This window comes from Rhinolophus hipposideros (genome assembly GCF_964194185.1).
Source record: "Rhinolophus hipposideros genome assembly, chromosome: 3".
In the NCBI taxonomy this organism is placed as follows: domain Eukaryota; kingdom Metazoa; phylum Chordata; class Mammalia; order Chiroptera; family Rhinolophidae; genus Rhinolophus; species Rhinolophus hipposideros.
In genome coordinates, this window is record NC_138049.1 from 23,693,497 (window position 1) to 23,815,392 (window position 121,896).

Below are 121,896 nucleotides of genomic sequence, written 5' to 3' on the forward strand. Positions count from 1 at the left end.
TATGCTTAAAGGGGGATTTTTTAAAATGCATATTCCCCAAATTGGAAATTATTGTCTTCATAGTCTACCATAAATCACAGAGAATCTCTGAGGCATGTCTTACTAGAAAACATTCAGACTGCCTTCCAGATCCACCACAGCTCAGCTCACAGACTGGTACAGCGGCTCTAAGCTGTACGAGTATGCCTTCCCCTCCTCCACTCGCATCCATAACTCATTGGACCCGGGGAAGGCAGCTCACCGAAGTCAATCCTTAAGCTGGCCAATGACCCACGGACATTGTCAACTAAGGACAAATTGAGCTGCTCAGACTCTTAATGCATTTTCATTCAGACATACAGCATGGGACAGCTAGCAGCAAGGAGCGACACTAATAAACCAAAGTAATGAGGGAATAAATGAAAACTGAAGTAGAAGCTGTGAATTAGAGAAAAGGTAAAGGATGAGGAAGTTCATCAAAAGCAAGAGAAGCCAATAGAAAGAGCTGGATCCATGAAAATAACTGAGTGGTGTGAACAGGAGACTCTAATGCAGGGAGGAGTGGTTCTTCCCCAAGGCTACCCATCCTAACCAGCCTGGATGCTTCCTCAGGGAAATGCTTGAGCCCCACCTGCATCTACTCAATTAGAAACTCTGCAGCTTTTAGATGTGGAAAAAGTTGCAAAAATTCTGACGCTCTCTGGTTAGGTGGCTCTCATCTCCAAAAGCCCCACTATGGCACATTTCCCATCTCGGATTACAGTGAGTTAGTTATCTTATCTTCCTAATTGCCATGTATACATGATGGCACTTAATTCTGGTTACCTAGCTAAGTGAGTCTCCATTTCTTCTAACCAAAAGTGTGTTCACTAAAAGAAGAACTACAGAAAAAAAATTTTTTAACAGAACTTTTTGTTGAGGCCGCTAGAGATAAATCAAAACTACAACATGGGTTTTCATGTGGAATCGTCTTCTAGGAAAATATGATCATTTCTGATTTCTTGTCAGAAAAACTTCTCAGGAGCAAGTTTTCTTTGAAGAGTTATTTATATCTTTTGTTTAGGAAGAGGAAACACCAAGATTATTTGACCATAAATAACTTAAATGTACATGCCTTTCTCTTGACTTTTTCTAGATATATGAGGCTATAAATTAATGAATCCATAGCACATGTCACTCAGAAAAGCAGGCTTGTTCCTTGGCTAGTACATATGTTTGTATTTTGTCCATCAGTCCACAAGCCTTTTTCTCTTTATTGTCTGGAACCATAGGAAGCATCTTAGACACCAGAAAAGTCTGGGTAAATGTTAGTGTCAATTAAGACAAATTCCTAAAATCAACATTTCCATAACTTACTTTTAAATTGTGCCTCCAGGACACAAAGGAGTGCTTGGATTTCCAATAGTGGAAACTTAACGAAATTTGAATGCCAAACTAGTAATTATAATCAATTCTCCCGTTAACAGTCATTCACTATGGAGATAAGCTATAATTATAGATTGTTTTATATAATTTCAATATACAAAATAGCACTGTTAGGAACTTACAAATTAAAGTTACTTCATATTTAGTGTTACTTATCAAATTATTTCATATAAGTTTTTTTTTTTATAGTTCTTTATAATTCACCATTATTAAGACATACACTTAGAATTGTTTCTTCTGTCTTAAGGGTTCAAAACAATGCTCCAGCCTTCTCTTCCAGCCTCAGCTCTCAACACTCCTTTCTTCCTTTGTTACTTGCCTTTCTCTACCTTTGTAGGCAACAAGGACTTGACCAGTAAAGTCCTTCCCAATCATTCTGCTGCTTGAAGACAAACTTCCCTTCATCCCCGTTCCCCTCGGGAATAATTCACCATTTGTGCACCTACATCATGTACCGAAAGCTGCTTCTTTATATTTCATATATATGGCGTAATTTGTTTTTCTTTGACGACTGGAATCAAACTTTATTTATTCTTGTTTTATACTGCTTTACCACTCCATCATGCCTACCACAGTGACTTACCAAAAGTAGTTGCTGTACATTTTCATTTCATAAAGAAATGCTTATGTACACTGTTCATAATGTTTAACCCCCCCCCACCTGTAGCCAATGGCATTCATTACTGAAATGATTAACTCGGACACAGTTTATGGCCAAAAAAAGATTATTTTCACCGTGACTCTGGCTCAAAAGAAATCAAATTTATAATTTTGAACTTTTAAGACCATGAGCCAAATAAAACTATCCATAGATAAAGTCATTACAAAGGAATCTCAAATCTAAAGGAAAATACATAAAACTGTATCATGGATGTCAGCGGTAGATAGCAGTGCTATTCTGCCTATTTTCTCAAAATAATCATATGGATTTTCATTTTCTGGAAGATATTTACCAAAGTCTAAACCATTATGGTTTGAAACTTTGAAACTTCATTTAATACCTAGACTACACTAAACAATGTGACAAACTGGGTAACTATTTCAACTTACTTCTTTAGATCCTTTAAGGAAGTCTCTGATTACATGAGGTCGGCCTAGTCTCAAAAAAGTTGTCAGACGTGAGTTTCCCAGATTGCTTTCCTCTAAAGGTTGCTTTGATTTCTCAGCCTAGGCTTTATAAAACCTGTAGATTATGTCATTTGTGTTTTCTAAGTGCCTGATCATTAAAATTTCAACTTAATGATAATAACAAAGGCAGATTTATGATTATAAACATCAAAAGTGAGATGAAAATCAATCTTGAATCTTAATTCTCAAGTCTCTGTCTACAATTCTGAACCTTCAGGAGAGTTCCTGAACCAAATCCTCACCTGCTTACTACACATTTTCACTCTAACCACCTCAAATTCACTGTAGCCACATGAAACTCTCCCTAAAACCAGCTCTCCTGCTCCATCCAATTTCCTGGTCTCTTTTAACACATTAGTATCTGTCACTGAGCCTACATAGGGTGGTGGCTTTTGACCATTCCTTCTCATTTATCTTTTGTGTTCTGCCACATGGTTTCATGGATTTGCTTCAAAAGGTCTCTTGTATCTAGAGTGAACTTACATTGTTGCCATATACCCAGCATCCTTTCCTTTGGGGAAACCTCCCCCCCTATTTGAGATGAAGCTGTGAAACATAGTATCCCACTCCATCCTCACTCAGAAACAAGTACATGACCTAGGCCTGTTAATTCACTGTGGCTCATCCCTCTGTTAAATGTCATTGGTCAAAGGGGTAGGTTTATGCAGCAAGTTAGGCCAATCAGAATTACTTGCTTAGAACTCATAATTAGATATGATAAATTATCTTTCCAGTACGGTTACTAATCTAAGAGTATGTGATTTTGCAACTACCAGTAGGCATCTTCCTGGCTATTCGCAGAAAGCCTATTTAGAGTAGAAAATTTTTAATTTTTAAACGAATGAGACAATATGGGAAGGCAAAGAGTTTTCACATCGTTTGGGTCCCTGGAGCCTGCCATGCCTGAAGTCCATCCCACTCTGGATTTGCCAATTAAATGAGTCAAATTTCAAAATCCTGACTCACCCACTTTCTAAGTAGGTGAACTTGGACAGGCTACTTAACTTTTCCATATCTCTTACTCCATCTACAAAATGGGAGATAACATTAATACCTACCTCACAGGGTTATACGAGGATTAGCATAGTAAATGCTCAACAACTGCTGAGGATGACTATGAAGCGCCCATGAATTCTGTTGTTTAATCTAGTTTGAATTGAGGTCCTGTCACAATGGAAAGTGTATGGATGCCAGATTTTCAATTTCCTTCAAAATGTGTTTGAAGCCCACCCTTCCTCTGCCTTTCCATTATCACCATCTCCATGAGATTCTTGGGCAATGTTTTTGCTGGCTTGTCTGACTGCATCTTTACTCTCCACAGTTCACCCTAGTTACCAGTGCCAGAGTGACCTGCACTAAACATACTTTTCATCATGGAATTTACCAGCTCGAATTTCTGTTCAGAGGCTTTTCCCTGGCTTCCCAGGTTCCACCTTAATTATCCAATCTGAATCACCCTAACATTCCGGTCAACCTGACATCCTCCTACCTTTCAAAACATCATGCCTTGGTAATACACATCCCTCTGTCTTACCTTGCTTGAGTCATCACCCTCACCCATCCCATGTTTTCCCTGCAGTTAATCAGCTTCAATCATGCAAATTCTGCCTCTTCTATGATACATTTTTCCAACCGTCATGGTTTTCATTGATTTTAACCCTCCTTGAGATTCTATATCATTTTCAATCCTGTACTACAGGCTGCAACATGCAATTATAAACAATCCTGTATTGTGTCAGGTGGGTATAACTAATTCAATTAGAAAGTGAAGTGTTTAGGTTACTTTTTTGGGCATGTCCCCTACCTCAATGATAAGCACACAATAGGTATCAAAATCAGTGTTTTTTTCAGAGGGCCCAATCATAAGACTAACCATGCCCACTTTTTAATTTTTAAACAATTCTGTAGCTTTAAGAGAATTTTTCTTCAAATTAAGATAACTTTTACTATTCACGTAATCTTGACGCAAAAACTTGATTCTGAGAAGCACATAAATCTTAAATGACAAAATAAGGACATAAGGCAGTTTTAAGATAGTTACATGTTTTTATTACATAAACATTAATCTATTCCTTGTGGGAGCTGGTTTTTCTGTTTGCTTTCTGTTTCACAGCATGTCAAATATCTATAGGAATTGTCTAAGAATGATTTATGAAACATTCTCACATGCCCACCAAAAAAGCCTTGATGCCTATATTTTCCAAACAGATTCCTGAGAAAAATAATAAGTTTTGTGGATTTTACAGCACGATACATAAATTTTCTTTCAAGATATAAAAAAGGAGACTTCTAAAATGAGTCTCCTTTTGCTTACAAAGTTCTATAAAAATACATTAAGTATGCTCATATATTTGTCTTTTTACTTGAAAATATTCCAGTTTACCAGAAACAAAAAATAACAATAAACAATGATACGCAAACCACATTAATCTTGTAGCAATACAATGTCAACATCATCATGAACACCTTGCAAAAGTAGCTCTCCTGGGTATGTAACAATCTTCCTCCGTTTGGCAGCTTTGAGAGTGCCTACCAATGCTTCAAAGAGGTTGGCACATTTGTCATCTCGGAAGAGGACCCCAAATTTCACACTTAACTTCCCATCAGCATCTAATTTGAGAAAATACAATGTTAGCCAATGCAAAGTGTTTCTTGCCCCCATGTATGGAAGCGTTGCATAACATTTCATAAATATTTAACCAAATTTACAATTTGGTTATTTACAAATTTGGTTATTTACAATAACCAAAAGTTTAAATAAACCAAAGTTTAACCAAAATTGCAATTTGACATTTAAACATCATAAATTCAATGTAACCTCTTGTCGGATCTATAAAGTAATGCAAAAAAACAAACTCATGTGTTGTACACCTCCTAGCCTTAGTATCATCTGGACAAAGACTGGAAGAGAACCAAGAAACATTTACAAAAGGTGAATATGTTACAGCATTACTATTGGGGACCAATACCTCTCATTCTCAATGTCCATTTTTTCAATGATCATGTTAGTTGTTGCATCAGGAAAAATAACAAACACAAGAGAAACCTCGGGTCTGGAGCAGTATTTCTCTAAGTGTGTTCTGAAGCACTCAGAACCCCCAGGTCAGTTTCCTCATCTGTAAAATGAGGATCTTCATACTTCCTTCACAGCTGTTGAGTGACAGTTCTGCAGCACACAGCACAATGCCCAGCACAAACTGAGCACTCGCAATAATCACTGGCTCAATCGTGAATGAGAAAAATGAGGGAGTGTGCCAAACCGTAGTCACAGGGAAAGCAAGTAAGCATACAGATAATAGGAACTAGAGAGACTTACCTCAAGTAAACTATTTAAGATGAGAAGAAAACGGAAATAAGTTTGTAAAGGAAAACAGGGAATCTAATCATGTTTGGCCTGGAAAACAAAGATGTACCTCTTTGATCTTTTCAACGTCTAGCATGACCCTCTATGCAACAAGAATCTTTCACTGATTACAGAAATAAATGGAGCTGCTGGGTAACTTTGGGCAGGTCTTTCAAGCTCTCTGGGCTACAGTTACCTCATCCAAAAACTAAGGGTAAAAATAGCCCTCACAGGGTTGTTACAAGGATTAAAGGATAGAATATAGGTAAAACCTTTTAGAGAGTACCTGGCATATGGCAAATTCAGGTTAACTTTTTTAAATGCACCAAAGGCAGAAAGCGGGGTGTAATCTTGGAGTCCTCCCGCCCACTCACGCCTCAACCTCACAAGTGACTCCACTTTCTTTGTATCATCTGTTGCTGTAGCTTCTCCTCTCCTTGGACAATTAATTTCTTGATTCACGCCCAAATTAATCCTCGTGTGGGTAACTGCAAGACTCCTTACCAGCCTGTCTTTCTTCGTCTGTGCCCCCCCACCCAATACATCCTTCATATTGATGAATAAAAAATGTGGAAGAAACGTAAGATGTAAATCTGATTGATAATCTTCTACTTTATTCTTTCATTGGCTCCCTGGCATTAAAGTGAAGTCCATGGCCTCACCATAAGACTCTTTGTCTTCTGGCCCTTGCCCTCATCTCTCACCTGATTTCCTGCTATACTGTCCCATGCACCTTTTGATCCACTTAAAATGAATGACTCGCTGCTACCCAAGAGGACGTGAAAGATCCTGCCTTGGTAATTTTACCCACGTCGAGCCATCTGCCCAGCATCCCAGACCCCTTTCCCTAGCTAAGTTCTTTTTCTTCAAGAAAGGACTAAAATGTCACCTTTTCTGAGAAGTCCTCTGTGATTCCCTCAGTTAATAGCTCGTCTTATAAATTCAAATATATAGTTGTCAAAGTAGGTACTATCAATTATAGTAATAATAATGAACATTTATTTATTTTACAGTCATTAAAATGCAGTTAATCTTCATTTCATCAAAGATAAGATACATTTCATTTCATGAAGAACTATTACTATACGTTCCAATTAAACTGCCAATTTAACTACAACACACCATACATTAGAAGATACAGCCTTAGTTTAGAGATTTCAAAGTGTGGAAAAAAGGATCTTTGAATCATTGAAATAGAGTATTGTTATTATACAAATAAGGAAACCTAGGCACAGAAAAGTTTAGGAATGTACCCAAGGTAACACAGCAAGTATGTAGAGGAGCTCGGATTCATTCTGAGAGTCTGACTCCAGACTTCAGAAAACAAACCTTAAGCTCTTAACCACTTCCCAGTTTGTTTGCCTGTCTCTCTCCCCTACTTAAAGAGACCCACAAGGGCTAAGATAGAATTTTATTTATTTTCATATCTCCAGCACTTAAGCACAAAGGCAGCACTCAAGAAATATTTGTTAAATTGGAATAATTTATATCTTCAAATAATCTTCACCCATTTTTTTCTACTGAATGAAAAATGAGAAAAGGATTTTATTTTAAAAGAAACAGATAAAGCAAAATTCGTCAATTTCCACCTTCAGCTAATATATCATATTTAGATTAGTCTAAATATCATAATTTAGATTCATCAAAATTATTCCAGACACAACTTAAGTAATTAACCATAACATGTCAGTAGACAACATATCTCCACAGATGCTTTCCAACTCATCAGTCATCTATTACCAGGACCAGGTAGGTCAAGGAGGCTACAATATTCAAAATAGTTTTATCCTTAAAGAAATGATAATGACTTTGGTGTCTTCGACCTTGTATCCCCGAAAATAAGACCTAGCCAGACAATCAGCTCTACTGCGTCTTTTGGAGCAAAAATTAATATAAGACCCAGTTTTATATTATATTATATAAGACCAAGTCTTATTGTAACACCTGGTATCGTATCTATCATATCGTATCGTATGGTATTATATTATATTATATTATACCTGGTCTTATATTATAGTAAAATAAGACCGGGTATTATATTAGTCTTTGCTAATCAGCATTAGAGTTGATTGTCTGGCTAAGTCTTATTTCCGGCGAAACACAGTAGTTTGTACAGCTGCTAATTTTGAAGTGCAGATGCAGTTTACCCTAGTAGAACACTAACACTTTTAAATGCAATGAATCCGACCAATAAACAACACTAAGCTGACATGAAGAACATTCTAGGAAAGAAAATAATCCTATAATTCTTTGGAAATACATCTTTAATACCTTTAACAAACCAAACAATAGCACTACCCCCAGGGATAATATGACCTCACAGATCTCAGGAGAAATTGGGAATATAGAAATGAGGACCACAGGTAGGGGCATCACGGTGGGAAAAAGACTTACCCAACTTCCCTCAAGTGGGAGAAAAATTGGGTTAGGAAAGATTGTACATTTGCTTCATTGGGGAACTAAATAAATGACACCCTCCACTATCTCCTCAGTGTTTTCCAGAAACATCCCAAATGCAGCTCAACCATTTCCTCCTAAAGGGACCTGCCCTAGACTTCAAAGTCTTACCCGAGAGTCAAGGCTTCCCTGAGTATCCTAGAGCTTTCAAGAGTCTGATTCTCTGGGACCCTTCTGAAGTGAACGTCAGCACTTCACCAGTTAGCACACCATTGTTTGCTGATAATTGCCTCATGAGTTTTTAATCTATTTTTCTCAAGTAGTGAGATCCTTGAAACACAGGAGCACACTTTATGTCACTTGTACTTACACAGTGCGTGGCATATGAATTCCCAACAAATAGCAACTGACCATATGATGAAACTCAGTTGTTGAGTTTTATATGCCAACTTTTATATGCCTACTTTGTCTTTTCTTGGTATATTTCCGTGATGATGTCTCAGGTTTGATGTAGAAATAAAGTGAATAGAGAAGACCAAAAGGGCAGGCATAGGAAAAATGATGACCCTCCACATATATCCATGCCCTAATCCCCAGAACCATGGATATGTTAGCTTATAGGGCCAAAGAGACTTTGTTGGTGTGGTTAAATTAAGGACCCTGAAACGGGGAGATTATCCTGGACTATCTGGGTGAGCTCTATGTAATCACAAGTCCTTCAAAATGGAAGCAGGAGGCAGAAAACGAGGTCAGTGATACAGTGAGAAGACTCAACCAGCTGTTGTCAGCTTTGATGATGGAGAAAGGGGGCCATGAGCCAAGAATGCATAGAAAAAGACTAGGAAAGGAATGCACCCTGCAAACACCTGGATTTTAGCCCAGGGAGACCCTTATCAGACTCTGCTTTGGTCTGAATGTTTGTGTCCCCCCAAAAACTCATACGTATGTTGAAATCCTAACCGCCAAAGGTATGATATCATCAAGTGAAGCCATTGGGAGGTGCTAAAGTCATTTGGGTATAAGAATGTAAAGTCATGAATCAGGGATAAATGCCTTATAAAAAGAGGGTGCAAAGAGATCTCCAGCCTCTTCCACCATGTGAGGATACAAGAGGAAGTCTGCAATCTGGAAGAGGACTGAACCCTACGATGTTGGCACCCTGATTTCAGACTCCCAGCCTCCAGAACTGTGAGCAATAAACGCCTGCTGTTTAAAAGCCAACCGGTCTGTGGTATGTTATTATAGCAGCCCAAATGAACTAAGACAGACTCCTAACCTACATTATTGTTAACATATTAAATGTGTTGTTTTACATCACTAAGTGTGTGGTAATAGAAAACTAATACTGGGGACATCTGATATTAATGGCTTAATGGGATTTTCAAAGTATGTCTTGTTATTTCAAATGATTTGTGATTTATAAGCAGACAGAGCCATAAGAAGAATCAGCTATATGGTGATCAAAGGAGAACTGACTCTGGGTAGTAAACACACAATGGGATTTATAGATGATGTAATACAGAATTGTATACCTGAAATCTATGTAATTGTACTAACTGTCACCCCAATAAATTTTAAAAAGAAATCAGCTATAATGACAAAACAACTCGAGGTAATTCAAAGCCACTTTGAACTGCATTGATATGATGAAATTTCATAACTTTGAGTTCCATTATCCTAGTTGTTGCTGAATATGTCTGTTGGTCTTACAATTTTCAAAAGGCTCCCCAAATCTTGCATGTCTTATCTGAGATGTACAAATACCCAAAGCTAAAAGCACAATAGTTACTTTCATTACAACTTAGGAAAAGGATACTAGTACTACCAATGTTACATGTCACTAATTTCATGGTAGCTGCTAACATGCTGCTGAAGAAAAAGCTGATTTTAAAAAAAATAAAAAAACCTAAAGGATGGTTTAGTTATAGGTATATCAATAGTTGATTATGTAAAACTCAAGAATTTGGAGAAAGTATAGACAATTGAGTATAATTTCAATCTCAGTCCTTAGTCATTTGGAAGTTTGTTTATAAAAACGCTGGCAAGATAATGCAGAAAAATGAATTTTAATGCAGTGACAAATAAAAATTTGAACACGATTCAATTACCAGATTTCAATGCAACCAGATTCAAAAGGCACAGCGGTTTTCTTTCCATTCAAAGGATCATGAAATAGCTCCACCATTCTTTGCACCAGAACCACAATACTTCAATAGCTTTCTGTCTCCAGGTATCTATCACTGCATGTGGAAGACCCTTGTCACCTGGGATGAGGGTAGAGCTTCCATACCTGTGTTTTCAAGCCCTGGTGAGCCTTTCGCAGGCTTCTACAAAAAAGTTGGTCCCACTTGCTCTGATGTAAACTCAATAGAAATACTGTACCTGTGTTATAATACTTACTTTTGGAACCCAGACGATGAATTTCCTCCACCAGGAGGTTAACTTCATGATCCACATTCATTGCTGCCTGACAGGAAAAAAAATAAGTTTGTTTTATTACCATTTCTACATTCCATTAAGCATATCTTGCCAAATCCAAGGGTCCTTTCTATACTTGTGTAGCAGTTGTCACTATTAACTTACCATGTCTCCCTTCCTAAAAATACTTGTGTGATATACATGGCACTAGAGTCCCTCCATTTTCCCTTCATCTTTATAACTTCCTGTCTGAGCTGACTTCACTTGTATTCTACACAGTCTGTTGGGAAGAATTTAGCCATTTTCCTTGTACCCACTATCAATGTTGAGCCCATCCTCTTCATGGTGCTCTGCTTGCCACCTAAGGGGTACAGGACCTGTCCCCAGGGAACTCACCCTCCAGAAGCAGAGAAAGGCCTGGAATGCATAGCAGTGTGACAGCACTCTGAGTGATGGGTCCAAGGCACAAAGGAGAAAGCTACAGAAGGCTTCGTGGAGGTCACTGGAGAGGAGTAGACCAAGTAGACAGTTGGGAAAGGGTGTTCTAGGCATGGGGAAGGGCATATGCAAAAGCACAGAAGCAAAGGAGAAAAAGTAGGCCCTAAGTTAGGAGCTGGAGGCACCAAGATAAAAAGACACACTCCCTCCCCTCTGGGAGCCTACAGTCTAGTAGAGAAGGCAGATAATACAAGGCAATTTTAGTAACATCAGATCAGTGCAATGATGACTTCTGGGTCACACACAGGGATGACATGTCCTTCCCTGGACAGTGTCCAGTACAACCTGACTGTAATGGAGAGCTTTCGGGGAAGACCATTCATCTTCAGATAAGGAGGAGTCCAGGACTGACAGGAGCTGCGAAACTTACCTTAGGTCACCAGGCCCTCCTTGGCTGGGTACTGTCCACCGTTCCAGCCTCCGCCACTCTACCCACTTGAACTGTAAGCTGCAGCTATGTGGAGCTTCCTTTTATTCCTTAAATGTCCCTCAATCTTGCACCTTTACACATACTACTTCTTCAACCGAGACTATGACTATTCGTCTTTCTTGGGACTAACTCCCACACATCCAATCCCAGCTTCGATATAACTTCTTCCAGAAAGCTTTCCATGAAACCTGGAGTATAAGAGCTCCCCCACTGTGTGTTCCCATGCCATTGTCCATCCGCCCTCTTCATTTCATTTGGTTGGAAGTGACCGGCTTCTCAGGTTTCACCACCGGCTGGTAAGCATCTCGAGGCAGGGATCTGACTATAATGCTCTCTGACGGATCATGTCTGGCACCAAAAGGACAGGTTCAATAAACATTGGTTTCACAGACTGACAGAAGGAGCAAAAGACCCAAAAGGGGATGGAACGTTACCTATGGGAGTTGCTGCCGTAGAGCTGCGGGCTTCCGTGGGGAATAGAGGGGTACTCACAGAGGACGAGGGCTCAAAGACAGAAAAAGGAAGGTAAAGGGTCCGGAAAACACCTACAGAAATGAGAGAAATCTCAGCAAGAAATGGAAAAGAGCAGGTAGAGATGGAGGAGAGAGCCATGACTGAGTTGGGTAGAAGTAAAAGAAGAAGAGTTTCCACAAGAAGGCAGTAATTTACAGAGAAAACGACAACATGAGGGTCAGGAAGTAGGAGCAACTGGGCAGAATACCCATCAACTCAGTCTGTTTTCAAATCCTAAATTCTCAAAATCAAATCAGGGTCTAAAAGAATGGGAACGTCTATGATTTACTTTGGGGTGACAATTTGGAAGAAACAACTTTATCCAGATAGATTAAAACGAATTCCTGCTAGCTTTTAAAAACACAAATGGAATCTATGTTTAAATTATACTGATTGGGACCCCAGATTTTCCATCAGCTCACAATTAAAAGCACCATCTGTCATGTGCTACATTACACGCATATGTGTGATTATAGTTTAAGAAGCTTGTATTGCAATAAAATGCAACATCTTAGGTTCATGCATCTACACAAAACTCTTATCAAAAATTATAGCATCCAAATATTAGGAACTTTGTGTTAGTAAAATGTTATCTATAACATTATATTGAATTCAAGATATAGTTTAAGAGAAATACTCAAAAGCTAAAACAAACCCAGAGGATACAACTGAAAGACATACCATGAAAATAATGGTAGGAAAAAAAACACCTACAAATGTTGGTGTGGTGGACAGCTGTCATTTTTATGTGCCCAGAATCCATTCGCCATCTGGTACCAGCAATCTAATTTTGGTTTGGATTAAGTCTTCCTTCCTTGCTCTAAACCCATGTATCTTGGGTAGTCTCAGCCTAAACTCCAGGAGTGGCTCAGAGCCACAATAATTGATTTTAGGCAAAAGCAGATCCCCTCCTGAACAATGAGGTTCAGCCCAAGGATTTTGCCAGACCTATTAGTAAAATGACACTGTCCTACTGGATTCTAAGATGTTTAAGTTTACAGCCTCTGCTATAATTGGCTACCATGTGGCAAGAACTTGTCAGGAATAAAGGTAGCACAAAGAAAAATCCAACCACATAACAGTGATTGAACCTGTGCATGACCCTGGATTTTTCAGTTACGTGGACCAATCAGTCTTTCCTGGTTTTGCTTGTGCCGTTTTAATGAGTTTCTGTCACTTGCATTCTAAATACTTAACCCAAAAAGCCTAGAGAAGACCTGCCACTATATATATATAAAATATATATTTATATACATATAAATATATATATTTTTTTTTAATTAAAGCTCCTTTTATGTACTTATGTGAATACTCTTGTTTTGTGTTGCTCTACTGGGTAGGAGGATTGATGGAATAGAAAGGCAGATTTGGGAGCCATATAAGAAAAAAAATTCCCAAACAATGAATAAAATCTGCACCCTGTTACTAGAAGCATTAATGCAGAGGTACTATGGACCTATGAGGGTTGATGAGGAAATCAGCCCACAGTGGACTTCTGGAGACTGAAATGTCCAAGTGGATTATGGTCCTCTCTAATTCTCAGATTCTATGATTTCCTTCCAGTCTGAAAATTGCTCTTTAACACCGTTCTCCACTCCTTCCACCCACCACCAGCTGCACACTTCAGACATAGCTCTCCATGAAAAATGAGACTCAAAGAGGAAATCCCACTCTTAAGTATAGTGTGAATACCTACATCCTATTAAACAGATGTATGCTCATCCAATTTTAAGGCAACCAGCATTTCTTTATAATTAATTACACACGAGGCTCCTTATCTATGTTAATTCATGTAATCCTAAGAGCTTTGCAAAGTATTTATTATTTATCCCCATTTTATGAATGATGAAACTGGCTCAGAGGGACTGCCCACAATTAAATGCCATTTCTACCACAGGGTGGTCGTCCTGCACCTCTCCGCCCTCTCCTCTTTTTACTTTTGCCTGGCTGGTTATTATGCAAAGTGCACTGAACAGTGAGTTGTATCTGTGTGAAATATCACATGCTGAGTACTTACTAAGGCAGAACACTTACAGAGCGAGAAAGGCTCTCTGCCCAGACCCCTCCAAACAGGAAAATAACAGGCTTAGGAACTATTGCTAGCATACGTAATTTGACAGGCTTTACTTATTTATTCTATTATTTAGTGGGGGTAAAGGGGAAAAATACTTCAGTTGCGTAATCCTTGGAAGGCCCATGACATTTTATTAGTACACAAGCCTGGGACTGGAGTTAGCAGCAAGATCAGAAATAATGAGGGGCCATAAGCCGGGCAAGTCTAAGTGGAAGAAAGAGCTCATTGGTCAATGGGGGTGGGGGTGGGGGGATCAAGGGAAGGCGGCGATGGCAGATGCTAGGGGAGCCCTCTAATTGTGACAGAATCTAATTAGGCATTGTGCGTGGGAATCACAAAGAAAGCCGAATGTCAGAGGATTGGGCATATGCTGAAATACTCCACCATCAATATACACTTAAGAATCTATTTAAAGACTGTTACAGTTTTTTTTTCCCCCTTCTTTTTTTAAGGTTGGAGACAATACATGGATATTTTCTAATGTTCAAGGAGTAAAGCCTACGGGAGCGGGGGCGTCTGGGAATCAGGAGCCAACTTTACACAGCAGGGCTGGCCACTTTTCCAGCCCACCTAAGCAATCCAAGACTTGCAGCGGGTGCGGGTCAAAGGATGACGGGGTTCCTTCCTGACAGCTTGCAGGCGCGCACACGCTCCATATATGGTCATCCCTGCCCCAAGTTTGGGAGCTGGCCCCTAAGGGGTCCCCAAATCCGGTCCCCTGCAGGCAAGCACTCGATCACCACCAGCACCGGTGCAGAGCTAGGGTGCTCCGGGCTCGGCCGCCGGCCCCGGGGCAGCACGGCGGGCTCCGGAGCAGACCCCTGCGAAGGGCCGCGTCCCGGAAGCCTTTGTCTCCGCAACTCCCGCGCCAGCGCTGCCGGCTCACGCTCCGGGTGCCGGGTGCGCCCCAGCGTGTAGCGAGTGAGCGCCCAAAGAGGGCACGGAAAATGGACCCCGCCCCGGGCTCCACAAGCCCCTAGTGGCTCCTCACCACCCCCTACCCCACACACGACCCGGAAAGCACAGAGCCGCACCCATCACCCGCGCCGCAGAGTCCCCCGCCAGGAGGCACCAAATTCCTCGGGGGACCTTCTCCCCGCACCCCGGCCCTTCCCCGCCCAGCCCTGCACAACTGTCTTCGGACCCCACCAAACGCAAAGCTGCCCCGTGGCACCGCGGTAAAAATCGGTACCCCGCGGCTGAGCGCCCGGTCCGCCCCGGCCCGCAAGGCGTCACGTGAGCAGAGTGCGGAAGTCTGTGCGAGGGGTAGGGGCGTGTGGCGCTCCCACCCGACCCTCCGCACGGTCTCAGCCCAATTCTAGTTGTCACCCCCACACGCCTCAGCCCCCTCTCCCGTCCCGGCTTTCCACCCGCAGTCCACGATTCCCCCTGTTCCTGGCCTCCACCGGAGACACGGGTCCATTCCTTACACCTGGTCACAGCTTCCCAGGGGACTCACTCACCTCTCCGCCTCCTTTTCTTTTCCAATGAAAAACTGGTGCAGCGTCGGCCGGACCTGGTTATCCTCAGCGCACCGGGGAGGAAGAGGCAGAGAAAGGAAGTGACTGAGGCAAAGAGAAAGGCTGGTGTGCAGGAGGAGGAGCGGGGCGGGGTGGGGGTGAGAGTTTAAGCGCTCAGGAAAGGGGCCGCCCACACTCCGGGGACAAGCCTATGAGAAGCAAACTCCAGAGAGGAGACGCTGGAGAACGGGGCAGACTCCAGACAGGTGGCAGGCCGCCTGAGACTTCTAGGAAAATGGACCCACGGCTTTGATTACTGTCTTCTTTCCGCCGTGCTAGTCAGAGCCAGTGGTCCCCAACACCCTGCATCTGATCCTTGACGTGACTTCCTGCCAAGATCGCTCTCTTAACATAAGAAATAAAGCACCCTCAAAGTGCTGAATGTTGAGGTCTCCTTGAAGGAATGTGACATTGGTTCTGTGTGCCTGGAGAGCAGGGGCCTCCAGCAAACTGCATGACAGCAGGATAGTTTGATTTGCAAAACAAAACTCATCTTGAAAACCAATTTTATTTACTGCAAGGAAATTTCACTTAAACAAAGGTGTAAGGGTGAAATTCGGTAAACCAATAGTAACTAGACTTAGCTAGTTTGCAGTTTGACTCACCTCATAGCTCACTATCTAGCCACTTGTTAAATTTAGCTACTTTGCAGTTAGAGCCATCCTGATATTCAGCTGTTTTCTCTGTTTCTCCCCTCGTTGATTAGCTTAAAAACTCTGTTTTGTTCCCTTTCTCAAGGCTCACATACCTCGTTAATCCATATAAGCAGCAGAATCCTACCTAGAAAGAGCAATTTCTTCATTCTCAGGCTACCAGACACCGGAATCCAATTTGCAACTCCCTTGTAGTTTTCACTGGTGACACTAGTGATAAAGCCCGGTGGCCGAGTAGAGAAGGCGTCCAGAGTCTGGAGACAACATTATCTTAAAACAGCCCAGATCTCAGGAAGAGATGTCAGCCCTCTGACAGCCTGACTGATTCTCCCTTTCCTTTGTTCTTCTTCTTGTGTACCTAAAAAACCTTCTGCAGCTTCTAGGAACAGGGATGGCCTTTGGACAGGAGTTGCCATCCTCCCAGAATGCAGGCATTCGGAATAAACCTCCTTTTCTTTCCACCAAGCTTGTCTCTCAATTTTTAACTTTTTCAAGCAGCGAGCACCGAATCTTAGCACGATATCAAAGGTAGTTCTTGATGCTGGGTCACTGTAAGTTTCTTCCCTTCTTTAGTCATTACTTCCTACCTCTGTGTGTGTGTGTGTGTGTGTGTGTGTGTGTGTGTGTGTGTGTGTGTGTGAGAGAGAGAGAGAGAGAGAGAGAGAGAGAGAGAGAGAGAGACAGAGACAGAGACAGAGACAGAGAGACAGAGAGACAGAGAGACAGAGAGAGAGAGAGAGATGCTTTACCTGGAGTCCCTTCAGAAAGGGAAACCAAGGCCCTGCTGAGAAAAGTGACCAAAACTATTCTAGGGCAGAAGTTGCACAAAGAATTACCCAGAAAGTGGCCCCCTCCAAAATCTGATTGGGTTAAGAGTGATCGCGTCACCCCAGAGCACACAGTCCATAAACTGGCCATCCCAGGAGGTGACCTGGAACAAAAAGTTCTCACCAAATAGTGACTCTATTTGGTGGCTAGGTAAGCCAATCAGATTCTCCCTTGGAAATTGAAAGGGGAGAATACAGAGAATGAGACATATGATAGAAAGGCTGAAGCTGAGAGAGGTCTTCAGGCAGGAGTAGTGAAAATGCGCCTCCAGAAAGCAAAACATTTGAGTAAGCAGAAGCTGTGAGGTTGAAGTAGAAGGTGGATCGGGACAGAAGTGGTAGAAGCTGACTGTAAGAGAAGCTGAGACCTAGTGATGGAATTAGAGCAACAAAGACCTGCTCCCCAGGGGGATATAAGTATTCAGGTCCCTAGGGGTGCACTGGATCCATCCACTTCCCAAACTGCCTTCTAGTTACCCTTTCACAGTAAACACCAATCACCCTGGGTGTGATTCTGAATGGACCTCTGTTCTCTACAACCAAAAGATTAGGTAGGTTTCTCATGCTGTGCACATGAAGTTTAAGGTGACGCCAGGATCCTTTGAGGCCTATTTTTTTCTCACTAAAAGAAATCTAAGAAATTATATCTTTCAAAGTCTACATAATGCAAAAATTATAATTCAAGGAAAATATCATATTTGCATTTCTCCAAGCAGGACCTGGCTATTTTGGCCAGTGTCAGCACTCACAATTCTTCAATCAGATAATATCCAATGAAATGAATAACCAATCTGTAGTGTGCCACTTCTGTTAAGACTAAGCAATTAGTGTGTCATAATATTCTGCCAGTGAGCAAAAGAAGAAATATACTACTTAAACAAGTAAAAGTCCCTGTTAGTATAAAAATGGGTTCATTCTTTAAAAATACTTTGTTTATACATATGCTGCACTAAACAAAATATAAACTTCATGTTAATCTATAAGGAATTACAGTTCAGGAAAGTAGTGCTTGATGAGAGAAATATTATAAGTTTTGTCAACTAATGTTTTTCATACCCACTTCCTACTCTTTCAATTTTCATTTAGACTTTTCTTATTCTTTTAAGAATATTATCATCATATAGGCAAATAATGTGGAATTTTAAACTAAAAAGCAAAAAATAGAGTTTACCAAACAGTTAAGAAATACTCATTAATTAACAAGCACATGCCAGCCACAGTGTGCCAGTCCTGGAGAGTACAAAGCAGTCTATAGCATGATCTTTGTCAAAAAGAACTTTCAGTGATGTGCATATAAAGTATTAAGACACTCTTTACTCTTTTATTTAATTGCATAGTATAGGCCAGCACTGTCCAATAGAAATATAATTGTGAGCTACATCTGTAATTTAAAATTTTCTAGTAGCCACATTAAAAAAGAAACATGTGAAATTAACTTTAATAATGTTTATTTAACCCAACATATCCAAAATACTATTATTACAATCTGTAATGGTTATTTTAGAAAGATTACTGAGAAATATATTATTTGTACTAAGTCTTTGAAGTCTATTATGTATTTTACATTTACAGCACATTTCAAGTGCTCGATAGCCATTTATGACTATCAGTCACTATTTTGGTCAGCACAGGTATAGACAATTCCAGAATAAAGCATGACATATATACTAATAATTTTGCTTAAGAAATTACATGTTCCTGGAATGGGAAAAATTATAACATTTTATTTAAAGGTTCATGGAAAACTGAAATATGCATTTAAAACTATATAATTATCATCACTGCAGTGCATAGAAAAAAGTCTCTGTAAAGTGGTATTAGAAGTTAGGATAGTGGTTATCCTTGTTGGATGTTGGGTGATAGCTACTGAGACTGGGCATGAGGGGGCTTATCGGGTGCTGATAATGCTCTGCTTCTTGCTCTGTGTGCTGGTTAAACAGGTATTTTCTTTTGAGAATTCCTTAAGCTGGATGTTTAAGATAAGTATTATTTTTCCTGTGATTATGTTCTTTTTTAATAAACATTTTAAAAAATAAAGAATGGAGGATCTTGACTGAGCAAGGCTTAACCCAGGAATGTAAGGGTTACTCAACAACATTAGGAAATTTAATACCGTGTTTCCCTAAAAATAAGATCTAGCCGGACCATCAGCTCTAATGTGTTTTTTGGAGCAAAAATTATTATAAGACCCTTTTATATTATATTATATTATATTATATTATATTATATTATATTATATTATACTAGGTCTTATATTATATAAGTCCCTGTCTTATATAAGACCGGGTCTTATATTACATTATATAAGACATTATATAATTACATTATATTAGATTACATTATACATTACATATTACATTGTATAAGACCCGGTCTTATATTAAAATAAGACCGGGTCTTATATTAATTTTTGCTCCAAAAGACATATTAGAGCTGATGATCTGGCTAGGTCTTATTTTGGGGAACACAGTAATCCCCTACGGCAAGTAGTCTCTAAATTTTATCTTATTTCTTAAAATGAGATTTCTCATTTGGACCTGTCATTCCAGCACAGACTATCCTCACCATATGCTCATATTAATGTTGACAATGATAGTAATAATAATTATGATTACATGTCTATGGCACTAATTATTGATCCACTTGTAGTACTGTTTGAGTATTTTGGGTGACACAAGAAAATAAAAGTAGGATCTGTGCTCTCAAGAAATAATAGAAAAAAGGTTATATACCATGAGCAAGTGGGATTTATTCCAGGAATGCAAAGTTGGTTCAGCAAATGGAAATTAATCAATATAATACAGTACGTTAATAAAATAAAGGGGAAAATCCACATGATCATCTCAATAGATGCAAAAAAAAAAAAGCATCTGATAAATTGCAATACCCTTTCATGATAAACATACTCAACAAACTAGAAATAAAAGGGAATTTCCTCAATCTAATAAAAGGTAACTCTTAAAAGCTCATAGCTAACATCATGTTTAATGGTGAAAGACTGAAAGCATTTTCCCTAAGGTCAGGAACAAGACATAGATGTCTGCTAAAGAATCGACAAAAAAGCTATTAGAGCCAATAAGCCAGTTCTGCAAGGTTGCAGAATATCATATCAACATATAAAAATCAGTTGTATTTCTATATACTAGCAATGAACAATCTGAAAATGAAATGAAGAAATCAATTCTGTTTACAATAACATCCATATAATAAAATACCTAGGAATAAGTTTAAGTAAAGAAGTGCAAGATGTATACACTGGTACAAAATATTGTTGAAAGAAATTTATTTTTAAAAACCCTAACTGGAAAGACCCTAATTAAAAAACCCTAGTTAAAAAGCCTTAAATGGAAAGACATCCCATGTTCTTAGATTTGAACACTTAATATTATGAAGATGGCAATACTCTCCCAAATGACCTACAGATTTAATACAATCCCTATCAAAATTCTAACTTTTTTTGACAAGCTGATCCTAAAATTCATAAGGAAAGAAAGGAATCCAAAACAGCCAAAACAATCTTGAAAAAGAAGAGCAAAGTTGGAGGACTCACATTCCTTGATTTCACAGTTTACTACAAGTAAGTGGTACTGTCATGAGAATAGATACATAGAAAATGTAATAGGATTGACAGTCTAGTAATAAATCCATTTAACTATGGTCAATTGATTTTTGATAAGGGTGCCAAGACCATTCAGTGGAAAAAGAACAGTATTTTTACTACATGGTACTGGGAATCTGGATATGACATGAAAAATAATTAATTGTATCCCAACTTAAAATGGGTCAAAGACACAGATATAAGAGCAAAAACTTATAAAATTCTTAGAGGAAGAAATAGGTGTAAATTTTCATGACCTTATGTGGCCACACAGCAGCTTACCCATCTGTATCCTCGTACCTGCCCCTTAAGAAAGGAGAGTCTGTGAGAGGGATCCTTTCAGGGACTTTGCTTCACCTTTGTGTTTGCACCTCATGTCTCCCTGTTTGGCCCCCAAAAGATGGCTGGTCAGCCAATGACGAGTAAGATTCCCCATGGTGGGGGAGACAACTCAAGCCAGGCGCAGTCGAGTGGGGACCAACAGGAGAACCCACGGGGTTCATAGAAGTGGGCACAGCCCCCCACCTTCCCCAGGCTAAGGAGAGCCTCTGCCTCTATGACTGTATTCCTTCCCACAACCTGCAGGGGAAGAGACTCAATGATGTGCTCTCCATCTATTCATATGCATAAAGTTTTGTTCCTTGGGGAAGTACATACATCCTGAGACTTACAGTTCTGCTGCCTGCAGGCAAGGGTGATTGGCTTGAATCAGTTTCCTATTATGATGTATAGGTTCACAGATCTTGAGATTGACAAGCTTTATCTCCTTTATTTCCTCATCTAACTAATAAAAGCTAATGCGTTGGCTGTAGCCCGATTAGGTGCGCTCAGTCCTTGAGTGCACATCCTTTGGCCCCACTTAAACTCTATCCATGGCTACTGTCTTTTCTTAACCCCGCACTGCCCTCCTCGCTCCCCACAACCCTCGTCTCTTGGGACGCGACAACCTTGGATTAGGCAACATTGTCTTAGATATGACTCCAAAAGCACAAGCAACCAAAGAAAAAAATAAAGGGATTTCATGAAATTAAAAATGTCTGTGCTTGAGCGGCCAGATGTCTCAGTTGGTCAGAGCGCAAGCTCTTAACAACAAGGTTGCCAGTTCAATTTCACATGGGATGGTGGGCTGTACCCCTGCAACTAAGATTGAAAACGGCCACTGGACTTAGAGATGAGCTGCGCCCTCCACAACCATATTAAAGGACCACAACTTGGAGATGATGGGCCCTGGACAAACGCCCTGTTCCCCAACATTCCTTCCACCCCAATTAATTTTTTTAATGTCTGTGCTTTACAGGACACCATCAAGAATTATTTTGACAACCCATAAAATGGAAGAAAAATTTTGCAAATCATATATCTAATAAAGATCTTATATCCAGAATGTGTAGAAAACTCTTACAACTCAACAATAAAGACAACACAATTTAAAAATGGGCAAAGAATTTGATTAGATATTTCTACAAAGGAGATATACATATAGCCAATAAACACATGAAAAGATGCTCAACATCATTTGATATGAGGGAAACGCAAATCGAAAACACAATAAGATTCCACTTCATACCCTCTAGAATGATTATGATTTTTTTTTAATGGAAATTAACAAGTTTTGGTGAGGATATGGAGAAAGTTAAACCCTCATACATTGCTTGTGGGAATATAAAATGGTGCAGCATCTGTGGAAAACAATTTGACAGTTCTTCAAAATGTCAAACATATATTTTACATTTTTTGGCCCAGCAATTCCAATCCTTACATGTCTAATTCCAATCCTAAGGCATGTAAGTAGGCACTTACATGTCTAGAGTAGGCAAATCCCCAGCAAATGGATTCATGGTTGCTAGAGACTAAGGGGAGGAGGGAATAGAGCTAATGGGCATAGGGTTCCTTTTTTGGTGATGAAAAATATTCTGGAATTAGGTAGTGATGAAGATTGCACAGTACTGTATATACACTAAAAACCACTGAATTATACACTTAAAAAGGTGAGTTTTATGGTGTGTGAATTATATGACAATTTAAAGGTTTTTGAAAAAGAAACAACAGAAAGACAAGACTATTAATAATTGAAAGCTAAACCAGAGAACAAACAAAAATGATTTGACTGAAAAAAAATTATTGAACAAAAGGGTTGATCTGACTGCTCTAAGCAAGAGCTGCATTTCCCCACTGCTGCTTTAGTCATTCATTCATTCAACAAATATTTATTGAAAACCATTAATGCCAAGCTTCATATGTCTCTTTCTTAAACAGAGGTCAAAGAGAACAACCTTCTCATGTGAAAAAAAAACACAAAACATTCTTTGTCAACTGAAGAACAGGGCTCTTCTAAACTGGCTTATTAAATATTATAGTGCCATTATTTCTAAAATTTACATTACAATATTTTCTTATTCTTCTTTTTTCCTTCCTCCATGTATTTATTTTTTGCCTCTTCCCTAACTCCCAAATTGGAAACAAATTCTTTGACAAAGCTCTGGTATTATGTCTGTCACTCAGGAGACAATATGATTCTTCTTTCGTCCCCTTCTCCTCTCCTCTCCGTCCTCACATTCTCCCCTCACCTTTCAGTACATGATTTCTACTTTCTACCCCAATATAACTTCAGATTGCGCATGGCTTTGGCTTTCTATGGCACAATCTTTAGTGCCAAACCTATTTGTTCAGCTCTCCATTACCAAATGGATGCAGTCTTTCAGTATCTCAGTTCCAAAGTCTTAAAAGAGAGAAACTAGTTGACTCAGTTTGGATTGACCTAGTTCAGACTGACCCAGGTAAATCTGCTATGTCCAGGACACAGGGCTGCTCTTTCCAAAAGCTATAAATGAGACAGTTTCTCTAAAACAAGGTATGGGATAGGAGTCACCTCAAAATGTCTACCACAGACAACAGCAACTCTATAGATCTGCCTTGTACACTAAGTAGCTATAGACCCATATGGATATTTTTATTTACATTTAAATTAACTGAAATGAAATAATATAAAAAATTCCGATCCTCAGTCATAGTAACCTCACTTCAGATACTCAGTTGCGACTGTTTTTGATAACACAAAGCATTTCTATTTTCCCAGAAAGTTTTATTGGGCAAAGTTGATATACTAGATGGAAAGAAAAAAAATCAACAAAATCTGGAAAATCGCCAAGAACTTTAATAAGTTGATAAACACTACTTAGTTGTTGCCATTCTTCCCCCATTCCCAACCCACCAAACAAACAAACAAAAAAATTGTATAAATCACCTGTGTTCTAGGATTTTACTTTTCTGACAAGAAATCTGAATTCTTACCCCAAAATGATTCATCAAAAAGGTGAAATCTGGGGCAGTACCAATTTAGGACAACTGGTCATCCAATACGTTCACCCATATTTCACCCTTTTCTTTTATAGATTTGTTTCTTTGGTTTTCAATTCTCCCACTTTCTTTTTCCTGAGTCTTTGTTGTGCTCCAGTAAGGGAGAGAGAGGCTACTTTATCCTTTATTGAGCTTGGGCCAAATGGTCAGTGTTGCCAGCTGAGAGTTAAAATTTCTAGATCATTGAACTCAGTCACGAGGGGTTAAATGCTGTGTGCAAAGAGCAGCCAGACAGGCAACTGTGTGAGCACAGTGGAATCAGGTGTTCAGATGGGCTAAGAAATACAATTTCTAGTCCAAATGTCCAGGGATTACAGAAGGCCTGGAGTGAAAGGCATTAATGCCACAAAGCATGACACTGGTAGTTAATCTGGGTACACATTAGAACCAACTGCCAACTTTTAAGAAGCAGTGCCCAGAACCCTCCAAAACCAATTAAATCATAATCTCTGGGACATCTGTGTTCCTAAATTAAATTAATTCCAAAGTAATTCTAGTGTTCAGCTGAGGTTGAGAACCACTAGTTTAAGCAAGCTTGTGAAGCCAGCATTCAGGAAAAGATTGTGGTAACAGTTTCTCCACGGAATTCCCACAGACTTGCGCAGCTTTGCAGCTACAAGAGTGCATTGATATCTCTTCATTCCTCCCCACAGAATGTAATGGGTCTGTTTTGATGTCTGCCCAGGTTCCTTTACTCGTGGTGTCTCTGAGAAGGACATTTTCCCAGGATGAGCAGATGACAATCTGATACCTAGGCAACATTATCAGATTTGAGGGGTGCTCAGGAAGGTTTCTTTCCCCTCAGATATCTACTCTTCCCCCATAACTTATGCCTAGAATTTCAATTAGTATAGATTGCTGTAAAACAGATGTTGCAAATTCAAATGCCTTTAGGGACAGGCAAACAATGTAAGTGACAGCTGTGGGATTGTGCACCCAACGTAGCTAGCCTAGCTCTTCCCATTTTTCGAGAGATGATACAAATCTGAATCTTTAAAAAATAGAAAGTTCTCATTTTTTAAAAAATGAGGCAGTTTATTGAAGTGCTTTTCAAAGACTGTGCAGGCAAAATGAAACTTGTCTGCATGCTGGAAAAGTCCCTTTCCAAAACGCAAATGTCCTTAGGAGTAAAATCGGAGGGGGTTTCCTTTCTCTCATGTGTACGACAGAGAATTTTTTCTCTCTACATCCTCTAGTTTATTCACAACTCCTTCCCTCAATCCTGCTGCTGGCTTGAGCTTCTGTTTCCTCTTTAACCCCACAAATTTCTTCAAAGAACACTTTAAACTAGTTGCTTCTATTTCTCATCAGCCACCATTTATTGCACTACTTATAATCTAGCTTCTGTCTTCACCTTTTTCCTAAAGCTACCCTCTCTAGTCTCAGGTCACACATGACTCCCAATCGGCAAATGTAACGACCGGTTCCCAGTCCCGACTGTCTTGCAGCTCTCCGTAGCTCTTGGCGCTGTCACCAATCCCCAGGGTTACGACCATTACCCAAAAAGCGTGAGTCGGTGACTCAAGTGCACCACCTGCTAGAAATCTAGGCTGCTGGAGATCAGGAAGAGGCTGAAGGCTCAAAGTCGATTCAAGGCAATAAGTAGGAGGCAGGGGAGTGCAGGAAACAGGGGCCATCACAGTCTTTTGGGAAGGAAGTGCTATTCTAAGGCTGAGTCCAAAACAAGCACAGCTGAAGCCATTCAGAGCTGGAGCTCTGATCCGAAGGTTTCAGGCCTGAGAGAGAAGGTACAAGGCTGTATGCCTAGCACACAGAAAGCACTAAACAAACATTTACAGAACAGAGCTGATCTCCATCGCATCCCCTCACTATACTCTGGACCAGAGGCAGGAACAGAAGATCTTGCCACTGCATCCAGGACTGTCGATGGAGAGGACTAAGAGCAGGAAGCCAGGGCCCAGGCATAGGGAATCATGGGTGAGACCTCAAACCTGTACACCCAAAAGCTCTCAGTGGGACATTGGTGAATACCACCAGGCTGATGGGCAACCTCCCCTTTGGAGTGGACTCTGGGAGAAGCTAGAGTCATACAGACTCAATGTCCTTTCATCAGCTGTGGGAGAGGAGTGGGACAACTGGAAAATGCTTGCTTATACACTAAAAGGTTGGGAAGGAGCAGAACAGTGCATAAGCTCAGTCCCTTTCCTATATCAAAGGATGGACAAAGAACTATCTTGAAGCTTCTCCTATTGCCATTTCTTCCTTCTCTCACTCCTTTTCCTGTCCAGAGGCTCTGAACAAAGAAAGTCCTCTCAGCTCTTAACTTCTCATTTTCCCTCTGGCCTGCCCCTCCAGTTTTTCTCTCTGTGGGATTCTCAGATTCCCAAGCCATCCAGCCTCCCTGGGTCAGTCTCTAAGGCAGAGAGCTTGTTAGAAATGCAGAATCACATACTTACACAGAGTCTGCATTACATTAAGCCTGAGATGCCCTGCTCTGGGCTATTCCTCACCTTCTGCCAGCATAATTCTCTGAAAGCACAGCTTCAATCATGTTACACCCCTGCTCAAAACCTTCAGTGTCTCCTCTACGAGTGTGTATGAAATCAAGTATTATGCACGTTTCACCACGCTATTTTAAACCTTCTACGACTTGGCCTCTACCACCCAAAACCGTCTGTGAAAACCATGAATCAGTCACATTGAACCATATCCTCTTCCTGCATGTGGTCTATAGTGTAGTGTGGGGATGAGGTGGAGATTAGTTTTATTCTGTGAACATTTAACTAACACTTTCTGTGTGCTCGGCATACAACCTGTACCCTCTTCTCTCCCAGGCCAATCTTTCTAACACTCAAATCCTTCAAACATAAAATGGGAATAGTAACACTTTCTTTGTAGAGTAATTGTAAGACTTACCTAGCCCAAAGCAATTATTCAATGAATAGTAATCATTGTTATTATGTACAATGTGATTAAATGATGGACCTTGTTTGTCCAGACTTTGGAGTCATCTTGTCTAGGGTTAGGCCAGGCAGTCTGTTCTGGAATTAGTGGGTAGGATGTGTGCGTTGCAGCCTAGTTTCAAGATAAGAAAGTGGGTGCCATATCCCTTTTGCTAACTTGCATTTTGTAGGGACTCAAGAAGCCGAAGGAAATTGCCATGCTCTGCCAGCAGAACTTCTGATCTTGCACAGATGTCATAACCCAATTATCTATTCAGCTATATAGAAATTAATCTATAATTTAACCTTGTGTGAGTGTGTAGGAACGCTCTGTGTCTCCTTTCTATCAGCTGGATGAGACATTCCAGGACTTGTAAGGATCCCTTGCCAACCATATCAGGTACTCAAGAAGACAAGTAAAGGTGTGTCTGAAATCCACAAGTCTGAGCTCTCATCGTTACCTGGCACATCAGCTGATCCAGGTCTAGTTTTTCATTTTTAGAGCTGAATACGAAAAGTTCTTCCTCTGAAATTGCCATAAAGCTAGTATTGTTCAGGAAACTAATTTGTGTAGTAACTCTAAGGACCTGTTGACAGATCGCCCTCACGGGCAGGTTTAACTAGAGAGGGCAGTGGTAACAATAATCTGAACTTTGTCCTAAGGCTCAGGAATAGGGTGTGAATCTCCCCCTTTTGTCTGGTGAGGGGAAAAGAGAACACTGCCTTATTAGGGCACTGGCAGCCATTGGGCTGGGCTCCACGTAGGTAGGAGACACTGAAGCTGTAAGACCAGGAAAAGTCAAAATCATACAAGATAGTCAAATTCCAAAGAGCCAAAAGTATAAGAACCAAATCTAGGGATCTAGGATCAAGGTCGAGTTCAGAGAAAAGACAGATAACATAAGAAAAGGCAAGATCAAATGTGGTAGAGGGGTGCATAAAGGGAGAGAAAGGAATAGTGTTCGTGAACATTTTTTAGAATATCAAGACATTTACGTATAGTTTTTCTCTAATGGCTTACTATGGGGACTGAAGAAGTATGGGTGGCAAATGGGTGTATGGATGAGCAGAGCTTAAATGGTCTGGGGGAGAGCAAACTAGTAACAGAAAAGTCATTTCAGCACAGGCCGATTTTAAACTTCTTTGGTTCAGCTCTTAATCAAGTGTGGGAGAACTTCCCCTCTGCATCCCAACTAAGAGTAGAGCCCTTGCCCTTTGCTTTTGGATGTATGGAGATTCTAAGTCATTGTGAGATGGAGGAGGGGAGCGGTCCACTTGAGTAATCATCTGGGGACTAAGCCTGGATGGGCTTGGCTGTGCCAGGCAGTATTGAATGAGGGCAGGGAGGTCCCTGTGTCTAGGCAAGGCACTTCTCTGGTGAAATTGGGGGTTCTGAGACTTGTGACTATTGGAACCTCAAACAGTGACCTTCTTGGTTTCCCTTTCTGAGGTCTGTTTACCCTGCTTTTCTGGAGCAGTGGCCCAAAGCCTTCTAGGCTGCTTCTCTAGATCGACTCCCAGCTCCCAAGGCACCCTCTGGTAAGCCCCACTCATTGGAAAACCCCTCCTTCCCTACTTCTCGTCTCTCTCAGAAGCTTTGTCTCCATGTTGCCTTCTTCTCCTGGGGCATTTTCACAATAGACTCTGATCATTTAGAAATTGATTTGTTAATTAGAAACAGAAACTTTAGCTCTCCTTGGGAGAAGGGCGAGCTTAACTCCAAATCCTCCCTGGAAGTGAGGTGAAATGCTTCATTCCATCTTTTTGTACAGACAAGCAGGGGAAGACAAGTCTTGCATAGTAAACAGTCTAAAAGTTCACAAACTACTGCAAAATATTCTCTTAAAAGGAGATCATTAGAGGAGAACCAAACATCCCTAAACCAGGAATAAAGGCAAGATGGAATGCAGAGGTGGAGAGTGAGGGTGGGCAGGTCATAGTTATAAAGTACAACACAGGGGACAGAAAAGAAATAATTAGTGTATATAGTGTATATTTGTCTCCGCCACAAGATTATAAATTCCTTAATGGCAATGATCATGGTATTCAATTTTCTGTTCTCAGCATCTAGTACAGTTATCAACACATAATAGGTGATCAATCAATGCTTGCTTAAAATAAACTTACCAAACAGTTTTCATGACATTGCAAAGCCCCCAGGATGTCTTGAAAGCTCTATGCATCTCAGGTAACTCTTGAACCTTTAGAGAGTTAGAGCTAGATTGAAACATTAAATGGATTCACATCAATGAGTGTCCTAGAAAAATTGAGAGTAAAACAAATATATAGGACATAGGCAGAAAAGTACTTCGGTATACAAAATAAAGTAAGTGGTAATTCCCCTATTCCAAAACTAGTCACATCAAACAATTCCTTTAACTCTGGTTGATCTAATTAGACCAGACTAAGAAACATGGAGTAACACTCTTATTTCCAAAACTTCTTAAAATAATGAAGACCCCTGGGATGGAAATTACAAAGGAGAAAAACATGAAGCAGATTCTGGCTGGCGTGGAGAACCAGGCGTCACGTTCAGTTCAGGCTTAGCGGCCAGCACAAGGATTTATATTGTAGGAATAATGTTGTTGCTGCCGTTGCTTCTAATTATTATGATAAGGACGATTACCATGAGTTCTACCCACATATACTTTTAAGTGTACGATATAGCATAATTGAGTGTGCACACTATGGTGTAGGGCAGGCTACTAGAACTTACTTACCTGGTATAACTCTCTTCCTTTTACCTTTCTCTCCTTTTTCTAACTACCTTTCATTTACCTTTGTCTTCCACATCATTTCTAGTTTCGTCTCCCATTTCCCCATCTCCAGTGACCTAATTTGAAATGTCATCGCTTTCATCTTAACTCTGACAGGTCCTGTTCTACTGCTGAAGTATCGATAATCATTGTACCGTTCCCCCCTGAAGGAGGGGTCAACAGCAAAAGGGTAAATGGACCTTACTTCTCACCACTGTGTGTGCAGGGCAAATTTTCTATATATTCTCGGAGTATTCTGTCGCATCACACTGTATTACAATTACTTGTTTACTCATAGTAAATGCCACCCTCACTAGTTTCTTACCTCTTTAAAGGCAAGAAATGTTTTCTGCAAATCCTCAAACCTAGCATCGTGCCTGACATAGTAAGTATTAAATCACTGATGAATGAATGAAAGGGAGAGACAAAAGGCAGCAAAAGAAAAAAAGGAAACAGTACGAAAGAAGCTAGTTAGTTAGTTGGAAATTCTATTCATAAAAGAGAGGAAATGATGATACTAAATTTGTGGAAACCAATTATTCATAAGCACTCAAAACAAAACCACTGTAACTACTCCTCAGTCAAAAATGACCTGATTAATTAGGGAGCATTTCTTAAGTTAACCTCACACAAGCAAGATATGTTCCAGCCTTCAGAGTAAGGTAGAAAATTAGAGCAACTGTTTGTTTCGTAAGGGTACCAAATTCTACAAATGCAACCATCAACACAAATACTAAGCCAAACTAAACAAACAAACAACAATCTTCATTTTGGTTATCAGGCAATTTCAGGCAAACTTTGGGTTTTGACTCCCTAGCTGTATTTCTCTACTTTTCTTATTTCTCTCTGTACATATACTGATTATTTTAATGACTGCCTTTGTAATAAATAGTCCTTTGAAAGTTATTTTCTGTAAGTGAGTTAACTGGTTTATTGAGTTACTATGGTAAACTAGCTTTCTGTCTCTGAATCAAAATATTGTTCCAGGAAACGTGGTATTGTGAATCCTTGGATCACCGAGACGGAATCTTTTTGGACTGACCTTTATGAGTTCCTTTATTACATGCTGCAGAAAGTAGCACACAGTTAATTTTATAGTTCTTTGCTGAAATAACTTATCTTGGTAAAGCCAGCTTTGCTACTGTCCAAGTAGTACATTTGCACAATGAGAATTTTAAAAAATAATCATTAAAGAGTGTAAATCTATTTTTAAACAATCTAAGAAAGTAGTTAAACTTATTTTCTACCTTGAAAGTTAATTATGGCCTGCCTTTAAAATGGTTACATAAGGCACATTAAAAAAAGATTGATGTCTGCCTGATCACTGCACTGTACACCTGAAGCTGAACAATAATGAATGTCAACTATAATTGTATATATGTAAATATAGTTACAAGAAGCGGAGTACAGTATTAGGAATAGAGACAGTGGAAATGTAATGGCTCTGTGCGATGTCAGAGGGATAGTGGATGGGGGGAGGGGGGTTGTTACTGTGTGAGGGATATAAATGATAAATGTCTAATTATTACATTGTTTTGTGCACCTAAAACTAATTAAAAATGCTGAAAACAAGCAAACAAACAAAAAAATTGATGTCAATTTTAAAATCTCAATGCAATGGATAAATATCTGAGACAAAAATTTATTCAACAAGAAACAGAAACTCTGAATCGGCCAATAATCTAGGAAGAAAATGATAAGGTTGGCAAAGAAACACCACCCCAAAATATCACAAGTTTTATAGACGAATCATTCCCATGGTAAATAGTTAATTTGGAGACATAAATGTAATCTTGATAGGGAAGTGGCACTAGCACAATGCCAACAACAGAAAGATGTGAGATTGATTGATAAAGAGAAACCCAAACTAAAGTAAATCTCCTGGTTAGTTACACTCATTTTTGTCAGTTATAGTATATATGGTTTTAAAAGGCAACTCATTTTACATGGTTTATTCATTGTAATGAAAAGCACTTCTATCAAGAAGTGGGATATAGTCCTCCTCTCATTAAATCTGAACTGGCCTTCATAACTCACCTGTAATCAATAGAATGCATTGAAATGATGCTACATAATTTCTGCCTTGATCTCTTGGAATGCTTGCTTTCCAGATGTTCTCTCTTAAAAGCCAGCCTCCATGCTGTAAAAAACCCAAGCAAATGGAGATGCTTTGAGATACTCTAGAGGATAGCTCAGAGGAGTTCCCAGATGACACCCAGCGTTAGTGGCTCCCATGTGAGTGACTCATCTTGGACATGCAGCCAGGTCGAGCCTTTAGATGACTGCACATATAGGATACCACGAGAGATAACTACCTAGTTAAGCCCTTCCCAAACCCCTGACCTACAAAATCATGTTTTGTGCCACTCAAATTTTGGGAATATGTTATGCAGCAATAGATAACCAAACCACCTGCCTAGACCAAAGTCTCATTTCACCCCCCACCACCCTGCAAATTTCTGTATGGCCCCGCGGAACTAATGAGAGGGTTGGTGAACGACAGAGGCCACTACATGCAGAGACTTAATGATTAGAGGTTAAAGGCTACAAGGAACTTTGTGATGCCAACCCAATGTCCTAAAAGGTCAGACTGGACCAGCTAACTCTGAGGATACTTCACATAGACTTGGAGACCAGGCCACACCGCCCATCTTGCTGTGAAACCAGAGGACAGCACAGGACTCCAGTCTGTAGATTTGAGGCCCCTGCTCTCTCACAGTCAAGAAATCATGTAAGCTATATCCACCCCCCCATAACCCCCCTCCCCCATGACATCTGGAAGAAGATTAGGGTGAAGAGGAAGAAATAGGAAAGGGTGAGCATTTAAGTGAGAGACTGAATTACTTAAATGATTACACACTTTCACAGAAAGATCCTGCGATAACTGAAGAAATTAAGTTCAACCCCATGCAGCAACTGAGGAAGATTGTATTCATTAGAGAAAATTAAAAAGCCACTTACAGTGTTTAAAATGTTTTTGATCCCATTACTTACATACCTGTATAGAAATCATTATATTATAAAAGAAGTAAGTTGATTTTAAGCACCAAATGTACCCAAATCACTAGATACACATCGGGCTTTCTTTGTCTAGAGGGTTTACAGTATAGTAACAAGTTAAAGATGAGGAGGAAATGGATGTGATAACTGCTAATGACATGTTTAAAATAATTATGTATAACTTAAAGGATATCCTCCCTGGTTGTTTGAACTATTTGAATAAAGAGCAAGAACAAATATAAACAATCTAGATTTTAATTGATCGTGTTTGTCATTGATAATAGCTTCTAGTTGTTAAACACCAATTAAATAGCAACCTTTTACATTCATTATTCATTCTCTCTTGTTCTAATACTGGCCAAATAATGCATCCCATTTTACAGAAGAGGGCACAGAAGCTGAGAGGTTAAACTTGCTCTAGATTACCCAGCTAATAATTCCAGCTAATAATTGCCAGAATCAGGCTTTAAACCGAAGTCTATTTGACCTCAAACTAGGACTATTGTGTTTCCATTACAACTTGATACCTTCCTGTTCCTATAGCCATCAGGATCTATATTCATTTTCACCTTTCACATTTTTTAGTTTTTAAGATAACAGAGATAACCTTTAAGCATCCTTGGAAAATGAAACATTGACAACAGCAAAGCATGACATAGGATTACAATGGAAAAATACTTCACAAAGCAGAAAACCTCTAGCTCTTAAGCACCATGAAAGCTTATGGAACCCTGACACTGTAAAATATGTTCATGGCTGGGTGACGGGGAGGTAACAGATACTCGTGGAGGTTGTACACATAGAATAAAGGACAGATCACTTTGTTTTATTTTGGTTAAATTAATAGTTTAAAAAGTTAGTGTTTGGCAATGACCCTACCCAAGTGCAAAGTTTTTGTTTAAAAAAAAAAACTACCAGTGGCAAACAATGTGCATTTTGCATGTGTTTTTTTTTTTTTAAACTATCTCTGCATGCTTCGGTATAGTAAAAAATAAGGAAATCATTTTACTTTTTCCATGTTAAAAATTCAGAATACTGAAAGCACACTAAATTGAGAATGTTTACAAAGGAAATTTAGAGGAAAAACTGCCTTTCATAGTGTAAGTAATGAATATTTGTTGGTTTGATTTTTTTATTTTTTAGAGAATAGTGCTTTTCATTTTGGTTAATTCTCTCCTGAGAATTCTATTTGTATGAAGAGTTGATTTACTTTTGCTGTGCCAACAATTTTGTTTAGATTTCTATGCCTTTGCTCCTGATGAATGTCATGCTATCTCACGAGATCTTAAATTTACTGAGCATTTTCTACCTCATTATTAAACTCCTGATTTACAACTGCAATTTCCACAAAAGAATAATTTTATGATTCTTTCTGAGTTAGGTAATGAAAATAGATCCTATTGGTAATATAGTATAAGATTGCTTCTGGAGGATACATTTTTTTAAAAGTTAATCTGATTATACTATTTATGATGTCTCCAAAAGAGGAAAAGAAATAAGATTCATATTAAGTTGCATACTTGGAAGTTGCTAAGAAAGTAGATTTTAAAAGTTCTCATCACAAGAAAAAAAATTGTAACCATGCATAGTGATAGATGTTAACTAGACTTACTATGGTGATCGTGTTGCAATATATACAAAGGTCAAATTATTATGTTGAATACCTGAAACTAAAATAATGTTATAAGCCAACAAAAAGAGTTTTTAAATTAAAAAAACACAACTCCTTTACAAGTACAATCTGTAGATGAGTGAAAAATACCTGCTACAAACGGTATTACAAAGGAATAGGCATATAATATCAAATAAATGGATGGATTATAGATAGATAGATAGATACATGTCAGTATATGTATATAAGATGTAGTAATGTATAGTAATATATGTAGTACACCCATTTCTTTGATATATTTAATATGATATGTAGTAATTTATATATAACATATAATGTAATATGTGTATATATGTACGTGTGTGTGAGTGTGAGTGTGTATTCCACCTCTTTATTTGATATCATATGCCTATCCTTTGGTGTATTTTAAACAAATGCTGTCAGAAGAATATTCACCTAAATATTAATAGAGGTTGCTATGGGTGGCAGGATTCCAGGTAATTTTAATTTTTTCTTTATTCTTTTCTGAATTACTTTGTGTTTTTACAATGAGTGTATATATTTTTACAAAAATAATAGAGGTCTCTCAAAAATTAAAAGTGAAACAAAACAAATTTTGATCACCGATAATATATTCCATTCCAAACTCTACATCAATCAATCAAGAAGCCCACAGTGAATACACTGTGTGCCCAACACATGGATACCATGTTGCTTTTTCTAACTCTAAGTCTTTCTTCATGAATCCCATAGCTAATTCAACAGCAACCTTTCTAAGCAATTTGCTATTATCATGTCTTCCCAAGGCATCATTGCTGGTTTTCATAAAACAAAAACCCTCTTTCTGTTTTCATAATTAATTTGTTTATGTACTATTTAATCCAATTATAACAATTACAATAATAAGTGCAACAGGTTGGTAAGCACTACCTCAACTTAATAGGAGCAGAAGTGTGTGGGTAGTAGGTTGGGTTCCCCAGGAAACATGCTGAAGTGAAGATTTGGGTACAAGAAGTTCATTGATAACTACTGTCAGAAACAATACCCATAGGGAAGTAAAGAAAGCCCATAATTGGGCAGAAGGAAAATTACAATATGGTAACCAATTTCCAACCAATCCCTGGAAAAGCTCTGGAGGTGAGATGGCTCTTCAAAGTTGTCCCAAAACAGCACAAGGACCTTCAGACTCCTATATTCACTGAATAGTCATTGGATTTAGGCTCTTCCCAGGGCAGGGATGTAATGTAACCTGGGATGAGGTAACTTCCTTCTCCCAAGGGCAATTCCTGTGGAGGGATTCAGCTGTGAGCCCCTGACATTTCAACATTCCTAACAGCAAAAAGAATGGATGCCTCAGTCCTGAGGTTTAGCGGGGAAGGGGCATAATTTGGGTAGCATACCACAGCAAACACCATGTCCATACTCAACCACTCAGATACACTTCCTTCATTTATTTACCCCATATGGGAACAACTTCCTGAGGATTCTGATGGGTCTCATTTTCCAGAAAATTGTACAAGAGGACAGTTAGTGAATGACCTGTTAGTTGTAGCTCATTTCAAGGCATGTCTGATACTCACTGTCTCCTTTCTAGTAGAATGAGAAATAGAGAGGAGTAATGAGAAGTTGAATGTCCACTCACCCCCAGCTAACAGTTCCGCTGCTCCACGTGACTTACCTTGTGAGCAGCACAGACCGTCATCCCTCAGTGCAGAGTCCCTTGTCACCATGCCCTCTCACACTGTGGCAGTTACACTTGTCCATTTACCATCAAAACTGAACAGGGAAGAACCAAGGGACATGGAAAACATTCTTTCCTGCCTCGATTGTGTAAAATTAGTACTATTTCCTCCTGATCAGTGGTTTCAGTTATCCTCTAGTACAAGTATGTGGATTCTTTTGTTTTCTACTAATCCATTGGTAGGAGCCTTGAATGACAGGACAGCATTTGTAGCTTAGTTTAATGGGACCAAGAATAAACATTTTAGTGGACGCACTCCTCTTTGAAAACCAGGACCTCTAGATACTCAAAACTTAGAATTGAGGGTACAGAAAGTACAAATTCCCCAACTGGGTCACTGAGGGCAAAGCCAGTTTTACTTCCTTCCCTTGGTTTCCTGTCCCATATACTCTACTTACTGGGGACACAGTAGTGTATAGGGTAGTTACTTTAGGGTGCGTACTACATCCTGGAATATGGGGCCCCATATTCATAGACTATCATCTCCAAGCTGACACATCAGCTGCACCTTCAAAAGGCCATTCTATACTCTCTGAGGTCAGCAGCTTCTGGATGATGCGATATGTGAGAGGTCCAGTGGATCCCGTGGTCATGTGTCCACTAACGTACTTCTATTGCTGTAAAGTGGGTCTATTGGTCTGAAGTGATATTATGCAGATTCCAGGTTAATGATCAAATTGCTCTTAGACCCTGAGATAGTGGTGTTGGCTGAGGCCTTGTGGAGAGGAAGGCAAACTTATGCCCAGAATATGTTTGTTTCCAGTAAAGATAAATCAACTTACCACGATTGGTCTCCTTGAGGGATGATGCTGCATCAGAATCTCACTTTGGTGTTGAACCAACACCAAGCTGAGCGGAGCTGAACTCACTGGTTGCTGTAAGGTTGGACATTTGGCCTTAGTACATGGAAATTCATAATGTGGGGCACATGCATACCTTCCATTGCTGCCACGATAGCTATTCAATTCCAGAGTCAATGTGCCAACCCTAGGGCGGCTGATCGCAGAGGCTGCCTAGCATCAACCAGCCAGGTCATTTTGTCTACTTGGTTGTCTTGTGTTTCCTCCATAGTGGATGTTTTCTGGTAGATGTGAACACTCAGTGTAAAGATATTCACACTTCATACCTCATCCCATAGGTTCAATCACGTGCTTTCCTCCAGAACTCCTCCTCCTTGATCTACCAAGCTCCCACACTACCAACCCAACCATTTGTCATTCTCCATGGGTTCAATGTCTATTCCTATCTTGGACCATCTCTCTTACAAGTAGTGAATGACCAGGTAATCTAACTGAAGCTCTTTCCAATGGATTTCCTCTCGCAAATGTCTTCTAGGGCCACCTCTGAGTTGGACTTAATCCAAATTTTAACAATTCTGTTCTGCAAAAGACACTGCTAAGTGAATAAAACGGAAAGCCACAGTCTGGGGAAAATACCTGCAAATCATGTTTCTGACAAGGGCTTGTATCACAAAATGCATAAAGAATTTTTGAAACTCAACAGAAAGAAAATAAACAACCCAATAAAAAATGGGAAAAGTTTTGAATAGACAATTCACCAAAGAAGATATTCAGATGGCAAATATGTATGAAAAGATGCTCCCTATCATTTGTCATTGGGGAAATACAAATTAATCACAAGGAGATAACACTACACACCCATGACAATGGCCTCAGAATGGTTTGTGAGGATGTAGAGAAACTAAAATGCTATACATTGCTGGTGGGAACACAAAATGGTACAGCCATTTCACAAAACAGTTTGGCAGTTTCAACATATACCTACCATATGACCCAACAATCTCACTCCTAGATATTTATCCCGCCCCCACACATACCAAATGAAGACTTAAGTTCAAACAAAAACCTGTACATGTGCTTATAGTGTCTTTATTAATAATCATCTCAAATTGGAAACAACCCAAATGTCCTTCAACTAGTGAATGGATGAAAAAACTCTCATCATCCATATACTATTATATTATTTATTGATAAAAAGTGATTCACTGTAAAAGCAAGAACATGCAGGAATCTCAGATGCATTATATATGTGAAAAAAATTCAGATTCTAAAGGCTACATACCACATGATTACATTTACATGACATTCTGGAAAAGGCAAAAGTATAGAAAGAAAACAAATCAAAGGTTGCCAGGGGCTGAGAGTAGAAGGCAGAGTTAGTACAAAGGGGCAGCATGAAGGAATTTGGGGGGTTCACAGAATGGTCCTGCATCTTGATTTTGGTGGTGGTTACGTAACTGTACGCATTTGTCAAAACTCATAGAACTGTATACCAGAAACAATACATGTACGTAATTTATTTTGAAAACTTAGAGATTTCCAATTAAAAAACAGTTGTTATTTGATGGCAGTAACCAACTATTTGATCTTACCTGACAATCAACATCTTTAAATGTGTAGCCATATACTATAGACCATCTGTTCTAAAATAGCTTTTTAAGATGTCACTTTTTAAAATTGATATGTCTAGAAATGTAAAGGAAAGAAAATAGTCTTGACTTCAAAGAGCCCATGTGTTCAATCGTTTCTTTCCCTTCATACCTGGAAATGCAAATTTAAGTGACAGATCCAGAGAAAAATCTCTTTCGTTTGTGAAACTGTCAAACCCTCCAGCACCAAGCCCACCTAGTATCCAGCTGGGGGCCGAGAAGTTCTCCCCTTCATGTAGGCCTCCCTGGTTTTCTGAGCTCCCTCTTCTATGGGACTATGCGTTTGTTTGGGGGGTCTCTCACACAGAGACACTGTGCTCCTCACAAGCACTGCCGTGCAGGACTCCTCCCCAGTTCTGGGGAGTGGGTCTTCCCACTGGCTAGAGGGCAGATATGGTTGCTTCTCAGTAAGCCCTTAGGGGAAGGGGTCTGACTTCATTTTCTTTAGAACTTGTGGCATTTTGAGTTTTTGTTCTCCTCTTGGTCTTGGTCGTCAACAAGAGAACTGCTGCTGCATGTCCTATTCCATTAGGAAAGCCTCACAGAGAAACAGGACCACAGGAACAGTCCCCATCGACATCCTGTCACACTCAGGTTTTGGCCAATACAGTGTTAGCACTGGGCAAAGAGTCGGGGAAGGACAGTGCGTGAGGAAATCCAGGGTGCTGCAGAGCAATTCTTGGCATGGCTGACAATAAGGTCCCTAGAGTGAGTGGGTGATCTCTGAGGAGAAGGTCATACAGTTTGCTTTACGCTGGCACAAGAGACTCAAAGCGTGTTTTCGAATACATGGAATAGGCGTTGAGAGAGGAGAAACTGAAGGTTATAATGAGCAGGCTTATTTGAGGAATGGGAGGCAAGAATAAAAGGATAGCTCATTATGGACTCAGAATCCCAGAACTTGAAAGTGAAGCAATCCTGTAATTATTTTAGGTCACTACAGAGGAGTAGAGCTGGAGGTTGCTTGAATTAAGGGAGCCAAACTAGGAGATTCCGGTATCGACTGGCTCGTCACGTCGTTTGTTCATTTATTCATTCAACAAATAATTCTTGATGAGCAGTGTATGCCCCATACTAGGCCTTGGAGCTATGGCAATGAACACATATTTTCTGGTAAATGCAGGATGTTGGGGGGAGGGACTTAATAAACAAGTAAGAAAGGCACTATAGAATAGCAACTTTGGAGTTGAGACTGGATTTTGAATGGCAGATCCAGACACTTAATAACAATGTGACTGATAAGTTACTTAACCCATTGTGCCTCAGTTTCCTGTCAAATAAAAATACTAATAATGCCTACTGAGTAGGGTCGTTGTAATTAAAGTGGTAATTAGTGTGAAGTTTTAGAATCGTGCCTTAAATACAGCAAGTACCGAATAATTATTAGGTACAAACACAGAGACATATAGTTTACTGTCAGGTAGTAGAGTGTTATAAAGAAAAATAATTCGGAGAAGGGAATCACGCGCGATGATGGGACTATGTTAGATCAGGAGTTGCGGGAAGGTGTCTCTGGGGAGTGATTTATGAACCGGGACCTGAGCGGTGTGAGAGGACAAGCGTAGGAAAGGGGTGGAGAAAACGATGCTGAAGGCAGCTGTGGGCCGATTCCGACCCCCACTGTGTTCCGCCCGTGGACACCATCGGAAGACAGACCGTTGGTGGGGCTCTGATCACAAACCTCAAGCTCCCTGTTAAGGGTATGTGAGGTGTCTTCTGGCAAATTGAACGTTGCAGAGAGAGGGAAATTGGAGCTTAATGGCATGTTGCCTTTGTATCTATATAAAATGCTACTCTTCAAGTTAGAAAATGTTTAGACCTCCACAGTCCCTCATCTTCTTTGAAAAATGGAAAAGCAATCCAATATCTAGAATTGTGCACAATGACTGTGCATATTGTCCATCCTGTCACGGTCTAGAGTAACACGAATACACATCGACACTAAGTGGCCTATGTAAAGACTATAAATCAATAGCCTCAAGTGAGCTAAGGTTTTGCTTCCAAAGGAGAGGCAGGCAGGTCTGGGTTTGCTGCCAAGGTGTTACAAACAAGCTTCGGGTTGTCAGGGTTTTTTGAATTTTGTAATTCCACGTGAAGGCGTTGCGAACCTGTAATAATTTGCTCCCATGGGTCATTTGTAGGATCAGCATTGTGGGGCGCAACCCTTAGAGGACAAAATAAAAACACAACCGAACAGTCTGTAGAATTCTGCCTTCGCTGCTGTTTTTTGAAACACTTCGTATTTGTTTCACAGAAACCCAAGATATTGCACTGGAGCTATTGTTAAGAATACCCTCTCTCCTTAGGACGGTGCAGCGCCAAGAATCAGGCGGCAGGAGCCTGGGGTGGCCGAGGGTCTACACGGGTCTGTGGAGTGCGTGGTACAAACTTATCGCACGAAGTCCCTGGTGACCAGAACGACCTTGTGCAAAGAAGAAAACTTGCCCGTTTTTCCGTCTATTCAGCAAATGTTGTTTCTCCGGTAAACATGGCTCGGAACCAGAGTGGGAGTGCAGTTTCAGTGTTCGTGTCTCTATGCGTTCCCAAAGTGACTGGGTATTCAAAGCCCTTCCGAGCCCATAGAAATACTGACTGTATTCTCAGCAACATCTGACATCAGCGAGGTACGGAGGGATACAATTAATAACCCGCCCAAGGTTCCCTTTCAATCCAGTGTTTATTCAACGCTTCGTGCCAGAAGCTTCGAAAGCATGTGCCCTGCAACCTGTATCCCTAAGTTCTCTGGGTCTGAACGAGCTGTACGCGGTTCGCCCGGGTCCAGGCTTCGGGGGGGTCCCAGGTCTGGCAGCCCCGCGCTGCGGGCCGGTCAGCCAGCCGCGCGGGGCTCCGACCACGAGGGGGCGCTGCGGCCCCCGCTCTCCCGGGAGCGGCCGAGCCAGCCCGGTGGGTGTTTCTCTCTCCCTCTCGCGCTCTCTCCTCCCGGCCTCACATCCGGGTCTGGAGCGCGGCCGCCGCTGTCAGTATTGCTGCGGGAGCGTCGGGGGCCGGGCCGGGGCGCAGTAAATGGCGGCGGAGGGAGGCGGAGCGGCGGCCGCGCTCAGCCCAGAGCCCCCGAAACTTTAGGCTCGAAGCCCCACAACTTTCCGGGAAGTGCTGCCGCTCCGGTGGCGTGAACGGAAGGGGAAGCTGAGGCGGAACGTCCAGGGGGGAAGCGGCGGGGAGCCGGGAAGACTCGAACCCGCGGCGGGGGCGGTGGCCGCGTCCACCCGCGCCTCGCGCCGCCGCGGCCCCCGCCTCCTTCCCCGCGCCCTCCCCGCGGCCGCCGAGCCTGGGACTGCGCGGGGCCTCGCCGGCGGCGGCGCGCCGAGCCCGGCCCGGCCCCCTCCCCGCGACCTCCGGGCCCTGTTGCTCCGAAGCTCCCCGCGCGCGTGAGGCCGGGGCCGGGGCTCGCGGCCGCTCCGGGGGGCGAGAAGAAAGCCGGGCCGCGTGCAGCCCCCGCTGTCCCGTGGGGCCGGGCCGCGGGTGTTGCATGCGGGGCGAGGCGGCCGTGAGCCGGAGGCGAAGATGGAAGGCTTAACGCTGAGCGACGCGGAGCAGAAATACTACTCGGATCTCTTCTCCTACTGCGACATCGAGAGCACCAAGAAGGTGGCGGCCAACGGGCGGGTTCTGGAGCTGTTCCGGGCCGCGCAGCTGCCCCACGACGTGGTCCTGCAGGTAACGCCGCCGCCCCGGCCTCCCGCTGCGTCCGGGGCTCTGCCGCCGCCCGAGGTCTTTTCCCGGTCGCTCGGGCCTCCAGCCGCCCGCCTCCGGCCGGACGGTGGGAGTGGGCGCCGCTCCCCGAAGCGCCGGCGGTGGGCAGGGTTGCCCCGGCGCCACCGCGCGCGGCGGGGCCCGCAGGTGCCCGGGCGGCCGGTGCTGGCGCCGCGGCCGAGGGGGAGGGGGTCGCTCTTCGGGGACAAAAGTCGTGCATCGATACGGTGGGGGCGGAGGTCTGCTGCTTGTCGCTGCAGAGACCGCGTCCTGGGTCTCTCCGCTCCCCCTCGGAATCTGTTTTTCAACAGTGGAAGAGCAACTTCGGAATCTCGGATTGTTAACATGGCTTCGGTCGCTCGTCCTGTTAGATACATAGCGCTTCGGGTCCTGCAGGGTAGTCAAGTTGTCAGTGGAGGCAAAATGTTTTTTTTAATTCTTGAATTAACCCAGAGACGCGATTAATTGGGTTCGGTAGGTTTAGGTGATGAAGACGTAGTTTTTTGTTTTTTTTTTGTAAAGAAGCTACATTCTTAGGGAGATTAAAAAATTTGAACTTCTAGCTAGTAATTCGCAATATCTGAAAAGAACTTGTAATTGACTCTAGAACGTGTGGCCGATGCACACTGTACAGTTTTGATAACATTTAGTGAAACGCGGATGGGAGATAAGTATTGGGCAGCTGGAAATCAGATGTGCACGTTTGCCTCAATCTGTAGCACTAGAGGAGCAAGCTCAGTAAGTTTTAAACTTGATCACATCTGGTTTTAAACTAGAAGGTTTCCTAGAATTTCTTTATCTAACGTTATGTTATGGGCATTAATGTTATTCTGTTTAATGATGCATAGTCTGTCTTAAGTGCGTACCCAAACAGGTTTTAAGCTTTCCTCTTGATGATGATCGAACCTGGTTGTGCAAACCTCCACAACTTAAAGCCAGATGCATGATGATGACGAGCCGGACTGCAGAGAGCACTGCATCAGGAGTTTTGAGGCCCGGGTCTCTGACCCCAGTCTGTGGTTAACTAGCACTGACTTTGGGCCAGCCACTTTCACTCTTCAAGCCTGTGTGCTCTTCTATGGAATGAGAGTCAAGTTCTCTCTAACAAAAAATCTGTGAAGTGTAAAAATGTCCACACAGGCCTCTGTTTTAGAACTTACCTGTGCAGTAACTACGACCAAGTTCAGTGAGTTCCGTCTTTTTGCATAATCTTGTATGTTTTATATTGCGTTTTCACAATCTCGAGCGGGGAGTTGGATGTCTTACATACCTACAACTCGGAGTCTCAAATTCATGCTGCTGAACAGTGATGTTTTTAGTCGTTGCCGTCCACATTCAGTCTTGTTACATATTCTTTGTTTTTACAACCCTTTAAAAATGTAAAAACCATTCTTAGTTCAGGGGCATACAAAACAGGGCCTGTAGTTTTCTGACCCTGCTAAAGAAACGTGGTGGCCCTGTGGGGTACTGTACTCGCCTCACATGACTTTGGTCTGGTCAGAACACGCTCTTTTTATAGAAATAACAAAATACACCTTCAAGTCATTTAGGACATGTTCTATTTTGGTTTATGTCTTTCAGGTGGAGAAAATAAACTGACTTTCATTTTTTAATGATGCACGAAGACTTTAGGACTTTAAATGTATTATTTAGGATGGACAAATTAGCATTAATTAACCTTTTTTTGAAATATGTTTAATCCTTTCCAAGTTATTTTCATGTTTTGCTTACTTTTATTAACATTCAAAAATAAATTTCTATTGCCTTTTTGTATAAAGAGAGAGCTTAAATAACATAAATGTTCAGGATTCAGTTACAAGTTGAAAGCTGTGGGAACTCCCTGAAGCAGAACTCTTACGTAATATATACTAAATAGCATTTTGGGTATCTTGAAGACAGTTTACTTCAAAATTGGCCTATAAAATGTGAGACAGAAGGGGAATGGGGCCTTAATTTGCTTTAAAGGAGTTTGCGATTGTCTGAAAACACAGCCTTCCGATGCTTCGTAAGTGGGAAACATTTAGGGAAACTCACATGTAATGCTGAATTATCTATCTAGCACTGGGCTAAGTATTGCAGGGCATCAGAAGGAGTAAGAGGTTCTCAGGGACCTTGTAAACTACAGGAATACCTGTGTGTGCCAAAGCAGAATGTGAATGCTATAGGAGAACTGCAAAGGCGGAGCATGATCGGAAAAGAATTCTTACCTTAATTCAGATGGTCTTTAACTTAGTGTGGAGGGAGGGCAGTGGGATGACGAGAACTTTCAGGCAGAGAAAAACAAGACCAAAGGTGGAAAGTGTGGGAGCCTTTTCAAGAACTAGCAGATAGTCAAGTTTTGCCGAAGGTCGAGTATGTTTTCGCTATAATAGAACATAGAGTTAGAAAGAGACCATATTAGGGAAGACTCTGAAGAACAGGTGGAAGATTGCATATTTCAGTAGGGAACTGGAGACTCATTGATAGTTTTTGACTTGAAGGAGGAAGAGAGTAGAGGCTGGGGAAGGAGGCTCATGTAATGGTCTGGAATGGGTGCTAGCTAATGGGCATCCAAAACAGGGTGACCGGCAGTAGAATTGAAAAGGAGGGGCTGGATGAACAGGTCTTTGTTATTTGTGGGATAATGTTTAATTGAGGCTAGATTATCAAGGCTGGGTGGAGAGCTCTGAACTAATTGTGAAGGTAACAGAGAGTTGTAGATATGAGAGAAATGACTCATAAAAGCAGTGCTTTAGAAAGCCTTTAGGAGATCAATAGAGCAGGAGTTAAGAGGGAAGAAACGAGACGAATTTGGGGATTCTCTAAGTGCATATATGAAATGGTGAGGAACTGAGCCATGAGTTCAGGGGCGGGGGGGAATGGAGAGGGTGATTATTTTGTCCTCCACAGGGCATTTGGCACTGTCTGAAGACAATTTTGGTTGTCATAACTGGGGAAACGAAGCTGTTCTGGCTCTGGTGGATAAAGGCGAGAGATGCTGTGAAACATCCTGCAACGCACAGGACAACCGCCACAGCAAAGAATTATCTGGCCCAAAATATCAATGGTGCTGAGATTGAGAAATCCTAACCTGGAATCTATGGTGGCAGCGAGACGGAAAATGTGGCAGCACGTGAGAAAATGAGGCTAGAGATAGAGATTATGAAGGTAGACTTGATGGACCTCCGTTACCTGGTGGTATTTAGGTGAGAGAAGAATAGGGCGAGGATCATTCTCTCTGGGACCCCACTTACAATTAGAAAAGGGGCTGGGAAAGGGCCTTGTATTTAAAGAGATAATGATAAGTTTGATTTCAGGCATTTTGGGACAGCAATGCAAATCTCCACGAGATAGTTGGAAACAGATGGAGATTAGTCCACCCTGAGTACTTGTTCTTACAGTGAAGATCAGGTGTTTGGGGTCTCTTCCTCTGCCTTCCTCACCCAAGTGTCTTGGGGGCGGGACTGACAGCTTCTCATATAGTGGGCATGCTTATACACATCGGAGCTTTGATTGATGTGGTAGTACTCAGCATTTGTTAATAAAAGTCGGGAGAAGGCTTAGTCGTCGCAGGGAATGAGTATAGAGAACAAAGGATGCTCAGAACGGAAGGCAGAAGGAATTGGCTGGCATTTATTGAGTGCCTGTTGTGTTCCTTTCACTGGGCAAATCATTTTCATGCAAGAATTTGATACTTGCAACAACTCTGTGAAATGGATATTATTATTATGAACTAGGAAGTTGATAGGCAGAGAAATTAACTTGTTAGTGATGAGTCCCTTACCGTTTTTCCTTGTCACCTCTCTCAGCTCTTTTTTCTTTTTTCTTTTTATTGTTCTTTTGTTTTATTTCTTTTTTTCTTCCTTCTCCGTCAGCTCTTTCTTAGATTCACAGTTCATGTGATTGTTTTGCCTATACTTATGAAGAGTAGATATTTTAAATTACTTGGTTTAGAGTTATATATGAATTTTCTCCCTCACATAGTAAATCGTTTTATGTATGATGATGTCTTGCAACACAGCCACTTAAGAGAAATAGGTAGATTCTTGTAGTTGGTATCATGGGCACATAAACACATAATTTTACGTTACTACAACTGTCAAACATTTTAAGTTATGTTCATTGCATTTGTTTTGGAATAGCATACTAAAACCTGTTTTGAGTTTGAGGGTTTGTTTTTGGAGACAGTATGTCAATAGACAAAGTGAATAGCTAAAGCTTTATAGAATTGTGCTCCACACCAGAAAATAGGAGTAGGGAGAGAAAATTCTGGTTCATAGGATTAAATTGTGAAGAATTTTGCTGTCTGTTGAGTAAGGAAATATTCAGTGGTTTAAAAATAATTTTTTCCAGAAGTAATTTATTTTATTTTTTAAGATTAGGGAACGTATGCTATTTACCACACTAATAAGTATTTTTTCTTAGCTTTTACTTAACACCTCTATTTTGGGAAATGTTTTAAAACTTCATACAGACTTTGAATGCATAATAGCTTGATAAAGGTTCTAGTACTGTTCGTTTATTAAAGATTATAATGAGGCTAGAAAAAATCTTTTAGATTATTTGAGTTGATATTCTGTCTCCTGATATCTTTGAAGAACACATTAATGATGGAGGAGTGACAACAGTGAAATATAAACCATTGTGTCTTTCTCAAAATTTGTTCAATTATAAGAAGTATTCATTAGTAATAGCATTAAAATAGGGAAGCAGAGTCTCATTTATGCATTGAAAGTTAAAACTTAATACAAATAAATGTCAGGTTTGTTATTCTGGAGTGATTTTTTTTCATTTGTATTTTCTGAGTCACTAAAATAATTCTAAGAAACTGAAAGTGCTCTTGCCTTAATTAGACATTTTCCTATACACAGTTGAAAAACATACCGTTTGTGAAAGAAGTCACACTTAATGACTTTCTGTAGTGTCATACCATATTTTCCTGAAAATAAGACCTAGATGGCTAGTCAGCTCTAATACGTCTTTTGGAGCAAAAATTAATGTAAGACCTGGTATTATATTATGTTATATTTATATTATATAAGACCCGGTCTTATATTAATTATAGCTCCAAAAGACACATTAGAGCTGATTGTACGGCTAGGTCTTATTTTTGGTGAAACATGGTAAGAAGTCTGGCTCAGAAATATTTAAGTTCATTCCACATATCACATTTCATTAGGATTTGATGAATTATAGGACTTAGACTTTTTAAAAAAATTCTACATCTCTTCATTTTGTTTCAAGAATTAACTACATGTTGAATTTCAGTCTATCTTGCTAAATGATGAATCCAGAATTTATTAGATTGTGTATCTCCTCCTAACCTCTTGGGTTGTGGATTCCTTTGAGAGTCTGGCAAACATACTGGACATCTGCTTAGAAGACATAGTTACACACAATTTTGTGTATAATTTGAGGTCGCCGGCCTTCCCCCAACCTCATCGAGCTCATCCCACTGACCTCTATGTTAAGAAAGTTTTAAGGAAGAGCAGGAAAACCTGTGAAATGCTGAATAAACATATGTCTATCTTTAAGTAAGTTTTGTATATTTTCAATAAATACTTCTTCATGGTTACTATTTATACTTGGGGTGTGTATGCAGTGGTGAAAAATCAGAAATTTTCCTTGCCTTCCTGGATTATAACTTGTGCTAATGTAAAAAAGGAAAAAAACTGTGTGCAGTTACTAGAGAATCATGGGAGACTTATGGGGGGACCTACTTAGGTGTAAGGGCAGGCCTGTTTGAGGCGACATGGGCAGAGGGTAAGGGAGAGAGAATGAGATGTTTCACAGAGGGAACAGCAGCGAAGGGACTAACGCTGTGAAGAGATTAATGTGTTGGAGAAAATAAAAGGCTGGGGCCTTCTGAGCAACGGGGGAATGACAAGGACCACGCATTGCAGGGCCTTGTACACAATGATAAGGAGTTTGGACTTTAAAGTACTACAAGTTTTTGTTCAGCATCATCTGAATTATATTTTTTAAAGATTGTCTTGCCATATAGAGAAGAGAATACCGGGGCAAGCAGAAACAGATTGGCCGGTGGATATGTAGTAGTTCAGGTAGGAGACAATGGCTTACGTTAGTGAGGTGGCAGTGGTAATGGAAAGCAGTGGACATATTTGAGATATTTTTAGGTGGTAGGAATAGGACATGGTAATGGATTGGATGTGGAACATCACGGAGAGGGAGGAACTCAGGGATGTTGCTGGAAGTTGCCATTATTGGGTGGCTGGGAGAGGAATGGGTTTTTTAAGTTTTTTTGTTTTTGTTTAGGTAGAGGGGAAATGGTGAATTCAGGAATTTCCTTTTGTCAGTCTTACATTCTCAGAAGCCTGTGAGATTGTCAAGTAGACCTCTATCAGAGGATCCATGAGTCTTGAGGAACTCAGAGATATTTGGCTTGGAGATGTCAATTATGAAGATTGTCAGTGTGTTAGTGATATTTCAAGTCATGAAAATAGATAAAATCTCTGAGGTAAAGACTATGGAGAGTAAGGAAGGGTTGGCTAGAAACAGAACCCTGAGGAATGCTGCACATTTCTAAATTGTATAAGTTGGAATACTCTGGGAAGGAGGCTAAGGAAAGACAGCCAGAGTGGTTATAGGGAGATTGGAACGTATATTGGATCATGATACGGATGCTTAGTAATGCAACTATTTCTAGAAAAGGCTAGTTAGCTGTATTGAGTTTGGCTGAGAGGTTGAAAAGATGTGGACAGAAATATGGCCATTGGATTTGGCAACCTAGAGGTCATCAGTAAATTTGATGAGCCAGTTTCATGGACTGGTAAAGATGGAAGCCAGATGTAAGTGACTTGAGGGATACGTGAACTAAAAAGAGGGTATATAGCTGGCTTTTTAAAGAAGTTTGCCTGTGAAAGGAAACAGATATGGGTTAGAAGCTAGAGGTGTACGAGGATATAAAGAAGTCTTTGTTTTTTGAGTATAAGAAATACTGCCGCATGATTTTGGGAAGGATTAAAAAGGGAGGGAAGACAGAAGAGGAGACAAGTCCTCCAGAAAACAAGGTCAGGATCCTCACTGTACAGAGGAGCAATTCATTGATAGAAAATGGGGCCATCCTTAATTTTAAAAGGAGGGAAAAAGGAAGAACATAAATAAAGAGGCAAGTAGGTATTAGATTTGGTGGGGTTGTTCTAGCCTAATGGCTTCTAGTTTTTCTACAAACTGAGGCAAGATTAACAGTTTAGTAGTGAGTAACAATCTGAATATGAAAAAGTAAGAAAAAAAATCTATTCACAGTGGCATCAAAAGGAATAAAGTATTTAGGAACAAATTTAACAAAAGGCGCACCAAAATGTTTATGCTACAAAACATTGCTTAGAGAAATTAAAGATTTAAATAAATGGAGAAGCAGTCTGTTTCAAAGATTGGAAGACTGAATACTCTTAAATGGCAGTTCTCCCCCAATTGATCTATAGATTCAACAAAATCCCTATCAAAATCCCAGTCGACTTTTTTGTAGAGATTGTCAAGCTGATCCTGAAATTTATAAGGAAATGCAAAGGACCTAGAATAGCAAAAAAAAAAAAAAAAAAAAAGGAAAAATAGGAGACTTATCCTACCTAATTTTAAATTTTAACCCATAATCTAATCAGGAACATGTCATTGGCATATGGATAACCATGTAGATCAATGGGATAGAACCGAGAATCCAGAAATGAACTCTTACATTTGTGATCACTTAAGTTTTGAAAAAAGTGCCAAGACAGGTCAGTGGGGAAAGAATAATCTTTTCAACAAAAGGTACTGAGACAATTAGATACCTGAATATTTAAGAAAATGGACTTAGACATACTGTATATATTTCACACCATACATAAAAATTATCTGAAAGTGTATCACAAACTTAATTATCAAATCTAAAACTATAAAAATTTTAGATGATAACATAAGGAAAATCTTTGTGACCAATGTTAGGCAGAATTCTTAGATATAACACCAAAAGCATGAATCATAAGAGAAAAAAACTGATGAATTGGATTCCATTAAAATTTTTAAAAACTTTTACTCTTCAGAAGATACTTAAGAAAGTAAAACGATAAGCCACAGACTAGCAGAAAAAGCTGCACGTTAAAAATGTGGTAAAGGTCTTTAATCTAGACTATCTAAAGAAATCTTGTAACTCAATTATAAAGAAAAAATTTAATTAAAAAATGGGCCAAACACTTTAATAGGTGTTCACCAAAGGAGATAATATGAATGGCCAATAAGCATATGAAAAGATGTTCACCATCATTTGTCATTAAGGAAGAGCAAATCAAACCACAGTGACATGCTGTCATACACTCCCTTGAATGGCTATAATTAAAAAGACTGACAGTGTTGGTTGGTATTGTGGAGAAACCAGAATCCTCACACACTGCCCTTGGAAATGTGAATAGTTTTAAGCCATTTTTGGAAATAGTTTGGCTGTTTCTTAAAAAGTTAACCACATACTTAGCATGTGAACCAGCAATTCCACTCTTAGGAAGCGACCCAACAGAAATGAAAACGTGTACACAAAGCAGTGTAAGTGTCTGTTAGCAGCATTATTCATAGTAGTCAGAAATTAAAAAGCAATCCAAATGTCCATCCAATGGTGAGTGGATAAACCAAATGTGGTATATCCATACAATGGAACACTGTTTTGTAATAAAAAGGAATAATTACTGATAAATGCTATCGGAAAGATGGATGTCACAAACATAAGTGACAGAAGCCAGAAACAAAAGTGTACAGATTGTGTGGTTGCTCTCATGATGAGTTTCTTCTCTGTATTCAGAATTTGCAAACTAACTCATTTTTATAGTCTTTTGTTTTCCTTCATAATTTTTATCCCAGGTATATTTATCTAAATAAATAATCATAAATCATTAAGAACTATATAAGGTTGTACTGTCTTTCATGGAATTAGAAAGGTATTTGAAATAATAATTAAAAAACTATAAAATACCACTCACGTTTGTTTTTGTTTAACATCCTACTTCTTCCTTGAACTTTTCCCTCTTCACCAAATAACCCTCCTGTAATCTTCCCACACTGTTCTATCTGTTTGCACTTGTATACAGCTTATACTTTTAGCCTCCTGTTCATGTGTATACTTTCCTTGATGGCCAGCAACTTGAAGTCAACTGTTCGCTTATCTTTGTTTCCCTCATACCACTCTGTTCATGATTGGCACCTAAAACACTTTAGACTAGTTAATTTGCATTTCCGGGCTTCACTCATTAGTACAGTGATGAATCCTAGCCTAACCTCTTCATTTTATCCTAACCACTTTAAACATTCCAAATGCCAGTGAAGGAGCCTTTTTGAACAATAATGGAACTTCTGAGACCAGATTGTGTATATCTTTCAATTAGACTGTATGTTAGCTAATACTTTTGAAGTTGTGTGGTTAACTGCAGTCAGATATAGCGAGCATGCATATTAGTAACTTTTCTTTAAGGTACTGTGCCTCAAGGCTATTCTCTTAATTTTTTAAAAGATACCATGGTTCGCTTTAGCAGTAAACTCACATGAGTTTCTCTGCCCTTCAGAAGTGTAATTTCTAATTCTTGAACTTGACAATGAATAGTGGTAGACAAGTAATTTAAATAAAGAAACAGGTCAACAGTTAGTCATTTAATTTAGTTGACTCTTTTGGAGGGAAAGCATAGCATTCTCTTAAAATGTGTGACAACAGAGAGAGCATATCAAATCTGAGTAGCGATGCCTACGCAGCCTTAAAAGTTATCTACCCACTCACCCCCACATCTCACAGACCTCTTTTCTGATTATTCTCCTAACATGGACTTGTGTTCCAACCCAGCAAATCTGTTTTCTGTTTCTCAGTTACTTTTCCTCATGTTCCTTTCTTCATTGGCGTTGCCCTCCCACAACTTCCAGGCTTCCACCCTCCCCCATTTTCAAAATGTGACTTAGCTTTTGTAGCCTTTGGGAACCTAACTTGAGCAACCTCCCCTTCACTCTGAGACTTTCATTTGCCATTCATTTTGTATGTGTTTTGCTTTTTGTTCATTTATGTCATTGTTTAACTGCTTTTCCAGTATATTTACATCACAAGAATATTGTAAGCAAACTGAATAAAATTCAGGTTGGTTTTTTTTTTCTTTCATGACCTCATGGTGTCTAGAGCAGCAAAAGCACAGAGTAGATGTTTAGAAAACAGCAAACTTTTACTGACTCTGGGTGGTGAACACACAATGGGATTTATAGATGATGTAATACAGAATTGTACACCTGAAATCTGTGTAATTTCACTAACAATTGTCACCCCAATATAATTAAAAAGAAAAAGAAAACAGCCAACTTTTTAGGGCCCACCACTTGCTCAGCCCTGCTGTTGCTGTGCATTCACAGACGTCATTGGGATCACGAATTCAGACAATGCTGGGCTCCTCACCCAGGGAAGTAAAAGTGAGGGTGGGGGAGCTTGCTGCCTCGGGTGTGCCGCTGCTCACACTGTGGGCGCTCTGTGCCCGCCCCAATCAGCATTCTGGGCATGAGGAGAGGAGGCTGCGAGCACAGGAACAAAGAGTGCAAAATTCTCTGCTTTGCTGACCAGCGTGGTCACTTCCACCTCCTTCTCTTGCAGAACCTTAACCCCCAGTCCTTTTTTTTTTTAATAGAAGAGCGACTGTAAGAAGTTTAAAAAGAAACAAAACTAGGACTTCATGGGCAACTAAAGAAGTAGACTGTTGTAGAATCTGAATATCTTGGCATTATAGCATATACAGTCTTTTATAAAATGTAATAAAGCACAACTGCTGTCAGGTTGCAGTGTACCTGGCAGTCCTTGTGGAAATGAGGGGCACATTCCCATGACATCTGTCACTCAGGGAGGGCACGTTCCCCAGCACAGGCCATTGAGACTTGCTCCACGTCAGAATTACAGCTTATACTGCTTGTCATGGTCCCTATCAATTGCACAGGAATAGAAAGAACTACAGATGTTAAACCTTCGAAATGTAAGCGCCTACTATATTCTGTGCCTGCCTTCAAAAAGGATTTAATAGCCAGAGGAAGGGAGTTTATGGTTAGATTTTCTATCAACTACCCACAGTTTTGAACCCCTAGAAACAGAAATCTTTCTTTTCTGATCACAGTTCTGCCTAAGACTCTATTCTGGAGCGAATCCAAACTTAGTGTTTCTCACTTGCTCCTAAAAAATGGCAAAAAGGGAATTGTCATAATTACTAATTGTATTGTATCCTGGTTATTTTCGCCATAGTGTTCCCTTTTGCTTCCTGTGTTATTCGTTTGACCCTGCACACCCATGTGTTGCCTTCCTATTTTTCTTCTTCCTTTTACTGCCAAATAACAAGACCCAGATTTTTTCTCTGCTGCCTGTCCCCTGCCTCCTCTCCTTAAGCCCTAGTAATCTAATTTTTTATTCCTCCACCTCCACCCTCACCTTTTAAACAAAGATATTGTTCAAGTTCACTTTTATCCTAGTCAGCAAATCCAGTAACCTTTTCTTAGGTCTTACTCTGTTTTACCACCTTCCTTGCAATTGACACTGAACTACTGCTTGCTGGATATTATCTCTCTTTGTTCACCACGATGGAAAATTATGTTATTACATGTCTTTAGCACCCTATCTTCCCGTTGTGTCTCTTTCTCTTGTTCAGAGTCAGCTTTGATTCTGCCTTTCTTTATATCCTTTCTTTATATCCGAAGTCCTTCAGATTGCCTTTCTTTGGAAGGTCTCAGCTAATTATTCTTTCTGCCCTTTGCATTTCTCATCCAAGCTTTGACCACCTTGTTAACGGTGCAGCAACCTCCTAAATCTTAACTAGCTTTTCTGTAATTGCTAAAGAATTGGCAAATGAATTTTTAAAAAATTATGTAACACTCTTGAGAAATGCTCAGTAAAGATAAAGCTGGCATCTAGAGCCCACCATCTAGCTTTGTCCAGTTTACTACCTAGCCACCACTACAATCTCTGCTTTGACTTGTTGGTGCTGCCTCTCCCCCTTCCCCCCCCCCCCACACAGTCCATCTTGTTTTGACTTACCAAAAACCTGTCCATTTTTTAAAGGTCCAGATCAGGCTTCAACCCACCCATAAATATTTCCAACCCATAGTAGCCTCTCTTTAATTCTTACAGTAACAAATACCAATAATATAGCACATATTATGGGCTAGGCATTGAGCAATTTGATACATGTTTATTTTAAATATAGGTATAGGTATTATTTCCATTTTACTGCTGAGAATCCTGGGACTCCAGAGGCTACAGACACTTGACATGAGCTATGCTTCAAATCTAGCTCCATATGATGGCAAAATTAGTGTTCAATCAAGACACCAACCATTTTGATGTGTAAGCTTGCAGCCTTATATCATGGCTTATCTTTTTCAGTTGTGTGTTATGTTTACAACTATTTAGAAGAAGTTCCTTGAGAACGGGATGTGTGCGAGAACTTTGTGTGCCTAGCGGGGCCCTCTACGTGCTTTGAACACTGAGTTCTTGAGAACATTTTGATGAAGCATCCCAGTGTTAGTTATAACAGCTCTGCCTCCTTTTTGTATTAGAGCATTCTTGAAAATCTTGTGAGTACAAGAAAGGTGCCACCATGGCTGCACACTCGAGTTAAGGGGAGTCAGTGGAGCAGCCTTGTGATTTGTTTCCCAAAGTGTGGGATATGTGCCCAACAAGATGTGAAAGCACATGATAGCTATTCCCTTTTTCAGTTGTTTATCAGATCTGAGTAAGGAGCAAGTTTCAGTTTGGTGCTTTTATGTCTTTAACACCTTTCCAACCCAGGTTGCTGTTTTACTAAATAATAGCTAGGCCTTGGTATAGTCATGAGCATATTTTGCAGACAGTGGCATGGGCTGAAATTAAATACCAGTTCTGTTTTCTTTCAATTTGTTATTTTTATTTTCTGTTTACTTCAAGTGATACAAGGTCTTTTTAAAATAAATTTAACTTTTTAAAAAGTCTTGATCTAAATAAAAATTATTAAGAACATAGTAGCACAAGTTCTAATCTATGACCTTGCACAAGAACTTTTTCTCTGCCTCACTATGTTGATTTTTAAAATGAATGTAACAGTGCTTACTTTTGAGAGTTGTTTGAGGATTGTCTTAAATGCTAGTATACCATTTGACAGATGGTAGCTTTTTCATCATCAATTTGTTAGTTTATTTATTGTTTATTTCCTTATTTAGTCGACTGAAAATCTTTGATAGAATTTTAAAGATGCAGTTTAATTCCAGGATTTCTTATTCTCAAGCAGATACTTCACTGGTCCGGGCCTTAGTTCCTGTGGGCATTAGTATTTTCACCTGCATATTGGGATTATTTGAACACCGGCCTCATAGGATTGTTTTGAGGACTAAATTATTTCATGAAATACCTGGAATGGTGCCTGGTGCTTGGAGTAGCTGTATAGCTGTTAGCTATCACTATTATTTCCTTAGAAAGGATGAGGCTTTTGTTCTTCTTAACATCCTGAGTTGGTGACGGAGGGTCTTCTGTGATAATTTTGTGTGTTTCTTAAAGCACCTACTGAGTGTAAAGCATTATTGTACTGGGATCATGGTAAACCTGCAAGGGAGGATAAGATCTTTCGCAAAACTACTCCGAGCTACCTGCCCCCTAAAATTATTGCAGCGTGCAATTAAAGAAACTCAGAGGAAGATTAATAAACCCCAGAGGACTGAGCGGACCAATAGTGAATTACTGTGAACTTCTGTATATTACAGCATTTTCTAATTGAGTGAAATACTATGGAACGTTTGACATTTACATGTATGTAATTTAACAGCATTTCTTTAAAGTAATAGCATAGGTTCATATTAGTTGCATGGTTATGTTTACTATTTTTGTTCTTTAATTTTTATCTATTTTGTAAGAAACACCTGGTTTTATTCTGTGGGTTATGTTTCTAACATGTTAGTTATAAAATAAATATGGCAAACCAAATTATTTCCGTTTTTCTTGAATAATTAAATTGGTACGGTTCCCACAGAGGGGAAAATTGACCCTAAGACATAATGAAAAACTAGAGTCCAGAAAGTTTTCCTTATCAAGTATTTAATATAAAAAATATGATAAAATACGGACTAAAAGTAACAATACTTGAATTTCATACCAAATATTGTTCCTTTGGAGCTAGGTTTACAGGACAAGGTTTAGCATATAAGTTAATTATTCCCACTTAAATCCCCAGCACAGTGAACTTAACTCCTTATATTTTTGTTCATTTTAAGAAATCATATTTAAATACATATGTCATTTTTTTAAAGAGGCCACACACTAATAATCTATCTATGTCTGATACTTTGGCACAGATAGTTTTCAGAGGGTAGTTTGTGTTATAATTATGTGTAATATGTAATAGACTTAATATGAAATTTACATTCAGAGAAATAATATTTGCTTTAGAAAAGATTCTTAGAGATAGAATCCAGCCCTTTCATTTTGTTTAGGAAACTTGAAGTATATGACTTACTTATATTCACATGGCAAGCAGTTATCAAAACTTGATTCTGTGGCCTACCCACCGAAAACAACTCTTGTTTTATGATATAACATAGTGGAACTCCTTTATAATACAACTTATCATATGAGTTTACCTCTGGGAAAGTATCCCTTATTAAATAAAGCAGTTTTAAGAGCATGGGTTTCAATCAAAACTCTTACTTGCTGTGTGCCCTTGAGCAAGTTGACCAGCATGTCGGTTTTCTCATCTAGAAAACAGTTACCTAGCACTTAGGGTTGTTAGGGTGATCATATTCGTTAATATGTTACTGAGCTTGGAACAGCCCCACGTTACTTGACACGATGTGTATATGCCGTTTATGTTAGCTATTGTCATTGCCGTCACCCTCACCCTATAACAGCCTGCAACCACCCGTAGTGTAGATTAGAGCATTATCACAGTAACAGTGGAATACATGGGTTTCTCTTTATCACAAATAATAGAAATTTCCCAGGCCTGTGTTTGCTGCTGCCTGATGGCTGGTAAAGAAGATATACCAGAAGTTTTATCACCAGTGCTTAAATCTGTTCATCTGGTCTGTGTGTTTAGGAAAATCGTGGTCTCCCCATCGTCCCCCTGTAGGAAGAGTAGTGGTGACATAGTGCACTAGGTCAGAACACATTCTGGAATCCTCAGTCTCCTGATTGCTTTCTCCATGGGTGGGTTACTTCTCTGTGCTTTTGTTTTATCACCTATAAATTGGGATAAAAGTCCTTGTCTTTCACGAAGGATAATTCTTGCTATGAAGACTGAGTTAATTTATATATAGAGTGCTTAGAATGATGTCTGGCCCACAGTGTTTAAATGTTTAACTTCTTTATTTCTAAAAAACGTTTTTTATTAAGTAGAAGTTTCTGTGGCTCTAAAATAGTCAATTAGGTCTCCAAGGAAGAAAATGGGTTTGATTACTACAAACTGGTTCCTGAAAAATAGTACTCCTTAATCAAAAATTAATATTTAATATGGCATATTATAAGGGAACAGGTTGTAAATGTTGGCTTTTTCATGTTACCTTATGCATCTTATTGGTTAAATAGGATCGTTTATTTTGAACGGTGTTTTAGAAGGGAAGTTATAAATCTGGATTTGCTTGAGACAATCCCACCTTATCCTCTTGTCCAGGCGTACTTATAAATAACGCTCCTGTCACTGTTGCAAATGTCCCAGGTGGATGTAAATTTTATGGTCAGTCTAAGTATCGTTTACTGGCCAGATTTATTTTACTAGACTATCCCTATGCTCCAATATATTCTAAAGGCAAATACTACTATTTTAAGCTTAAGTTTTAGCTATTTTAAGTTTGTGGTATTTTTCAAACCATTTTGGCATTTTTTGTTGTTTTTCTCCTTACTTTCCATCTGTATTTCAGTCTTTTTTAAAAGTGTGGGTTTTTTTGGTCAATGTAGATAATACAAAAAATTATTTTACTTGGGAATTTGGGACATGAATTAAACTACCAGTAAAATGTTATAGCAGTCATGTCATTTTTCATATCATTTTGACACTATCAGAAATGTTTTATTTGTTTAGATAACTAATGACTGTGGTACTGATTATAAGCAGTAAAATACTTATTGGTTTGAATGTACTACTCTTATCATAGTAGACTGTCAACAGGAGTTTATATTGCCCGAAGCAAGTAAAATTTATATTCAAAAATTACGAGTTAGATGTTGCTAAGAGGAATCTCTTTAATTAACTGTATGATCCAGAAATTCAAGTCAAGAACTTCATAAACTTAAAAATTTTAAGGTGTACCTTGATCCTCTTTTATATTGATTATTTAATTCAACACATTCCTTATGGTTCCTTTCTTTACCAGGTATGATAAAATCTTGCCTTCCAAATATTATGACGCTTCTAGGTTCTGTGGCAGTAATCTGTATTGTTATAGTGTGTTCATTGATAAATTTCTTTGATAATATTAATAGGGGAAAAAGAATATGTATAACATTTGAACTTTGTCTGCTGAAAAGTTTTATAGGAGACACTTGTAGGGTCTTTGGGTTTTTTTGTATTGAAAAATATACCTCTTAAAAATGCTTGTAGTGCAGAAGGGATATGCTTATCTAATATTTACATAATATTTTAATGCCTGATATATAGTAAGGGCTCAAGAAGAGTCTGATGTTGCTATTTAGCTATAGTACTTATGACAGATTTTATACATTTTTTAATTTTGAGGTGGTCTGTAAATTATGTGTGCCATTTGTCAACAATGTATACAATTTCTTATTTTACCTAAGGATACTATTGGGGAAAGACTTGGAGAACGCTTCTTTAACTGAGATAGGATAGTGGTCTAAAGGTGAAATGAAGGTTATACAGGAGGGTATGACTGAAAGGAAGAAAAGAACCAAGAGAATGCCCATTTATATATGTTAGGTGCTAAGACCAAATCATAGCAGGAGAAAGCAAAGAAGCAGTGTGGTCTTGAACTGCATACTTGAAATCAGATGTCATTTGAGTTGTATGAAGAAAGTAATAAGCATTAAAGGTTTTGGAAAAGAAAGTAATGTAGTAAAAGTGAGTTGAGATACTTGCTTTAGTACAACTCCTTAATATCTTGAAAGGATTGGTAATAGTGTGTTTCACTTTAGACCTGAGTTTAGTAAGGAGATTGGCAGTGAAGTTGGTCACTAAAGTGATAGCTAGCTAAAGTCACTTAAGAATGCAAACACGCTTGGTGAGTGTAGAAATGGATATGAGTGACTTTGTTTGTTGAACTGTGCTAAGGATTTAAATTGTTTTTATAGCAAAGGAAAATGCTAGAGATTGATGTGTCCACATAGCTTGTAAACAAGCTAAACATACTTTGTATTGACAGCAGTGTTTGAAAGAAAATGAAGTCATGTTGGAATGACTGGGCTTTGATGTATCCTCCCCCGCTCCCCCGTCTTATTTGCCATTGACTTTTTTCTTGACCTTTTGTCCTTGCCCCAATGTACTGATGGAGTGAGCGTGGTGTGCAAGTGTGTGTGGATCGTATGTAATCTAAACTACCTTGGACAAAGCAAACAGGATTTATTATTAGAAAATATTTAATTTTTAAAGAAGTGGTAAAAATGATCGTTCCAAGTAAGAAAGATTTCATTCAAATGAAAGCTGTCTAACAGAATAAATTTGGTAAACCAGCAGTGTGGGCACCATGGGTGGGGGCTCAATTCTTTTCAGCACTAAGTGCCTGTCTTGTGCAAAGTACAGTGCCAGGTCTTGCAGGGGAGTCCAGGATGCCTAAGTCATAGTCTCTGTCCCCAAGGAGCTTAGCGGAGGGACAGGATATAGGGAGTGTGTGGTGTGGTTACCATAGTTACACTGATGACTCACGTAACTCCAATGGTAGATGCTGGAGTACTACACAGAAAGAAAAGGTCGTCTTGTCTTCCTCTTTTAGACTTATTTCACTTAACATAATGTTCTCTAGATCCATCCATGTTGCTGCAAATGATAAGATTTCTTTCTTCTTTATGGCTGCGTAATACTCCATTGTATAAATGTACCACAGCTTCTTAATCCAGTCATCTACCGATGGGTATTTCGGTGTTTCCATATCTTGGCTATTGTGTAAAGTGCTGCAATAAACATAGGAGTGCATACAGATTTTTGAATTAGAGTTTTGGATTTCTCCGGGTAGATGCCTAGGAGTGGAATTACTGGATCAGAGAGTAGTTCCATTTTCAGATTTCTGAGATACCTCCATACTGTTTTCCATAGTGGCTCACCAATCTGCAAGCCCACCAACAGTGCACAAGCGTTCCCTTTTCTCCACATCCACGCCAGCATTTGTTGTTTGTTGATTTATTGATGATAGCCATTTTGACCGGAGTGAGGTGGTATCTCATTGTGGTTTTTATTTGCATTTCTCTGATGGTTAGTGAGGTTGAGCATTTCTTCATATGTCTGTTTGCCATCTGTATGTCCTTTTTAGAAAAATGTCTCCTCAAGTCCTCTGCCCATTTTTTAATTGGGTTGTTTTTTTGGAGTTGAGTTGAGTGAGCTTTTTATAGATTTGTGATATTAATCCCTTATCAGATATATCATTGGCAAATATCCTTTCCCATTCAGTAGGATCCCTTTTTGTTTTATTGCTGTGAAAAAACTTTTTAGTTTGATGTAATCCTACATGTTTGTTTTTTCTCTTCCCTCGTGCGAGGGGATATATCAGTATTATCTTACTCCGGGTAATGTCTGTGAAGTTTCTCTCTTATATGCGGAATCTAAAGAAAAGAATAAGTGAATGAACTAATCAGAAACAGTTTTGGGGACAAAGAGGAAAAACTGAGAGTTGTTAGATGGGCGGGGGGGTGGGAATAAGGGGGAAGGTGAGGGGATTAGAAAACAGGCGGTAACCACAAAATGGCCTCAGGGTTTTTGAAAATTAATTTGGGGAACATAATCAATAACGTTGTAAAGATTTTGTAGGGTATCCAATGGACACGTGTCCCATTTGGGAGACCACCTCAGGGATGATGTAGATGCCTGATCATGGCACTGTACACCTGACGCTGGACAATAATGAATGCCAACTATAATTTTATATATATAATGTGATGGCTCTGTGAGAGGTCTGAGGGATAGTGGATGGGGGGAGGGGGGAGAGGGTACACAGTGTGAGGGATATAAATGATGAACGTCTAAGTATTACCTTGTCTTGTGCACCTGAAACTAATAAAAAGAAAAGAAAAAAAAGAAAAGGTCTTCTCCTTATGGGTATGAAGGATAGAAAATGTTACAGGAAGGGGGAGGCTCTTATGGTAGGCTGTGAAGGAAGGGTGTGATTTTAATAGGCACACATAGGTTAGAGAGTAACCTGATGAGAGACTAGAGCAAAAGTGTGGAGATAGGGGAGGCCAGTCTAGATTGGCCAGAATAAGACAGGGAAGGAGGTTTGGTGCTATGCTATGCAGAGTCTTGAGTGCTAGACTTAGAAGTTTGTTTTCTAAATATAAGTGACATTATTTGGAGCTATACTTCAAGTTTATTAATCTGGTAGTCTTTGGATAAGAGTGGAAAGAGACTGCAGTAAAGTGATTAAAAAACATTCATTCATTCATCCAGCGAACAAACATTTTGATATGGTGCATCAGGTTGTTCTAGGTGCTGGGAATTCAAGACGTCTTCCTTGTTCTCTGGAGTCTCATTCTTTTGGGAGATGTTGACAATAAATAAGTAAACGGTGGGGTGCTCAAGGAAGGTTTCTGAGATAAGGACACTTGAACGACAGAAGAAGCCAGCCAAGCAAAGCTCTGAGGAGAACGCACAAATGCTTGAAGATACAGCAAGTGCCATGTCCTTGAAGCTGGAGCAGTCTTGACTTTTTGAAGGACAAGAGGAAGAGGTGTTTTAGAATTCTTGTATTACCTGTACTGTGGGAATGTGTGTGGTAAGGAGTCTACCTGACACACCAGTCAAGGACGAGATACTGCTTTTTTTTTTAATTTCCTTGGTTACTCTTCAGTTGTGTCAGTACCTTGAGTCACTTTGCCAGACAAGATCTTATATAAAGCCATTATATAATGATTCATTGATGGACTGAGGGTAACTTTTTCTGGGCATCCAGAATCGTATACAGCTGAAACCCTCTAGAACCATAATAGAAGTAGGACAGGTTAATATGTAACAATACCTGTATATGTGATTATCTTTCATGAAACTTGGTCTCTCACCTTCTTTTCCTACCCTGCTTGCTAGAGGATCTGAAGGGACATTATTGCAGTTTTTGCCATTTACTATTTTATTGCCATTTTTCTAGTGTTAATTATAGAACAACCTCCGGGACAGGAGGTACAGATAGGTGGTCTAAGTGTTTTAGTTGGTCTGTATATTTTTTTAAAGTTATTGTGAGTCCACAGTAGCATTTAAAACTGAAAACAGCATAAAAAATGCCAGGTTTCAGCTTTAGAAAAATCTGAAGATGGCATCACTAGCAGGTATTCCCTAGCAGCTGCTCCCTTCATACTGCCGTCCGTAGTTCAGGGTGTTCCCCCACCTAGCCAGTTTCACTCATTTATGTTACTTGCTGTACCTGTAAACATTGTTGTTTTCAGTGTTTGCTCTGGGCAGGGAGCATAGAGCAGTGGCATCAAAGCAAGAGGGTCTCCTATTACTGGACTATTTTCACTGTAGAAAAAGAGGGTGTGCTCTAGAAAAGCATTTCTCAAAGTTTGGTCTACAGACCTCTGGTCTGCGAGGTCAGAATTGTTTTCATAATAATAGATGTTATTTGCCTCCTTTATTTTTTTATTTCGCTGTGTTGACATTTGCATTGATAGTGCAGAAATAGTGGTAAAACTACTGGTTCCTTAGCACAAATCAATGCTGTGTCACCGAACTGTACTAGTATTCTTTATTGCTGTGCAGTAAAGAAGCCAGTTTCATTTAAGAATGTTCTGTGTGTAGTAAAAAAAAAAAATTAAGTGTTAACCCTTGAGCCATATGTCTTCTTAGTACTTTGTGTGATGATATGGGAAGTATTTATAAAGCACTTCTGCATTCTGCAGTGTGATCATTGTCTGCAGGACAAGTACTTATTGTGTTGTTAGAGTTGTGAGCTACACTATCTAATAATTTTCTCATGAAACATCATTTTTCTTTAAGGAATAGCTTGCTTGGATATTGGGAAGATGGTTTCCTGAAAACTGAAGAGCGTGTGCCTGTGTCTTAAAGGAAAATAACTGTTATTTGTTACTAATAATATAATTCAACCTTGCTGGCAAAATTAGGATTTTGGAAAACTTATCTGCAACCATGAGCTTGACTGCTTCCCAATATATAATGACTTTTCTGATGAGATCAGTGGTGATATTAGCAATGTGATTTTTAAATATTTCCTAAATAAAATGTGTTAACATTTGAAAGATCTGCATAACTCAGTGAGCCAGTAGTTTACAGATGCCCGTGCAGGGTGCAGTGCACCACACACACCAGTGGGTGTTAATGTGAGGGCGCAGGCAACTCACTGATGGGACTTCACAGTCCGTACTGCCGCTAACCGTCACGCAGCTGTCACTTGTTGAGTTTTGTAGCCTCACAAAATAATATCAGAACTATCTGAAAAGACTACATCAATAGTCTGCAGTTTTCCAACATACATCTGTGTGAAGTGAGAGTGTCCCCTTTACTTTAAACAAAGCAACATAGTTCAGTAAATCAAAAAGAAGCAATTTTGAGAACCTTCTCCTAAGCTGGACATTAAGAAAATTTGCATATATATAAAATACTCTTCTCACTTGATTTTTTTTTCTTTAATTTTGGAAAACAGTTTTATAAAATTTTATGTTACATGTAACAGGATTATTGTTTTTAAATGAATTCATAGATATTTTAAAATTTTCCCCAGTTTAAATTCTAATATAGTAAATATCTATCAGTAAATATATCCCATAAAAACAAAAGCTTTGGGGGAGTCCTCAATGTTTTTAAGCATTAATAAAGGATCCTGAGCCCACAGAGTTTGAGAATCACTACTCTAGGATCTAAACGTTGATTCCCAAAATGTGTCATTATCCAGTGCATCTGATCTGTGGACCACTAGTTCTGAAGCATTTTAATAGATACTAAACCATCTAGGCTTAGGATCCTTTCTAGACTGTAGGATTTTTTAGTCCCTCTTATGGGCTAACATAACAATGCATCGTGAAGTCCCCAAGGGGGGCCATAATATATTTCAACTTATTCGAGTACAGAACTTTTAACTTGACTGGAAATGCTTGGAATACATTTCAGAACTACTGCTCCAGGAGCATGCCAGTGTTCATTAAGCGTTCTGTTTAGCTGTTCCCTGGAAGCAGATGGGAACAGAGAGGCTTTGGACTCAGACTAACTTGCCTTTGAATCCTGGCTCTGCCACTTGTTAACCTGTTTCCTTTCCTACAAACTGGGTATAAGGTAGCAAACTTTAGAGGATTGTCGTGAGCATTAAGTGGGATAACAAATAGCCTTTCTAGTACGTAATAGGTACTCAGTATAATTACTCCCTACTTCTAATTTCTGTCCCTTACAAGTGTTAGTAAGCTAGTGAGTCACAGAGAGGTGTAGGGACTAGTTTAACAGGTTAGTGGAGCAATAAACATTTACTGACTGGCTAGCCAGTTGTACATACATACACGTAGACCAAACTGCCCCGGATTTTAAGCCATGAAAAAAAATGGAGTCAGCATGTCCACTGACCCAGCCCTTAAAGTGAAGGGTGTTAATAAAAATGAATGTAGTGGAGTTGCCTCATTTTAAACCTGATAATGACTGTAAAGGGAAGATCTACACGTATTATGTTAAACTTATAAAAGTTCCTTTTGGAGAGAATTTTGACAGCTTACGGGGGTGATTCTCAATATTATGCGTATTTTCAATATATCCCTCATTTAGTTTTTTTCTTGTATTTGTGATTTCGCTCATGGATTCAAGCTCAGATACATAATTTGACATCTACGTTACTTTGGTCATTTCTTAACTCATATATGAAATAACTTCCATACACCTTTACTGTTGTTAGCATTCCCTGTTTCCTCACATTCTGAGCATAGGATTCAAGAGCCTTCCTAAAGCATTTTTGTCAACATGGACTAGGCACTCTGGAGTATGCCATGCGTTAGGATTTTTTTGAGGGTACTTGGCCTAGAGGAAGCCGACATTATCCTGGGAAAAGGACGGTGTACAGCATGTCTTTGGAAGAATAAAGGCGTCAATTTGAATTATAGCTGTGTTACTTTGTTGCGTTACTTGGCCAGTCTGATTCTCTTTTCTTCCTCTATAAAATGATAATGATACCAATTGTGCCCCATTATTTTTAAGGATTTGATGGGAACACCTTGAGTATTTAGTGCTGTCCTTAGCACTGTGTATGTTAATAATTGTTACCCCACCCACCACTACTAACCATATTTGTATACCCAGAAGTAAGCAATGATACGTGTATGTTGCTTGTTGGAGAATTGCGATTTATTATTAAAAAAATGATTTATTCTTGTCTTACACAGTTTTAAAATGAGAATAAAGGGTTCTCTTTCTAAGCCATGGTATGTAAGGCAGAAGGGCAGCAATAGAAAAGACTGCTGATAGAGCAAAGGATGAGAACTTGGCAATAAGGAAAAAGTCACAAATCATTAAAAAGAAAAGAACAAAACAAAAACTTTGTTAAATAGCATTATTCCATTAGGTGAAAGGAAAATACTCCACTTTTTCTTAAGCTCCCTAAGTACATAATTTCAATGTAGGATAGTGTACTAATTTGTTTACAAAATCTCCATTGTTGAAAATATATGAGTCTGTGTTTAGCATACCTTTTAAGTGTATGCTTTTGGTTTTCATCATCATAATATCTGCATATGACTAAAAAATCAAAGAGATTGTAAGGGCTTATGTAAAAAGCAACAGTTTCCTCTCCTCCCCTTTTCCTATTCTTAGTGTTGTGTCTTACAGAAACCACTTTGAATTTATCGAACTATTTCTTTGATGATTACTTCTATACTCTTAAAAAATCCCCATTTTATCTTGGTTTATTAATTTTAGACATTATCCTGCTGTAGGATTTCACTACTTCTTTCCATTCCTCTTTGCCAGAATTTTTAGTTTCTCACTTACCTTTGAAATTTTATTTGCTTATTTCTTGTCCTATTTACTTCAGTTGAGAATATGAGCCCATGCCTTTTTTTAAAAATCAGACTTTATTTAGTAGAGCAGTTTAACATTCACAGCAAAATTGAGCTGAAGGTACAGAGATTCCCCGTGTCCCCCTGCTGCCCCTACGTGCACAGCCCGTACCACAGGGGTTCATTTACACGTCAGAATCACCCGAAGCCCGTAGTTTACATTAGGGTTCACTCGTGCTCTTTTACATTCTGTGGGTTTTGACAACTGTATAATAACATGTATCCATCATGGTATCCTACAGTGTTTTCATTGCCCTAAAGATCATCTGTGCTCCAGTTTATTCGTGCCCCCCGCCAGGCAGCTACTGATCTTTTTACTGTCTCCATAAGTTTGCCTTTTCCAGAATGTCATATAGTTGGAATCGTACAGTCGGTAGCCTTTTCAGATTGGCTTCTTTCATTTAGTAATATGCATTTAAGTTTCCTCATTATGACCTTTTCGTGGCTTGATGGCTCATTTTTTGTTAGTTCCAAATAACATTCCATTGAGTGACTGTACCAGTTTATTTATCCATTCACCTACTGAAAGGTAGCTTGGTTTCTTCCAAGTGTTACTAATTATGAATAAGGCTGCTATAAACATCTGTGTGCCCATTTTTGTGTGGACATAAGTTTTCAACTCGTTTAGGAGCGTGATTGCTATATGGTATGTTAAGAGTATATTTAGTTTTGTAAGAAATCACCAAACTGTACAGTTTTGCATTCCCACTAGCAAGAATGAGAATTTCTCTTGCTCCATATCCTTACCAGCATTTGGTATTATCAGTGTTACGGATTTTGGCAATTCTGATAGGTTTGTAGTGGTATCTCATTTTAATTTACCTTTCCCTGATGACATGTAATATGGGCTATCTTTTCATATTCTTATTTTCCATTTGTATATTTTCTTTGGTGAAGTGTCTGTTAAGGTCTTTAGCCCATATTTTAATAGGTTTGTTAGTTTTCATATTTTTGAGTTTTAAGAGTTCTTTGTATGTTTTGGGCAGCAGTCCTTCATCAGGTAAGTCTTTTGCAAATGTTTTCTCCTGTTCTTCTCATTCTTTTGACCTTGTCTTTCGTAGAGCAGACGTACAGCTTATCAGTTGCTTCTCTCAAGGATTGTAGTTTTGGTGGTGTATGTAAAGGGTCATTGCCATATCCAGGACATCTAGGTTTTCTTCTGTTATCTTCGGAGAGTTTTATAGTTTTGCATTTTATATTTAGGCCTGTGATCTTAATTTTTGTAAAGAGGCCTAGGTGTACTTTTTTGGCATTTATCCTGCTTTGTGTTATCTTGGTTTCCTGCATCCGTGGTTCAGTTTCTTGCATTAATTTGGGGGAATTCTCAGTCATCGTTTTAAATATTTCTTCTCTCTTCTCCTTGTCTTCTCATTACACATATTATACCATTTATAGTTGTATCACGGTTGATGAATATTCTGCTTGTTATCCAATCTTTTTTTCCTTTTCGGTTTTCAGTTTTAGAGGTTACTGTTGAGATAGTCTCAAGCTCAGAGATTCTTTCCTTAGCCATCTCCAATCTACTAACAAGCCTATCAAAGGCATTCTTCATTTCTTTTACAGTGTTCTCGATATCTAGCATTCATTTGGTTCTTTCTTAAAATCTCCATCACTACTTACACTGCCCGTTTGTTCTTGCACGCCATCTCCATTATCCGTTAGAGTCCTTCACATGTTCATCAGATGAGGTCTGACAGTTAAGTTTGCAAACTTTTTGCAACAATGTTGCTAGCCATTTTTTGATATCAGAGGGATTACTCATTATGAATTTGTACCAACTGGACAGTTAACCAAGTTTAACTTGGAGGTACTGAAATGGCTGCGTGAAAAAGTTAGACGGCCTGAACTTTTCGCCAGCAGTTCGTGGCTCAATGAACTGTTGGCGACGCCCCAGCTCACAGGGCACTGCCTGTGAGGGAGTTTTCAGCCAGTAAGCAAATCACTGTATTGGGACACCCTCCCTACTCACCTGATCTGGCCCCCAGTGACTTCTTTCTTTACCCGAAGAAAAAGGAAATACTGAAAGGAAGACATTTTGATGACATTCAGGACATCAAGTATAATACGACAACAACTCTGATGGCCATTCCAGTAAGAGTTCCAAAATTGCTTTGAAGGGTGGACTAGGCGCTGGCATCAGGGCATAGCTTCCCAAGGGGAGTACTCCAAAGGTGACCATAGTGACATTCAACAATGAGGTATGTAGCACTTTTTCTAGGATGAGTTCACGAACTTAATTGTCAAACCTCATAGTTTTTAATTCCTGGACTGATAATTCCAACATCCTTGCCATATCTGAGAGTGGTTCTGATGCTTGCCCTGTCTCTTCAAAGTGTTGTTGTTGTTTTTTTGTTGTTGTTTTGCCTTTTAGTATATTTTGTCATTTTTTTCTTGGTATCAGGACATACATGATGTACTAGGTTAATGAAATACTGTAAGTAGGCTTTTAGTCATGCGATGGATGGTATGGTGTGTGTGGAGAAGCGTTCTGTAGTCTGATTAGGTCCAGTCTCTTAGGGAGCCGGGGCCTCGGGACTGGGAGCTTCACAGTTGCTTCTCAGTTCTACCATCTCCCCTCCTTCAGGTGGGACGAGATAGGTAAATGGGCTGGTGTTGGGCTTTCTCTTCCCCCAGGTCAGTTAAGCTCTGATAAAACCTGGGCAGGTTTGGCTCTATTTAAATAGTTTTTCCTGAGGGCAGGCCTTGTTAAGAAGGGAGTGCTCTGCTGGATTTCAAAGTGGTTCCCTGCCAAAAGCACAAGGGTTCACTGTAAGAACTGGTAGAGCTCCTGAAGTACATAAGTCTCAGTATTGTGGGGGCCCCTGTGACTAGGTCCTCTCGTAGTTGTATCTCTTACTTGTACACTCTGAGCCTACAGTTCTGTCTTCCCTTTCCTGGCACTGGTTTTGAGGAGGTTTATGCTGTTAACCTAAAAATAAAAAGCCAAAATGTGAGGCAACAAGTATTTATTTGAGATCCAAAAGAATAGCTATTCGGGAAGCACTGATTCATGCCGAAACCCCGATAGGGTTTCAATTAGGAGGTGAAGGAGAGGGGTATTTATGAGAAAGGGGCAGGAATAATTACTTGAATAGAAGGAATGTCTATGGGTATTAATAAGCTAAGGAAGGAATTTCTGTAGGTGAGATAAACTAGCGTAGGGATGTTAATCCTAAAGAATGTCTTTAATTAGTTCAGTAGTCATAACTAACAGTGGTTTGGAAAACACTGCTGCTTTCAGCCCAGTCAAAAGGTTATTTTGCCCATTTTTAACATTCCAAAGGTTTGAGGAGTAACATGCAAGGCAGTTTCTCTTTGATGGCAGCCCTAACTCCATTTTGAAGTGTCTCCATTTATATTATTTTTTACAATGCTGATGGGTTTCTCCTCCGGTAAGTTGTGATTCTCTGTATTTGCTTTCCCTTGATCTCCAATTTGGGGGGCATCAGTTTGCTCTATGGACTCAATTCTCCTACGGATCTAAGAAACATTACTGATTTTTCAGTTTGTTCACCTTTTACTGGTTAAGACAGAGTGTCCACTTCCAAGCTTCGTATGTGCTAGACCAGAAACCAGAAGCCCATGTCTTTTTCTCTTCACCTTTCTTATCCTTCTCTCTCTCAACTTGTTAGGTACACTGTAACATATTTAATATTGATAACATTCGTGTCTTGTTCTATAGCCATAAGTCCTAGTTATTTAATATGTTTAGATTTATAGTTTAATTTGTTTTAGACCTTAGATTGAATCTAAAAGTCAAAAATTTTAAAGTACTTACATTATGACGATTTAAATATTTTTACTGCAGACTCAGTTTTTGTGATTACATTCTTATAATAGCTATCCCCCCCTAGAATTTCTCAGTTGGCTTTCTTTTTTTCCTGTACTGTTTGCCTGTATAGATCTATGCCTTCCCCTTTATTTTTTTCTGAAATCTTAACTCCTGGCGCCTTCTGCTATGTCACCCAAATCTGACCTGGTTGCTCTGTAGGCCAGTTGCATAGTTGTGTCAGCATAAGAGCGTCCAAACCTATAGAAGACTTTTATAAGTTTATTAGAGTTTATTTGAGCCAAACTGAGGACATTTCTGGAAGCAAACTCTCAACAGATTGAGAAAATGCCCTGGAGAATGGCAGTTTTGCAATTATTTTATACATTTCGAATCAAAGGAGAAAACATAAGGAAGGTTACTTGAAATCCACTGGTGGGAGATTAAGGAAGTGGGAGAAAGCAAAATAGGGGGATAGTGTGGATCTCTAGGATTGGATAAAAAGCAAAATGGAGAGATACATACTTTTACATTGGTGGGTACAGGACATTTAACATTTAACATTTATGGTCAGTAGAGGTGGTACTCAGGCACCAAGGTAACAATGAGGATTCCAGTGCATGTGCTCTCCGGAGGATGGTTACACCTCCGAGGGGTCTGGAAAAGAAGATAACTGATATTTCAAAGGTCTGTTAACCTAGATGCACAGGAACAATGGACAAGACTTGCTTAAGGCAAAGCTAAACCTTTCACTAAGGAAGCTATAGGCCTGGGGCATGACTACCCACCAGGACCTGCCCAGCTGGAATTTATGATCAGATCATCTTGTGTGGTTACTTTCTGTCACTGAGCTTGTCAGGCCTGCCAAGTAGCCCCCTGAGCTTGTCAGGTTTACTACATAGTCCCCTTTTCGTTCACAGCTGTCACCCTGCAGCTTTTACCCCCACTTTCTTGGTGTTTACTGAATAACACCTTCAAATATTTTCCCAAGAAAGATTTCAAAGGATATACATGTTTATTTTTGTATTTATGAAAGTGTCTGTTCTTTCCATTATCTTGATGCTAGCTCAGATACAGAATTCTAGGTTAAAAATAATTTTTCCTTAGAACCTTTAGAATGTTGCTTCATTATTTTCTGATATTTAGTGTTACTGATGAGAAGTGTGATTCCAGTTCAGTTAATATTTCTTCTTAAGTGTTGCCTCATCCTTTATCCTCCTCCCCTAAGCCTATTCTTGGTGCTCTTAGGATCTTTGTTTTATCTTTGCTATTCTGAAGTTCCACAGAAATGTGTTTAGAATTCTTTAGCCCATTGTGTTGAACGCTCATCATACTCTCTTAATTTGAAAAACTTGTGTCCTTTGGCTTTGGGGAATTCTTTTGTTCTTTAATTATTACTCGCCTATTTTCCCTGCATTCTTTGTAGATCTGATTTTAATTAAAAATTGGTCATTCTAATTCCTCGTTGTTTCTTTTATCTCATATTTTCCAATTTATCCTTCCCCTTCCTACTTCTGGAGAAAATTTTCTTTATCTTCTAGTATTTCTACTGAGCTTTGTATGTTTCCATACATCTTATTCTCTGATTGTCCCTTTTTCATAGTCTCGTGTTCTTGTTTTATGGATGCAATATTGCCTTAAATCTGTCACAGGCTACTCATTAGAGTATTTTTAAGTGTTTTCATTCCTGAATTAATGTCTTTTCCTCAGAGTTTTTTCTTCGTGATTGTAAAATTGGCGGTTCTCATTCATTTTGTAGGCTTTGCTGGCTTTGCTCAGTTTGGTCTTTGGTAACCATTTGTGTTTAATGAGGCAATAGAAGAACTGAGTTCTGTGTGTTTGGGCATAGCTACTCAAAAGGCTGCCTCGCTTTAGGAATGGGTTGGATGCTGACTGTCAAACTGGGTTACTAAATGCTAGAAACAAACTTCTCTCTGGGGCAGCAACCCCTGTCTACAGCAGCCATCATAGTACTTCCCTAAAATTTCATTTTTTAGAGCTATACTTCCAGGTTTTTGTTTGTTTTTGTTTGGAGGGTAAAGTTTGGTTGCTAGTATTCTATGAGCAACTGTAGCGATAAGGGTCTTCATCTCTCTCCCAATCTCACCTGTAGTCACTTTGCTTTTCTGGGTGAGTCTTTGCATTTTGCAGGCATATTGATTCTTTTCCATGGGTGTTCTGGGCACTGATTTCTTCCACTTACTGCACTAGTTATGACTCCATCAGCTTAGTATTAAAATGAACTACAACCTAGTTTATCTTTTCTTCTTAGATGTTGGTGGCTTTTTGGTAAATATTATGGAACAGTGCACTCAGAAAAGAAATCAGTACTGACTATTTTGGGCTGATAATTCCTTTATTGTGAAGCCAATAAAGTTAATGGAAACTTTGACCTTTCTCTCACTCAGACCTGGCAGCCAGAATCCTGTACTGGTCATCGAGATGTTACAGTCATTCAGAATTTGTAGTACTTGATTATGTTACATTTTAAAACATATTCCATTTCCAGAAATTTGTTCTACAGTTGTACAAGTGCACAAAGGTACATGCACAGGAATGTTTATGGCATTATTTGTAATGCTATATTTAAAAAATGAAAGAGATACACATACTGATATAAAAAGATGTTTGAGTAATATGTGAAAACGTCACATACAGTATATTTGTAAAAAGTACGTATTACATATCTGTCCTCATGTGTTTATATACATATAGAAAAAATTAGAAGAACACCTGAAAGAAATTGTGATTTATGATGGGAATTGTAGGAACTTTTAATTTTGTATCTTTAAGTACATTTTATTTATTTTACCACCAGCATGTAAATTTTATTAATGTTAAGGAAGTATACAGTTTTCAGTAACTATCAGCGGTATGTATATCAGCCACCACTAGCTGGCCCTGGGTTTCCTAGGTGAGTCAGAATCTGAAGGAAGGGGTCTGGGAATCTGTCCTAACAAGGGCTTAAGTGGTTCTCACTGCTGGAGCAAGAGTGAGTGAGTGCACAGGTATGCGTAATTTAGATTAAGGGACCATTACCATAGAGAGGCAATTCAAAGAAAGAGACTACTTTGAATAATGTTAAACTAAATAAATTTCAAAATTTGGAGGTGATAAATGATTTTCTAGGAAATTATCAAATATTGTAGACATAAAAAACCTAGCTGAATAACATGGAATTAAATGGAGACACATGTCAGAGATACCGCCCACCCTGTGTCATAGGTTAATTCTTCCAAATCTTTAAGGAACATATAATTTCTAATCTATTTAAAGTATTTCTGACCAAATGGGGAAAAAAGCTTGCCAGTTGTGTTTACAAAGCCAGTGTAACACCAATTCCAAACTTTTCAGATATAGTCTTTTAATTTTTTATTTTAAAGTTAATCATTTTGGTACTGAAATAAAGGGGCTTCGTTTTGCCTGTGCTTCATCAAAGCCAAATGAGATGCAAACGGGTTTGCAGCAAAGAAAGTAGAGGTTTAAGGAAATGGCACCAAGCCCGGAGACACAGCTGAGCTAGCGCTCAAAGACCTGGCTGCTGACGGCCTCTAGGTGACAGGTTACACAGGAGAAAGAGTATCAGTTACGCTTGCTTAGGGAGTTGGGGTCATAGGCTCTGCTGATTGGTCGGCACTAGGGTCAGAGGCAGATGATCATTGCATCAAGCCCTGATGTCAGTTATGGCGTCATTTTGTGTGGTTTTGAGGGGATGCTGCAGGGTCCTTCCACCTTCATGGGCCTGGAACTGAAACACTACTGAGGTCAAGATGGTTAGTTTGACTGAAACTGTTTCCGTGGTCAACACTGAGGCTTTGTTCCTGACCGTTTGATGCTGACCTAATAAGGGCTCAGTGATTAAGGGAGTGGTAGTGCAGTATGTGCAAAGCTGGAAGGATAAGGAAGGAAAAGAAGCGAGTGAGTCATGGTGCTGTTAGACTAGACCAAGCCAGTCTGAATCAAAGAGAAAGAAGAGAAAAAGTCATTTTAAAGAAGTGAAATTTTTGCACGGCTACAATTTTAAGGTTGTGGTTAAAATTTTATAAGTCTTATGTTTTAAAAGTAATACACCATGAATAATGGAATTCATTCCACGATCAAAGGATGGTTCAATGTTAGGGATTCTATTAATAGAATTATTAATGTTAATAGGCCAAAGAGAAATTATGATCTTTTAGTTTTTGCCCCAAAATGCACATAATAAAATCAACCTGTATTTGTGATTTTTGAGAATGTAAACCTCAAAACAAAACTTTTAAATGAGTGGAACTAGCTGAATAGTTTCTTAACATAGCAAAGGTATTAGCCAGTGTCATGCTTAATGATAAAACACTGGAAGTCATCTTGTTAAAGTTAGGAAAAAGACTATAAATGAGTTGCCATCCCAATTAAAATCAATTTATTTTGATAAATAATTCTAAAGATCATTTGGAAAAATAATGAGAATAGCTCAGAAAATTCTAAAAGAGAAAAAAAAATTGAGGGTTGGGATAACCCTATCAGTCTTTAAATATTATAAAGCTAAAGTAATTAAAAAACAGACCCAGGGTTAGCTATATAGAACTGTGTAACAAGGAGCCAGAGGTAATACAGATAAGTATGTAAGTGGTTTTTCAAGTTACTGGAGAAGAGATGAGAAACAAGCACTCTCATATTGACAGTGGGAGAATAAATTTCAATAGCCTTTTTGAAAGGCAGTTGATGATAGCTAATACATTCTTAAGTATATGTATACTTTGGTCCAGCAGTTTCGGTTTTAGGAATTTGTTCCAAATGGTGTTTGGTGGTGTTTTTTGGGGGGTCAGATTTATTTATTTATTTATTCATTTATTCATTTATTTTATTTATTAGTGATTGAAGCATTCAATGATGACAGTTCTCAATCTTTTATAATGTTATATTCATTATACTTGATATTATTTAGCTTTTTCATGGAAAAAAAAAACTAAACATAAACCTTTATGCTATCCACCTGTTCTGCAGCACAATTTTAATAAAAAAGTTTTACTGATAATTGGACAATTTATATGATGTGAGCAGAGAAATATCAAGCGTGATTATAAAGTGGCCAGTCTTGTAAATCAAGAGCTCTGATCTTTGATCCATTGCTCAATCTATTTCAATATCTGATTGGTATTGCCCTCTAGGTCTCCTGGTTTATTGCTGGCAGCCAATGCACTATTTCTTTCTTGTAGGATGCTAACGCTTCTTCATAAAGAACCTGAAAATTTTCACACTGAATATTATCTTTTAGTTTCTTCTCATTATAACCCCTTGTTTCAACTCTTTTGTACAATACACTGTTACCTGTTTTCAGCACTTTTGTGCTGAAACTATGTGAAACCAGCTTTCAGGGAAGAAATCACAACAATGGTAATTAACAATAACTCCACCTTTACTCGTTTGGTTTTCTAACTCATCAACTACTCTGTCTTCATCTAAAGTGGGGCAGTCATACTCTTCATCACAGCATTGTATAGATGCCCTTCTCGAGCTAAATCACCCTCATTAATGTATGTCAGTCCTGATCTTGAAAGTTCTTTAGCTAGTGTGGTTTTTCAAACCCCTGCCCTGTGGTGAGCAGGATGTTCCAAAGCAACGTCCTCACCGCACCCCTTCTGGGAACCTCCCCAAATAGTTCGGTAGAGACAAATTTAGTCTATTTCTCAAGATTGTGATGATAAATCAGACCTATTGATACTGTTTCATCAGAAATTATTTTTGTAAATTGTATCTTACAGCTCCTTTCCTCTTCAGCTTGTACCCTCTCCGATTTAGGGAGACAATCAGTGACACTTTCTAGTGGCAGTTCTTCCACTAACTGGCTCTCAGACTTAGGGAGAAGCAAACTTACCCATCTAAACTTGTTTCAGAGTCAAGCATCTTAACCTGTTCAGTACCTGCCTTTCCACTTAAATTCCTCTTGTTTATTCCTTAACCAATTGCAAACTATACTTTACGCTACCACATCTCCAGAAGTACTCAAGTGAAAAAATCTAATTGCAAAGTGCAGAGTGCATTTTTCTCCCTTTTTTATTTGCCTCCACTATTTCTCATTTTTGGAAATGATCAATTTTTCTCATTATATTTCATAGTTTTGGAGTAAATACAGACTATTGTAAAGAAAACAGAAATATCCCTTAATGTCAGCACCCAGAAATAATCACTGGCCATTTATGTGAACATATCTTAATAAAATTGGGATTACACTTATTTATATACTGCTTTACATCCTGCTTTTTGTTTTCATTATATTAATACTGTAAGCAGTGAGTTTTAAAGGCTGTATAGTTTTCTCATATATGGTTATTCCATAATTAATTTTATCTATTTTGTTCTTGTAGTAAGTTTAGTTTGCTTCTCCTTTGCGTACTTTTTTCTCCTGCTCTTTCATAGATTCCTTCTTACACCTGCCCTTTGGGTTTTGGTGTTCTTAAGTTTCCTTTCACTGCTTTGGGCTTGCAGGCAATCTCACTCCCCCAGCTGCACTGCTCTCCAAATACTGAGTCCATTTCCTCAGCATGTTCCCCCTTCTGAATTCTACCTCTGCTTGCTAATTGTTCCCTGGGTATCGCCCCTTTAGAGTCCCACAGGCACCTAAAACAGATGTAACAGGGATAATAAACAGTGCAGTGCCTTTTTTTTTCAGGTCCTCCCTTTAGCTAGCATATACTTGGCATATTTTGGATGCTTTGTTTTATAAACAAAAACATCTAAGATGTGTAATGATTCCTTAAGGGGCGTCAAGTAGACAGAAAAGGGTAGTGGATAAGGACAATACTAACAAAATGCCTACATAGCCTTCCTTTCTTAACTCTCTGCCTTCCTTTTCCTCAGAGTTCCTTTGCAAGCCTGCCTCTGTATCCTTCTTGCCCTTTTAAATGTACACATAAATGATACCCCTTTAGTGGCAGAAACAGGAACTTCTTCCAGTGCTGATCAATCACAGCAAAAACGTCTTGTGCATGTAAACAAATGGTTACTGCTGCAGTTATTGCAATACATGGCTTAACCGCTGGTGGGTGCTGTTTTGCACTCCTAGTAAATACATAATTTACTTCTGACTTAGTATCACAACGTCTGTGGTACCTTAATCTTCTTTTTAGTATTTTGGGGAAAAGAAAACTAAAATAGGCTTCCTTTCTACAAGAATTTATTTTTTGAGAAGTTGAGACAAGGATACTTAGTGCTTATTTAAAAGTTTTAATTTTTTAAATTATTTTTTTCTCCTTCTTCCACCTCTCCCCCCACTCTGGTTCAAGTCGTTGTTTCTCAGTCTAGTTGTGTAGGACACAGCTCCCTGGCCCATGCTGATGTTATGAGCCTTGTGCTCCCCTGGCTGAGGCGGTCAGTCACAGGTCAGCAGCTCACGGCAGCCCACCACTCACGCTGGCTGCTGCCGCTCCTGGTAGCCCAAGGCAGCCAACGGCCCAGCTCCAGGGAGAGCTGTTGTTCACAGCCTTAGCTGTAGAGGGCGCAGCTCACTGGCCCATGTGGGAATCCAACTGGCGACCTGGTGTTAGGAGCACGGCGCTCCAACCACCTGAGCCACTGGGCCGGCCCTATATTAAAATTTTAATGTCTGTATAGTAAAGATCTACTCCAGCTTTCGGAATTACAGTTTTGTAACCTAAAATTCTCTTTTCTAGTCTAACACTTAATTGCTGTAGCCAGTCTAGAAATATTAGTTGAATGATTAGAATGATCATATAGATCCTTGAAAGCCTTACTGCTTTAAAAAAAACAAAGCAAACAAAAATTGTTGTTTTAAAGGAAAGAATATAACCACATTAAAAAACAAGAGGAAAAGTCTACTGTTAATCTCACTCACTTGCTGATAGAATTTATATACATATATAATTTAGGTAGATAGAATTTATATTAGATAGATAATTTAGATATATATAATTGAGATAGAATTTATATATATATATATAGCTGTTTTCAAATTTGTGTTTATGTGGTTAAAATTATGTGTCCTGATTTTTTCCACTCAATGTCATTTTATGACTATTACTTTAAATGGCTGCATAATAATCCATTAGTTACATGGCCCTGTTGTATGCCCAGTGTTTTTGAAGAAGAGTGGATGGATGGTACATTATTTCTACAAAATATGACTCTTAAAAAATAGTTATTCTAATAAAATTGCTGTTACATATATTTTAATAAGTAGGAGAACAATAGCCTTCTTATTGTAAGGTCGGTGCCTTTTTGTTTTCAGTCATATAAACCTGAAACTTGAGGAAGTTGGTTGTCAGTTGAGAGTAATATACCATATGTCAACTATGTATTTTAGAGAAGTTATCAACAGAAGTTAGTTGTTTATTTAGAAAATTATTAACATAAATCTTAATGTTAAATTGTGTTCTTTTACAGATTATGGAGCTTTGTGGTGCAACAAGACTTGGTTATTTTGGAAGAAGTCAGTTCTATATTGCTTTGAAACTTGTAGCTGTTGCCCAATCTGGTTTCCCTTTAAGAGTAGAAAGTATTAATACAGGTAAATATGGGATACATTAGTAAGTGAAATTAAAATAGACTTGTAATCACAAGTGAAGTAAAGTGAGTAGAACTGTTGAGTCTTTCTGATATTACAGTAACATTTGTGACCTTGAGAAAAGTGTCATAACTTTATTCTCTCCATGCTTTTTTTATTTGTGAATATTAGAAAATTATCTATCTAAAATGTTATGACAGATATGTGCTTTATACATATTTGATGATATAAAAACTGTTAAAATGCTGACTTTTTTGGAATAAATTCACTAAGAACTGCTTCAAATTTAGGTGAATAATTTTTTCAAAGTAGATGATGAATTGCAGTGACCATCTTTATATATGCTTTCTTCATACTCTTTTCTACTAAGTATGAAGCCACATTATACTTTATGTTTTGTTTGGGAAGGCTATGAAAAGCGCCATATAAAATTAGAAAGTATTAGTTAACTAAAACTTTCTGATTGATAGAGACAATATTAAAATATTGACTAAAACCTAGTTACAGACATCGGACTGCCTTATAAGTGTTACCTAGAATAATTAGTTTTTGTATTATTTGGAGGCTTTTTGATGTTGAAGTAGATGGAAATGCTGTAAGGTAGGCACTTAAATGCAGAGAGTTCAGTGGTTTTCATAAGGAAAAGAGGAAAGAGAAAACTTGAAGGTTTTTTTGTAATGCTAGAATTTTTATACAGTAGTTTTAAGTACCAGCTCACTTTATTTGTCAGCTGGAGGTTTTCATTGTAGACCTCTGGTTTGCCACATATTATTCATCAAGAGTTGAAAGTTAATATTATTTTCAGATAGTTTTGAATTCTTCCACACAAATACTGAATAAGCTTAATATTTTCTTTCCTTAGTGTGGAGATTGTAAGGAGAGATGTAGGTAATCATAGTGGAGGGAAGTATACTTTCTTCTAAAAATGATTCTGCTGCTGTATTCTATCTAATAGAATTCTATCTAGAACAGAATTCTATTCTGTTACTGTATTTAGTAACTTATGAGTTACTGCCAAGTTCAGTCTTTTATTTTTCTTCTCTATTTAAAATTGAATAGATACTATCTGCCTATAGGAGTTAAATAAGCCAGACTAAAGTGGATAGATTGAACATCTTGTACTGTGTTCTTGGTAGGTGAACAGTAAGCTATTTTTGGAATTTCTGCCATGCAAGTGTCTACATTAATCTAATCTCAAACTTATTGATATATTCTGTGCTTTACTTCGGACTCTGATATCTTACTTGAGAGAATCTAAACAGAAACAGCCTAGGCTTTGGGGTCACACTGACCTGGGTTTAGAACCTGTCAGTTACTAAACTGAGGCATCTCGGTGCCTCACTTTCCTTATCTGTGAAATAGGGATTTTGCAGAGTTGAAGTGGTCATGAGATGAGATAAATGTAAAGTACAAGCATAGGACCAAGTCATGCAATAGACATTTACTACAGCTATTGTTAAAACTCCTTAGAAAGACAATTTGGTGTTACTACTTCTTTCTAGGTTAGAGTTTCCCGTAATAATCTAAAGGAGATGATGGTCTAAATTTTGTAGTGATAGACATTTTGTGTCTGTTTATCAGTTTTTGCAAAAACTCTTTCTAGTATCTAATTCATCTCTTATTTCAGTTATTAATGTGTGTGTCCTTTTTTATTTTGAAGTAATCATTATTTTTTTTGGTTAACAGTAAAGGATCTTCCTCTGCCAAGATTCGTCGCTTCAAAGAATGAACAGGAATCTCGTCATGCAGCCTCATATTCTTCAGATTCTGAAAATCCAGGGTCTTATTCTGGTGTGATTCCCCCACCACCTGGCAGGGGACAAGTGAAGAAAGGATCCACAAGCCATGACACTGTCCAGCCGCGTACATCTGCAGATCAGCAGGTAGAGTCTAGTGCACGTCAGTGTTACCAGTTGATGTCCTGTGTAGATGCTTACACAAAAACATGTACTGAGTGCCTTAATAATGAAAATGTTGCCTTAAAATTTAAAAATAAAAATAAAAATATTCTTCCTAGGAACCTGCATCTCCAGTAGTTTCACCACAGCAGTCCCCACCAACTTCTCCACACACATGGAGGAAGCACAACCGTCATCCCAGTGGAGGAAATAGTGAGAGGCCTCTTACGGGACCAGGGCCGTTTTGGTCTCCCTTTGGTGAAGCACAGTCAGGTAATTAGAAGTTCTTTAGAAGTAACATTCATTTATTAAAGGTTATGAATTGAAGGACACTTGATAACATTACTTTAAGAGTTGCCTCCAAGACAATTTTTAGTTGAAAATTAAATAGAAGCAAAAACCAACTATGAAAATTTGTAAGTAGATACATCAGTTTGAACAGTGGTAATTGCATTTGCTTATATCTATGATGCTTAAACAAAAGTTTATAGATACCAGATTGTCTGAAGGTAAAACAAATATTTCTCAGAATATAGGTTATATATTAGTTTAGTATTGACAAGGAAACCACAATAACAACTTAAAGATTTCAATGAGATATAATTTTAAACTGACAAAGTATTCCATTGTGGAAATTAACATTTCTTCAAAGTTAGAGGTTGAAAGAAACTTTTATAATATGTGTGTAGTGAATTGTTACAATAATAGTAACTTAATTTTCTTCAGAAGTGAGTCAGCATGTTTACCGGTCACATTCTGCTTTTAGGTTCTTCTGCCGGTGATGCAGTGTGGTCAGGACATTCTCCACCTCCACCTCAAGAAAACTGGGTCAGTTTTGCAGATACTCCACCAACCAGTACTCTTTTAACCATGCATCCTGCTTCTGTCCAGGTGTGACATTTTATTGGTATTGCATTTTTATTTGCTTCATTCAGAATATTGCTGCAATCATTGTTTTCATATTTTGCTGTTGCACATTTTATAAATGCAAGTTCATTCTTTTATATGTATATTTTTTTAAAAACCCTATGCCTTTTCTTCAAGTCTGTTATCATTGGAATGTTTCACTAAAAGTTTTGGCTGATTTTCTTTCTGATTCCTTAGTGAACTTTTGAAAGGCTTCGGCATCTAGGAATATATTTGCTTGGCTTTCTTAGCACGTTTTCATAACTTTCTGTTGCTTGCATATTGCTGTCATTCTACACGTTTAAATAATCATTGTCCAAAAACATTCAGTAACCTGGCTATAAATACGCAGTGTGCTGATGAGTTTGTGAAGACTTCTTATATTTTAAATATCCACAAAAAGTAAGTTTTACTTTCAAAGATAAGTAACCTAGCAATCTTGGTCCATATAATCATATAGATAGATATTGTACTGAGGAAAAAATGTTTCATTACAGGATCAGACAACAGTACGAACTGTAGCATCAGCTACAACTGCCAATGAAATTCGTAGGCAATCCAGCAGTTATGATGATCCCTGGAAAATAACAGACGAACAAAGACAGTATTATGTAAATCAGTTTAAAACCATTCAGCCTGATCTAAACGGATTGATTCCAGGTGAGTTGTTAAAAACCAATTCTTCTAAATGGACAGTTCAAAGTCTCAATTTCATAATCTCAAAAGACATGGTTTTATTTGGTCAAATTATAAAAGATAATGCTCAAATTGTTTGTCTAAAAAGAATTTATAATCAGTGGAGATTATGTCATATACATGTCGTACACACTTGTTAAGGTGACCTTTTTTTCAGTGAAAAAAGTCTTAAGACTCTTACCACATTTTATTCTTGGATCTGTACATTCAAAATGACATTAAACAACACTGTTTTAATATTTCAGGATCTGCAGCTAAAGAGTTTTTTACAAAATCAAAGCTTCCTATTCTTGAACTTTCTCATATTTGGTAAGTGTGGCATGTTATTAATTGGTAATGTACGTTGTTTAAAAGGAGTTTTCAGCGGGTAGATATTTAAACCTTAAAAAGCAAACTATTAAAGTAACTTTTTCAGGAATGTTGTTAAAGAACCCAGTATTGCCTTAAAATAGTCAGCTTCAGAGAGGGAGACCTCACTCTCTAGAAAGGAATTAAGTGATACTGATAGAGTAGTTCTTTAAAAAGTGCTAAAATTCTTCAAGCTGTATCAGCTGTTTCTTTTGCTCATAGGTGGTTATGTTTATCTCATTTGGTTTTAAACAAGTTTAGTACATCCGGTAGGAACCATGAGCTTACGAACAATGCTAACCCCCCATTTAGGTACAGACTAAGCCTCGTGATAGTTGCTATGCAGTTGGAACTAGACATTAAAATACGAATTACAGTCACCAATTACTTTTCAAAAACAATTATCAGATAAACAATATAAACATAAACATAAGTTTTATATAAACAGATTTCTCTATCCTAAATTTTGTTGATAGGGTGTTTAGTAGTATGGAGTGCTATAGTAGGAGAGGGGTGGATAATGCATAAAATTGAACAATGAAGAACTTGCAGTATATGCATGCTATTTATATTTTAAGGCGATAAATACAAAATGCATCTAGGAAATGGACGGATGGCAGGGTGGGGCTGTTGTCCTTTTGTATCAAGTCTTGTAATTCTATTGGCTGTTTTAAAGTACATACATGTAGACCTATAATAGCAATAAAAAGTTTTAAAAAATTTCAGTGACTTATTAAATAAAACTTACTTTAACTAAATTTTGTTACTAAAAATACATTGGTGATCTTATTTTGGGGGGCTCTTTTTCAGCATTGTATTATGAAAAACTTCAAGCATATAGAAAAGTTTAAAGAATTGTGCCTTGAACCACCCAAATACCCACCGCCTAGATTCAACAGTTAACAGTTTTGCCATATTTGCTTTGTTACACATCTTCCCATCTGTGGGTTTTTAAAAAATTATTGATGATTTGCACTTTTTCTGAGAGAGAATTTCTCTTCTTTTTGAGACATAAAGGGATCCAAAGCAAAATATGGTTATATTCATAACAAGTTTTTCTTCTAGGGAACTCTCAGACTTTGATAAAGATGGAGCATTGACACTGGATGAGTTTTGTGCTGCTTTTCATCTGGTAGTTGCTAGGAAGAATGGTTATGACTTACCAGAAAAACTCCCTGAAAGTTTAATGCCCAAACTGATTGATTTGGAAGATTCAACAGGTAAGAGCAGGGGCTCGAAGAGACCTGAATGCATGCCTTGATAAATAACACTTAGTTCTTAAAGCAAAGTCAAGATAGGTGTTATAATTTAGCTTAAAAACATAGACATTTCAAGATCACATAGATTTGCCATCAAAATAAGATGTGCAGGCTGAACTTGGATTAATGGCTTGTTTTATTTAGTCAACTTTAAACAGAGAGAAAGAATACTCGTATATGCCACTATTTTACTTTACACTGTGACTTGCTGAGATTTGAAGAGCATTTCATGGTGTCTTGTTATTTTGCCATCCTTTAATCGCATTTTATATTGTCTGACGTGAGTAAATAGCCTGTCTTCATTATCAGCATTTTTCCTTTTAATGCATCTTAATTTGTTGAAGGGAAATGCCTGGTTTATCATTAGATCTTTGTAGTCCATGAGCATTTTCCTTTAAAAAGCCAATTTCTTCAGACTCGAAAGAAATCGGAAATTTTGTGTTTGGTGTAGATAATGCTGTATTGTTACCATGTTTATAAGACTGCTTCTGTAAGAGCTTGTATTACCTGGTAGTTTTATTTTAAAGGAAACAAGAATATAAGGAGTAAAAAACCAGTATGTTTTTCTTAAATTCTGAATGAATAAAATCTAATGTTAAATTAATGAGCCTAATTAAAACTAAATTATTGTCTTTGGTTTTTCTGTCTAAATTCTCTCTTGGATATTGTGATGGAAGGAATTTCATACTTTTAAAGAGAAGTTAAAACAGAATTTGACCCTTAAAAATCGCATTCATTTATTAGGCAATATCTATTTAACCCCGAAATGCATATGATCTGACTTTATTGCCTAAATTATTTGGTTGATGCAAAAGTAATTGTGGTTTAAAAGGTTAAAAAGTTGCAAAAACCACAGTTACTTTTGCACCAACCTACTACACAGGTATCGTATGCATATGATTATCATTACATATTATTACAAAGATAACAGTCTCCTTGGAGTCAAGAATCTGAGTGTGCTTCTAGTTTTGCTAATTACTCCTGTGACCCTGGGCAAGTTCTAAGCATTTATTCTAATTTTTTCTTTGTTTCTCCGCCTGAAATGTGGATTCACTGCCATTTATGTTTCAGGACCTTTTATCAACCAATACATTGATTTAAAAATTTAACATTGGTTATAGTTTTTTTGAAACAGCCTATGAGAATCCTAGGATTTTCCTGACCACTTCAGGTAGTTATTAGGCATCAGTTAACCTCTAACTTGAGCTGAAAGCTAAATATTTTTGCTAGGTAGTTTTGCTTTCAAAGTACTTTGATTTACCTAATTAAGAAATAAATGAAAAGAACTTCTGTGTTTACTTTATTTGCTAGTAGCCAAAAGGGAAAAAGTTGTAGTAGCTACAGACTCGCTGTAACATTGATTTTAAAATTAGACTTTTTATCTAGAGTTTTTCTATGCCTTTAATCCTTTGAAAACTGATAGCATAGTAATACAAGAAAATATTTTAAGTCAAGCTTATTTTGTTCTATGTCATTTTCTAGAGACTTGTCTGATTCTGTTACGTGTTGCATTCAGATTGGTGAATCTGGCTTTTGCATGTAGTCTTTTTTTTCTTTTATTTAATTTAAATAAAATCTGGTTCTTTGTAAACTTGATCTACTGCCTGAATTTTAAGGCTGATGATTCAAGTAGAAGTTCTTTTCTGGGAATTTGTCTTTTTACACTTGTTAGATCTGTTTAGCAAAGAGTCAACTCTGATTGTTTGTCTGCACATATCTGTACACTATTGCTCTAACTATAATTTTAAAGGTGTCAAAGACTCAGATATAATCTATATGATTTTCTTACGAAATTTATTGTAAACATTTGACTACGTGATAATTAGATTTCAAATCTGCTTTGCCTACTTACAAATGATAAATTTGGACTTTTGTTAATTTTGGGGTGGGAGAACTGATTGATGTTTTTTCTCCCAGCTAACATAATCCTGAGATTCATATCACACACAAAGTCCTTTGAATATAGAAATTATCATGTGACACTGGATCAGTCAGTATCTTTAAAAAATCCTTTTAAATAGCTGTGTTTTTAGAAGTTCACAGTTGAAAGGAAACACCCAGTTTCTTTTGGCTGACCTGAAAATTTATAATAAATATCCCCCCTATGGAGCCTTTCTGATTTACAAAGGTAGTATCTGTCTGCCCTGGTCTCTCATAGCATCTCCTGTGCGCCGCTCATTGTGGTACCCATCACACTGAATCCTATTTGTTTTCCTCTTTCTACCACTACACTTTGAAATGTGTCATGTTCATTGTCATGTCCTCAGGCTCTAGTACTTTGCCAGGCATGAACTAAGTTGTTCAGTAAATAATTACTGAGTGAATTAATGCTAAATGTGTGCCATATTTAAAGTAGGCTATTTTTCTTGACATATTTCTTTCTTTTTTTTTTAATTAAAGTTTATTGGGGTGACAATTGTTAGTAAAGTTACATAGATTTCAGGTGTACAATTCTGTAATACATTATCTGTATCTCACATTGTGTGTTCACCACCCAGAGTCAGTTCTTCCATCGCCATGTATTTGAACCCGTTTACCCTCATTTATCACCCTCATCCCCCCCTTACCCTCTGGTAACCACTAAACTACTGTCTGTGTCTATGAGTTTTTGTTTCTTCATTTGTTTGTCTTGTTCTTTTGTTGTTTTCAGTTTTATATACCACATATCAATGAAATCATGTGTTTCTCTACTTTTTCTGTCTGACTTATTTCGCTTAGCATTATGATCTCAGGATCTATACGTGTTGTTAAAAATGGTACTATTTCATCTTTTCTTGTGGCAGAATAGTATTCCACTGTGTATGTATACCACATCTTCTTTATTCCTGACATATTTCTATTTTTGAAAATAGAGTCTTTTGTTATGTTCGTTACTTTGGGACCTACTAAAATATTAACTCCACAAGAATTCTGTATTTACAATTTAAATAACTTATAGAAAAATAGATAGTAAATAGTGGTGACTTGAGTTATAGTTGCTTTGAGTAGCAAGCTAGGCTTTCTGTAGGCACGCAAACATAGGTGGGGTAGACACGGATTTTGTCCAAAATCATTTGAACAGGTTTATGGGATTAAATAGCAGATAAAAGAGAATAGCTAAGATCATACATCGAAGTACTTATGTGGATCTGAATTAATATACTTAATATTTAACATCAGCACTCAATTTGGCAGCTCAAGTAATTAAAAAGGGAAACTTGGTTTTTGTTGTCTTAGAAAAATCCACCTGTGGAAATAGCTTTTTGAAGCTGAATTCAAGAAAGAACGTTCATCTTCTAAGATTGGTTATCTTCTTTAAAATCAAAAAAGATTAAGGTGACCTGCTAGTAAAGAAAAAAACATGTTGAGATGCTCTGCATTTTAACCTCAGACTCCAAAGAATCTTCTTTGTAGCAGTTGCAATTTTACAGAAGTTGTCTTTTATGCAATTATTTGGAAATCATCTCTCTCTTAGACTAGAGGCTCCAGGGCGGGCAGTAAATGGATCAGTCTTCTTCTACTTTAGATCTCAGCACCTAGCAGGGTGCAAATTGAGTACATAAGTAGACATTTTTTTTTTTTTTTACATTTTACATTTTTTTAATGGCTCAATGGCTGAACCATTTATTTTTCAAACTGTTCTGTCTTCACACCACATTGCTCACATGAGCATCTCAATAACATGTGGTTGAGATGCTCATAGAGGGAAAGAAATGTGCTCCCCATTCTGTCTCCTCCTCCATAACCACTGCTTTCACAGTAAATTTGAGCAAGTTTTCATTATTGTTGATAAGGTGCATAACATAGATCCCTAAATTCCTAGAAGTACTTCTAACATGAATGTTTTTAAAAAGGAGAGATTTTTTATGAATAGTTTACTAAAAATTTGTAGTTGAGACTAGCTCACTGTTAAGAGTTTCTCTGTACTCATCCAGAAAATTTTAACATATAAAAGTTTACACAAGTAACACATGCAGATACGTTTTTACACAAGTACGTTCACACTATACATCCTTGATTATTTTTCTTATAATGTTGGACATCTTTGTACTTTGTCATATAGAGTTGTTATTATATTCTTTATCACACAGGGTAGTCCATAATATGAATGAACCTTAATTTAACAAGTCTCTTACTGATGGCTCCTGAGATTGTTTCTTGATTTTACATTTAAATTAGTGCTGTGGTGAACAGGCTTCTACGTTGACCTTTTGTTTTGTACAAAGAACCCAGAATCTTTGTTTTTGAAAATTCACTAAGTGCCCTTAGTTGCAAAGGAAAAATTATAAAAATATGCACTAATGATTAACTTACCAATAAAGGAATTGCTTCTGTCTGCATATGCATTGATTATCCCTGTCTATTAAGTATGAATGAAAAAGGTACCATTTCTAGTTTTCCTTGAAATTTATTGAAACCTGTTTATTCATTTTAAATATTTTTTCTTGTAAGAATAACTTTGGCATTTCAAATAAGTAAAGAAATGCAATTATTTCTGCTTTGATGAAGCTATTAAATGAGACTGGAATATTGAATATTTATGATTGAAGAACTCTTCCTACATGCTTTGCTACTTGAAAATGAAATAAATTTTAAACCATAAGACTTCAAGGAGTATACATATTTTTGTAAGGTTAATAATTGCTGGCAGTTATTTTTTGAAATAATTTTTTAGTATACTGAGTATAATACTAAGGTATTAAGAGAAGTTTAGTGTGGTAGGTTTTTTTTAAAAGGTTTTATCAAAAATATAGCTAACATGCAATATTACTAGGTTGGTGCAAAAGTGTAATTGCAGTTTAAAAGGTTAAAAATAATTGCAAAAATCGCAGTTACTTTTGTACCAACCTAATAGTTTCAGGTATACACAATAGTTATTCAACATTCATATACCTAAAGAAGTAATCGCCATGGTAAGTCCACCAACCATCTGACACTGTACGATGCTATCACAATATTATTAACTATATTCCCTATACTATACATTATGTCCTCATGACTTATTTGCTTTATACCTGGAGATTTGACGTCTTACTCCCCTTCACCTTCCCCACACCATTTTTAATGTTTCAATTATTAATGACATTCACTATTACATTAATTTCAGATATACAACATAGTGGTTAGGCATTTATATAATTTAAGAAGTGATCCCCCTTCTAGTACTCACTTGCACTATACATAGTTATTCCATATTATTGACTATATTTCCTATGCTGTATTTTGCGTCCTGATGACTGTTTTGTAACTACTAATTTGTACTTCTTAATCCCTTCACCTTTTTCACCCTGCCCCCTAATGCCCTCCCACAAATCTATCACCCTACAAATCTAGTGCCCATCTGACACCATATATAGTTATAACAATATTATTGACTATATTCCTTATGTTATACCCTATATTCCCATAACTACTTTGTAACAACCAATTTGTACTTCTTAATCTCTTCCTCTTTTTCTACCCACACCTCAAACCCCCCTCCCATTTGGCAACTATCAAAATGTTTTCTGTATCTATGAGTTGTTTCTGTTTTGTTTGTTAATTTTGTTCTTTAGATTCCACATATAAGCAAAATCACATTGCATCTGTCTTTCTCCGTCTGACTCTCCATTCAGCTCAATACCCTTCAGGTCTGTCCATGTTGCCGCAGATGCAAGAACCCATTCGCTTCCATGGCCGATCTACTGTACATGTGCACCACCACCTCTTTAGCCATTCATCCACGGATGGACACCCAGGCTGCCTCTACATCTTGGCCATTGTAAAGAATGCTAAAATAAACATATGGGTGCACACATCCCTTCATAGTAGCATTTTGGGTTTCTTCAGATAATACCCAGAAGTGGCATTACTGGGTTCTTCTTTGTCTCTTGTTATAGCCTTTGTTTTAAAGTCTATTTTGTCTGGTGTAAGTATTTCTACTCCAGCTTTAAAAATTTTTTTTGTTTCCATTTTCATGAAGTATCTTTTTCCATTCCTTTCAGTGTGTGTGTGTCTTTCCATCTAAAATGAGTCTCTTGTTGGTAGCATATCTAAGTGTTTTGTTTTCTTAGCCATTCAGCCCTCCTATGTCTTTTTTGTTTTTTAAAAGATTTTATTAGGGAAGGGGAACAGGACTTTATTGGGGAACAGTGTGTACTTCCAGGCCTTTTTTCCAAGTCAAGTTGTTGTCCTTTCAGTCTTAGTTGTGGAGGGCGCAGCTCAGCTCCAGGTCCAGTTGCCATTTTCTAGTTGCAGGGGGCTCAGCCCACCTTGTGGTTGAGAGGATGTGCTCCAACCAACTGAGCCATCTGGGAGCTCAGCGGCAACTCAGCTCAAGGTGCCCTGTTCAATTTTAGTTGCAGGGGGTACTGCCCACCATCCCTTGCGGGACTCGAGGAATTGAACTGGCAACCTTGTGGTTGAGAGCCCACTGGCCCATGTGGGAATCGAACCAGCAGCCTTTGGAGTTAGGAGCAGGGAGCTCTAACCGCCTGAGCCACCGGGCCGGCCCCCTCCTAAGTCTTTTGATTGGAACATTAAATCCGTTTACATTGGAAGTAATTGTTGATAGATATATAGCTATTGCCATTTTATTATCCATAATTTTGATCTTTTTTTTTTCCTCGTCTTAATAAGCAAGTCCATCTAACATTCCTTATAATATTGGTTTGGCGGCGATGACCTCCTTTAGCTTGTTCTTGTCTTGGGAGGCTCTTTATCTGTCCTTAGATTTTAAATGATAGTCTCTCTGGGTGGAGAGCCCTTGGTTTTAGGTACTTTTAATCACATTAAATATTTTGTCGCTTCTGGCCTACAAAGTTTCTGTTGAGAAATCAGCTGACAGTATTATGAGAGCTCCCTTATAAGTTACTAGTTGCCTTTCTCTTGCTGCTTTTAGGATTCTCTCTTTGTCTTTAACCTTTACCATTTTAATTATGTGTCTTGGTGTGGACCTATTTGTGTTCATCTTGTTTGGGACTCTGTGCTTCTTGGACTTGTATGTCTATTGCCTCTGTCAAGTTAGGAAAGTTTTCAGTCATTATTTCTTTAAATAGGTTCTCAATCCCTTGCTTTCTCTCTTCTTTTTCTGGTACCACTATGATGCAGATGTTGTGCTTGATGTTGTCCCTGAGGTCTCTTAAACTGTCCTCAGTTTTTTGGGTTCTTTTTTTTTTTTTTTTTTTTTTTGCTGTTCCATTTGGGTGTTCTTTGCTACCTTGTCTTCCAAATTGCTGATTTGATTTTCTAGTCTACTGGTGACTCCTTCTAGTGCATTTTTCATTTCAGTTACTGTATTCTTCACTTCTGTTTTTATTGTTTTGTTGTTTTTTTAATTTTTTTGGTTTCTATGCCCTATTTTATGCTTTCTTTCTCCATTGAAGTTCTCACTAAGTTCCTTGAGCATCCTTATAACCATTGTTTTGAACTCTGTCTCTGGTAAGTTTCTTGTTTCCATTTTATTGAGGTTTTCTTTCTGTAGTTTTCTCCTGTTCTTTGATTTGGGATGTATTTCTTTGTTTCCTCATTTTTGCTGTCTGTCTGTGTTTGTTTCTATGTATTAGGTAGATCTATGTCTCCCAGTCTTGCCGGGTGGCCTTATGTAGTAGGTGTCCTGTGGGGCCCTGGCACAGTCTCCCTGGTCACCTGCGCCAGGTGCTCCAGGAGTGTCCCTTGTGTGGGTTGTGTGTGCCCTCCTGTTATAGTTGAGCCTTGCTTGCTATTGGCATGTCAGTGGGTGGGACTGACCCTCAGGTTGATCGGTTATAGGGTTATGTCATGTCCACAGCTTATGGGCTCCTGTTTGGGGTGCTTACCCCACTGTACGGGATATGCCCCAGAGGGCTCTGGCGCCTGTTGAAATCGCCCTTTGTATGTGACCTTGTGGTACTCTGCTGTGGTCTTAAGCCAACCTCCAAGTATGCTGGTTCTAGGGCCTCTTGGGAGGGTCTCTGGTGCAGGCACAGGCCACCCACTGCTTGTGATTGGCCAGGGACTACCTCATAGGAGCTGCAAAGTGATTTATGGTTGTTCGCTGCCTGTGCTGTACCTGGAGGCACGAGGGAGAAGCCATGCTGTGAACTGAGGATGTCTGCCACCAGTACCAGGCTTGGGGTAGCTCTGCAAAAAGCCAGGACACCCCAAGGCCTGCTGCCACCTGCTGACTCTCTTAAGGTTTAGCTGCTGATAAAGCTTTGTGTGGTACGCAAGTTGGCTGAGGCAGTGTCTCAGGGAAGAGTTGGGAGTGGGAAAAGCTGTGCTCACCAGGTTAATGTACATCCAGTTTGGTGCCGGTGCTGAGCCTGGAGATACTCAGCAAAAGTCTCAGAGCACACTGAGACCATTCACCAACAACCTGGGGCCCAGGGACCACAGGAGTTTTCTAAGAAAGAGTATAGTGCAGGCAGGGCTGGCTGCTCTCGTAGAAAGTGCCTCCGGTGTTGGAGGAGTTGATTGGGCAGGGTCCCAGTGAATCACCAGGGTAGAGCAAGTGGAGCTCACCAGACCAATCAGATTCGGATTTGGCCTGTGGGGGAGGGCTCGACACAAGAAAGATGGCACCCTCCTGCTGGTTGCACGGGAGCAATCCCCCCTCACAGGGAAAAGGGCAGCTGTCCTCCAGCCCTCATTCGAAGCCACACACTTCAGTCTGCCCCTCCCACCCCCGTGTGCCTCTGATGCCCCCCGAGTCACCGTCTCTCTGCTGGGGCACAGGGTGAGTGCCTGGGAGGGAGGGAGTCTGCACGGGTCCTTTAAGAGGACATCTGGGTTTTCCCACAGCCTTCCATCCCACATCTGACAATCAGAATCCCCACTGGTTTTCAAGCCAGATATTGTGGGGGCTTCTCTTCTCATGACTAGTACTCCAGACAGGGGAGCCCTACATGGGGCTGGTGTCCGTCACTCCTCTGGGGGAAAGCTCTGCAGCCGAGATATACCTCCTGATTCTCAGTCTCTACACAGAGGTTTGGAGCCGGTCTGTTTTGCATCTCTGCCCCTCCTACCAGTCTCAGCGTCTGTTCTTCTTTATGTTCTTAGTTATAAAACTTCTGCTCTGCTAGACTTCAGATCTCCAGGTTGATTGTTTTATAATTTAGTTGTAATTTTAATGTGTTCGCGGAAAGAAGCAGGCACAGTGTTTATCTACTCAACCATCTTGGATCTCTCTAGAATGGTAGGTTTTAAACCTCGATAGTAACTGAAGCTCTTTTAAAAAGGTTGTTCAGCAGATACACTGCAATGAATCTGTGGTCTTTTTAGAGTCTTTGGAGGCTAGAAGGATGAAAATTACCTATAGACAGTGTTTTTATTTTCTAGTGCGATCCTGAACATATCGTTTGCACTCATTTAATTTGCACTCATTACTAACTTTTAAATGTAGACTGACAGTATGTCAGTATGATCACATAGGGTTGTGTCTTCCAGACACGCTTTTATACATGGAAATACTTTTTGAATAAAAGTCCTTTTGGGGTTGACTTTAAACAAATAATTTAGGCTCGTGCTCTTCTTTTTCAGCCCTGATGCTCTGATGATGTCAGGGGCAGAGCAGAACCCTCAGGAGGGAGGCAGGGTTGACACAGTGTTCCAGCAGGAGGCTAGGTTGGAACACTGCATCAGGTAAGAGTAAAACTACACCCCTGCCTCCGTGAGGATACAGACTTAAAGGCTAACTTTTGTGGGCGGGCATGAAGCTCTTTGTTGGAGTATTTATAGGAAGCCAAGTTGAAGGAGGTATGGTTCATTACAGACCTAGTGCTCGTGACTCTTAGTTTCTAGAACATGGGTAATTTGTTCTTTTTTGACTGTCATTTGTTGTTCTACATACGAAGTAGGAAAGAAGCAATGTGTAATTTTGCTAATTTATTCCAGAAATAATTTTTGAGTTTTCTAGGACAGTGGTTTTTCAAACTTTTTAGTCTTAGAACTCCTTTACATTCTTAAAAATTATTATGGACCCCAAAGAGCCTCTGTTTATGTATCTTAGATTGCTTAATAGTAGCCCTATTAGAAATAAAAACTGATAAATTTGAAACATATTTATGGCTATTTAAAAATAATTACCCCTTAAATATTAGCATAGATGATTTTAAGAAAATATATTCTCCAAAATAAAATAAAAAATTATTAAAAGAGTAGCATTGTTTATCTCATTTTAACATCTATTTTAGAAGACAGCTAGATTCTCGTATTTGCTTCTGCATTCAAGCTGTTGGATATGTAATTTTGTTTGAGGTATAACAGGGATCGGCAAACTAAGCCTGAGGGCCAAATCCAGTCTGCTGACTGTTTTTGTATAACCCACAAACAAAAAGTGTTATTTTCTTTTTAATGGAAAAAAAGAACAATATTTCAGGACATGTGAAAATTATATAAAATTCAAATTTCAGTGTTTATTAATAAAATTTTATCGGAACACAAGCCAGGCTCATTCCTTTATGAATTATCATGGCTGCTTTTGCACTACAACAGCAGAGTTGAATAGTTGCAACAGAGACCATATAGCTTGCAAAGCCTAAAATATTTACTGTCCGGTCCTTTGTAGGAAAAGCCCTAGTACATGAAGAAAATCTGGCCTCACGTTGCAAAAGGGACTATTTTTAGATAATTATGGATATTCTTTGGTATTACACCAAGTCAACAAATGGTAATTTCTTAAAGGTCAATTGTAGTGGGAAAGCTGAAACCATATTAATGAATTGTTTTTACTGTTACATTAAAATCCATAGATCTGTCTTTGAATATACTTTGAATGCATTTTGAATAAATCTTTTTACCCATGCATGGTTTTATAACATAATGCATTGATTATTTGTAAAATATTAGTTTATTGAGTTATACAAATATTAGGACATTTTGTTATAAAATATCAGAAAAGCATATTTGTTAATATTATAACTTATCAAAGAAGTCTTTTAAGTACTGGCAAGCTCTTGAGCTTGTGGATGTGGATACACATTTTCCAAAATTCTAATTTTTTCTTGTAAGCTCTGAGTTTGACATTAGTAACAACTACTCAAGACAGTTGTTTTCCTTGAAGTGACAGGCTCACTTAATTCATTTTTGAGACAATGCCTAATACCCAAGTCCGAATAATTATCAGTTTATCAGCTGTTCTTTAAAGAAAAGTTGTGTTCCATCAAAAAATGGCATGTTCAGATGACAGCTGAATCATATAGGTACGTTTTATTGAGGCAATCATTGTACTTTGCTGTGGAACAGAAGTAATATATATATATATATATATATATATTTATTTCTGTTCCACAGCAAAGTACAATGATTGCCTCAGTAAAAAGTACTTGTATGAGATATATATATATATGTATATATATATATACACACTCACATACATACACACACACACACACACACACACATATAGCACCTCCCCATTACTTTGATACTCCATTATATAAATTTGCAAATATATTTCCTGTATTGCCACACAGAGTATTAAAAAGATGTGTTTTGGGGGATGAGATTTAATAAAAATAATCTTTACGCTTAATTGTGAACATTCTTCAATGAAATTGCCATGCCTCTTTGTTTATTTTAACTGGAATGCACGGGGGTGAAGAATACAATGACTAGTATATTTTGGGGCCACTGCCTTGATTCTTGCTGGTAAGCTGACAGTTTCGCCCACCATCGCTTTTGCATCATCAGTTGAAATGCCAACACAGGAAAAAAAACATTATTATTACAAAAAGCTTTTTGACTTTTCAGACCCCCTAAGAGTCTTAGGATTCCCAGGAGTCCATAATCCATAGTTTGAGAACTGCTACTCTAGGAAAATAACTATATGGAAATAATCACGAAGTACAATTATTTGGGTGAATAATATTTCGGTTCTCAGCCTTAACAGTCTAAACCCAATGCAGCTTTGTACCAGTGAATCACTGAGGTTCTCAGAATCTATCCCAAATTATAATGGGGGGTGAGGTACAATCTAGCCCTAAATGTGTCTTTAGAAGACTGACGTGAGAATGAAGGTCCAGAAAGTTGGCCAAACCAGGCCCCAGTTTGCCCTAAGATGACATTTGTCTGACTTTAAGTAAGTTCTTTTGAAAATTAATCATCCTATAGTTAATATTATTTTAATTCTCTTTATTTTTCTTTAACACCTACTTTGGGCATCTCTTACAGACACTTCTTCATTCATCTTCCTGACAGAGTTTCTACTTTCAGTAAACTGTCAAATTTATAACCATTATCCATTCTCCTTTCCTTAACTTCTTTACCCTTTGTTATCATAGGAAAAAAGTCCATAATTTGTGTTCACACTAAAAACCACAAGCTATCCCCATGAGGAATTTGCTGCTACTAGTAATCATAAATATTTTTTCATTAGTTTTTCTCTCAGAGCTTTGAGTTAAGAGATCTTCATAGAACATTATCTGAAGCCTTTCTGCCTCTTACTGGTTCAACCTACTCTGACACTTTTATTGAGAAAGGGATAGGATTGAGGAAGAAATAGCTACAGTTCCTGATTTTAGAAAACTAAAATGTATCAAACAAAATAGGATGCTGGACTCCAAATTAGAACTTGGAGTATGATGTGACTATGAAGAAATCATATCAGGGGACTTAAAAGGCAGCCATTTTGAGATAGTTATATAACAGAAGAGGGTGAAGAGAAATTTTGAGAACTTTTTCAAAATATCAGTGGTTAGTTTTGGTTCTAGGAAAATAACGAAGGAGAATGAATTTAAATGAAGAACACAAAAAACAACTTATTCAATAAATATATGTGTGTCTAGTATATATTAAGTCCTATGTTAGGACTTAATTAAAATGTGAAGGATTTACTTATGAATAGATTGAAAGGTAAAACCTATATACATCACTCAGTTTTATGTGGCTCTATGTCTATTTAGGAATTTGAAGTACAGTGCTAACATTTAATGGCAAATGTCTTTCTTTCCTTTGGAGAAACTCGGGTGCTGTTTTATTCAACTTGCCCATGGTCAAACAGTGAGATACAGTGACAGATATTAGAATCATATTTTGATAAAGGTTCTAAATAGATTAGGTATTTCCCATTGATTTGTCAATAAATGTGATTTCAGACTGGAATTATATTTAAAGCCATGTAAAACTTGGGAAAATTGGAATGAGAATTTAGTTACTATTGAAATTCCTTCTGTTTTTAAATTGGAATTTAAGAGATATTTTAAATTAAAGCTTAACTAATTAAAATTAGAATATGCTACCTCATAGTACTTTAAAAACCACTTTGAAGTTGTGTCATGGATTTGTAGCTTTCTCAATGAAGTCTGTAAGTGCCATTGAGCCCAATGATTCAAGTTTGTTTTGTGGGCTCATTGACTTTGCTTTTTGCTCATTCCTGGGACTGCACTCTCCTTTTCCTGTCTGCCCTGCAAATATATGCTGCTCTTTGGTAACAGGGGAGGCTTGTAAAGACAATATGAGTGATTTAGTATAAATTAGCAGTTCCCAAAGTACATTCCAAGGGGATATTTTGAGAGATTTTATTTGATAAAAAAGATTTGTGTTTGGGAAAAACTGATTTAAATAGTTTATTTGCTCTAGGACTTTATAAGTCCTTGATAAATGCAAATGTGCCAGCGCCAACAGGGAATTACAGTATCCCCAAATTGGAACAGAAAACCTAATTTTTAAAAGCACCTTACTGATTAATATTCCATGAAATACACTTTGGGAACTGGTACAAATTCATCCCTATTATCAGAAAATGATTATGTGCCCTATTGTATTATTGTTATGTGTAATACTCTTTTTTCTCTTTATTCCTAACTAGAATTTATTTTTGTGTCAAGCTGTGGTTTTGGGTAGATGATAAATAGTAGGAATAGGTACTGCCTGACTGTCAAAATGTTTATTTAATTTTTAAATTTTTTTGCTTTTGAATTACAATTGACATACAATATAAAATGTTTTGGGAACATGAGCAAAGGAAATTAGAGTATGAATTACTACTTGTAAAATTCGTCAGTTAGGTTTTTTTTATAAGTAAATATTCCTAAACAAAAATATATTGTTTATAGGGAATTTTTCTCTTTAAATCGCAGATGTCGGGGAGCAGACAGGTGAGGTAGGTTATTCAGGCTCTCCTGCAGAAGCACCTCCAAGCAAGTCACCGTCAATGCCGTCACTAAACCAGACTTGGCCGGAGATGAATCAGAGCAGTGAGGTTAGCAAAGCTTCCCTTTCCTTTCATTAACTTTGTTAAGGTAAGACGTTCCAAACAGGAATTTCAGCATCTAGCTTTTACAGCATGTATGCACAGTTAAGAGAACATATCAAATATGACTAATGTAAATGTTTATAATTATGTGACTCTGAGGTTTTCAAAGTACTATTCACATATATACTGTCATTTGGTTTCCACCACTCATTTCTGCTAAAACCCTGTGCGTTAGGCAGGGCAGATGCATGCAATGAACAGTCAAAAGGGTGAATGTCTTGGCCAAGATAGCTCCTAGCCATTGAGGGACAAGTGCTAAGACGTGAACACCAGTCCTTTGACATTCGTCAACTACCACACCCACTGTGTCACGCTGCCTTCTCATTCCTGTAAGTAAGGTATGGGGTAATATATTTGGAATCTTCACATTGCGATGATAGAAGTCACTAATCCAGCTTTCCACCTGAAAAAAGTATTTTCTTCAACCCAAGCTACTTATATAATAATTTAGTTTTACTTAATACAAAATGGAATGATTTAACCCTATTAAATGCATTGGTTAAAGATGTTTTATATACATAAGACCAGACAACATGCAAAACAGAATTTGAGACAAATGTACTCCCCCTTCTCCACCTTGATACTTTGGAACTTTGTTATATAAAACAATAAAACACTGATTAGAATAAGGGAAAGGGAGCCTAAGGCCCTGCCTCCCCCAAGCACCCCCTGAGGCCCCTATGTTAAACCTTAGTACTCTGTAGAACTCTAGTTAAAAATCGCTATTCTACCCTGTTAGAGCAGATTTCTTTGTGAACAAGTTTCATTTTTTTCTTACAGTTTTTTGTATTTAGTGCTACAAATATACAAGTGTGTTGACACTCGGAAAAATTCTAATCTTCTGTGCTTTCCATGTCTTTTAAAGCCAGAAAAGTACTGAATTAAAGAGACACTAGTTAGTTTAGGACAGTTGCAAAGCAGAAATAACTGACAGGTTTAAAGTACTTGCTGCTGCTTTACGACATAACCACAGACACCTTGTGCCTGAGACATAACATAGCACCTGTCATACTGTCAGATGTAAAGACATTTATGTAAGTATTTTCTAGAGGGAAGAATTAAGCCTTGAAAGAATTTACTAGTCAAGACGCTTTATAGAGACTCTTGAAAGGACTATTTTTGCTCATTTTTAAAAAGTAATATCAGACTAAAAGCATTTCTTCCATTGATATCAGCTCATAAATAAAAGCAACTCTTTCTAAAGCCTATCTTCATTTATTCTAAATAAAATTGTGTGTGATCATTAAAGACTAGGAATAGAAGTCCCTTCCATATTCTAATTTAAGTAGTTGCATTTTCCTTTTTGAATATTACTAGCAAGTTTCATTTTGTAGTATTTGGTAATAAGGTTATGAATGTTATAATTATTTTTCTTTTTATTCTGTGTGGAAAATCAAAATGTTAATAAAACTAACATTGATTTTGAGACAATTGAATAATTTTCTACCACAAAACACTAATAATTCTTTCAATAAATAGTTATTCAGCACTGTAGGGAATCACACTAATAATAATAACACCAATAATAATCCCTAACATTTAATTGAGCACTTTAGATGTATCAGTTCTATTCAAAAACTCTTGACGTGTATTAACTCCACTTCTCCGTAACAATCCTATGACCTAGGTATTATTATTCTCATGTTACAGATGGTGTTACAGAGCACAGAGAGGTTAAACAACTTGCCTAAGGTTGTACAGCATGACTAGGATTCCAGTAGTCTGGTTCTAGAGCTGTGCTCTTAATCATTTTACTAAAGGTGTAACAGTAAGAGTGTGTCTCTGCTCTCTAGATAGCTTACATATAGTCTCGTGAAACCCAGTAAAACTTCATGCTACCACCTGGGTAAATAAATGCCTTCTTTTTGGTAAAAATCTACATCTAAACTTTACGCCATGGTTAGATAATTAGGATTTTAAAATTTTCTCTGTATACATGCAACAATAATTATTGAAGAAATTGTAACAACAAATATTGGTAAGCCACTTCCCCGAAGTGATATTCCTTGATGAAAATGAACACTTTGAATGCATCAGTATATCTTAGTATATCTGAATGTCATGATTTAGAAAGTAATTGGTAGGCATAGTTATTGAATGATTATGTTAGCCATTTTCGTAGATAATTTTGATCAGTGTATTAATTTGCTGTTTAATTTCTACAAGTCTTCTCAAATTGAGTATCATTTTAAATAATAAGTCGAACTTTGAAGCATAAAAATGTATACTTTTCCATACTGAATTATCTATTAAAGAGAATTTTGGTTAATGGGGTAGGTGTGTCTGTGTGTAAACATCGTTTGTATATATTGTGTATGTGTAGATGTTTTTCCCTCTTCAGAGTACAACTGATAATTCAATCAAATTTTAATGATAATTTTAATATAAAAATCTTATACTATTTTATTATTAAGATCTTCAAAAACAAATGGAATTTACTAAAATTAATATTGGCTTATCACTCCACCTGATTTAAGAGGTATATTTGTGTACCTCTTTTAGAAGCGTAGTATCAAAATACATATTCTATATATAACACATACTCAGATGCTTGATTTACTCTCATTGTGTCCGCATTCTGATTTTTCTAGCATGGGGGGGCGGGGCGGGTGCCTGATTGGCAGTTCTGTCTTTTGGTCTGGCATGGTCCTGTTCGTAGTGCTGATTGCAGGGGTTGACTTGCTACAGATTGCAGATTGACATAAGCTCAAACATATATTAATTCCAGAATTCTTTGCATTTTATCTCAATTATATTTTATCAAATATACATATGTACAAAATATGTGCACGTACATAATAGAATCATCTTTCAGGGGTCGCACTGGCAAGTCAGACTGACTTGCTTTGTTTTGACCAAAAGTTTGGTACTCAAGATTTGCTAACATCACCAAATCAATACTTTAACATTTAAATTTTAAAAGGATGAAATTATTCTTTCCCTGGTGAAGAGGAACCCCTTTACATTTTTACTTTGTTGCCATTTACACCACTTAGACTCTGTTCTTATATTGTGTTTTGAGGTTGAATTCTGTAAAGACTTTGAATCTCTTCCATAGAGATTGCAATAAATTGTTATTATACATTTGATTGTGAAGCTGTTCACCTTATGTTACAAGTGGACTCAGCATAGATGAGTATAAAATGTTTATGGAAAAATAGAAATTACGTAATTTAGTCAGGCCTATGAAACATAACTTGCAGTGCAACCTCTGAATTACTTTGCTAAATCTCTCCAGTGATCTTTTACTCCATCTTTCTCATCATGCTGACTTGTCTCTCCTCTGTCTGTTCAGCAGTGGGAGACATTTAGTGAACGCTCTTCAAGCTCACAAACTCTGACCCAATTTGATTCTAACATTGCACCAGCTGATCCTGTAAGTCAATCACTTAGCTTGCTTGTTTGAAATTAATTTTATTAACCCAAATTTCCATTCGTTGTGGTTTTTAGCTGATATGCATGATTCAGTGTGGAGAGCTTAGAAGGAAATGGTGGCAGGCTTTTCAATTTTTGTGTGCTTAAAGGTGGAAAGAACATGTTTTTACCATTGTTTGTATTTTCTAGTTATTTTGGTGAGAGAAAACTGTGTGTTTTTTAAATCTGGTACATGTGTGTAAAGAAGCATTTTGTGACGATTTAGTTGACCTTGTTTTCATTTGCAAATTAGGTGTATGTTTTATTAAACATACACTGTTTTGTTTTATTAAATATACACTGTTTATTTCAGTGTAGTGACACTTAGTAAATACTATTTTGTTTGTATGCTTATACATCATGTAATATGTACTATCTATGTAAATATGCGGTGTCATCTTTTATTTTAATAATCCAGATGGTATGGCTTTGACTTAAATAGTATGTTGAGTTCTGTTACAAGAGAAGCAAGTTCAGCAAAACAACACAGTTGTCAGTCAAGATTCCCATTGTGCAAAGGAACCCTGTCTTGTCTTCCTGTGGTTGTGTTGCTTTGAAAATGCTACAAAGTTCACATCCTGATTTCAAAAATAAATTATATTCACATAGACTTAATTTCATATATGCCCAACCTATCCCTCAAGTTATTTGAAAACTTAAAAACCTTTACTATTAGTCATTCCTCTCACTTTTCACTGCTGCTTTTTCTTTTATTTATTTTTCTTTTAAAGAGTAGGACATGCTAATAAGCACTTTTGAAAAAGAAAAGAGGAAGGGAAGTAGGAAGGGAAGAAGAGTGTAAAAGGTAGGATTTAAAAAAATGAGTTGAGTGGAAAGATAGTCAGAAAGTGACACAAGGCATTCTTTTTAGATGTTTCTGATCAAAGACAGCCAGCATTTATTAATTAAATGTAAAAATGATCTTGTTATTTAATGTGGACTTGGGAGAAGTGGCATTTAAAGACAATAGTAGATCAACAGTTTAATGGATCTTTGATGTGTTTTATAATTTTGAAGAATTTATATCTAATTAAAATATAGAGGATGCTGTTATATTGAATTTAAACAAATAATATATGGAAGGTTTTTAAGTGTGTTTTACAATTTATTATATAAGAATCAATATGTAGATCATCTATCTGCCTTTTGCTTCTCTTGCTACTTTGAGGGCATTTATTAATCTTTGATTTTAGTCTCTGAAAAATGAAGGAGAAATAAAAAGGTAACACAATTTTTGCTGTTTCTTAGTAGTTATAATTCTTGGGAAGTGACAGGTGCTGTAAGCTAAAATCTGTTAGTACCTTAGCTCTGTTTCTTTTCTCTGTTATTCTTATCTCCTAGTCAAGTTACTTTTATTTAAAGTACTTAAGAAAAGTACTTCACTTCACTTGGGAAGGAAGGTTTGATGTGGCAATAAAGTCAGTCTATTTTCTAACCTCCTTAATAGAGACTGAAAATAATTTTTTGTAGTATTATGATTCTTTGTCAGGACAGGAAAGAACATTACATGTAAAAACCCAGAACTCAGAGGCAAAATAAATTGACTCATGACTGGCAGGAAATGTAGGAGTAACAGTGAAGTTCTTGTAACTTCTTGGAAATAGTATCAAAATTTATGAATTCCAGCTCTAGTGTTTAAAATGATATGGCTCAATACTTTCCTTTGTTGTCTCTAGTGTGTCAGGAGGCTCTGGAAAAATTAAAAATGGTTAACTGGCATTTGAAACTTGAATTTAGGCCTCTAAATTTGATGAAGTTAGTGGTCTTAAATATTTATAATCTGGTACCTATAAAATCTTTTTTTTTTTATGGTGGCAAACTTAAACCTAAACGTTGTTCCCCAACTAGTATTCTCTTTAAACTTTCAATGAGGAGAATGTCCTATTCTGAGGGTCTGAGTTTCTTAACCTTCATTTAATACTTACTTGACATATTGCCTGTCTACAGAATACAACCAGTATCCACAATTCCAAATGATCCTTTCCAAGGTTTATGTAAATGAGGATTATGTAAGTAAATAAGGTCCATTCAGATCAGAACAGACTCACCCAGGAGAAAAAAACACTGCTATTCTAACATGAATTTGACATACCTGACAGTGTTGGAAATATTTAATGGAATATTTTTTAAAAGCTAAAATTTGATAATTAGCCATTTGCGCAATAAAGTGAAAGTCTGTGAAAAGCTCCAGACTGCTCTGTAGTACTTTAGATGTGGCTAGCTCACAGTCCAGTGACCCCATATGCAAACTGAGATGGTTAATAATTATGCTTCCAGAATGGTGATGAAATGGAGTTTCTGATATCTCATTTCCAGAAACTTGATTACTTTTGTTGAACTGCTGATCAGTTAATAGCTAGACTCCAACAGAATCTGCTTCTGCAAGGAAATTCTAGACTGATGAGAAGCATAATGTTCTAGTCTTTGCCGTGATTTGTGCCAACTCACCTGGTTTGTTGGAGCTCCTTTTAAGTGTTTGTGACATTTTCTAGGAATACAAAGATGTCAAAAACAGAATTCCAGTCTTAAGTAGACCACAGTTTTATTATTATTGCTTGATGATTGTGATAATTACCATACATGGCCGTGAGCAGTACTGTGGGCAGAGAACCATGGGCCAACTCAGCTCAGTATTTTGGGAAGGTTTCCACAAAAGAACTTATGTTTGTATGCTGAGTTTTGAATGCAAGTGTAATTGGCAGAAGTAGACAAGGGCATTCCAATGAGAGAGTGTATCATGAGCAGCATCAGGTCAGTGTGTTGAGAGTATAGGGTGGACGTATGTATAGGGAAATGATGGGACCTAAAGAATGTGGTTGGAAACAGACTGGGAAGATCTTTGTATGCTAGACCAAGGCTCTGAACTTAATCTCATAGACCCTATTGGGTAACAAGACCCTATTGGGTACCATGATAAAGGGGCAAGGGAAGAGGTAACTGGGGATATCACTTGGGCATTAATGTGAAGAATTGATGAGATCAAAAGAGACGTGATGAGCACCTAAACTAAGTTAATGATACAGGACTAGAAAGTAGTCAGGGCTGGATTCAGGCAGACAGGATAATAGGACTTAACGCAGGTAGAAAGTACAGATACATGAGAATGATATTAAATAAGGTGCTACGTCTGGTGCCTAAATATAGGATTACAAATGTACTATGAGTGATTAGGAATGGGTTTCCTAAAGACTCTGGGTGTTTTGAATAGATAGAAGAAAGAGAGCATAACTCACCAGTCAGTCTTATACTTTATTCTCTATTTTTAAATTTGAGGATGCTAGTTTGGAGCAGAGAACGTGTTACTTAGGCATCCTGTGACTCAGGACTCAGAGACTTACAGGCATTCTTGGTTCTTCATTTGGATGTTGAAATGCTTATAGTCAAAGCATATCCTTCTTTACACCACAGTCACAAATGCAGCTTCTGATATACTGGTTAGTCCGTGGGTAGGTCTGGTCTTCAAGAAATTACCTTGTCCTGCGGACAGCCGGATCCACTGGACTAAAGCTATTACATGCTCATAGCAACCAGTCGTTGTATAACTAAAGTATGCAACACAAAATTGCTTTACTGGTAAAGAAACGTATGCAAATTATTTGGAGAATGAATAGAACATTCATGATTTTCTTTTCTTGGGGTCATTATTATACTTCCATTTATTGTGCTGGAACTATATGAAAAGCCCAATTAATAATCCATCTGTTACCAGCTTTATAAATATGATTTTATACACATATGTGTACACACAAAATATATATTAGGTGAATATAGTGAGTTAAAGCATCTAATAAGTTTTCCTTGCTTATTTTTTTTCTAGTTTGAGGGGAGCATTGGAATAAGAACTTCATGGTATCACAAACTTACATTTCTTTCTCTGTTAATCTTGCCTTATAATATTGAATTCTGATTCTCATAGCATTTATTTCTGCTGTTAAAATTGTAAGTTAAGAAAATACTAGTTATAAAAAGAAAAAAAAAGAGAAAACATTTATTTCTAAAGCCATGTTTTTTATAACAAGAACATCTTAAGCGTATTGTTACATTTTCCTGAGAGTGACTCATTCTGTGAGAAATCTAAACTTTTATCCATCTGTAATGTTCATCTTTATAACTATAATTTTAGAATTATAGGGGAAATGTTAGTTCAGGTCGAGTGGATAATACTTGAAAACTGTCCAGAATCTCACTGGTGTAGGGGCAGGAAATTACTATGAATGGATTTATCAGAGTAATTGCAGTGAAGACTTCATTTGTTATAAACTGTTTGAATTTAGAGATTCTAAGAGTAAGCCAAGAAGAGAGGAACTGTCAAACAAGAGAGGGAATGCTGGAATTTAACTTTCTCTAGAGAGGCGTGGTGTTAACTCTGTACGGTTACCCAGTGTCTGGCTTAAACTGAAAGGTCATTATCCTTTACACTAAATTATAAACTTAACTCATTACTAGATATTCGAAATTGAAGGATCTCATGTTCAGTATTTAGCAACAGTTCACACAAAATGCAAACTGACTCCTCCTAGAAGGCACTTAGCCCCCTTGGCAGTGTTTTTCAGCTGGTCTGTTGCTGTTGACCCAAATTCTTGATACTATTGTGGTTCCTCCCGTGGGGAGGGGTGGGGGGAAGGAATCCCGGAGTTGGTCCTACCTGTGTACCCAGGTGTACCTTCCTCTTTCCTTTCTGAGAGGCTACCAGTTATTTGTCTTCATCCTCTCCTCCTTGCCTTGCTCTTTTCATTCTTTTCAAAAGTCTATTCTTTACTCATCTAACTAGACTTGCCACTCTTGAAGTTTAGGGATACCAGATGTATTATAGTCTTGAAAAGGTTTAAGAAAAGTATTAAGAGTGTTAAGAGTAGGATTCTTGCTTAGCCCTCTTAAAAATTGGATCCCTTTGTGGAAGTTTTATGCTAAATTTTAAACAATTCTATAGAACTAATCTATAGAAAGTATGTATTGTGCTTACTGTTACCATATAACAGGCATCTCATTAACTTTGTTTTACATATGAAAAACAAAAGTGTCAAATTTTCTTGAGCAGTTTCCTGAAAATGAGTTCAGTCTGTTACTTAGTTTTTGGAGTCTCATGACAATAGTTCACTTTTATCTGAGAGGTTCCAATTTATATGATTTCATCAGATCATTTCACACTCTGCCTTTCAGTACTGTCTTGAACTGTGTTTTTATAAGATAATTTTTTCACTCCAATCTTTAATCACTCAAAAGTTAAAGTGTACTTTTTATAAAATAAATCAGATTATTAGGTATGTATGGTGAACTTGATTTTTTAAAAATAAATTTTCTAGAACTTCTAATTTAAAAATTAATTTTCATGCTTGCGTTAGTATGAATGAGAAAGTCTATCCACCAGTTTTAAAAGTCTGGTTAATTTTCATTATTTCATGGTATAACTTGGCATTTTTAATACAAATTCTGTATTTCCTCTCATTTGTCTCTAGGACACTGCTATTGTTCATCCAGTTCCTATTCGGATGACTCCAAGCAAAATCCACATGCAGGAAATGGAACTTAAAAGAACTGGCAGTGGTAAGGAAGCTGTGGCTGGGCTGTATTTGAGTTTAGTGGGTTATGTTTTAGATTAGCATCAAGCTAAAATACACAAGTAATTATTCTGTTAGGGTGCAGTTTCTGTCACAATTGTTTATTTTTTAACAGTACTTTCTGCAATTATACATACTATATATGTGTGCTTATGTATTTTTAAATTTGTTTTAAAAAGGAAATTATTGAATTTAAATTATGAATTTTTTAAATAAGGACATTTAGAAAATGACTTTTCTGATACTCTGGATTTTTATGATTACTTATGAATTTACATTCAAAGTATGTTCAAATTTTAATTGAAGAGGTATATGTTAAAATAAATTTTAGCTGTGAAATTGTATATTTGGCTTAAACTCTTGAATTTTCTCCTAGATTAAATGTTTCAGTTAGTGTTTCTCAGAAGTAGATTTATTTTCTATATAAGTCAACATCACAAATTACTTATTTTACAGCCATTTGTGTGATGTTTTGTTTAAGTAATTGCCCTACATTGATAAAACTAACAGTATGAACATGCACATTGACTTTTTCATTATAAAATATTTCCTATTATGGCAGAAAACAAAATTGTATATAAACAATTTTATATTTGTTTTTATTAGAAATATTTTTTTGTCTTATATCCCATGGATTTACCTGCAGCTTCTTTGGAATATCTAAATGAAGTCTTACCATGTACTCTGAGGTTTATAAACTTATTGATTCAAATACCTGTATCTTGTATTTTTACTTATTATTTCTCTCTACTAGATCATACTAATCCCACTAGCCCATTACTTGTGAAAACATCTGACCTTTCAGAAGAAAATAAGATAAATTCATCGGTGAAATTTGCTTCTGGAAATACTGTAGGTAAGTGAAAGACAGCATTACACCTTCCATTTGGAGTTTATGAAGTCTGGATTTAGAGACTGCATAATACTAATGTTAATACTATCTTCACTGAGTACATTAGAGAACAGCCAACCCTTGTAAACACCCGACCCTCTTTATGAATATCCTTTCTCCCGAAAATAAGACCTAGCCGGACAATCAGTTCTAATGTGCCTTTTGGAGCAAAAATTAATAGAAGACCCGGTATTATGTATCATATCATATCATATCATATCATACCCAGTCTTATATTACAGTAAAATAAGACCGGGTTTTCTATTAATTTTTGCTTCAAAAGTCTTATTAGAGTTGATTGTCCAACGAGGTCTTATTTTCGAGGAACATGGTAAGTGGTTGCCCATTGTCACTTGAACCTGCTTCAAGACAGATCTGTTTGCCATTGCTCTCAGCCAGATGCATTTCATTGGCTCCTTCCCATTAGCTCCTTTCTCTCTCTCACAAGAAATTGTATATATATATTCATTCATTCAGCCAATGTTAGTTGAATGTTATGTGCCAGGCTCTGTTCTAGACACTGGGGATTCAGCCGTAAACAAAACAAAACAAAAAAGCTCCTTTATAGAGCTTATATATAGAGGAAATAGGAGAAGAACGGGGGGAGGAAAGTTATATGCTAGGAGATAGTTAACACCCTGGATAAAAATAAAAACTTGGGAAGGGGAGAGGGAGTGACATTTTAAATTTGTTGGTCAGAGATGGCCTTACCAGAAGATAACATTTGAGTTAAAACTTGAAGGAGTGGAGGGATTCTGCTGTGTGTATATCTGAAGGAAGGACATTTTAGGTGCAGGAATAGCAAACGTGAAACCCTGATTAGGAACTATGCCTTACTTGCTGGGAACAGCAAGCAAACACCTAGAATAGAACTAGTTAGCAAATTTGGCAGGCAGAGGTAGAAAGTGGTAGAATAGTAACCCAGGAGCAGGGTAAGGCTGACTTTTACTGACTGAGGTAAAAAACCATTAGAAAGTTTTGAATGGAGAAGTGACATGGTCTGACCTTCATTTTTTAAACAGGATCGCTCTGGCTGCTATATACTGGTAACAGGCCAGAAGCAAGAATCCACACAGGGAACGACCACTTAGGAGACAGTTAAAATCCAGGCAAGAGAAGATGATGGCTTGGACTGGGGTGGTAGCAGTAGAAATGCTGAGAAGTGGTCAGATTCTAGCTATATTTTATAGGAAGAGAACACAGGATTTGCTTTCCTATGTGACACAGGATGTGAGACAGAGAGAGAGGAAGGAGGGTCATGGGGGATTTCAAGGAATTTTGGCCTGAGCAACTGGGAATTGAGGAAAACTGTGATAGGTCTAGGTTTGTGGGGGGAGAATACCGTTCAGGTTTGGACATCTTAAGTTTGAAATGCCTAATGGGACATCCAGATGGAAAAATGTTAGCTCTAGAATCATTCTTGTATCAATTAAATAATTCAGTGATTTGACAAGAAAAAGGAAAGGGATATTTAGAAATGAAACGAAACCAAATAATCAGTCTCTTCAATTTATAACTCTTGAAAGTATGTAGTTGTATTCCTTCGTATTGTCCCTAGAATTTCTATTTTAAAATTTCTTTATTATGTCACAACCATTAGTCTATTTCTGGGATTCTCTGCTCCTTCATAAGACTTTGAGGAAATCGAAAGTGATACTTCCTCAGGTTCCACAAAATTGGGAACATCCATCTAATTTCAACAATTTTATTATTGTCTAAGCACATTTTATTCCCTTGGGAAACTTTTAATTTTTCACAATTTTTAAATGTTTTATTTAAAATATTTCAAATTTTTTAAAAATGACAAAAGTAATTTTTCATTACAAAAGTAATTCATGCTTATTGTTGAAATGTAGTAAAATAAGAAAAATTTTCGTAATTATTTCACAAATGACCATGATTAATATTCGTTGTCAGTCTTAATCTTCTTTCTGTGCATATGCTATATTTTTGTATAAAATGAAATTGTAATATATGTGCTGTTTGTGACCTCCTTCCATATAACTTATTTTGAGTATTTCTCTTGTTAAATATTAATTTTTCTAGATTGTAACTTTCTGTACGCATACCATGTGTTCCCGAAAATAAGACCTAGCTAGACCATCAGCTCTAATGCATCTTTTGGAGCAAAAATTAATATAAGACCCGGTGTGATGTGATGTGATGTGAGGTGAGGTGATACCTGGTCTTATATATATTGTATAAGACCCGGCATTATAGTATGTTATGTTATATGGTATGGCATTGTATTGTATTGTATTATATTGTATTGTATCTGGTCTTATATTAAAATAAGACTGGATCTTTTATTAATTTTTACTCTAAAAGATGCATTATAGCTAATGGTCCAGCTATGTCTTATTTTCGGGGAAACACAGTAGTATTTTGTTGTATAAATAGGCCATGATTTATTTGATTTATATTTAATTTTTTGCAGTTAATAGTGGGATGAACACATTAGTCCATCTTTGAATATCACTGATTTGAAACAGTCATTCCATTATATTTGGGGCATATGGAATAAAAGTGAAAAAAATGATTATTATTAATTAGGATATATTCCATTTATCAGCAGATGATTACAGTAGTTCAGACTCTTTTGCTTCAGACCCAGAACAGATCGGGAGCAATGTAACTCATCAAAGGTCAGTATTTATGTCAAAAATCATATTAAAATATCTTGTTACATTTTAATATTTAAAATTATTTAGGACCAAGTATAAATACCGTGTTTCCCCCAAAATAAAACCTAACCGGAAAATAAGCCCTAGCATGATTTTTCAGGAGGACATCCTCTGAACATAAGCCCTAATGCGTTTTTTGGAGCAAAACTTAATACAAGACCTGGTCATATTTTCAGGGAAACATGGTAGGTATTTTTTTCTATTTAATTATTCACTTCTCTGAAGGCTATTAGGTTACCTGTTGATGTATGTAAAGGGAAGTGATTTTGATTCTTTCCAACTTTAATAGGAAAACAAATTGTCTTCATGGTATTCTGTGGAAGGTTTAAGAAGGGCTGATAACTTCTGGCAGTAGCAGTTTTAATACAGTCCTTTTTGTAGGTAAACAGTGAGTCTATTTAAGTAAAAATCTGCAGGTTTCCTTTTATAGCGTTAGGGCAAGTACCAAAAGAATTGTATTTTAAAATGCCATTCAGAATTACAGCCCAGTGTTGAGCTTTCTACCCACCCTGAAGATCTGCGTTTCATATAACTTTTCAGGCACAAACAAAAAGGTGTGGGATAGGGTGAGGGTGGCAAGGGATTTGTCTGCAAGGGTTTTACCATCCACAAAAAGCTTGTGCAGGACAGAAGCATCTTTCTCCTCTCACTTGTTATGCGTGATGAGGATCCTTTTGCCACACACCTGGAGGTTATAGAGAGAGACTAGTAATAATAGAAACGCCAGAGCTCACAGAGAGTCAAAAGCCTGCTTCCTCCTATTCTTCCTGTTCCTTAGATTCTCAGTCTTCGTGGATTTTATTCTGCTTTTTATCGCTGTCAGTGAGGATCAGATTGCCAGAGTCCAGGAGACTCTTTTCAGAATATAGAAAATCTGGGTGGCTAGTAAGAGCGTCTCTAGGGTGAGGTGAGTGTGAGCCTCGTCACCTCTAAAACAGAATGGCCTGTGGTAACACAGAACAGGGAACTCAAATAGTTTGAGCCAGATTACAAACTCCAAACTTTAAATAAGTTGAAAGCTAACCATATCTGAAAGAAGAGTTTCTCTTTTTTGAAAATAATTATTTCCGACTAAGATTACCTTTAATTGAATGGGAAAACATTACACTAGTTTTGCAGTCTACCTTCAATTTTTGTTAATAGCTAACTTTCTTTTCAAATTTTTTGAAATTTTATTTAATATATAATTATACTTTATTAAAAAGATTATTTGCCACATTAAATAACCACTTGTTCAGTACACATCATAAATAGTACTGTATTCATTATAATACTTGTATAACTACTTGAAAATGTTATGCCGATAATATCCTTTGCTGCTTAGCCAAGTTTGAATGCTTAAAAAGCAAAAAGCTCCAATGTCAGTAATATGACCAATTGTAATGGGGTGAATTTTGCAGGTCTCATTCGGGACCGTCACCAGATAACACTGCTCCACCACCTCCCCCTCCAAGGCCACAGCCCTCTCATTCTAGGTCGTCGTCTTTAGATCTCAATCGGACCTTCACAGTCACCACAGGTAGGAGTTAGAGAGAACCATACATGTATTAGCATCTGATTTTAAAGTTAGTTAAAAACACATTTTATTTTCTCGTAATATGTCTTATATTTATCTGAAGAAAAAAAATGAATTTAAAGGATATCAGATGAGAGGGAATTTGTTTTCCTAATGTCTATATAAAATGTTTTTGAATTCAAATAGTTAAAGATGGGCACCTGAGAGATGCCATAAGAGAATTTAAAAGAACGATGTGGCGATATTCATGAGGGATAGCCAGTAGGTCTTACGTTAGCTGACAAAGGAGAGATGAGTCATAGCTTACTCCACGGTTTTAATTTTTATGTAACTGGTCATTGTTATTATGTGATCAAAATAGAAAAATTAGAACAGTGGGTGATAATGTCCTGTTTAGACAATATGAGTTTGGAATAATAAGGAAAAGGAGAAATAATAGGCCACTGAACTTGTGAGTTTAGAAAGATTGATGTATTATTTGAGAATATTTACCTAGAAATGATAGAGTGAAATATTAATTAAAAGAGAAATCTTGGAAATCCTCATATTTAATAGCTAAAGAACAGTCAGAAATATGGGAAGAAAACCAAGAATGCATGGTATTATGGAAATGGGGGAGCATGTCAAGAGTGCCTTGTTCAGTAGAACAAGAGAAATGAGGGCTGAGAAAAAGGCCATGAAATTTGGCCATTAGGTCACATGTAGGCAGTCACATAAGATAATCTATGCCTTCTTCTACTTACCAAACATTCTTAGAAGTCTGTATTACTGGCTCATATTCTTTCAACCTGTTCCAGTAGCAAAGGAATTACATAGTTACTAAAAAGAAGACTTGTGTGTTTATGCAGGACAACAACAGGCTGGAGTTGTTGCCCATCCTCCTGCAGTGCCTCCAAGACCACAGCCCTCCCAGGTAATTCTGAGCATCAGCCATTGCGGTCTTCAGGATCAGTTAGTCTGTTAAGTATTTGATTCTATTCTAGAATTATTTCGAAGATTGGGAATTACCTCATTGTCATTCTTAATGAGCATTTAATTCAGGGAAGATAAGTCTTATTTTGGAAGATTATTCCCATAATGATTTGAATTATTTTTTGAAAGAAGCTTAAAAGTAAACCAAAAGATAACATCTTGACAAAGGATGATTTAGTGGAAAGAACAATGGATTGGGAGATAGGAGATGTCCCTTTATGTCCTGGATCTAGTGGTGACTCAGAGTGACCTCACTGCATCTGTCTGGATGTGTTACTGCATCAGTAAAGGATGTGTTAGATCACCTCCGCGTCCCTGCCAGGGTGAAATTGTTTTGATCTGCACAAAACTGTTTGTTCCAGGGTAGATTATGGATTATAGCTGTTAGTTTTATGTGACTAACTGACTACCTTTTACATAAATGAATTTGGTTGATTTTTTTTTCTGAGTTAGATTTGTAAAGTGAAGTTGGGTATAAACTTCACTTATTAAAAGATGGTTTCTTAATCAAAAAAAAGATACTGAAATTTGAATATTCCAGTATTTATTGTATCTAAAGTACCAGCAAAAATACTCTTGCTGTGGTTAAGCTATGAAACCCAATGAGTTTGTCTCTTGACTCCAGAAACATCAAGTGGGGAAGACAAACCTGTAAACAACAATGATAATACAGTAGATGTATTTATGAAATGCTTTGCAACACCTTTACTAGCTAGTGAAGTCAGGGATCACATTGAAAACGTGTAAATAAAATGAAGGAAGTGAGACCTAAACAGAGACTTGAAAGATAAGGTAGTATTTCTTTAGGAGAGGGCATTCCAGCCAGACTTGGAATGGCATCCACAAAGCCATAGAGAGCTGAGGGAAGTCTGGCATATTCTTCAAGGGAAAACAAATTAGTTCAGTACAACTGGAATGATGGGAAAGGAAACTAAAGAGGTGGAGAGGGCACAGAGCATCTCCTATATCATTCTAATAAAGACAAGAGTTTTTCGTAAAGGACATGGATAAAGTTTAAAAGGTAAGCAGGGAAAAGACTTCAGATTTATTCCTGTAGCATCGTGTACTTGGTCAAACAACTTCTCACAGTCTGTTTTAATTTCCTTGTTAACTTCTCTCTCATCCTGCAGTGGACTGTCAGCTTAATTAGGGCATGGAACTTATTTATTTTGTTCACTGTTATACCCATAGTGCTTGACCAAAAGTAAATATTCAATAAATATATTTTTCAGTTGAAGATTTTAGAAGGATTGGTCTGGCAAAGGAGTGGAAGACAAGCTTAAAGGAAGGGCACTGAAGTGTTGGAAGAATAGAGCACTGTTTTTCACCCTTTAAAAATAACAACCTTTTTAAAAACATAATGAAGCAATTTTTAAAATAACTTGTTTAAAGAACAGACTATTGTGTGGTAGCCCATTTACGAAAAAAATAGATCCAAGTAGAGAATCAGAGAATAGGGCCAGACCCTCCCCTCTCCTTACACACTTTTTTGCAGTAAGAATTTTGTAAAAGTATCTTTTTTATTGAGGGTTTGTCGGGTTTGTCATTTTAATTTTTTTGAGTGTCTTGGTGTTTCATTTATGGTTTTTTTTTAAAGCTAAATGTTACTGGAGCTCACCTCCCCGAATTTACAGATAATAAAACAACATGTTTAAAATCATATTTTCAAAGCAAGAGAGGCTACTTTGTGACATTGACGCAACAATAAGATGTTTGTTCCAGGCTCCTGGTCCCGTTGCGCATCGCCCAGTGGATGCCGATGGCCTGATAACTCACACTAGTACCTCACCTCAGCAGATACCAGAACAACCAAACTTTGCAGATTTCAGCCAATTTGAAGTATTTGCTGCATCAAACGTAAATGAAGAACAAGATGATGAAGCTGAGAAACATTCAGAGGCCTTGCCGGTCAGTTAAGCCCTTACCTAATTTTCTGGGGGGAATCTCTTTTCATATCGTGCATAGCCTGTATGTAAACAGTAATCCCTAAAAGAGCAGATATTAGAGGGGACATCACATCAGTGAGCAAAACATCTGCTGCCGCTGCTTTTAGATAATTTATATTCCCTAGTTCAGTGCTTTTCAGTTTTTTCCCGGGCCTCAGACACCTGCTGTTTGCAGTGTAATGCTTAATAAGAATCAGAATGTGTGTGGGAGTAGCGTTGTGTGAAAAGACACAACCATCTGGTCCTGGCTAAAACATTGCTCTGGGCGTTGTATCTGAATGCTAAGCATCTGATTGTGTGATTTGGTGAAGATTTCCATGCAGCAACAGGCTGTGGTTACCATAGCTACTACACTCTGTATGAGAGTAAGTCACTGTAGTTAGACAGACGTACGGACTACAGGATGTCAAAATGTCATGTTGGCAGACTTCGTTCTAGGAGACTCTGTGTAGTCCTGGCGGCAAGAACTTCTCTAGTGATCCCTGACCTCACTAAACATGGAGGGGGAATCGGAGGGACCCGAGAAATTCTAAAATCGCGGTTCTGATTGTCTCAACCTATATCGAACCTTTCTGACAGATCCAGAAATCCATGTTTATTTGACTGGCATAATTTAGACAAAGGTTTCTTATAGATCTGACCCATGGAAAACTTTCTCCTAGCCACTTCTTCAGACTTTTAACTTTCTACCTCGCATGGGGCCGCTAAGGGTGTGCACTGCACCTCCAGGAAGGCCGGGAAGGCCCTGAGGGGAGTCCAGGTTGCACAGTCCCCTGGGTGGATGCGCCCCTTCTCCCAACCACAGGAACTTCCCAGACTGCTAGGGTGCATCCTCAGCGGCCCCCCGAACCCCTAACACCCGCAGGTCTATTCCCTTCCCTCCTCTCTGCCATTCAGTAGTCGGGAGTGGTCCTTTTACAGGGTTTTCTCAGATTCCTTCTCATCCCCATCTCAGATTCCTTATTGTCAGAATGAATATTTTCTTAACATTTTATTCTGATTCTTAACATATATTTATGCATAACTGTATATTTTATATAATTAGTAATAACATATTCATCTCTAGGTTGAAAAAGCTTCTGATCCTGCAAGTTCTCTTCGAGTTGCCAAAACAGATAGTAAAACTGAAGAAAAGACAGCTGCTAGTGCCCCTGCCAATGTGGTATGCTAAGTCTTCTACAGTAGTGATCGTTTGTACATATGGAAAGTTATATGGGGTCATTTATACTGTAAGTTGTTAAAGATGAGGAAAATAATAGAAATAAAGTTAGGGATCAACTAACCCATCCCACTGCCTTTAACTAATATATTTAGTCTGGCTCAGAACAAGACCTGCCTATTAAAATTTCTAGTAGATGATTGTCTATATTAGTGTATGCCATGGGTTCTCAAAATGTATGTGGTATTACAGTCTTGCAAGTACATAAAGTAGAACTTGCCTTATTGGTCAAATTCAGTTTTTTGTAAGTAGAATAGGGAAAAATTATCAACCCTCTAAGGTTAATGTTATACTCTGTACTCTTTTTCTTTAACTGTTTTAGGGATAATTTTTTCTCTAACATTTTATGAAAATTTCAAAACGTGGAAAAGTTCAAAGAATTTTGCATTTTACATCAATAAACCCATACCTTGATTTTACCATTAATATTTTACTATACTTTCTTTATCACATATCTATCTGTATCAGTCTTATCTGTTGTTTGCATTTGCAAGTAAATTATAGATATCGGTACATTTTCCCCTTGAGAGAAAAATTTGGGTAATTTCTTTTTTTCTATTTTCACTTAGACATTCCTAATAGTTACTAAAATAGCATGTTGCTGAAAGTGCTTAAATTGTACTTTCTGGACACTATTTTTTACATTAGTAGTTCTACAATGGTTTTTAATAGTTAATTTTATTTTTGTCAGTTCATGGCAACAAATTAAAAATAACACTTAACCCAAGAGATGGCAGTTAAGTCTTCTTTTCATTTATTAACAGGTCCGATCAGATTATGATAAATACCAAAATACAGTATCTGATCCTGTTGAAGGCAAATTCAGTTTCCAACAAAATGTCCACTTATTTTCAAGAGTTAAAATGATTGTGCATCTTAGTGAAGGGTTTCTAAAGAATTACTTAGCTTTTTACTTCTTTACAAATTGCTCTAATCATTAAGATGATGTATTTTAGTATTTTTGAGTAGAACTTCTATGGTGATCATGGCTGCATCTTTCTGGAGACTCCCTTTTATATTTATCAAACAGGTATATATTGAGCATGTATCATGACCATGTTAATCTGTTAATATTGAGCCAGATTCGGGCTGCAGGTAGCTGATGTTACTCTTTAAATAAATTGTCTAGTAGTAAGGACATTCACAATTGTGATGTCAACTAGGGACGTCCTTTCCTGTTGTAACTTAAGTTAGCTGTTGCTACAAATTATAAATTGTTTTAAAGTAGGACAAGTGACTTTTAATTTTTGGAGAGTGAGTGGCTTACGGAAAGCAAGTGATGTGGGCAGAGTGCTAAATCACCATGAATGTCTTCAAGAAATGCTCATTGTTGATGGAGATCTTGTCTTCCAGAGCAAAGGTACGACACCTCTTGCTCCCCCTCCTAAACCTGTTCGAAGAAGATTAAAATCAGAAGATGAATTAAGGCCAGAAGCTGATGAACATACACAGAAGACAGGCGTCTTAGCTGCTGTTCTTGCATCACAGCCTTCTATTCCTAGGTAATCAAAGCTATTCCTAAACACGTTTAATTACTAGGAACAAAGAGTACAGCAATTAAAAATATCAAATGGAAAGAAATTGCAGTCAGACTAGTTGTTTAGTTGAACAAAGGTTCTTAGCTGTTGCTCTTGGAGAGTTTTCTCATTTATGGGTAGGCAGAATATTCTTCCCACTTTTTTTCTTCTGTTATTAAGTTCAATTCCAATTTCATTTTAATACCCTATTGCAAACCCTGGGGCAGACTTAAAAATTTAATAATGTAGAGTAACACTGATATTTTAACTGCAGTTGGTATAAACCAGGAATCGACAGACTAGGGCTCATGGGCCAAATTCAGCCCATGGCCTGTTTTTGTAAGTTTCAGGAGCAATGGCTTTTATATTTTTGTAAAAAAGAGAAGAGAATGAGAAAAAGGGAGAAAAAAGAAACAAAAAATAATATGCAGCAGAAACTGTGTGGCCTCAAAGCATAAAATATTTATTTACTTCCTGGCTGTTTACAGAAAATGTTTGCCAATGCCTGCTCTAGACTAACTTAAACTCAGGTGATTCTACAGAAGAAGAAGAATTAAAACAATAACAACAGTAATGAAGCTTCTGAACCTTAGATACTTTTGATTGACCCTTAAAACTGAACAAGTGAGATTAAGCTATGCTAAAAGTAAAAGATGCTCCCTCTGCTTTCTAGTTGAGAGAGAGAGATCCGGGTAGAAGGGAGAGAATTTAAAGAAATGAAGGTCATTGTTTTTCTTTTCTTTTCTTTTTTTTTTTTTGCCCTCTTTATCTTCTCAGGTCTGTTGGGAAAGATAAGAAAGCTATTCAGGCATCAATTAGACGCAATAAGGAAACCAACACAGTTTTGGCCAGATTGAATAGTGAACTGCAGCAACAATTAAAGGTAACGTAGTTTATGGATATTTGGTTAGTTCCATGGATGGAGAGCATCTCAGACTTGAACTGGAACTTAGAGGTGATCCAGCAGTTCTTACGCTTGTGTGAAACTTTCCGTGTCACAAGACAAATGTGTATCTAAAACACTTTATATGCCTTTGAATTTTTTAATATTAAAAGGAATGTTTATACTCAGTTCTGATATGATTGCCTTATCCTACATATATGAAAGACACTCATGTTCCTTACCTTTCATAGTAAAACGCAAGAGAAGAAATATTGTGACCTCCGGTACCTCTGAGATCACATACATGGCTATGTATCTATACTCTACTTAATTCTAAGATGATTTGAGAGTGTTGTCGACTTATCAAAGATAACTCAGATTCTATTGAAGGGACTTAAACAGGTCTAAAGAAGAAGAGGGATAGGGGCAAGTTAGATCATCTTGCATATGGAAAAGACAAGTCTTAAATAGAAGTTGTGCCTATGGCCATTGTGTACTCCTGTCATCTATACTTGAGGAATGGATTTGTTTTTCTTACTTACACTCTAGCCATGATTTCTATTAATCCCTATGAGTAAAAATTAACAGCTAGAATCACTGTTGGTTCAACACTATTAAACATTCATGTTTTAGAAAACTAGTGGTTTTCACACCTTAATGTGAATACAATTAATCTGGGGTCATGTTAAATGCAAATTCTGATTCATATTAGGTATGGAGTGGAACCGGAAAATTCTGCATTTCTGGTAAGCTTCCAGGAGTTAGAAATGCTGCTGGATTGTTGGCCCTACTTTGAGTAGCAAGGTTGTAAACCACAAAGAAAAGTGTCTGTGGAAATGTAAAATGAGTAGAGATCATTCCCATAACATTTTGTTCATATCCCTCATCCAGCATTTATCACACTGTCCTGGAATTATTATCTATGGCACATGGGTCTTTGTCCTACTAAATTGAACTCATTGAGGGTAAATCACAATCATTTCTGTGTAGGGTTACCATGTAATTTATTGTCCAAACCAAGATACTTTTGAGTAAAAAGAGGAACGGATGTGTTAATACTTAGTCCAGGACATCAGAGGTAAACTGGAACTGGCCTAGATAAACTTGTAACTGTTTTCTCTCTGTCCTCCAAACCTAGCATCTGTAAGTCTTTAGGGTTCCCAGACCCAATTCCAATGTTGGGAGTGGGCCCCCCCATCCCAACAAACAATTCTCAGACATCAGCAGAGTGTCCGAGAATTCAACTCAGTTCTGACACTGTCTACCTAGAGATAGCTTTAGATTCCACAGGTTCAGAGTTCAGTCTACAAGGCTGTCCCCTACCGCACATATACACTCTTCAGATGCCATCCGCAAGCTCAGGCTCTTACCTGTGCTTCTGACCAACTGGCTGTAAATCAGAGGTTCCTACGACCCCCTCCTTGGGTTTGATTAATTTGCTAAAAAGGTTCACAGAACTCAGAGAAATATGTTGCTTACCGCATCACTGGTTTATAAGAGGTTATAATTCAGGAACAGTGAGATGAGCAGATGCATAGGGCAAGGTACGTGGGAAGGGACGCGGAGCTTCCATGCTCTGTCCAGGATACCACTTTCCCCACGTTGCCACATGTTCACCAGTCTCCAAATCCTGTGCTTTGGGGTTTTTCCGAAGCTTCCTTGCATAGACATGCTTGATTCAGTCATTGGCTATTGATTCAACGTCTAGCCTCTCTCCCCTCCCTGAGGTGGGGGGATGGGACTGAACATTCCAACCCTCTAATCACTTGGTTGGTCCTTCTGACAACCAGCCTCCATCCTTAGGTGCTTCCAGAAGTCATTTCATTGACATATGAAAGACCCTGCCTGGAAATTCCTAGGGGTTTTGGAGCTATGAGCCAGGAATTGGGAAGAAGACCAAATGTGCAGGAGAACTATAATTTTGGTCATCTGAATGACCAAGTATATATTTCTTATAAATCACAATCTCACGTTATTAAGCATTTGATAACTGTCTGTGGAATAAATGATATTCTTGTATAACTCTGATCAAAGAAAATACAGCTGTTCTATGATTATAAATTTGGTCAGTTTTAAAGGAAGAATGTAAAACTAAGGACAAGCTTGCTAGTACCATACTGAAGATGAAAATTTTGTTAATGCATGTTTTTCTGAAGAACTAAAGAAAACCATAGAAACATGTATATAGGAGCTATTTTTAAAATCACTTTTCTCACTATTTCTGAGAACAGAAAATGGGAAGTATGGTACCAAATAGAAAGTATGGTACCAAATAGGTTAAAGCATGATAGAGAAAAAGGAAAGTAGATAAATCAGAATTTGCTGGCTATCTGAAAAGACTGCTCAAACACTGATAAGAAATTCGTTTTGTAAAATAAACTTATTCTTTGTGACACTGAAACTCAAAATAAGGTTCAGGAGTTGGCTGTGACCAGATGTAATCACCAGGAGAAAGAATCTGTGTTAACTGACTCATCTACTGCAGGGGGTATGCGTCATATAAAATTCATGCATTAATAGCTATTATTTGCAAATATTGGCTTTTCTAATAAGTAAACAAAAACATTTTATTACCCTGATTTATATAATAAGAAAAATATTTTAATAGCATATTTTAGTATTCCATACATGTAAAGCAATTGCACTTCTAAAGTGAGCTATGTTTTTAAAATATGAACATCTGTCCCTTTGTCATCTTAACAAATTTAAACTTTTCTTGATGCAGAGTTGTTAGATGTGCCTTCATTTTTATATACTTTGAAACATAACTTGACTTTGCATCTTTTTCAGGATGTTCTTGAGGAGAGAATTTCCCTGGAAGTTCAACTGGAACAACTTCGACCATTCTCTCACCTCTAAGCCAATTGCCGTTAACTGTGAACATACCCATTTTTAAGCAGTTTTGGAGACCCAAACATTCAGCTCACTGCTTAATTCAACATTAAATTTTATGATTCTGTTTTGCCCTATGTGTTCACCATTGTATTTAAGTATCTTTTATTTTTTAATTTCAACAATAAAAGGGTCAGGATGACTTTTTCTGGAGGGTATATTGCGTTTGTTACCATAACCCAACCTTGTTATTCCAATCATCAGGAATACATAACATTGCTCTATTAGACTTAGGTGGCCAAAACTTCACACTGATCTGATACACAGAAGGGGCTTCTCTTTATATCTCAAGCACAACTCAGAAATATTTGCAGGAAACAAAATTAAGTAAACCAAATTTGTCTTTTAGATTAAATGTTTTACATAAAGCATCT

The 121,896-nt window shown here is 37.9% G+C and overlaps 2 protein-coding genes and 1 pseudogene across 15 annotated transcripts; 1 reads left to right on the forward strand and 2 right to left on the reverse strand.

Annotated features, from left to right (window-relative positions):
- Window positions 1-4,562: 4,562 nt before the first annotated feature.
- ABRACL (ABRA C-terminal like) lies at window positions 4,563-15,806 on the reverse strand. Of its 7 annotated transcripts, none has more exons than XM_081044507.1 (4): window positions 15,669-15,789; window positions 11,087-12,163; window positions 10,673-10,739; window positions 4,563-5,142 (listed from the first exon to the last, which is right to left on the reverse strand). In XM_081044507.1, the coding sequence occupies exons 2-4, from the start codon at window positions 11,252-11,254 to the stop codon at window positions 4,958-4,960; spliced, it is 420 nt and encodes a 139-aa protein (XP_080900633.1). In that variant the 5' UTR covers window positions 11,255-12,163; window positions 15,669-15,789; the 3' UTR covers window positions 4,563-4,957. The 7 variants fall into 7 exon arrangements, with proteins under 7 accessions (XP_080900633.1, XP_080900638.1, XP_080900637.1 ...); XM_081044512.1 differs by having other exon boundaries at window positions 11,087-11,192; window positions 15,669-15,748; XM_081044511.1 differs by lacking the exon at window positions 15,669-15,789 and having other exon boundaries at window positions 11,087-11,192; window positions 12,053-15,152.
- A 26,091-nt stretch (window positions 15,807-41,897) lies between these two features.
- On the forward strand, window positions 41,898-121,675 carry REPS1 (RALBP1 associated Eps domain containing 1). 7 transcript variants are annotated; one of them, XM_081045325.1, is made up of 20 exons: window positions 42,005-42,299; window positions 78,611-78,734; window positions 80,418-80,614; window positions 80,749-80,902; window positions 81,396-81,520; window positions 82,033-82,195; window positions 82,477-82,540; window positions 83,645-83,799; window positions 97,854-97,975; window positions 101,325-101,405; window positions 106,900-106,987; window positions 107,756-107,857; window positions 110,466-110,538; window positions 111,978-112,096; window positions 112,942-113,006; window positions 114,788-114,973; window positions 116,078-116,173; window positions 117,584-117,732; window positions 118,525-118,630; window positions 121,421-121,675. In XM_081045325.1, the coding sequence occupies exons 1-20, from the start codon at window positions 42,147-42,149 to the stop codon at window positions 121,487-121,489; spliced, it is 2,391 nt and encodes a 796-aa protein (XP_080901451.1). In that variant the 5' UTR covers window positions 42,005-42,146; the 3' UTR covers window positions 121,490-121,675. The 7 variants fall into 7 exon arrangements, with proteins under 7 accessions (XP_080901455.1, XP_080901451.1, XP_080901453.1 ...); XM_081045327.1 differs by having other exon boundaries at window positions 42,019-42,299; window positions 110,469-110,538; XM_081045326.1 differs by having other exon boundaries at window positions 42,019-42,299; window positions 101,328-101,405.
- On the reverse strand, window positions 75,346-76,114 carry LOC308490799 (adenylate kinase isoenzyme 6-like; annotated as a pseudogene). Its single transcript has 2 exons — window positions 76,086-76,114; window positions 75,346-75,846 (listed from the first exon to the last, which is right to left on the reverse strand). The product of its transcript is annotated as an adenylate kinase isoenzyme 6-like (transcript).
- Window positions 121,676-121,896: the final 221 nt, after the last annotated feature.

What these genes read in the sequence shown, in the direction of transcription:
- ABRACL (XM_081044507.1), bottom strand. Translation starts at nt 11,254, where the DNA reads ATGCCCTTCCCCATGCCTAGAACACCCTTTCCCAACTGTCTACTTGGT. An exon ending in CCTTTCTCTGCTTCTGGAGG is followed by an intron (nt 10,740 to 11,086) that starts GTGAGTTCCCTG and finishes TTTTCCTGTCAG; the next exon opens with GCAGCAATGAATGTGGATCA. An exon ending in TCATCGTCTGGGTTCCAAAA is followed by an intron (nt 5,143 to 10,672) that starts GTAAGTATTATA and finishes TTCTCAAATTAG; the next exon opens with ATGCTGATGGGAAGTTAAGT.
- REPS1 (XM_081045325.1), top strand. Translation starts at nt 42,147, where the DNA reads ATGGAAGGCTTAACGCTGAGCGACGCGGAGCAGAAATACTACTCGGAT. An exon ending in TGATTTGGAAGATTCAACAG is followed by an intron (nt 83,800 to 97,853) that starts GTAAGAGCAGGG and finishes TTTAAATCGCAG; the next exon opens with ATGTCGGGGAGCAGACAGGT. An exon ending in TGCTTCTGGAAATACTGTAG is followed by an intron (nt 107,858 to 110,465) that starts GTAAGTGAAAGA and finishes TCCATTTATCAG; the next exon opens with CAGATGATTACAGTAGTTCA.